General features: G+C 45.5%; 1 protein-coding gene and 1 pseudogene across 2 annotated transcripts; both read right to left on the bottom strand.

Moving 5' to 3' along the window:
• Positions 1 to 2,804: 2,804 nt before the first annotated feature.
• On the bottom strand, positions 2,805 to 88,704 carry EMP2 (epithelial membrane protein 2). Of its 2 annotated transcripts, none has more exons than XM_063934279.1 (5): positions 88,439 to 88,704; positions 21,466 to 21,577; positions 15,632 to 15,722; positions 15,377 to 15,523; positions 2,805 to 4,098 (listed from the first exon to the last, which is right to left on the bottom strand). In XM_063934279.1, exons 2-5 carry the CDS (start codon positions 21,541 to 21,543, stop codon positions 3,926 to 3,928), a joined length of 489 nt encoding a protein of 162 aa, XP_063790349.1. In that variant the 5' UTR covers positions 21,544 to 21,577; positions 88,439 to 88,704; the 3' UTR covers positions 2,805 to 3,925. The 2 variants fall into 2 exon arrangements, with proteins under 2 accessions (XP_063790349.1, XP_063790350.1); XM_063934280.1 differs by lacking the exon at positions 88,439 to 88,704 and adding an exon at positions 46,919 to 46,988.
• LOC134946711 (U2 spliceosomal RNA) lies at positions 81,339 to 81,411 on the bottom strand (annotated as a pseudogene).
• Positions 88,705 to 144,179: the final 55,475 nt, after the last annotated feature.

The raw sequence follows: 144,179 nt of genomic DNA on the forward strand, positions 1-144,179 counted from the left end.
ACCTGACTGAGAACTGAAGCCGGCTGTGAGACAGAGTGCAGCGAGCAGACGCGCTGTCACTGACTTTGGAGGAGAAAGTTATGTCAAAGTGCATGTGTGTTTTCACCTACAATGGGTCAGTAATGCAGTGTCAGGTATAGAGGGGTCTGTAGTGTAGTGTAGGGTACAATGGGGTCAGTGATGTAGTGGTGGGTATCGAGGAGTCAGTGATGTAGTTTAGGGTATAGTAGTCAGTGATGTAGTGACAGACATAGAGGAGTCAGTGATGTAGTGGCAGGTATAGTAGGGTCAGTAATAATGTAGTGGTGGGTATAGAAGAGTCACTGATATAGTGGCGGGTATAGAGGAGTCAGTGGACAGTGATGTAGTGGCGGGTATAGTGGGGTCAGTAATGTAGTGGTGGGTATAGAGAGGTCAGTGATGTAGTGGCGTGTATACAGTGATCACTGATGTAGTGGCAGGTACAGAGGGGTCAGTCATGTAGTGGCAGGCATAGAGGAGTCAGTGATGTAGTGGCAGGTATAGAGGGGTCAGTAATGTAGTGCCAGACATAGAGGAGTCAGTGATGTAGTGGCGGGTATAAAGGAGCCAGTGGTCATTGATGTAGTGGAAGGCATAGAGGAGTCAGTGATGTAGTGGCGGGTATAGTGGGGTCAGTGATGTAGTGGCAGGTATAGAGGAGTCAGTGATGTAGTGGCGGGTATAGTGGGGTCAGTGATGTAGTGGTGGGTATAGAGAGGTCAGTGATGTAGTGGCGTGTATGCAGTGGTCACTGATGTAGTGGCAGGTACAGAGGGGTCAGTGATGTAGTGGCAAGCATAGAGGAGTCAGTGATGTAGTGGCAGGTATAGAGGGGTCAGTAATGTAGTGCCAGACATAGAGGAGTCAGTGATGTAGTGGCGGGTATAAAGGAGCCAGTGGTCATTGATGTAGTGGAGGGCATAGAGGAGTCAGTGATGTAGTGGCGGGTATAGTGGGGTCAGTGATGTAGTGGCAGGTATAGAGGAGTCATTGATATAGTGGCGGGTATAGAGGGGTCAGTGATGTAGTGGTAGACATAGAGGAGTCAGTGATGTAGTAGCGGGTATAGAGGAGTCAGTGGTCATTGATGTAGTGGCGGGTATAGAGTGGTCACTGATGTAGTGGCGGGTATAGAGGAGTCAGTGACGTAGTGGCAGGTACAGAGGGGTCAGTGATGTAGTGTAGGGTACAGAGTCAGATAAAATACTAATCATTTTTTGTGGGGGGGGGGGGGGTACAATATTTATGTTGCATCTGGGCAACTAGGATCAAATTATACCACACATTGGTGAATGTCCTGTTCAAAACGCTTGTGGACTTAGGGGTCTATTTACTAAGCCTTGAGTGGAGATAAAGTGGATGGAGTTGAAGTACCAGCCAATCAGCTCCTAACTGTCATTTTTCAAACACAGACTGTAAAATGACAGATAGGAACTGATTGGCTGGTACTTTTTCTCCGTCTAAGGCATAGTAAATAGATCCCTTAGAGTTTTGGAGGAAGTTATTTTGTTTATTTGCAAAGAAGCAACGTGAGCTTGTACAATGTACATTAACAGTAGAATGGAAGTTGCCTTGGCAAACATGCTCATACAGCTTTGGACTATGGCCCTCATTCCGAGTTGTTCGCTCGGTATTTTTCATCGCATCGCAGTGAAAATCCGCTTAGTACGCATGCGCAATGTTCGCACTGCGACTGCGCCAAGTAACTTTACTATGATGAAAGTAATTTTACTCACGGCTTTTTCTTCGCTCCGGCGATCGTAATGTGATTGACAGGAAATGGGTGTTACTGGGCGGAAACACGGCGTTTCAGGGGCGTGTGGCTGAAAACGCTACCGTTTCCGGAAAAAACGCAGGAGTGGCCGGGGAAACGGTGGGAGTGCCTGGGCGAACGCTGGGTGTGTTTGTGACGTCAACCAGGAACGACAAGCACTGAAATGATCGCACAAGCAGAGTAAGTCTGGAGCTACTCAGAAACTGCTAAGTAGTTAGTAATCGCAATATTGCGAATACATCGGTCGCAATTTTAAGAAGCTAAGATTCACTCCCAGTAGGCGGCGGCTTAGCGTGTGTAACTCTGCTAAATTCGCCTTGCGACCGATCAACTCGGAATGAGGGCCTATGTACTGTACAGTGGCCCTCATTCCGAGTTGATCGGTCGCAAGGCGAATTTAGCAGAGTTACACACGCTAAGCCGCCGCCTACTGGGAGTGAATCTTAGCTTCTTAAAATTGCGACCGATGTATTCGCAATATTGCGATTACTAACTACTTAGCAGTTTCTGAGTAGCTCCAGACTTACTCTGCCTGTGCGATCATTTCAGTGCTTGTCGTTCCTGGTTGACGTCACAAACACACCCAGCGTTCGCCCAGGCACTCCCACCGTTTCCCCGGCCACTCCTGCGTTTTTTCCGGAAACGGTAGCGTTTTCAGCCACACGCCCCTGAAACGCCGTGTTTCCGCCCAGTAACACCCATTTCCTGTCAATCACATTACGATCGCCGGAGCGAAGAAAAAGCCGTGAGTAAAATTACTTTCATCATAGTAAAGTTACTTGGTGCAGTCGCAGTGCGAACATTGCGCATGCGTACTAAGCGGATTTTCACTGCGATGCGATGAAAAATACCGAGCGAACAACTCGGAATGAGGGCCAGTAGTCTTCTCACAATCCAGGCCTGTGGCAGCTTTCACTCCAGCAGCACTGGAAATAAAAAAATGGTTCGCCCAATTCAGTGCTCACCTATTTTATCTGGAAAGCTAGATAAAAATAAACACAACAATTCATTTCATTTTTAAAGCAATGGTTTTATAACAATAAATTGACCACATTCCATACCTAGATTCTAAAACTACATGCAAAACAAAGATCTAGAAACAAATTTGGTTTTGTATATATGTACAGAGTTCAAAACTGTAGGGGCAAAAAGTTGGCTATAATCGTAACTGATCTTCCAATAATAATTACAATGTAACAACATTTGTAATTGCACAACTAAATGGAAACTCACAAGATATGTGTAATAGGTTACACCAGTGGTTCATAAACTCGCTCCCTACAAAGTTCATTTTCCAGGATACCCAGCAGGAGGATAGGTGTGTTCATTACTCACTAACACATTTTAAAAAAAAGTCACAGGTGGAGCAAATTATTTGACTAGCGTTTCAGGGTGGGGAGACCTGGAAAACATGAACTGTTTGGGGTCCTGAGGACCAAGTTTGAGAACCTATGGGTTACATAAAGGATAGTTGTTTAGTAAATCCTGCATGCTAGGATTTGAGGGAAATGTAGTTCAGCAACAGCTGGTCCTGCTGTTCATCTATCCCTGGATCATACTGGCGACAGTCACTATTAAATTAATATTCTCTTGCCACAGTGGCAAATAAAATAAAACACACGTTTATAAGTTTGTGATGAAAAAACGTGCGTTTCACCCACATAGACATTGTGGTGATGTTATTAAAAATAATATATACTATCTAAATATCAGCCTACTATCTTTGACATGTAAATGAATTACTGGCTCTCCTTTCATGCGGACCGCAAGCTTGATTTGTTATTTGAAAACCCACCAACCCTCCCCACACAATAAAAACTTTTAACCAACGTTTGTTATAGCTACGTCTAAACAAAAATATATAAAATTTAAACAAAAAAAGTTCAAGTTGTAAAAACATTATACATGTATTGCGATATCATCCTCCTTTCCCATTAACCCAAAAAGGGGCAACGTTGCAGGATATTTGTATAATGTTTCATAGTCTTAGCGTTAAACATGCTAAGAAAACAGTACATGTTTTAGAAAACATTACCTCTTACTACAAAACCACATTAAATGATTATATACAAAATGGTTATCTGGATTTGGTTTCTGTAGTTATAGAATTTATCTAGCTGATACTATGGCTCATTTACGTTTTCTAAGTATTAAGTACATGATGCTGTTAATTAAGGTGAAAGCAAAGGCAATCCAGGCTAGGATAAAGGAATAACCAAATGTGCCGTCCTTTATGTTCAGTTGCGGATGGAACTGATCATGCATGGAGGAATAGATTGCTGCAGCAACCATAACGCAGAGACCTACAGAGACAAAAATTAGGGGGGGAGGGGGTTGGGATTAATATTCAAAATACAGTACAACATTTTTATTTTTTAAATTCAGTTGATGTGACCCCCCCCCCCCCCCCCACTACCAACCCCCCAACCACCTTCCCCATTACCCTTCTCTCAACTCCCCGCTTTTCATATCCTGGTACCTTGTTGGCAACAAAGCCTGAAAGGAGGCTCTTTTACTGGGTATGGGACTCTAGGTCGACACCACTGAGGTCGACACCATAGGTCGACCACCTGACATAGGTAAACATGGAAAAAGGTCGACATGAGTTTTTAATGGGGGGGTTTGTGTCGTTTTCTCCGTAAAGTGAGCTGGAACAATTAGTGCACCGTGTCCCCACGCATAGCTCGCTTCGCTCGCCATGCTTCGGGCAAGGTGCCTCGCTCCGCTACCGCTGCACTCAGCACAGGTTACCGTTCCCAATTGTAGTCCATGTGGATCGTAAAGTATAAAAAAGTGAAAAAAAGTGAAAAACTCATGTCGACCTTTTTGCATGTCAACCTTGTTCATGTTGACATATTTCAGGTGTCGCCCTAAGGTGTGTCGACCAATTTGTGTCAACCTTATTGATGTCGGCCTGGAGACCGGATACCCTTTTACTACATAGTATGCATGTTAAATGAAATCTGCACGAGCCAATGTTGTATTTCATCTGTTATAGAGTCGTACGTCTGCTTTCTGAAATAATTAGAAAATCTACACAGGAGGAGAAAGCAAATGGTTGCAGCAGGTTCTAGATCTGTCTACAGCCAAATCTTAGTTCTCTGTAAAAAATATGTTTCTATAGTTTATAGTATATAAACTCATCACATGTGAACATTCCACCAGAAATGGCACCTTCTAAATTAAACAGTGGGCATAAATGCTCACATGTCCATCTCTGGTGCAGAATTTTATCAGTAACACAATACTGCCAACCCATGAAAAAAAACATATAACATGGACTGCCATTATTGTTAAAGATCAGGAGCAGTTTTGAGGATACTATAAGGCTTATATACTAGAAATGGGTGGGGAACGCTTTGCCGGTCAGCACACCGATCCATCGATCCCGGCAGCAGACAAAGCCCTCGCTACAAGTTATTTTCCCACTCTATAGGTGTCATGGACCCTGTGGGTCAGCATTCCGTCGGCTGGCATTTTGAGCGCTAAGGATTCCGGCGTCGGGATGGTGACCGCCAGGATCCCAAGCGCTGGTCACATGACCGCAGCCCCTGGAAAAAAGTGATTCATAGCTTCTTTGTACATCACTGGTGGGCCTCATATAAGAACTTGGAAGTAAAACAAAAAATAGCAATTACAGATGTGTCCTCATACACCAAGCGTCTATACGACATAAGGCACAAGGCGCCCGGCGCAACTGAGCCATTCAGAGAGGAATAGCGCACCATATCTATATGTTGCATCTTATATACACATTGCAGCAAGCCATGCACAGTGTACTAGAGACTCGGAACTGCAATATTGACTACACAGAAATTGGTTTTATACATGAGGGTGTAAATTAGGGTGTGCAGTCCAAATGTCGCACAGCATCCTCCTAACGTACTATAGATAATGGACTATATAGCCGGTTAGGCAGGAAGAACAGGTCTCTGGACTTTTACGCCAATCAGGCATTTTTAGGAATGCACATACCCTAGGTGGGAAGCAGTTAGTTTCCTGTATAACGGGGATCATGGCGGTCAGGATACCGACGCTGGAATCCCGACAGACAAGGGAATCCCGGCAGTCGGAAACCTGACCGGGGCCCAGAATCCTCACTCGGGGAGTGATCCATGCCATTCCCAGTGGGGAAATAAATTAGTGTGGCGAGCTTGGGCCCAAGACATGGCGAGCGGACACTCTGTATTCGCCGTTGGGATTCCAGCGTCGGTCTTATTACTATAGGGATCCCATACTGAATCCCCCTGCGTATATGTTTTTACACATTAATATTACTGACATTAAGCTATGCTCTAGAGTATGCCATATAGTAATTGAAGTGTTATATTTTATTTGATGCTTTTGCAATATCATTAGAAATTGGTATCTGTGTTTTTTGCACCTTGGTTATAATATGTTGCACTGTAGGTGGGCATATTGGCGGTCGCCCATCTGTGAATTTATACAAATGGCGATACATCCTTCCCTTGTGTACATCCGTGTGGCTGAATGTGGAAGGACTGAGACGCCCACTTTTAGTGCTGCAAAAGCAATTGATCATCCTGAGACGGCACCACTTGTCTCACCGTTCCTATGCTAGGTGCAGTTTTTAATCTGATCATGGCCTTCTATGCCTGTGGCTGCGTGTGTCAGGGAATGCAGCCACTTGCATTGACGTGTTCATGACATCCCCATAACACGCCCACTGAATGCACCATAACCTCCCAGTTACCACCCAGGAACACCCATCATTTTTCCGGCACATTTCTGATACTGTCTGCTACAAACGCAAGAGCACCTCTGTACATAACGCATGTGCCGTAGGGTTTTTCAGAAATGTTTGTGCATGCGCAGTTGCAAAAAAAATAATGCTGAACTACATGAAGAGCGGCACTGCATATAAATTGGTGCAGCTCAGAATTAGGCCTTTAGACTCAAATATACAGTATACTGCAGTGTAAATATAAAATTGTCCAGCATTTGTGGGCTACATGCAAAGCAGGCAGTATTTACCCTGCATGAAAAAAATAAGATTTTACTTACCGGTAAATCTATTTCTCGTAGTCCGTAGTGGATGCTGGGGACTCCGTAGGGGAATAGCGGGCTCCGCAGGAGACTGGGCACTCTAAAGAAAGATTTAGTACTATCTGGTGTGCACTAGCTCCTCCCTCTATGCCTCCTCCAGACCTCAGTTAAGGAAACTGTGCCCGGAAGAGCAGACATTATAAGGAAAGGATTTTGGAATCTCGGGTAAGACTCATACCAGCCACACCAATCACACCGTATAACTTGTGATACACTTATTCAGTAAACAGTATGAACAACAACAGGGCATCAACAATGGATGACAACATAACATAACATAACCCATTATTAAGCAATAATTATGTACACGTATTGCAGAAAGTCCGCACTTGGGACGGGCGCCCAGCATCCACTACGGACTACGAGAAATAGATTTACCGGTAAGTAAAATCTTATTTTCTCTGACGTCCTAGTGGATGCTGGGGACTCCGTAAGGACCATGGGGATTATACCAAAGCTCCCAAACGGGCGGGAGAGTGCGGATGACTCTGCAGCACCGAATGGGCAAACTCAAGGTCCTCCTCAGCCAGGGTATCAAACTTGTAGAATTTTGCAAATGTGTTTGAACCCGACCAAGTAGCAGCTCGGCAAAGCTGTAATGCCGAGACCCCTCGGGCAGCCGCCCAAAAAGAGCCCACCTTCCTTGTGGAATGGGCTTTCACTGATTTTGGATGCGGCAATCCAGCCGCAGAATGAGCCTGCTGAATCGTGTTACAGATCCAGCGGGCAACGGTTTGCTTTAAAGCAGGAGCACCCAACATGTTGGGGGCATATAGGATAAACAGCGAGTCAGTTTTCCTGACTCCAGCCGTTCGGACTACATAAATCTTCAAAGCCCTGACTACATCTAGTAACCTGGAATCCTCCAAGTCACGAGTAGCCGCAGGCACTACAATAGGTTGGTTCAAATGAAAAGATGACACCACCTTTGGCAGAAATTGGGGACGAGTCCGCAATTCTGCCCTGTCCATATGAAAAACCAGATAGGGGCTTTTACATGACAAAGCTGCCAATTCTGACACATGCCTAGCCGAAGCTAATGCCAATAGCATGACCACCTTCCACTTGAGATACTTTAGCTCCACGGTCTTAAGTGGTTCAAACCAGTGGGATTTTAGGAAACCCAACACCACGTTGAGATCCCAAGGTGCCACTGGTGGCACAAAAGGGGGCTGAATATGTAGCACTCCCTTAACAAACGTCTGAACTTCAGGAAGAGACGCCAGTTCCTTTTGAAAGAAAATGGATAGGGCCGAAATCTGGACCTTTATGGATCCCAACTTCAAGCCCATAGTCACTCCAGACTGTAGAAAGTGCAGAAATCTGCCCAGTTGGAATTCCTCTGTAGGGGCCTTCCTGGCCTCACACCAAGCAACATATTTTCGCCATATGCGGTGATAATGCTTTGCTGTCACGTCCTTCCTAGCCTTTATCAGCGTAGGAATAACTTCCTCCGGAATGCCTTTTTCCGCTAGGATCCGGCGTTCAACCGCCATGCCGTCAAACGCAGCCACGGTAAGTCTTGGAACAGGCAGGGCCCCTGTTGCAACAGGTCCTGTCTGAGAGGCAGAGGCCATGGGTCCTCTGTGAGCATTTCTTGCAATTCCGGGTACCAAGGCCTTCTTGGCCAATCCGGAACAATGAGTATTGTTCTCACTCCTCTTCTTCTTACGATTCTCAGTACCTTGGGTATGAGAGGAAGAGGAGGGAACACATAGACCGACTGGAACACCCACGGTGTTACCAGGGCGTCCACAGCTATCGCCTGAGGGTCTCTTGACCTGGCGCAATACCGTTGCAGCTTTTTGTTGAGACGAGACGCCATCATGTCTAACTGTGGCAGTTCCCATCGATTTGTAATCTGAATGAAGACTTCGTGATGAAGTCCCCACTCTCCCGGGTGAAGGTCGTGCCTGCTGAGGAAGTCTGCTTCCCAGTTGTCCACCCCCGGAATGAACACTGCTGACAGTGCTTGTACGTGATTCTCCACCCACTGAAGAATCCTGGTGGCCTCCGCCATCGCGACTCTGCTTCTTGTGCCGCTCTGGCGGTTTACATGAGCCACCGCGGTGATGTTGTCTGACTGAATCAGCACCGGTTGGTTGCGAAGCAGGGGCTCCGCTTGACTCAGGACGTTGAATATGGCCCTTAGTTCCAGGATATTTATGTGCAGACAAGTTTCCTGACTTGACCACAACCCTTGGAAGTTTCTTCCCTGAGTGACTGCCCCCCACCCTCGGAGGCTCGCATCCGTGGTCACCAGGACCCAGTCCTGTATGCCGAATCTGCGGCCCTCAAGAAGGTGAGCACTCTGTAGCCACCACAGAAGAGACACCCTGGCCCTGGGGGACAGGGTGATCAGCCGATGCATCTGAAGATGCGATCCGGACCATTTTTTCCAACAGATCCCATTGAAAGATCCTCGCATGGAACCTGCCAAAGGGAAAGGCTTCGTACGATGCCACCATCTTTCCCAGGACTCGCGTGCAGTGATGCACCGAGACCTGTTTCGGTTTTAAGAGGTCTCTGACTAGAGTCACAAGCTCTTGAGCCTTCTCCGTCGGGAGAAACACCTTCTTCTGGTCTGTGTCCAGAATCATGCCCAGGAAGGGTAGACGCGTCGTAGGAATCAGCTGCGACTTTGGGATATTCAGAATCCAGCCATGCTGTTGCAACACTTCCTGTGAGTGCGCTACGCTGATCTGCAACTGCTCCCTCGACCTTGCCTTTATGAGGAGATCGTCCAAGTATGGGATAACTGTGACTCCTTGCTTTCTCAGGATCACCATCATTTCTGCCATTACTTTGGTAAATATTCTCGGTGCCGTGGACAGGCCAAACTGCAACGTCTGGAATTGGTAATGACAGTCCTGTACCACAAATCTGAGGTACTTCTGATGAGGCGGATAAATGGGGACATGCAAGTAAGCATCCTTGATGTCCATAGACACCATAAAATCCCCCTCTTCCAGGCTTGCAATGACCGCTCTGAGCGATTCCATCTTGAACTTGAATCTTTTCAGATAAATGTTCAGGGACTTTAAATTTAATATAGGTCTGACCGAACCGTCCGGTTTCGGTACCACAAACATTGTGGAATAGTATCCCTTTCCCTGTTGAAGAAGGGGAACTTTTACCACCACCTGCTGGAGAAATAGCTTGTGAATTGCCGCTACCACTACTTCCCTTTCTATGGGGGAAGCTGGCAGGGCCGATTTTAGGTAACGTTGAGGGGGCATCGCCTCGAATTCCAGCTTGTATCCCTGAGACACAATCTGTATAGCCCAGGGATCCACCTGTGAGCGAACCCACTGGTGGCTGAAATGTCGGAGACGTGCCCCCACCGCTCCTGGCTCCACCCGTGGAGCCCCAGCGTCATGCGGTGGATTTAGTGGAAGCCGGGGAGGACTTCTGTTCCTGGGAACTAGCTGTAAGGTGCAGCTTTTTTCCTCTGCCCCTGCCTCTAGCAAGAAAGGAAGCACCGCTGACCTTCTTGCTTCTTTGTGCGCGAAAGGACTGCATTTGGTAATACTGTGCTTTCTTCGGTTGTGAGGGAATATATGGCAAAAAGTTTGACTTCCCAGCAGTAGCTGTGGAAACCAGGTCCGAGAGACCGTCCCCAAACAATTCCTCACCCTTGTAAGGTAACACCTCCATGTGTTTTTTGGAGTCGGCATCTCCTGTCCACTGCCGAGTCCACAGGACCCTCCTGGCAGAAATTGACATTGCATTAATTCTAGAGCCCAGTAGGCAAATGTCCCTCTGGGCATCCCTCATCTATAGGACAGTGTCTTTTATATGCCCCAGGGTCAGCATAATGGTATCCCTGTCTAAGGTATCCATTTCCTCAGACAGATTATCTGTCCACGCTGCTACAGCACTACACATCCACGCCAACGCAATTGCCGGCCTCAGTAGAGTCCCTGAATGTGTATAAACAGATTTCAGGATACTTTCCTGCTTTCTATCTGCAGGATCCTTTAGGGTGGCCGTATCCTGCGACGGCAGGGCCACCTTCTTAGATAAGCGTGTCAGAGCTTTATCTACCCTAGGGGAGGATTCCCAGCGCACCCTGTCCTCTGGCGGGAAAGGGTACGCCATAAGTAACCTTTTGGAAATCAGGACTTTCTTATCTGGGGAATCCCACGCTCTTTCACATAACTCATTTAACTCATGTGAAGGGGGAAAAGTCACCTCTTGCTTTTTCTCCCCATACATATAAACCCTCTTGTCAGGGACAGGGTTCACCTCTGATATGTGTAAAACATCCTTCATCGCTATAATCATGTAACGTATAGCTTTTGTCATTTTTGGTTTCAATTTTGCATCATCGTCATCGACACTGGAGTCAGAATCCGTGTCGACATCTGTGTCAACCATTTTGGATAGTGGGCGCTTTTGAGACCCTGAGGGCCTCTGCGCTGTAGGATCAGGCATGGGATGAGACCCTGACTGGCCCGAGGTATCAGCTTTATCCAACCTTTTATGTAAGGAGTTTACATTATCATTTAACACCTTCCACATATCCATCCAATCAGGTGTCGGCACCGTCGGCGGCGACACGTCAGTCAACTGCACTTGCTCTGCCTCCACATAGCCCTCTTCGTCAAACATGTCGACACATGCGTACCGACACACCACACACACAGGGGAAGCTCTAAATGAGGACAGGACCCCCACAAAGCCTTTTGGAGAGACAGAGAGAGAGTCTGCCAGCATACACCCCAGCGCTATATAACCCAGGGATTACACAGTAACTTAGTGTTTACCCAGTAGCTGCTGTATTATGATTTATGCGCCTAAATTTATGTGCCCCTCCTCTCTTTTTTACCCTTCTACCGTGATTCTGCAGGGGAGAGCCTGGGGAGCTTCCTCTCAGCGGAGCTGTGGAAGGAAAATGGCGCTGGTGAGTGCTGAGGAAGAAGGCCCCGCCCCCTCAGCGGCGGGCTTCTGTCCCGCGATTTTTAGTAAAATAAATGGCGGGGGCTCATACATATAACAGTGTGCCACTGTCTATATGCAGCATTCGCCAGGAGGTAACAATTGCTGCCCAGGGCGCCCCCCCCTGCGCCCTGCACCCTACAGTGACCGGAGTGTGTGGGTTAGAGTGGGCGCAATGGCTACCTCATGTGAAGACAGGAGTCTTCTGCCGCCGATTTCGATGTCTTCTCCGCTTCTGCCGGCTTCTGTCTTCTGGCTCTGCGAGGGGGACGGCGGCGCGGCTCCGGGCGACAAGGTCAGGTCCTGTGTTCGATCCCTCTGGAGCTAATGGTGTCCAGTAGCCTAAGAAGCGCAACCTAGCCGCAGTTAGTAGGTTTGCTTCTCTCCCCTCAGTCCCTCGTAGCAGAGAGTCTGTTGCCAGCAGAAGCTCTCTGAAAATAAAAAACCTAACTAAAATACTTTCTTATTAGCAAGCTCAGGAGAGCTCACTAAAAGCACCCAGCTCTGTCCGGGCACAGATTCTAACTGAGGTCTGGAGGAGGGGCATAGAGGGAGGAGCCAGTGCACACCAGATAGTACTAAATCTTTCTTTAGAGTGCCCAGTCTCCTGCGGAGCCCGCTATTCCCCATGGTCCTTACGGAGTCCCCAGCATCCACTAGGACGTCAGAGAAATAATAAATGTAGTTGCTACCCTTGCATGGTAACATGGTTTGTACAGGTGCAAAGTTAGTTGCTTTTTTGCTTTACTTCCAACTCAAAGTATGAAGTTTAGCAGTGTCATTAGGAGGTCACATTTAATGAACATTTATATACTGACAACTACAGTATACACCATAGTTATAGTAAAATTAAATATTCAAGAATCAATCCATTTTTGTTTGACATGTTAAATAAAGGTACTTAGAAACAGTGGCGGCAACGAGGGACACGTGACTTTATGGATAGGGGGTGTGGTCTCGCATAAGCTCCCCATTTAGATCACACATGGGAAGCCCCTCTCCCGGTAACATCATTCTGGGGGTATGCCCAGCATCCCTGAAGATGCTGAGCTGAACCTGGAGACTAGTATCTGCACTGCCGGCTTCTTCTCAGTGATAAGAGCCAAGTGCTGCAAGATAATGTCACACTGAAGCACCCGGTTCCTGTCACTGCCGAGGAGTGGGCACCCCCGCTCCCCCCAATTGACACCTCTGCTTGAGAAATGTTTTATTGAAATGGTAGACACTGGGTCTGTTTTACAGTTAGGAGCAAGAATTGCACCTGGAAAAAATAATTGCGCTTGCGCTGTAAAATGCATAACAAGACCTATAATTGTGCAAGACATGGGCTAGCCCAGGAAAAGGCCATGTGTGGCACTCCAGTTGTGGTGAAACTTCACATCCCAGCATGACTGTCCAGGGCCGTAACTACGTGTGTACCAAGTGGGCTTGGCACACAGCGCAGTTGCCCTGAGGGCGCACGGCCAGCGGCATGTAATGAGTCAAATTGACTCATTACATGCCTCTGAAGTCTGCGCCGTGCGCCGCCGCCGCACTGTGGAGGAGAGCTACAGCGCCGGGCAGGTGAGAAGGAGGAGGAGGGAGGGGGACTGGAGCCGCAGCAGCGCTATTTCATTGGTAGTAAGCGCCGCTGCAGCATCCCCCTCTCCTTCCGTATTGGCTGCCCGGCGCTGCTGTGGATGCTGGGATGCGGTTCCTCCATCCCAGCATCCACAGCAGCGCCGGGCAGCCAATACGGAAGGAGAGGGGGATGCTGCAGCGGCGCTTACTACCAATGAAATAGCGCTGCTGCGGCTCCAGTCCCCTCCCTCCTCCTCCTTCTCACCTGCCTGCACCGAGGGAGCTGCACGAGGAGCCTGTCAGCGGGGAGATGGTAAGTATGTATCTCTCTTTCTCTCTCTCTTTCTCTCTCTCTTTCTCTCTCTCTCTCTCTCAGGGGGACACCGTCTGCCATAATGTGTAAAAAGGGGGCCTGGCTGCCGCAATGTGTAAAAAGGGGGTCTGACTGCCGCAATGTGTAAAAAGGGGGCCTGGCTGCCGCAATGTGTAAAAAGGGGGACTGGCTGCCGCAATGTGTAAAAAGGGGGCCTGGCTGCCGCAATGTGTAAAAAGGGGGCCTGGCTGCCGCAATGTGTAAAAAGGGGGACTGGCTGCCGCAATGTGTAAAAAGGGGCACTGGCTGCCGCAATGTTTAAAAAGGGGGCCTGGCTGCCGCAATGTGTAAAAATGGGGACTGGCTGCCGCAATGTGTAAAAAGGGGGACTGGCTGCCGTGATGTGCAAAAAGGGGGACTGGCTGCCGCAATGTGTATAAAGGGGGACACCGTCTGCCGTAATGTGTAAAAACGGGGACGCTGTCTGCTGTAATGTGTAAAAAGGGGACGCTGTCTGCCGTAATGTTAAAAAAGGGGACGCTGTCTGCTGTAATGTGTAAAAAAGGGGACGCTGTCTGCCACAATATGTAAAAAGGGGGACTGGCTGCCGCAATGTGTTAAAAGGGAGACTGTCTGCTGTAATGTGTAAAAAGGGGGACGCTGTCTGCTGTAATGTATAAAAGGGGCTCTACCTGGTGTAGTGGCGCTACTGTGCAGCGTAATTTGAATAATGTAGACTACTGTGCACCGTAGTATGAATTGCTATTATTTTGTGGCCACGCCCCTTCCCCATGAAGCCACGCCCCTATATATTTTTCGCGCGCCAACGGCGCACACTGCCCCTATCTTACATGGGGGGGCGCCAATGTCGTTTCTTGCACACAGCGCTAAAATGCCTAGTTACGGCACTGTGACTGTCCCTAATTTTGTGGTAATGACAGGGCATGTGGCATGCTGGTATATGAGGTTCCACAGATGCTGAGCGCCAGACATTGTATACACCTGGCCTAGCCCAATCCTAAAATACACAGTATGCAGTTGTTTTGTATTTGCCCTGCATGCAAAACAAGAAACGGTCTGCATTCCCACCTTTTGTGCTGTAATAAGGTTTGTTCAGCTGCACAACTTGCTCCTGACTGAATCAGCACAAACTTTGTTTCATGCACAAAATGATAAAAAATACTGTACAGAATGACATTCAAGCTGTGTGTATAAGGTGTATATTAAACATAAATGCATTTTGTGTTTAGATTTGGGCAGAGGCGTCACCAGGTGTGGTGATACCCCGATGCGCACTCTGCATAACAACCCCCACTCCAGAGGCGCGGTTGACTGAAAAGGAGTGTGGCATAATAAAAAGGGGCATGACCTTGCGGGATCTCTGTTCCATCACTCTGGGGGCTTGTCCAGCATCCCTACAGATGCTGGCTGTCCCCAAAGATTGGGCTGTGTATAGTGCCGACTCTGGTCACTGCAGAAGAGCAGGCACTTTGGTGTCACCCCTTCCGAGGGTGACATCCAGCTTGTGACGCCATTGGACTTCAGTCCGATCTCCAATATCTCATTATGGTAAACAAATATTACAAAATACGGAAAAATCCAAAATACTTCTGGTCCCAAGTATTTTAGGATTTGGGAGAATCAACTTGTATATGTTATAAAAATAATTCACAAACCTACTAAATCATTACACTACTCACATGACAACATCTGGATGATAGCAGTGAACACAAATCTCTCTCCTTGTTTAAGCCGAAAGAGCTGAAGAACAAAGCTTAGGAGTCCAATGCAGCAGAGAATGGTAGATAGAACCATAGTAGCCTGAATAGCTTGGATCGCCTGAAAAGCTAATAACAGAATACAGACAATGTGAGAATCCTGTGAAGAGATTTGTATGTATCACCTGTTCCAAACTAAGAGCATCCCCAATGTTAGTCACAACAAATTGAACTTACAGTTGTTGATTCCGGTGCATTGTACTTTTGTATTATTGGTAATACAGGTTTTCCATATGTCCACATAATAACTGTTTCCAACCCACCAAGCCTGTGGAACAAATATAAGTTACATGTTAAAGCCAGAATTTTCTAAAACAAAAAAAAGCAGTAACTTTAGAAGGTGCAAAGCGGCCTATTTTAGTTTTTTTCACTCAATTAGCCACAAGGAGGGTGAGTTGCCGTTGCAAATGCTAGCGAAGGGTATTGAAACTTGCCCCTCTCTCGGCCCGAACCCTCTGGGGCTGCAAACATTAATCAGTGAGTTCAGACAAACAGTAAGTGCAGAATAAAGCCACACTCAGGCCTGGCAACAGGGGGAGGGGGGACGACGACAAAGGGAACACTTGTTTCGGGCCCTCAGGAATTTTAGGAGAACAATTCCTGTGTCCACCTGGACTGTGCCACTGTTGTGCTGTACTCAGCAGGAAAGAAGGGATCCCAGCTGGCCTCCGGCGGGGGGCAGCGGCACAATAAAGTTTGATTTGTGCTGTCTCAGTGCGCGTGGCGTCATTATTATTATTTATTATTATTACCAGTTATTTATACAGCGGCGACCAGGTCTGAATTAGGCCCTATATTCCCTATCACATGTACATGCACACACATTCGTACAAGGGTTCATTTTGTTGGCAGCCAATTAACCTATCAGTATATTTTGGGGTTTTGGGAGGAAACCGGAGTACCCGGAGGAAACCCACGCTAGCACAGGGAGAATATACAAACCACACAGGGCCAAGCAGGGAACAGAAATCCATGACCTCAGCACTGTGAGGCAGTAATGGTAACCATTACACCATCAGTACTGTGTCACACCATCCGCACTGCCCACGTCATGATGGCACGCTGCTGTAAACTGAGAAGCCGAGTCATCTGCCTGCAAACTAAGGGGGTAATTCCGAGTTGATCGCTCGCTAGCAACTTTTTGCTGTGCTGCGATCAGATAGTCGCCGCCTATGCGGGAGAGTATTTTCACTTTGCAAGTGTGTGAACGCTTTTGCAGCCGACAGCATAAAAAAGTTTGTTGCAATGGGAGGCTGAGAGACACAAGGGGAGGCTGAGAGACACAAAGGGAGGCTGAGAGACACAGAGAGAGAAATGGGGAGGGGGGATGGAGGAGGAGCTGAGAGACAAAGAGGGATGGGGAGGCTGAGAGGCAAAGGGGGATGGGGAGGCAGAGAGGAACAGGTGAGATAAGTGGATGGCTGGAGACAGAGAGACACGGAATGAGGCTGGAGACACAGGGATGGTGCTGGAGTGACACAGGCGAGGATGAGACTGCCCACACTAACAGTACTTGTGCCGCAAGCCAACTCACTGCTTATTCAATCCCCCCCAGGTATCAGTTGTATACTGTGCCCATGCAGGTTAAGGAATTGTGCACATTAGCTCAGATTTTTTTTTTTTTTTTTTTTAATCAACTCAATTCAATCCAAATTTGGTCATTAATAAGACAGAAGAATGCATGTTCAACAAAATATAACATGAAAATCACCAAAACCTCCTATAAAGAAGAAAAGTATACCTAAAAACTAAAACCAAGACCACATATCTGGAATTCATTCTAAGGGGGTCAATGCAATTAGAAGTGAGGGGGTGAATTGCTTTTGTAACAGCGTGGCAACAGCAGCTGAACTTGCCCACCTCATGGACTATTCACACCCAGCACTCATGGAATTTTGTACACAACCGAGGCTATAAACAAAGGACCTAATTCAGACCTGATCGCAGCAGCAAATTTGTTAGCTAATGGGCAAAACCTGTCCACTGCAGGGGGGGGGGAGGTGCTGGCAGATACAACATGCAGAGAGAGTTAGATTGGGGTGAGTTATATTGTTTCTGTGCAGGGTACTAAATACTGGCTGCTTTATTTTTACACTGCGATTTAGATTTCAGTTTGAACACACCCCACCCAAATATAACTCTCTCTGCACGTTACATCTGCCCCACCTGCAGTGCACATGGTTTTGCCCATTAGCTAACAAATTTTCTGCTGCGATCAGGTCTGAATTAGGCCCAAAATCTACTACTACTACTACTACTACTACTACTACTACTGCTACTACTGCAATTACTACTACTACTACTACTACTGCCACTGTTGCTGCTGCTACTATTACTATTACTAATACTACTGCTGCTGCCACTACTGCCACTGTTGCTGCTACTACTACTACTACTACTGCTACTTATGCTTCTACTACTACTAATGCTACTACTACTGCTGCTACTCTACTACTACTGCTACTCTACTACTACTACTACTACTAGTAAAACTGCTACTATTACTACTGCTACTACAACTGCTATCCTACTACTACTACTGCTGATCTACTACTACTATTACTACTACTCTGCTGCTACTACTACTACTACTACCACTACTACTACTACTACTATTACTATTGCTACTCTACTACTTCTACTACTGCTACTGATCTACTGCTACTACTACTATTACTACTGCTACTGATCTACTGCTACTACTGCTGCTGCTGCTGCTACTACTATTACTATTGCTACTGATCTACTACTGCTGCTGCTACTGCTACTACTAAATCTACTACTACTTCTACTACTGCTACTGATCTACTGCTACTACTACTATTACTACTGCTACTGATCTACTGCTACTACTACTATTACTACTGCTACTGATCTACTGCTACTACTACTATTACTACTGCTACTGATCTACTGCTACTACTGCTATTACTACTACTACTGATCTACTGCTACTACTGCTATTACTACTACTACTGATCTACTGCTACTACTGCTGCTGCTACTGCTACTGATCTACTGCTACTACTGCTATTACTACTACTACTGATCTACTGCTACTACTGCTATTACTACTACTACTGATCTACTGCTACTACTGCTGCTGCTACTGCTACTGATCTACTGCTACTACTACTATTACTACTGCTACTGATCTACTGCTACTACTGCTATTACTACTACTACTGATCTACTGCTACTACTGCTATTACTACTACTACTGATCTACTGCTACTACTGCTATTACTACTACTACTGATCTACTGCTACTACTGCTATTACTACTACTACTGATCTACTGCTACTACTGCTATTACTACTACTACTGATCTACTGCTACTACTGCTATTACTACTACTACTGATCTACTGCTACTACTGCTATTACTACTACTACTGATCTACTGCTACTACTGCTGCTGCTACTGCTACTGATCTACTGCTACTACTGCTATTACTACTACTACTGATCTACTGCTACTACTGCTATTACTACTACTACTGATCTACTGCTACTACTACTATTACTACTGCTACTGATCTACTGCTACTACTGCTATTACTACTACTACTGATCTACTGCTACTACTGCTATTACTACTACTACTGATCTACTGCTACTACTGCTATTACTACTACTACTGATCTACTGCTACTACTGCTATTACTACTACTACTGATCTACTGCTACTACTGCTGCTGCTACTGCTACTGATCTACTGCTACTACTACTATTACTACTGCTACTGATCTACTGCTACTACTGCTATTACTACTACTACTGATCTACTGCTACTACTACTATTACTACTGCTACTGATCTACTGCTACTACTGCTATTACTACTACTACTGATCTACTGCTACTACTGCTATTACTACTACTACTGATCTACTGCTACTACTGCTATTACTACTACTACTGATCTACTGCTACTACTGCTATTACTACTACTACTGATCTACTGCTACTACTGCTATTACTACTACTACTGATCTACTGCTACTACTGCTATTACTACTACTACTGATCTACTGCTACTACTGCTATTACTACTACTACTGATCTACTGCTACTACTGCTGCTGCTACTGCTACTGATCTACTGCTACTACTGCTATTACTACTACTACTGATCTACTGCTACTACTGCTATTACTACTACTACTGATCTACTGCTACTACTGCTATTACTACTACTACTGATCTACTGCTACTACTGCTATTACTACTACTACTGATCTACTGCTACTACTGCTATTACTACTACTACTGATCTACTGCTACTACTGCTATTACTACTACTACTGATCTACTGCTACTACTGCTATTACTACTACTACTGATCTACTGCTACTACTGCTATTACTACTACTACTGATCTACTGCTACTACTGCTATTACTACTACTACTGATCTACTGCTACTACTACTATTACTACTGCTACTGATCTACTGCTACTACTGCTATTACTACTACTACTGATCTACTGCTACTACTGCTATTACTACTACTACTGATCTACTGCTACTACTGCTATTACTACTACTACTGATCTACTGCTACTACTGCTATTACTACTACTACTGATCTACTGCTACTACTGCTATTACTACTACTACTGATCTACTGCTACTACTACTATTACTACTGCTACTGATCTACTGCTACTACTGCTATTACTACTACTACTGATCTACTGCTACTACTGCTATTACTACTACTACTGATCTACTGCTACTACTGCTATTACTACTACTACTGATCTACTGCTACTACTGCTGCTGCTACTGCTACTACTACTAAATCTACTACTACTTCTACTGCTACACTACTAGATCACACACAAATCTTTATCTTTTTTGAGCCCTTAGAGAATGGTATCTGCTGCGTCTTTACAAAATTATCCAATTGAATTAGTCAATAATGATGATTTGACGACAACAGGCCAGCAACTTTTGTAACACCTTCTTACAGAAAATAAGTCAATTTGTATAATAGATTATTGAGCATTAATCTATATATATTTACATTAGGTAAATACAAAAATGAAACTGGGGAGGTACAGTAGCTGGAAGAAAGAAAGCTGGTTAACTGACACTTATTATTTAAGCATTGTTGGTCAGGACACACGGGACAGGTGGTCACAGTATCGGAATGGGGCATGAAGGGCCCATCGGGGGGATGCTGTTGTAGGGGCCCATGCTTAAGGGTATGGCCAGGCTCCACTGGGGCGTGGCCAGCCACCAAAGAGGTTTGGCTAACCATTATACAGTACATCGCCTGGACCCCTTGGTAAATATATAATAAACCATATTCTTGTGAAGTATAATGTAACATTTGTATAATGCATAATTCAAGTGCACTAGGATAGAGTCTGGAAACTGATCCCTAGAGGAGGGTCCACAGGCAGTGGTGCCCACCAGGGGTTTCTCCTTTTCCCTGTGGGCCAGTCCAACCTTGGGTGGTCAATATAGAATAGTCTGTTAAAAACTAATAATAAAAACTAATAATCATTTTTCATAGGTAGTTTAACAAAATTTTAAAAAAGTGGGTCTATTTTTGGATCTAGGTTTGTCTAGTAGGTAACTACTTGTCAGACTTAAGGGCCCTACACACATGGCGATGTGCCACCGAGGTGACCGGCGGCCGATACGTCCAAAGGTCGACCCAGCGGCGCGCGGGGGGGGAGTGTATCGTTGGTGCATACACAATGAAAGATATGAACGATATCTCGTTCATTAATGAACGGGATCGTTCATTTCTTTCAGTATTTCAGTAGTATCGGCCAGTGTGTAGGGCCTATTACTTTAGAATCTAATAACCTACTGAGATAAGAAATAAGTGATAGTATATGAATATATACTCTAATTCACACACAATTTTAACTAAATATTTTTTCCAAGTCATAGATTTGATGTACTAACTTTAGAGAAACCTTAGCTACAATGTATAAACTGGGAATGAGTATGATACAGCAGGACAGTACAGTGCAGCAGATGAATGACTTACATTGTCAATTGTAGAAACGAATAGTAATGCTATGGAGGTTACGTGGAAAATGACAATAAAAGCCAGGACGACCAACATCTTCACTCTTCTCTTCTTCTAGACCAAGATGAAACTGAAAAGCAAAAAGAAATAGAAAGCATAAGTTATGTATATTGAATGTAAATCTGGCAATAACTAAGAGCCTGATTCAGAGGCTGGCAAAGATCCTGCTCCGCACGCAGTTTCCTGATTATCGTGAATCTGCGGCTGCGCAAGATCCGACTGTGTCTTGCCTTGTTGCTTGCAGTTTCCCACTGTCGCTGCCTGAATTACAAGCAGCGGCGTTGAGGAGGTGGGGAGGAGGCGGAGGAAGGGCTGCGTTCCCAGAAATGAGAAGCGTCACTCTCATTTTCTAAGGGGTGAGATCCAGGAGTATGTGTTTTACCATGCAGATTTCCTAGCCTCAGCCCCCACTTCCATCAGTCAGCTGCGTACGCTGAGGCTTACTCGCAATGTTGGATCCCAGCTTGCAAAGTCAGTCACAGTGCTGGGATCTCTGGCAAAGACTGGTAACCTGAACCTACAGCAGCGCATGTATTACCACCATCATCTTTCTGTTATCATAAGCTCAGGATAGCGACAACAGAAAATGTATTTTTTTATGCTTTATTATTTGAATAAACATTTTCATTAATCAATAGTTTTAAGGTTTTTTTAAACAAGTTTTTTTATTTTCAAAATGTATCTTTTTGCTTGCAGTGACTATTTCACTAGCCCTGGCCTAATCTGTACCCCAGTTGATGCGTACAGCAGACAGGTTCAGAGCCACTGATTACAAAAAGAATACCAAAGAGTAGGAGATGATTGAGTGGGTAAGGAAAGGAAGATTGCACAAGGGAAGAGAAACATTTTTGCAAGAACATACAATCTATTGCGCAATTCTTGCATGGTCATAAATCCCAAAGACAGGCCCTACCAAACAGCAAGTAATCCTTATCACTCCCAATCAGTATAGCCAAAGATTTTAGAGGTCTATTCATGAAGCAGTGAAAAGAGTGGGGGAGTGAGCCTGTGGAGAAGTTGCCCATGGCAAACAATCAGCTGCTCTGTATAATGGTATAGTATGCAAATTATAAATGTTACGTCAATGCTGATTGGTTGCCATGGCCAAATTCTCCACTGGCTCACTTCTCCACACTTTTCACTGCTTCATGAATAGACCCCTTAATGAGAAATACAGTATCAGCAATAACACTTTTCTATTGCTGTGATAAATAATCATTGTGTTTGATAAAAATGCCTGTAAAGTGTATTTTACTGTAACTTTACAAAACTCTTTAGGTACTCCACAGCTTCCTATGAATATGTCATCATAATATAAATACAACCACCTCAGGTTGTACAATATGGTTTAAGAACTAAACACAAAAAAGCAAACAAACACAAAAAAGGCTGATCGTATGTATAACAACAGTTTTAAAATTAGTAGTGCAAAACAGACCGACTGACTAAAGTAAAGCAAAATTCATCAACTATCTACATGTAAATGAAAATTTTGTATACGTATATCCGGATCTAGTCGTTTACATATATGTCGTTGAATTGCATCTCCATTTGCTTGGAGAGTAGGATGTGTTCACATAATTGTGGCATTATTAGATGTTAATGCAGCCCTGGATACACAACCTAGGGGATGATTCAGATCTGATCGTAGATTTGCAAATTTAGCACATCTACAATAAGTTACATGCGTGGGGCTATAATGCCCCACATGTCAGGCCCTGCTCCCCCGCACAGGTGCGAAAGCATTGCATGCCGGCGATGCTTTTGCACCCGCCAAGTAGCTTCCTTGTCTGCGCGGCCTAGCTGCTCTGGCAGACAGCTACCTGCCGCATCCCGGGTCACAGAGGGTGCGTGTGATGTCACGCAGCCACCGCGGCCTGCCCCTGCAACGGTCAAGAAACGCAACGGTTCAAATGCTGTTGGCACGCCCCCTCCCGCCCTTCGACCACCTCTGCCTATCAATCAGGCAGAGCCGATTGCAGCCCTGAGATGCTTTTAATATCTCACTGGGCATCCCGGAGTGGTAAGCCTAAGTCTATATGCCTCATGTACGGGTGGTCTTTAGGTTGCCGACTGTCGGGATCCTGGCGCACAGTATACCGGCGCCGGAATCTCGACAGCCGGCATACCGGCACTTTTTCTCCCTCGTGGGGGTCCACGACCCCCCTGGAGGGAGAATAGATAGCGTGACCGTGCCCGCAAGTGGCTCATTTGCGCTCGCCGCTCTGTTGGGCTTCCGGCGCCGGTATGCTGGTCGCCGGGAGCCCGGCCGCCGGCATACCATACTACACCCCTGATGTACACCTGCACAAATTCTGCTATGCTCATGAGCTGGACACATCTTGAGCTACAATATCTGATCAGCCAGGCTGATTAAGCTACAGACCAGTGTGCCAGGACTTAGGTAGGTGCCCCACAGGTCACACACCTTAACAAAGACCCTTGCACAGGTCAAAACGCGTAGGTGGGGAAGCCTGTGCCAGGATTTGTGTGGCGGTTTCATCCCAATTAGACCAGAGGACATCTGACCAACGGGGCACCGTTCACTTGTCACTTTACGTCTTGAAACCTCTGTGGACCCTGGGTATGAATACACCAGCTCTTTTATGATTGGATGTTTGTATGTAAATAAAATGCTATTTCTCTTACGTCCTAGAGAATACTGGGGTCCACATTAGTACCATGGGGTACAGTTGGGTCCACCACTAGGAGCTTTGGGCACTTTAAGAAATCAATAGTGTGGGCTGGATCCTCCCTCTATGCCCTTCCTACCAGACTCATTTTAGAAAATGTGCCCAGAAGAGCCGGTCATGCTTAGGGAAGCTCCTGAAGAGTTTTCTACATTTATTTTTTCTGTTTGTTATTTTCAGACAGTGCTGTTTGGCAACAGCCTGTCTCCTTCGTGGGACTTTGGAGGGAAGGGGAGACGGCCCAACCTCCTCCAGGGTTAATGGTCCCAGTCCCCGCTGACAGGACACTGAGCTCCTGAGGGTCCTATTGGCAAGCCCCACCACGGCGAACGTACGGTCCTGCAGCACGCCGCCACCCCTAACAGAGCCAGAAGTAAGAAGAGTGGTGAGTAGGTGGCCGATGTCCCGGTTAGCGGGTCACCAGCTGAAATGGCGGCATAAGAGTGTGGAGCGCATCGCTGACAGGCAGGCTGCGCTCCAGGGCTCAGGATGACATGATGTGTGCATGTGTTCCGCTGTGAGGAGCGCGCTGAGCCACTACTTACATTACCCACACTGGCAATTCTAGCTTACAGGGGTTCTAACCCACTGTTAAGCACCATGCATACCTCAGCCAGTATAAAAAAAACAGAAGACTGCGCGTCATTACGGGGGCGGGGCTTCACTATGAGCGGACCCAGCAGCTCACCAGCGCCATTTTCCCTCTGCAGCTCTACATAGACAGACTGGCAGGGAAGCGCAGCCCCTCCACAAGGACTCCAACTTGCCTCAGCGGTACCAGGGGGTCATAGCAAAGGGGGGAGCAGTATTAGAATACTGAGTCTTTATTAAGAGGGCTTAGTTTGTGACCCAGCTAACCATATAATTAGCTATAGGGGCGCTGTGTGGCTGACTCCATCATACTCTGTGTCTCCCTAGGGGGCTCTGTGTGGTTTAACTGTGCTTTTAACCTATTCATCCTGTATGTGTGTGTGTGTGTGTTCACTTCTTTTACATTTTTCTATGTCAAAGGAGTGTGTTCCATGCACAGCGGAGTGTTTTTCTCACTCAGGGGGATCCCTACAGTGTACTCAGGATAGTACACATTCTCAGGCTAGTGGGTCCGAACCAGTATGGTTTGATTCATTAAATTGGATGATCTCAAATATTTCACTTAAATCATCCCAAAATGAGAAGGAGATGCAACACTTAAGACAATCTGTGGATGAACTGATGAATAGAGATTCAGTGGCCATTCCAGCGTCTCAGACCCCTGCCATTTGTCCACAAAAGCATACACTGGCCCAAATCATGCAGACTAATACCGATGATGATGTATCAGACGTTGAGGAGGGTGACGTTGACTCAGGAGGGGGGGATGCAGCTTTGTCACAGGGAATACAGGCCTGATAGAGGCTATTAGAGATGTCCTGCACAATCCTGACAAAGCGACAGAGGACGAGGAGGAATCTTATTTTAATGTGAAAAAGAAATCCTCTGCTACTTTCCCTGCATCTAAGAAATAAAATTCCTTATTTGAAGAAACTTGGTCTAATACTGACAAGAAGTTTCAGATCCCTAAAAGGTTATTCACATCTTTCCCTTTTCCTCAGGACGATAGAAAAAAATGGGAAAACCCACCGATTGTTGACGCATCGGTATCTAGATTATCATGTAAAATAAGTTTACCTGTCCCGGGGGCAGCCTCCTTAAAAGATGCGACAGACCGCAAGATTGAGACCACTCTCAAATCTCTGTACACTGCTGCGGGGGTGGCCCATAGACCAAATATTGCTTGTGCTTGGATCACTAGGGCCATTGCAAAATGGTCAGGTAACCTAATTGAGGGGTTAGATTCCTTACCAAGAGGTGAGATGATTTTACTCCTGCAATATATACAGGACTCTGCAAATTTTATGGTGGAAGCCATAAAAGACATTGGATTGCTCAATGCACGCTCCACTGCCATGGCAGTGTAAGCACGCAGGGGCCTATGGCTACGTCAGTGGATGGCGGATGCAGATTCCAAAAAGGGTGTGGAAAGCCTACCTTTCACAGGCGAGGCCCTGTTTGGTGACGAACTGGATACGTGGATATCCAGGGCTACTGCGGGTGTTACGTTCTTGGTGCTCAGAACAAGAGAGATGTTGCGTAGTGAGTCCAGAGCACCAGAACGTGACGCTGAAATAAGGTGTGGTATGGAAATAGCCCCTAGCAGCCTACCTCCATTGTTTCACCCGTGTGGTCAGTTCACACCTGCATGACTATGGTTTCTTGGGCCCACGGCAGCCGCGTTTGAAGGGCGGATTAGGTCTGCCCAACTCCGATGCCCCCAGGTCTTAGAGTGAGACAAGGCGTGAACCGAGACAGGATAATAACAAGGGGACCTCTAACTAAACCAAACAGAAGGCTAGGGGCTACTAACAACCCTAAAACTAAATACATGTGCGGCATGCCGCCAAAGGAAAAGAACAACAAAGGAAATGCTGTCCACACGCCGACACTATACTGTTGTGTACCGGTGGTGACAGCATATGCAGAACCCTCTGCAAAACACCAGTAACAGATATAACCAAGGAATACAGCGGCCTAGGCCGACGGACGCGGCAAAGCCGCTACTCACGGAACCGGTACAAATACTGGCAAACGGACAGGAACCCCCAACGTAGCCGACACAAGCTCTCAGAACCGGAGGACAGGCAGAATCCCAAACGACAGACCGGTGGACACCAAGAAGCCAGATACTCGACCAGGAACAAAGCCACAGGACTTCTGGACAGGAACGCCTCACGGCAGGACATGGGATCCGACACTGGATCCGACACTGGAACCGACACTGGAACCGACACTGGAACCAGCAGGAACTAGCTCAGAACTCAAGAACTATCACCGGCGTCTGTGTATTGCACTGAGCCAGAATATAACAGAGAGCCCTAATTAATTATGTCATGCAGCTGCCCTGTTGCACGACTCCAAACTGACAAGATGCAATTAGCAGACAGGTGAGGCCAACACATGGAAACAGGCTGCAATTACACAGACTCACCACCGGCAGCAAACAAGAATCTTCTAAACCAGAACAGAGGGAAATCCTGGCCTGCAAGAGAACTATAAACATAAAATAGGAATGAACCACTACCTGTGGTTCATAACAGTACCCTCTCCTTAAGGGTGGGCTCCGAACACCCCATGACACCCACGGGGAACAGAAACAGAAGTAAAACATAAAATACATTACCAAAATGCAAAACAGGAATGAGCCACAGCCGTGGCTCATAACAGTACCCCCCCCCCCCTTTTTTTTTATATACACCACAAGGCAAGAGTCAGCAATATTTATTTTTCTTCTTTTTACCCTGTACTTGCTTGGCGACACCAGGAAAGGTAGAAACCTCTGGCTCAAAAAATTCTTCAAAACATATAGGTCGAGCAATCAGATGCTTCTTCCCTCTCCTACCAGAGTGCCCCGGCATATAAGAAACCTCATCAGTTTCAGAATCTGAGAACAGACCATAGATTGGTTCCATTCCCCTAGGTACTGAAACTTTAGAAGATTTCCTGTAGGGAGAAAACAGGAAAGCACATCCAGTAGCAATGGTAATAGGCTGTGATTTTTGTGCCGAGTTTACAGTATACGGTGGACTCTCAGCATATAAGACGGGTGACCTAGAGGAACCTGAACCAATTTCTTTGGAACCATATCTCTTAATAACTGCATCACTGAATGCCGGGGGATCATGAAGAATGGGATCTTCAGCTTTCATTAAGCTGGACGCCCACTCAAAAGGCTCTCCTCTAAAGGAATATATCAGATAGAGCACAAGATTCTCTGAAGTGAGGCCCAGAAATGGTCTAGACAACAAAATGGTGTAATAGTGTTTGTAAAGCGCCAGAAATTGGACTAAGTCCCCATCAAAGATTATAGATGTTGAGATATCAATAGAGTCAGAATCTGCTTCCTTCCCATCTGACTGACTAGAGTGCTTTGCTAGGACCTGGTCACTACTGACCTTACTCGAGGCTGTGACTTTCTGAAACCCACCAAGGTCAGTGACTTTCTGAACCTCACCTGGGGCAGTGGCCCTCGGAACCCCACCTGGAGCAGTGGCCCTCGGGGGGCAGTGGCCCTCGGAACCCCACCTGGGGCAGTGGCCTTCGGGAACCCCGCTGGGGCAGTGGCCTTCGGGAACCCCGCTGGGGCAGTGGTCTTCGGGAACCCCGCTGGTGCAGTGGCCTCGGATTCTTTTACTGGGACCGGGCCGTCAGCCTCCCTCTCTGGGACCGGGCCGTCAGCCTCCCTCTCTGGGACCGGGCCGTCAGCCTCCCTCTCTGGGACCGGGCCGTCAGCCTCCCTCTCTGAGTCGATAATTATCGAAACTTCTCCCGGGACTATGACCTCCGGGACTTTTGCTGAAGCTATAACCTTCAGAACCTCCACTAACACTATGCCTCTTGAGTCCTTTCCTGGGGAAGCGACCTCTAGACCCTTCTCTAGGGCTGTGTCTCTCGAGACCCCACTTGGGGATATTACTTCAAAGATCCCTTCTGGGGTTTTGCTTCTCGAGTTCCCTTCTAGAACTATGGTTTTAGATACCCTTTCTGGGGTTGCGTTTTTCAAGTCCCTACCTGGGGTAACAGCTTCTGAGACCCCTTCTGGTATTGATACCTGAGCTATAATATTCGATGTCCCTCTATGACCTAGAGCATTGGGTACCGCTCCAGGACTCTGGGCATCGGGTACCGCTCCAGGACTCTGGGCATCGGGTTCCGCTCCAGGACTCTGGGCATCGGGTACTGCTCCAGGACTCTGGGCATCGGGTACCGCTCCAGGACTCTGGGCATCGGGTACCGCTCCAGGACTCTGGGCATCGGGTACCGCTCCAGGACCCCGGGCATCGGGTACCGCTCCAGGACCCCGGGCATCAGGTACCGCTCCAGGACCCCGGACATCGGGTACCGCTCCAGGACCCCGGACATCGGGTACCGCTTCAGGACCCCAGGCATCGGGTACTGCTCCAGGACCCCGGGCATCGGGTACCGATCCAGGACCCCGGGCATCGGGTACCGCTCCAGGACCCCGGGCATCGGGTACCGCTCCAGGACTCTGGGCATCGGGTACCGCTCCAGGACCCCGGGCATCGGGTACCGCTCCAGGACCCCGGGCATCGGGCACCGCTCCAGGGGTTTGCAACTCTGCTTCAACAGGAAAATCAAGAGAGGAGAGAAACATTCTCCTTTGATTCCTGAATCTATAATGGGGCTCCCTAGCCCAAGGACCCCAATTATAGGACAGAGTGCTTTTTAGTGTGGGTTGTGTGACAAGTACCTCTGCCACAGTAGAGACAGGATTAGGTCTTGAATCCTGACTCCACTTGGCCAGAGGGCAGGACTTGTCGCCACACTTTGGCTTGCGCAACTCACAGGTCTGCAGATAGTGGCCTAAACCCCCACAATATAGGCATAAATTTGAGTTTCTGCGACGCAGACGCTCCTCTTCTGAGAGCCTGGGCCACAGAAAACTTTTAAACCTTTTCTCTTTAATTAAACCTGAGGATTCACTTGTAACCATACTGTGAACAAGAGTCTCTTTAGAGGATGAACTCTCAACAACTTCTGGCAAAATAAGCAAAATTTTGGTCAGAAGGTTTTGCAGTTGCTTTAAGGATCGCTGCAAAACTTCCAGCCGCTCAGGTTTCAAAGCACTGAAAGCAGAGTTCAGGGCTGAGAGAGATGCTTGCAGGGCTTGCATAGTAGGCATAGGAGGATTTCAAACTAGACAAGACAAGACTAGACACGATTCTAAGACAAGATTCTAGACACAATTACAGATATGATTCTAAGACAAGATTCCAGACACGATTCTAAGACAAGATTCTTAAACAAGATTCTAGACAAGACAAGACTAGACTGGATTTTTAAACACCGGACTGGATTCTGCACACCGGACTGGATTCTGCACACTGAATTCTAGACAGGAGTGGATTCTAAACACCGGACTGGATTCTGCACACTGAGTTCTAGACAGGACTAGATTCTTGACAGGACTGGATTCTAGACAGGACACTGGACTGGGCCAAAAAAGAAAAAACTACTATTTAGCTTTGTTTCTTGTTTGTTGTATGGCCGGTGATAATGTTACGTTCTTGGTGCTCAGAACAAGAGAGATGATGTGTAGTGAGTCCAGAGCACCAGAACGTGATGCTGAAATAAGGTGTGGTATGGAAATAGCCCCTAGCAGCCTAGATCCATTGTTTCACCCGTGTGGTCAGTTCACGCCTGCGTGACTATGGTTTCTTGGGCCCACGGCAGCCGCGTTTGAAGGGCGGATTAGGTCTGCCCAACTCCGATGCCCCCAGGTCTTAGAGTGAGACAAGGCGTGAACCGAGACAGGATAATAACAAGGGGACCTCTAACTAAAGCAAACAGAAGGCTAGGGGCTACTAACAACCCTAAAACGAAATACATGTGTGGCACGCCGCCAAAGGAAAAGAACAACAAAGGAAATGCTGTCCACACGCCGACACTATACTGTTGTGTACCTGCGGTGACAGCATATGCAGAACCCTCTGCAAAACACCAGTAACAGATATAACCAAGGAATACAGCGGCCTAGGCCGACGGACGCGGCAAAGCCGCTACTCACGGAACCGGTACAAATACTGGCAAACGGACAGGAACCCCCAACGTAGCCGACACAGGCTCTCAGAACCGGAGGACAGCCAGAATCCCAAATGACAGACCGGTGGACACCAAGAAGCCAGATATTCGACCAGTAACAGACAAAGCCACCGGACTTCTGGACAGGAACGCCTCAAGGCGGGACATGGGATCAGACACTGGAACCGACACTGGAACCGACACTCAGGAACTGGCAGGAACTAGCTCAGAACTCAAGAACTATCACCGGCGTCTGTGTATTGCATTGAGCCAGAATATAACAGAGAGCCCTAATTAATTATGTCATACAGCTGCCCTGTTGCACGACTCCAAACTGACAAGATGCAATTAGCAGACAGGTGAGGCCAACACATGGAAACAGGCTGCAATTACACAGACTCACCACCGGCAGCAAACAAGAATCTTCTAAACCAGAACAAAGGGAAATCCTGGCCTGCAAGAGAACTATAAACATAAAATAGGAATGAACCACTACCTGTGGTTCATAACAGTACCCTCTCCTTAAGGGTGGGCTCCGAACACCCCATGACACCCACGGGGAACAGAAACAGAAGTAAAACATAAAATACATAACCAAAATGCAAAACAGGAATGAGCCCCAGCCGTGGCTCATAACAGCGGGTAAGTCTACATATCTTCCTTCCGCAGTCCACCAGCTAGGAAGACATATTCTGCTCTGACTCTGATAGCAAAATTCAAACATAAAGCCAAGGCAATAGAGGTAAACCCAGAAAACAAGCAACTGCAAAATTCACAGGAACAGAACTCCGGTTCTGCTTCCTCAAAGCCTTCAGCATAACGGTGGACCTCTCTGCCTGGGAGACAGCCAGGTGGGAGCGCGATTAAGAGATTTCAGTCACATATGGGCGACGTCATGCCAGGATCCCTGGGTCAATGAGGTCATCGCCCAGGGGTACAGACTGGAGTTTCAGGAACTCCCACCTCACAGATTCTTCAAGTCAGTCTTACCAGCTTCTCAGGATGCAATTCACAAGCTGGTACAGACTCAGGTCATTGTTCCAGTTCCACCTCAGCTACGGTCCAGGGGTTATTGTTCCAACCTATTTGTGGTACCGAAACCGGACGGTTCGTTGAGACCCATATTAAACCTCAAGTCGTTGAACCCGTACTTACTGGTGTTCAAATTCAAGATGGAGTCTCTGGGAGCGGTGATCTCAAGTCTGGAGGAAGGGGAGTTCTTGGTGTCTTTGGATTTCAAGGATGTATAACTTCAAATCCCGCCTCATCAGGCTTATCTCAGGTTTGCCTTACAGGACTGTCACTACCAGTTCCAGGCTCTGGCCTTTGGCCTCTCCACGGCTCCGAGGATGTTCACCAAGCTAATGGCAGAGATGATGTTTCTCCTCCGCATACGGAGAGTGAACATTATTCCGTACCTGGACAATCTCCTCATAAAAGCACCATACAGGGAGCGGTTATTGGACGACATTGCCCTCTCAACTCAACTAACTCCGGAATCAAGGTGAATTCTGAACCTACCAAAATCTCACCTGGAACCAACTCGGAGGCTTCCGTTCCTGGGGATAATACTGGATACGGAGGTACAGAAGGTGTTGCTTCCATTAGAAAAGGCAGTGATGATCCAGTCAATGGTGAGGGATGTTCTAAAACAAATCCGGATATTGGTGCATCTCTGCATTCGCCTTCTGGGAAAGATGGTAGATGCTTACGAGGCACTGCAGTACGTAAGGTTTCATGCAAAATCCTTCCAGCTGGACCTGTTGGACAAATGATCCGGATCGCATTTACACATGCACCAGAGGATTCGTCTGTCGCCAAACACCAGGATTTCTCTTCTGTGGTGGCTCCAGACCTTTCACCTGACCGAGGGCTGAAGGTTCAGGATTCAAAATTGGATTCTGCTAACCACAGATGCAAGCCTCAGAGGTTGGGGAGCAGTCACCCAGGGGGCACACTTCCAAGGAAAATGGTCAAATCAGGAAACCTTTCTTCCAATCAACATTCTGGAACTAAGAGCCATATACAATGCCCTTCTGCAGGCAGCCCAGGCTCAGTCGGACAATGTGATGGCAGTAACGTACATAAACTGACAGGGCGGAATGAAGAGCAGAGCAGCAATGTCAGAGGTAACACTGATTCTCCTCTGGGCATAAAGAGTCGCTGTGGCGTTGTCGGCGGTCTTCATTCCGGGAGTAGACAATTGGGAAGCAGACTTCCTCAGCAGACATGACCTCCACCCAGGGGAGTCGGGCCTTCACCCGGAGGTGTTCGGGTGAGTGACATGTCGGTGGGGAATTCCACAAATCGACATGATGGACTCTCGTCTCAACAACAAACTCAGGCGGTATTGTTCCAGGTTGAGAGACCCACAGGCAGTGGTGGCGGACGCTCTGGTCACTCCATGGGTTTACCAGTTGGTGTATGTTTCCACCACTTCCACTGATCCCAAGAATTCTCAAAAGAATAAAAAGAGAAAAGGTTCAAGCAATTCCCATTGCTCTGGATTGGCCAAGAAGGGCTTGGTATGCAGATCTCCTGGACATGCTGCTGGAGGATCCATGGCCTCTACCTGTTCGAGAGGATCTTCTGCAACAGGGGCCGTTCATCTATCAAGACTTACCACGGCTACGTTTGATGGCATGGCGGTTGAGCGTCAAATTTTAGCCTGGAAAGGCATTACAGACAGGGTAATTCCTACCCTGATCCAAGCCAGAAAAGGGGTAACATCTAAACATTGCCACCGGATTTGGAGGACGTATGTGTCTTGGTGTGAAAACAGGAAATTCCCTATTGTGGAATTTCAGCTGGGTCGTTTTCTGCTCTTTCTGCAGTCAGGAGTGGATGTGGGCCTACGCCTGGGTTCCTTAAAGGTCCAGATCTCTGCCTTGTCCATTTTCTTCCAAAGACAGTTGGTGTCAGGTTCATACATTCCTGAAAGGTGTTCTGCACATCCAGCCGCCCTTTGTGCCTCCCACGGCACCTTGGGATCTCACCGTGGTGTTGCAGTATCTACAATCTGAATGGTTTGAGCCTTTACAGGAGGTTGATGTAAAGTTTCTTACGTGGAAGACAGTTACATTGCTGGCCTTGGCTTCGGCAAGACCTGTGTTGGAATTGGGGGTGTTGTCTCACAAGAGCCCCTATTTGATTTTTCATGAAGATAGAGCTGAACTCAGAACTCCTCAGCAATTTCTTCCAAAGGTGATGTCTGCGTTTCATATCAACCAGCCTATTGGGGTTCCAGTGCTTACTGATACCTCTTCCACTTCAAGGTCCCTGGATGTTGTGCAGGCTTTGAAAATCTAGGTCAAACGGACAGCTCATCACAGTAAATCGGACTCGCTGTTTGTACTCTATAATCCCAATAAAATTTTGTGTCCTGCTTCCAAGCAGTCTATTGCTCGCTGGATCAAGCTTACTATCCAGCATGCTTACTCTACGGCAGGTTTGCTGATTCCTAGATCTGTACATGCCCACTCTACTAGGTCGGTGAGTTCTTCCTGGGTGGCTGCCTGGGATGTCTCGGCCTTACAGCTCTGCCGAGCAGATACTTGGTTTGAGTCAAACACGTTTGCTAAGTTCTACAAGTTCGATACTTTGGCCTCTGAGGACCTTCAGTTTGGTCAATCGGTTCTGAAGGAACCTCAGCACTCTCCCACCCGGTTTGGGAGCTTAGGTACATCCCCATGGTACTACTGTGGACCCCAGTATCCTCTAGGACGTATGAGAAAATAAGATTTTAGTTACCTACTGGTAAATCCTTTTCTCGTAGTCCGTAGAGGATACTGGGCCCCCACCCGGTGCTTCATTTCTGCACTGTTACTTGGTTAAGTACTGTTGGTTCACCTGCTGCTGTTCCTGTTTCATGTTTGGTTCTAATCTCACCACTATCCTTACCTATCCTTCTCTCATGGTATGGCCGTTTCCTCGGGAACAGTTTCTAGACTGAGTCTGACAGGAGGGGCATAGAGGGAGGAGCCAGTGCACACTATTGATTTCATAAAGTGCCCAAGCCTCCTAGTGGACCCGTCTATACCCCATGGTACTAATGTGAACCCCAGTAACTTCTACAGACTACGAGAAAAGTATTTACCGGTAGGTAATTAAAATCCTATTTTTTAATCTCAAACATCTCTTCTGATATATACAGCTACATATTCCCGTTAAGGAAATATATATGGTTGGAAAAGAGTGCAGGAGAAAGACCCACCTAATATGTCTGTTTAAGACCATTATATTGTGAGTGCTTTATAAAAAGGGGGCAACCCCAAAATTCTTTCACTTTATGTGACTTGGTGACGGTGTACATTACTGTCGATATTTTATGATATGCCTGCATTCCTATACACTACTGTGAGTGGTTAAAAAGGGGGATTCTCCCGCAATCTATCTTTTATCCTGGTTTTATGGTGTGAAGTACCCCTATTACCATACTGTATTATACGAGGATCTGTTTGCGTTCTGTTTTTTCCTTTATGTACATCTGAACACACTTTGAGTTTGGGAGGAGAAGCAAACAGACCAGGGTTGCCTACCCTCCCGCATTCCGCGGGAGGCTCCCGTTTTTTACTTGACCCTCCCACTGCCCCGCCAAACCTCCGGGTCCTCCCGGTTTTGAAGTGCTGATCGCCGAAAATGCGGTGTGCGCATGCGCGATCCGGAATGACAGGGGGCGGGGCCTGCACCGCGACGTCATGAAGTGGATCCTCACATTCCCACCTGCGATAGCTCATTTCAATAACATGCAGCCCATATAATGACGTCGTCCGTGCAGGCCACGCCCCCAGCATTCCGGACTCGCGCATGTGCAGATTGCATTTTTACGAGTCCTGAATGCTGGGGGTGAGGCCTGCACGGGCGACGTCACGATAAGGGCGGCATCATATTGAAATGGAACACAGAGGACGGATATGTGGGAAGCAGAGGCCAGCATTTAAATAAAGTCAAGAACATCACCTCATGACGTCACTGTGCGGGCCCCGCCCCTTGTCATTCTGTAATCGAGGATGTGCAGGTTGCATTTTAGTGAGTCCTGAATGCTGGGGGTGGGGCCTACACAGGCGACGTCATGAGAAGGGCGGCATCATATTTAGATGAGTCAAAGTGGGCAGGAATGTGGGGGGAGCAGAAGCCGGCATTTAAATAAAGGGCATCCACCTCATGACGTCACGGTGCTGGCCCCGACCCTTGTCATTCCGGACTCGCGCATGCGCAGATTGCATTTATGCGAGTCCTGAATGCTAGGGGTAGGGCCTGCATGAGTCACTTAAATATCGGCCACTGCGAGTTTCTGGGTGGGTAGCGGTGGCTGCATTAGGTAAAAAATCGACGGTCACTAGCATCAAGTAGAGGCAGGAGCAGAGTGGTAGTCTCTCTCACCCCTATGGTAGTATATACTAGTATTACAATTAAAATGTAAGTTAATTTAAACTGCATCATTGAACTGCTTGATGGCTGGGGCGGGCTGTGATGTCGCCTGTGCAGTCCCCGTCCTTGGCATTCCGCAGTTCGTTTTTTTCCACAAGCTTGGAATTCCAGGGGCGGGTCTTCACGGGCGACGTCATGACGTAGATGGTATTTTATGTAAATGTCTCCAACCGCGGGGTTCCGTGCAGTGGGCAGCGGTAGCCACTTGGAAGCGGCTTTTCTGGTGGGCGGCAGTTTCACCAGCACCCCCCCCCCCCAGCGGGAGGCTCCCAAATTTTAGATGAGCCTCCAGCTGCCCCGCAAACCTTGCCAGTCACCCGGATTTTAAGGGTCCTTACCGATAATCAGTACTGCGTATGCGCAAGTCCGGAGAAGCCAGGAGGCGGGGCCTGCACGGGAGACTTCATGGCCGGCCACCGCAGTGTTGTGTTTATGTAGCATCGGCCGTCTTGCTGGGCACACTGAGAAACCGTCTCAATCAGGGGTGTGCTTCCCTGTGGCTGGCCCCTCCCACCACACTCAGAGAGGGCTGGCTGCGTGTATCAGCCCAGCAGCAGCAGCTCTCCTCTGTGTCTGCTCCTCGGCTCTCACTGCTGCCTTCCCACACTGTCCTGGAGCTGGGGCCTCCAGTCCACTAGCCAAGTGAGTGCTGTATGTAATGGGGGGGAATGTAATGTGGAACTGACTGGGTGTTATATGAGAAAGGAGGATGCTGTGTATAAAGTTATATAATCTGGTACTGGGTGTAATATGGGGGAAGGGGTCTGTGTATGGTTGATTCTATACATTCCATGTTGCATAATGTGAATTTTGTCCCATTACTTGTGAAATGTGGCTCATACTGTGTAGCATAAAGTGAATTTTGGCTCATACTGTGTGGTGTAATGTGTATCTCGGCTCATAGCGTGTGTGGCATTGGTGTAGTATGTGATGCTGGCGGTCGGGCTCCCGGCGACCAGCATACCGGCGCTGGAATCCTGACCGCCGGCATACCGACAGCTGGGCGAGCGCAAATGAGCTCCGCTATCTATTCTCACTCCAGGGGGGTCGTGGACCCCCAAGAGGGAGAAAAGTTGTTGGTATGCCGGCGGTCGGGATTCCAGCGCCAGTATGGTGGTCGTCGGGAGCCCGGCCGCCGGCAACCTGAAGACCACCCCTGCTGCATATGTGAATTTTGGTTCATACTGTGTGGCATATGTGAATTTTGGCTCATATCGTTTGCTATAATGTGAATTTCGGCTCATTCAGTGTGCTATAATGTGAATTTCGGCTCATACTGTGTGGTATAATGTGAATTTCGGCTCATACAGTGTGGCATAATGTATAAGGGGCACCATTACTAGATAGTAAAAGGGGTCCCACTGTTGTGCTGTATAAGGGGTATATGGTGTGGTAAACTACACTTAAGGACACGCCCCTTTTGTGTGGCCACACACCCTTTTCTGGAGCGCATAGTTGCTACCTTTACTTTTCCATACCCCCTCTTCAAAACTTCCACTTCAACTACTGTGTGTGTGTGTGTGTGTGTGTGTGTGTGTGTGTGTGTGTGTGTGTGTGTGTGTGTGTGTGTGTGTATATATATATATATATATATATATATAATATACAGCCCTGATCGCAATAAATACACCCACAGGCGGAACTAGACACGCCCCTTGGGTGGAGCGCCAGGGTTCTTATTTTTTTTCTGAGCTAGGAACATCCCTGCGCGGCGCATTCTGCTGCCGCCTTGAATCTCCCTGAAACTAGTTTTCAAAAGTAGGCTAGTATGAAACAGACCAACCTCGACTACATCTAAGGGAAGTGCACCCTCAATTCATATGATTTATAAGTGCCTAGGCTCTATAATTGATCTATTTTCTTCTATATGTTGTTCTTTTGAGAATGGGTGTGATCTCAATTCATTTATACTGCTGAGGCTGCTTACAATAAGTGCATAGAGATTTATCACCTTATTTGTTACCACTCACCCAGCGGCTATCGCTACACATCTGACAGTTGCTGTTCCCAGGGGAGATTTTTTACTGGTTTTATACGATGATTTATAGATATTCAAATATTACTATTTTTAATACAAATATCATATCTTTACCTAAATTGTCTGATCAGTTTTTATATTAGTGCCGCCCTCTTTGGTTATTTGTTTTTGTGTCTTATTTAGTTTCATTATTTTCACCACGTCAGCATAGGGATTGGTTGCTGTTTTTTTAATATATGCCACACATTCACCTATCTCTACTGATAAACTTCTGAAAAAAGTAAATTGAATTATTACTGAACTCACAACATGATCATTATCACATACAACCATTAGGTGGCAGCAAAACTCTACATCTGAATTAGTTTCTGTGTACTTTTTAAATAACTTGTAACAGAATAGAGGAAATCTGGTTCTAGATGTGGTATATTATAATCAGAACATCTATAATTTTCTGGTTGGTTTAATTCAAATATATTTTCATAATGGGAAAGTCAAAGTTTTATAGCTTTAATTTATGTTTAAACATCAGTCTTAAGTGGGTAAGCCGCTGATTGCTAAATAGGGGAGATCACCAGTGCATACACACTGAACGATATTGATGTACGATATTGTTCTAACATCATCCCCCATTTACTCCCTGAACATGCAGCTGAAAGCTATAGTTAACATTGAGCTGCTTATTTGGTAGATCATGGATGAATGAGAATGACCCGCGGGTGCATGTATCGTTCATCCATCCATAGATCTTTTTAAAGAGATCATTATCATTCATTCGTCTAGTGTGTCGCCCAGTGTGTATGGGGCTTTAGATTGTCATAGCTAGTTTGTGTGGTCAACATTCTACATTTTTCTTAAGTTTTTTTTTTTTTTGGCCAGACAATGGTTCAAATTAAACTGTTCCATGGCACCCATTATAGTATAACGCTGATCAGAACAGATCCACTGTTATCTTCCATCCATACACTAACAGGTTATCAAGTACTCATACATTCTGCCATTCACTATTATTATTGAGTAAAGCAGAGGTTCCCAAACTGTGTGCCGTGGCTCCCTGGGGTGCCTCGGGACACTTGCAGGGGTGCCCTGGGTTGGTGGTCCAGGACCAATTAAAATTATTCATGGTCAATATAATAGGCAAAACCAGTGCTGGTGGCTGCCAGTCATAAAATATGTGGCCAAACAGAAGCAAATCTTGTCCCTCACCACACAACTGACCCTAAGGATGACATATAAATGCAATCTACTTAATGTAATATTTCTTTCTAAATTTCTCAATAAGAAATTTTTGGCCTAGGGGGTGCCGTGAAAAGAATTCTGATATTCTAGGGCGCCTTGATTCAAAAAAGTTTGGAAACCACTGGAGTAAAGGGTCAAGCTGCTTTTCATAGTTTGACGAATTGGAGAGACCCGCATTTCCCATTGAAAAAAAAAATATCTGTGATACCTCCTGTATTCAGCTATTTTTACATTGCAAGCTATACTAAAATCGTTATGTTTACGCATGATTTTTGGGGAAGATTAACAAATAGGCCCTTCAGTTCTGCATTTTGTGTACGCTACTATAATAGAAATTCACAATCCCATTCAAAATCTACTTCAAAACAGAAATTTATTTTCCTTACCAGACCTACAAAAGCCAGCCACTCCTTTTCCTGTAGCCTGATCAGAGCAATAAAACCTACTTACGCTTTCTCCAAACAATACAGTGATTAAACAGAACTTCAGCTCTAGACATTGCTCAGGATAACGTGGCTTAGGATAAAGAACTGTAAGGAAACATTCAGAAAAGACAGCTGCCTCAGTATCCACTGTTTCAAGTAAGCCAAAATGAATGCCAGCATGGAAAAAAGTACAATAAACAGTAAACTATATATATACAAGGGAATGCTGGCCAAGCAACATCATATACCACATAAAGAAGAGCAATGCACAGGAGGAATAGGTAAATAATCCATACAAGATGGCATTATCCAGCAAAATGGCATAAATACAAATTTTAAGTCAAACCATAATGTAATGGGGCCCATACATCTGCAATGTATTTCCCCAATTTCCAGCTCTGCAGACGCTGAGTCAGGGAAATCCAGCATCTTAGAAATCCCTGATTTGATGTTTTTGACCAAAAAATTATCAGGATCAGCGAGTCGGGGAATTTGAACATGCTGAGTTTTCTTGATTTCCCTGACAGATCACCGATCATCGATGTTCGCCGAGCAGTGGTTCTGATCACCAATCAGCGTTAGGGAACCGTGGTGCTGATATTTGGCCCTGCAGCAGTTTTGATTGGTGTGCAAATGATGTAATGTAGCAGCTTAATGTGCTGTCATCCAGATATATGAAAATTATATGTACGGTCTGTTTTCTATTACTTATTTATTTACTGTTTCTTATATAGTGCAGCATATTCTGTTGCGCTTTACAATTGGAACAACAGTGATAACAGAAAACTGGGTAATAACAGACATATTTATTTAGGTTAAGCAGACTTTAGTTCGCACAAGGATATATTTTCTGGTTTCAAGCTGCATTTGTCATTATGGTGGCTCCGTCCTCATTACCTCAGTACTGTCCTGCAAAAACAACCAGTATGGGCTAGTTATTGAATATTTGAGCATTAAAAAAATCTTCTGAAGGTTGTCCATTGAATTACTAAAAACGTAGCATTATTTAGAATTCATCTGACTATTTATTAAAATGAATGGGTAAAACCTCACCTTTGTAAGCATGGCTGGTATACTCATCTTCACTAAATCAATGTAGCATAGGCAAACGCAGGGGCGGGTTTCTGGTTGCATGAAAACCCCCCTCCTCTTGGCAAGTGTCTCAAATTATAACAACAACAGCAATGGTATATAATATGAAGGTAGCTGCCAGGAAGAAGAGACAGAAGCCTTTCCATGAGGTGGGAGAATGTGTGCATAGAAAGTGCACTCTGCTGTCTACTACTGGTTCTATTATGTTTATGTGGGATGCAGTCAATTTACCTCCAATCAAAATCCCGACGGTGGAAATTACGACAGCAATTGACCGACGGTCAAAATCCCGACATGGACAAAATACCGACATTTAAAATACCGACGAGGTCAAAATACCGACATGTAAAATGCCGACAGGTCAAAATACCGACATGAGTTTTTCATGATTTCTTTCATTGAAACTGACTTGTTCATACTTCACCATCCCACTGGAGGGGGAATATAATAGTGTGCCGAGCGCAGCGAGCCATGCGAGGGGACCGGTACACTTATATGGTGTCCATATTGACCTATGTCGCCATACACAAAAAAAAAATGGAAACTGCATGTCGGTATTTTGACCTGTCGGCATTTTACATGTCGGTATTTTGACCTTGTCAGTATTTTAAATGTCGGTATTTTGTCCATGTCGGGATTTTGACCTTGTCGGGATTTTGACCATCGGTCAATTGCTGTCGGGATTTCGCACGTCGGGATTTTGATTGGAGGTATTTCATACTGATCCCGTTTATGTATTTACTTATTATGTTATGTTTAACCTTTTCCTGACCACTTATCTTATTTACATTGGTTAATATGTTTAATATTGCCTATGCTATAAACCAGTGGTTCTCAAACTCGGTCCTCAGGACCCCACACAGTGCATGTTTTGCAGGTAACCCAGCAGGTGCACAGGTATATTAATTACTCACTGACACATTTTAAAAGGTCCACAGGTGGAGCTAATTATGTCACTTGTGATTCTGTGAGGAGACCTGCAAAACATGCACTGTGTGGGGTCCTGAGGACCGAGTTTGAGAACCTGTGCTATAAACAATCTATAGTGTTAAATATTAATACTGTATTCCATACACTGTCTACACAATGTATAAAAAGTACCAATGTTCAGGATTGTTACTAGGTTCTTCTATCGCTCCCCCAGACTCCTGGACTTGCTCCGCAGAGTAGTAGTTTATGGATTGCATTTGTAAACCTCCCTCTAGAAATCCTGCGTTTGCCACTGTGTAGCACTGTAAAAATCGCTGCTTTATAGTTAGAGACAAAGAATCTTCCCCTGTGTTAAAATTTATATCCATTCCATTCCATATTTTCCTGAAAATTTTTTAGATTTTTGCTAATGAAGTGGAGTAAGGCAAAGTAACGCAGAGGCGTCACTGGGTGTGGTAATTATACCTACCTTCTCCTGTCAGGATTCTGAACATCGGGATGCCGCAGTCAATATTCTGACTGCCTGTATCCCAACTGTCGGCAAATCAAACCAACAGGAGTGTATCTAGGGGTCCGGGCACCCCTGGCAAAGTAAGGGACTGGCACCCCCCATATTTGAAATAGGGACGGTGCATGCGCAAAAAAGGGACATGATCTTGTGGGAAAGGGGCATGACCATACAATAGTTCCCCCAATTCAAATAACGTTACACAGTAGTAACCCTTATACACATTATGCCCACACAGTTACTCTTATAACACTGAAAAGACATCAGCAGTGCCTGGCCTGGCCGAGGAGGCAATGCCACCCAAGGCTAGGTAGTATAATCAAATAGTAGTGCAAAGAAGTGCAGTGCAGCGCACTACCCAGTAGTGCAAGTTGAAAAAAAATGTTAGTGGTACTGTGTGCGCGCTCCAAGGGTGCGTGCATGCCAAAAAAATGGGTGTGGCTACACCACATGGGGTGTGGCCAATGAAAATGGGAGCATCATACAGATATGACCCCAATAGTGCAGTACCAGATACATATATGCCCCCAATAGTGCCAGATACACATATGCCCCTACAGTTCCAGATACACACATGCCCCCACAGTGCCAGATACACATATGGCCCCACGGTGCTAGATATGCCCCCACGGTGCTAAATATGCCTGCACAGTTCCAGATACACATATGACCCCATAATGCCAGATATGACCCCACATTGCCAGACACACATATGCCCCAACGTTACCAGATTTGCCCCCGCATTGCCAGATATGCCCCCACATTGCCAGATACACGGTGCCAGATATGCCCTTATAGTGCCAGATAAGCCCCCACAGTCATATAGTCATAGTCTCCATTCCCCTCCCAGCACATAGGCCCTCATTCCGAGTTGTCCGCTCGCTAGCTGCTTTTAGCAGCATTGCACACGCTAGGCCGCCGCCCTCTGGGAGTGTATCTTAGCTTAACAGAATAGCGAACAAAAGATTAGCAGAACTGCTAATAAATATTTCAAGCAGTTTCTGAGTAGCTCCAGACCTTCTTCTAGATTGTCCATTTAGTTCCTAGTTTGACGTCACAAACACGCTCTGCGTTCAGCCAGCCACTCCCCCGTTTCTCCAGACACTCCCGCGTTTTTCCCTGACACGCCTGTGTTTTTTTAGCACACTCCCGGAAAACGCTCACCCAGAAACACCCACTTCCTGTCAATCATTTACCGATCAGTAGTGCGACTGAAAAGCGCCGCACGAACACCAGCAAAACTGCTAAGTTTTTAGTTAAATAACTAAGCGCATGCGCCATGCACACCATGCGTATGCGCATTTAGCAACAAATCGCAGCATAGCGAAAATCGGTAACGAGTGAACAACTCGGAATGACCACCATAGCCATAGTCCCCTCCCAGTAAATAGCCATAGCCCCCACCTCCCCAAGCATTAGCCGTAGTCCTCCCAGCACATAGCCATAGTCTCCACCTCTACCAACAGTCATACAGTAGTCCCCATCCCCTCCCAGCACATAGCTGTAGCCGCCCTTAGTACATAGTAGTAGTCTTCCCCACTCCCAGCACATACATAAACTTCCCACACAGCACATAGTCCTAGTCCTGACCCCACAACATCCCAGCAGATAGCCGTAGTCCAAACTCCAAGCAAAAAAAGCGCTAAGCTTTAATGTGTGTCAGCTGTCCCAACTCAAATTGCTAAAATGCTTTATCAGTTCATTAATACTCCTCTCCTTATTAAGGACTGCCGCTCTCAAGTTATTGGGTTGTTGGTTCCCAATATATTTATTGTGACAGGAAAGACCTAAATTGAAAGCGCTGTCCACAATAAAGGATAGATAAAATTGTATTTATTTTGTATTGATAACTGTTAATATAAACACTTAAAAAGCTAAAACATAATATGTATATCTACAAAGCCTATTTCTTCAGTGATCCTTATCACAGGTACCTTGTGATTGCACTGGTAATGAATACTAGATTGCTGATTAGAACAATATAGCATGCAATAGGTGCTCTAATTAGCTCCACAGTGAACAATTCTTAGTAGCAAATTATATTATTCAGCCTCCTAAATACTGAAGTACACTTATATGGAACACTTATTTTCACAGCCCAAACATATCTAGAGGAAATGCATACAGTTGATAAATGCTTTTTCACCTCCCTCTGGGACAGCGTAGTGATACAATGTGTCCAAAGTGTCTCTGCCTTATAGGCCCTACACACTTGCCGATTTGTTAGAAAGATATGAACGATCTCGTTCATAAATAAACGAGAACTCGTTCATATCTTTCAGTGTCGAGGCTCCAGCGATGAACGATGCACGGCCCCGCGCTCGTTCATCGCTGGTCCCCCGTCGGCTGTGCATGCAGGCCAATATGGACGATCTATTCCATATTTGCCTGCACTTCAATGGAGCCGCGTGACGGGGGGAGTGAAGAAACTTCACTCCCCCCGTCACTGCCCCCCCGCCGCCGGGTCGCTCGTCGGCCGTATCCGCCGTCGGGCAGCTCGGCGGCGGATCGGCATGTCTGTAGGGCCCTTTAGAATCAGGCTGAATATGTAACAAAGAATCAAGTCTCCTATGGAAGCTTTCCAGCTGATTAGCTTCTGACAGGCGTCCCCGTCTAAGCATAAAATAATTATGGATGAGATTCTTATGAAATAAACTGATTGCACAGTAACTTGAATGTCCACTGCAGGTGAACTGTAGAGATAGCTTATCTCACCGGTTTGTGCAGCTACCACATCTCCCGCTGGGCTCCGTCTCTGCCGCACATAGTGCTCAGCGGCTCTATCACTGACGTCAGTGCTGTATTCCTCCCGTTGGTATGGGTTGGATGCAAGCGTGCAAACAGCTTGGAGCGCAGAGATCCTCCGGCCAGTGGTTCAGAACACCCATACCAACGGGAGGAATACAGCGCTGACGTCAGTGATAGAGCCGCTGAGCGCTATGTGCGGCAGAGACGGAGCCCAGCGGGAGATGTGGTAGCTGCACAAACCGGTGAGATAAGCTATCTCTACAGTTCACCTGCAGTGGACATTCAAGTTACTGTGCAATCAGTTTATTTCATAAGAATCTCATCCATAATTATTTTATGCTTAGACGGGGACGCCTGTCAGAAGCTAATCAGCTGGAATTGATTCTTTGTTACATATTCAGCCTGATTCTAAGGTAGAGACACTTTGGACACATTGTATCACTACGCTGTCCCAGCGGGAGGTTAAAAAGCATTTATGAACTGTATGCATTTCCTCTAGATATGTTTGGGCTGTGAAAATAAGTGTTCCATATAAGTGTACTTAAGTATTTAGGAGGCTGAATAATATAATTTGCTACTATGAATTGTTCACTGTGGAGCTAATTAGAGCACCTATTGCATGCTATATTGTTCTAATCAGCAATCTAGTATTCATTACCAGTGCAATCACAAGGTACCTGTGATAAGGATCACTGAAGAAATAGGTTTTGTAGATATACATATTATGTTTTAGCTTTTTAAGTGTTTATATTAACAGTTATCAATACAAAATAAATACAATTTTATCTATCCTTTATTGCAGATAGCCGTAGTGTCTGGCAATACTTGCTGTGCCAAGCTGCCTGGGATGGAGGGAGGTGGATCACTCAGCAGGCAGGAGCTGGCGCTGGTGTCCGGCATTGCGCCAAACTACGTGAAGAAACTGAAAATAAACTACAGCTTCCAGCAGCCCTTGCTGCCGGGAGCTCCCGACAGCAAGGGTTGCTGGGAGTTGTAGTTTATTTTCAGTTTATTCCCTGTAGTGCATTGCGGTACCGGACACAGCCACCAGCTCCTGCCTGGTGAGCGATCCTCCGCCCTCCATCCCAGGCAATACACAGGCAGCTCAGCACAGCAGGTATTGCCAGACACTACGGCTTAAGGGATTCCACCCATTGGCTGAGGGTGGCACCATCGGGCGGCGCCACCTGCTCGGCTGGCGCCCCTGGCGAGTGCCATCGTGGCCAATGTGTAGATACGCCCCTGCAAACCAAACCCGGCTCCTCATCTATGACAGGAGGTGGGTGCTTGCAGGTGAATGTCACACTGCAGCACCTGGCTCCTGTCACTGCAGAGGAAATAGCATTATAGTGTCACCCCGTCAGAGAGTGACACCTGGGTGTGGGCTGAACCCCCAGCTCTCTGACGCCACTGCCACTGACCATTGGACCAGCTCCTGCATGAAGATAGAAGCTGGCCAGAGAAGGTAAGTGTAGTGTGTGTAGGAAGAGAGGTGTAGGGTAGCGGCAATGTAGTGTATGGGGTGCACTGTAGCAGTGGTAGTGTAGTGTGTGCGGGGCCGGGGGTGCAGGGTGGCGGCTGTAGTGTAATGTGTGGGGAGAGGGATGCAGGGTAGCAGCAGTAGTATAATAAAGGGTATGCAGGGCTACGGCGATAGTGTAGTGTGTGGGGAGGGGAATTCAGGATAGCCTCTGCAATGTAGTGTGCGTGGAGGGGGTACAGGGGTAGTATGTACCTGTCCTGTGCCCGGCCTGTACTTGGAAGATCTCTCTGCTATACTGAAAAAGAAGAGAACTGGAGGAGAGGCAGCACTGTGCAAGGTGAGTAGTTAAGACTAATTAAGCTAATTGGAAAATTCCAACTGGCTATTAGTCATAAGGGGAGGGGCGAGTGCCGCATCAGTTCAGAGCAATTCCAACCATTTTTCCTAACGATATGGAATTTAGGAAAAAATGGTAGTGCTCTGTGACTGCGGGATAAAAAAACTCCCACTGCTCAAAAATGAAAAAACCCTGCACCCATCTGAATAGCAAAAATCTTGTACCTGCTGGAAAAACCCTACAGGACTGCAGGTGCAAGATTTTTGCTATTCTTGCACCTAATTGAACGGGTGTAGTATGGTATGCTGGCGGCTGGGCTCCCGGCGACCAGCATACCGGTGCCGGGATCCTGACCGCCGGCATACCGACAGCGTGGCGAGCTGCGGGCACAGTGGTGCGCTACGTGCGCCACGCTATTAATTCTCCCTCCAGGAGGGTTGTGGTAAAAGTGTCGGTATGCCGGCGCCGGTATACTGTGTGCCGGGATCCCGACAGCCGGCAAACTGAAGACCACCCAATTGCATATGTCCCTCATTTTCCGATGTGCACACTTCACCTTCTTTGCATATTTCAGTGTAAACAAAGTGACATTTGGCTGAATTTCAGCAAGGCATTTCCAGACAAAGAAAGAAGAACTGAACACGCCTCCATCCAGCTCATCAAAAGAGCCTCAGGATTACTCAAATCCAGTTCTCCCACCTGCTCTGCAATGGTTCAAACAGGTTAGCTGGGCTGGTCTCTGAGTGAAAAATAACATAGCACAATTGTACAATGATTAATTAGTTTCAAATTTCAATCAAATTTTGAAGTTAAGGTGTGTACATTTTCCATTGTACTTCAGAGTTTCTGAGCTGCCCACAGCTAAATCTCTGCAAAGGAAGTCTATTATAAATCAACTGACAGACACAACAGAAGTCCAAAAAGACAACAGGGTAAAAGTAATAAAAATAAAAATGCTTCTCTCCTGGTTTATAAAAACATATCATACATATATATCGTAACTATAAATCATGTGACTTGTACTAAGTTCAGATCTATCTAAATATCATACTGTTAAGGGCCCCATACACTAGAACGATAATGCCCGATTTCATCCGATTTCGGGCATTCATCCCGATATACTGTATCGAGTGAAATCGGGCATTTTGGAGGTGTTTCTGATCCGATCTAATGCGCGTTCCCGTGAGCATCGGATCGGATCCTCCAAATTGAACGTGCTGCACTCGTGATATATCGGTTCCCGCAGGCATGGCTGGGATCTCCCAAGATATATCGTATGCAAAAGGACAGCATATGATGTATCTTGGGCGATCCTGCCGCCCGGGAGGCTGCCGGGGTGATCGCCTGCGACATGTTAGACGGACATGTCGCAGTAGTGTATGGGTTCTTTAGTCTCCAAACTCACCCCTGCCTTGCAGACAGTTCGTCCAGTTCTCCAGCTCCAATACTGCACAAAGCCACACTTACACTCTAAGTACACTACACACGGAAGATTGCCAAACTAACACAGAGCTGTAGGCAGACAATACGATCACAGGCGTGTACTGTATGCTCAACTAATACTTCAAAATATTCAAAATATTCTTCAAATGAAAACATACAACCAGGGGCGTTTCTAGAGAGGAGGAAGCCTGTGTGCAGTCTCTGTCTGGGCCACCTTCTCTCCAGCCGGCAGCGCTGTACACAGAGAGGCTAGAGAGGGAACCCTAGCGCTGTCCCAGAGCCTAGAGCACATGCGTAAATCACAGAGAAAATGGCGTGGCTGCCATTTTCCCAGTGATTTTCCTACTGCGCATGTGCAAATTACCGGGAAAATGGCACCACACCATTGTCCCAGTGATTTCGGCAGGGTGCGCGGTGTGAGCCCCCCGGGGGCCCGTGTGCACTGCACCCATTATAAATACGCCAGTGCATACAACACAATGAAGGCAATAGTCAGTATCTCGATGGTGACCATCCCAACGGTTACAATAGTGGCTCCGGAATTTTAATGTACAGGGTGATGTAAGGGGGGAAAAAATTATATTAAAGGTTAACAAAAAAAACGTCATGGTAAATGCTATCCAATATATAATGTAAAAGTGCATGGAATACTGTTTATTTTCAGTTAGTTTTGAACATATCGTCCAGATGGCGCCCTTCATTTGTGATACACATTTGTAGTCAATTTTTGAAGGTTTGCATCACTTGGTGGGTCATTTCCAGCGTTATCGCTGCAATTTCTTGACCAAGCTCACTTTCATTGTCTGGTTACAGTAACAAGCAGAAGTTTAGTTACTAGGCAGAACACACTCCTCATCAGCTTCATGAATGTCCTCTACACAGCCAATGGGGACATTGAAAGCTGAGGTCTACAAACATCAACAAAGACCCATTAATGAACTGAAGGCTGCTGTAAGCCAAGAAAAAATAAACTGTATTCCATGCACTTTTATACTATGTGCTAAAATTTTGAATAGCATTTACCATGCTATTTTTTTTAACCTTAAAATTGTGGAGTTTTTTTGCCTAGCCCTGTATATAGGATATGGAGTATAGTTGGGTTCAGTACCAACATTCACTATGTCCATTGTATATCCACTTGACAATGCCAGTGGCAATATCCTGAACAGTGTATACCTACCGTAGCTGCGATCCTTTTTTTTTTTTTTTTTTTTATTGTTTACTCCCAGCTCTGTTTCTTCCCTTATACATTATTTTGGAATAGCAGCAGCCAATAGGGCCATATTGCAGCATGCACTGGTTACTTCTCTGCACCGCCTGAAATTCAGCACATAAAGGGGCATTTCCAATTAGTTGTAGTGTTTAATCTAACCCTCTGTCACTCCAAGATCATGTCTTTCTGCCTTCTGCCCCATCACTCTAGCCTCCTGCTCTGTCACTCCAGCCCCATCTTTTAGACTCTTACCCGTCCAGCCACCTGCCCCCTTCACTCCAGCCTCCTCTCCAATTTATGTGCTTCTTTGACAGCTTTCATGCTCCTTTTCCTTTCAGCAGTGTGGCATTGAGGAAAGACATGGCAGTGAGCCATGCATGCGCAGTAGGCGCATGTTGGAGAGCCTATGGGTCCTAGTGCTTGGTGGCTGTTGTCCGAAACTAAACAGAGACCGCGTGGAGCACACCTCTAACAGAACCATTGGTGGGGTGACTGCGGCTGTGCCCCCAGGCTGTCCCATGAGTTGCCCCTGCTTCCCCCATAGCCTAACCCTAACCTCCCCCAATGCCTAAATCTAGCCCTCCTGCCTCACAGCCTAACCCTAATGTCAACATTCTAAGAATGTCAACAAGTTGCCTGTCGACACTGTGGTGCCAGCATTGTGACATTGTTAATGTCAACTTAAAAACTATGGACCCTATTCAGTATCAGTAGCAGATTCTGCTAATAAGCAGAATCTGCTACTGCTGTAGATCGCATGCTGCATGGCTGCCCAGCATGCCAAGTCCCGCCCAGCATTGCGCACCACCACCATTTTCTTCTTCGGAGTGGCTGTGTGTGACGTCATGCAGCCGCCACGAAAACAGACCAGACATGCCTCCGTTGTCTGGACCACGCCCCTGCAACGCAGTGTTGACGCCCCCGCGACAGCAGCCGCTATCAAAGTGCACTGCTGCTGTCACTATGCTAGTTCACGCATGCGCTGTATGGACGCAGCCCAGCGTAGATGTCCAAAATTAGCTTTTTTTCCGATTTTCAGACTTTTGCGTCCCTTACTGCATAGGGCCTATATCCACTCTTCCTTTATAACCTTCAGTGCAAATTGTATTATTCCTTCTTATACAAGTGTTGTAATGAACAAATAACTATTTCCATAACACAATCATACAGATTAATACCACTGGGTATATTTATCAGAATCCACATTTCTTATGCTGATGAGGTAATTATTTTTCGCCCACATTCACAATGTGAAAATGTATATATTTTTTTGTTTTGAAAATATCTTTATTGGGAAGTTTTTCAGAACAAGAAAGACAGAGAAAGGACAAAACACAAGAACCACAACATAAATGCCTGTGGGTCCAGATAATATGAGGAAGCATCCCATACTGTACACAAAAGGGAAACCCATAATCCTAGTACATCATCAGCACATTGAAAGCATGTACATCCTGGCACACAGACCAGGGAAACATAGGAGAACCGAAACAATCGGACCACAAGGCATACATTGCAGAGTTTACATACAGTCAAAAATACACACAATATCGATAGTAAACCAAATACAAAAGAGACAAAGACAGGGATATGAGAAGTAGGATGGGGAAGGTGTGTGGGTGGGGGGGAGGGGGGCAATGGCAAACGCAGGATTTCTAGAGGGGGGTTTTCAAATGCAATCTGCAAATATCCTACTCTGCGGCACTTGGAAAACGATGATCTATACAGTATAGGCTGTATCAAGCATATTTAAATAAAATAAATAGGTGGTCAGAAAAAGGTTAAGCATACTATAATAAATAAATAAATAAATGAACAAACATTCTCTCACCTCATGGTAAGGCTCCTGTCTTTTCTTTCTGGTAGCTACTCTTTGGTCCAATGCACTGAATGAGGGCTCAGAACCACACACACCAAAAAGCTGATACCACTGGGCATGTGCAGTAGCTCTGCATGATGCAGCGGCAGTAATTGTATTATATACCATTGGTATTGTCATAATTTGACACATGACAAGAGGAGGGGGGTTTCTGGGCAACCGGAAACCCCCCCTGTGTTTGCCTATGGGGGGGGAGAATATATGAGCGAGAACAGTAACTAATGAGCAGTGCTGTCTTTACTAAACCATATATTTATCAAAAAAAGGTATGTTGAAAAGCGGTGCAGGATGCGCACAAACATAGGATATGCTATATGTCTGTGCTGTTTAATTTATTAACTAAGCGGGCAAATTTTCCTGTAGGATTCCCAGCTAAGAAAATCCAACAATTGTAGAATATGTTGTTGTTGGGTAGGGCTCAATGACTCAATATAGGGGCGCCATTTCTTATAAAAACGATGAACATTATGATCTAGATCAGGAAGAGTAGACTGACGTTCCAAATATAATGTGTTGGTAAGCAAGGATTTGAGGTTCTCAAGTCTAGGGGCGGTTCGGAGAATCCAGTGGTTAAGAATTAGTTTTTTTCCCCAGGGTCAGTAATACATTTAAAAGGGGGTGAGAGGTATCTGGGATAGGGGTAAATTCCATCTGGAGGAACGTAGACCCAAAATAGCGACCGGATCCATAGGGAGATGTACACGGAAGGTGGAGGCGAGATACCATAAAATTTTGTGCTAAAATTTATTGACCTTGGGACAATGCCAGAAGTTATGCATTAGAAGAGCATTGGGTGCTTTACATTTAGGGCAGTGTCCGGATTCAGTGGGAACCATGTGTTTCCCCTGGCCCGGAGCAACATACGTACGGTGTAGAAATCTAATGAAATTCTTGAAGTTGTGACGAATGCAGGGCTTTAAGAATTTGCTGTAAGGGGGACAAAAAGTATTTCGGATTCGGGGGCCTAGGCCCAGTCAGAAGACCACTTATATATTGCCGCAGGCCAGAGGACATCAGGTTTACTTGGCAACAGATCCCAATACAATCACTGAGTTTTGTAGGAGAAATTTTTTAATCTCAGTAAGAGAGATAATAGAGGGTCACTGCTCTGCTCATACACAGGAGGAAGGGGAAGAAATTGCACATAGTGACGTAATTGAAGGTACAGATAGAAATTAGAGGAGGGGTACACCATGTCTATCCATTAAATCCTGAAATGACAGTAAAATCCCTTAAGGGTCAAAGACGTCTTTAATAATAGAAATCCCTTTGCTTTCCAGTGGAAGTACTTCACATTATCAAGAGATGGGGTAAAAATAAGATTTTACTCACCGGTAAATCTATTTCTCGTAGTCCGTAGTGGATGCTGGGTACTCCGTAAGGACCATGGGGAATAGACGGGCTCCGCAGGAGACTGGGCACTCTAAAGAAAGATTTAGGTCTACCTGGTGTGCACTGGCTCCTCCCCCTATGACCCTCCTCCAAGCCTCAGTTAGGACACTGTGCCCGGAAGAGCTGACACAATAAGGAAGGATTTTGAATCCCGGGTAAGACTCATACCAGCCACACCAATCACACCATATAACTCGTGATAGGAACCCCGGTTAACAGTATGATAACAATGGAGCCTCTGAACAGATGGCTCGCAATAACAACCCGATTTTTGTAACAATAACTATGTACAAGTATTGCAGACAATCCGCACTTGGGATGGGCGCCCAGCATCCACTACGGACTACGAGAAATAGATTTACTGGTGAGTAAAATCTTATTTTCTCTGACGTCCTAGTGGATGCTGGGTACTCCGTAAGGACCATGGGGATTATACCAAAGCTCCCAAACGGGCGGGAGAGTGCGGATGACTCTGCAGCACCGAATGAGAGAACTCCAGGTCCTCCTCAGCCAGGGTATCAAATTTATAAAATTTTGCAAACGTGTTTGCCCCTGACCAAGTAGCAGCTCTGCAAAGTTGTAAAGCCGAGACCCCTCGGGCAGCCGCCCAAGATGAGCCCACCTTCCTTGTGGAATGGGCTTTTACAGATTTAGGCTGCGGTAGTCCCTCCGCAGAATGCGCCAGCTGAATAGTGCTACAAATCCAGCGCGCGATAGTCTGCTTAGAAGCAGGTGCACCCAGCTTGTTGGGTGCATATAAAATAAACAGCGAGTCAGTTTTCCTGACTCCAGCCGTCCTGGAAATATAAATTTTCAGGGCCCTGACTACGTCCAGAAACTTGGAATCCTCCAAGTCCCTAGTAGCCGCAGGCACCACAATAGGTTGGTTCAAGTGAAAAGCTGATACCACCTTCGGGAGAAACTGAGGACGAGTCCTCAACTCTGCCCTATCCATATGGAAAATCAGATAGGGGCTTTTACAGGACAAAGCCGCCAATTCTGACACACGTCTGGCCGAAGCCAGAGCCAACAACATAACCACTTTCCACGTGAGATATTTTAAATCCACAGTCTTAAGTGGCTCAAACCAATGTGATTTCAGAAACTCCAAAACCACATTGAGATCCCAAGGTGCCACTGGGGGCACAAAAGGAGGCTGAATATGCAGAACTCCCTTGACAAAAGTCTGAACTTCAGGCAGTGAAGCCAGTTCTTTCTGGAAGAAAATCGACAGAGCCGAGATCTGGACCTTAATGGACCCCAATTTGAGGCCCAACGTCACACCTGCTTGCAGGAAATGCAGGAATCGACCCAGTTGAAATTCCTCCGTTGGGGCCTTCTTGGCCTCACACCAAGCAACATATTTTTGCCAAATGCGGTGATAATGTTTTGCGGTGACATCCTTCCTGGCCTTGATCAGGGTAGGGATGACTTCCTCCGGAATGCCTTTTTCCCTTAGGATCCGGCGTTCAACCGCCATGCCGTCAAACGCAGCCGCGGTAAGTCTTGGAACAGACAGGGTCCCTGCTGCAGCAGGTCTTGTCTGAGCGGCAGAGGCCAAGGGTCCTCTGCAAGCATCTTTTGAAGCTCCGGGTACCAAGCTCTTCTTGGCCAATCCGGAGCCACGAGAATAGTTCTCACTCCTCGCTTTCTTATTATTCTCAGTACTTTTGTTATGAGAGGTAGAGGAGGAAACACATAAACCGACTGGTACACCCACGGTGTCACTAGAGCGTCCACAGCGATCGCCTGAGGGTCCCTTGACCTTGGGCAATATCTTTTTAGCTTTTTGTTGAGGCGGGACGCCATCATGTCCACCTGTGGTTTTTCCCAACGGTTTACCAGCATCTGGAAGACTTCTGGATGAAGTCCCCATTCTCCCGGGTGGAGGTCGTGTCTGCTGAGGAAGTCTGCTTCCCAGTTGTCCACTCCCGGAATGAACACTGCTGTCAGTGCTAACACATGATTCTCTGCCCATCGGAGAATCCTTGTGACTTCTGCCATTGCCCTCCTGCTTCTTGTGCCGCCCTGTCTGTTTACATGGGCGACCGCCGTGATGTTGTCTGATTGGATCAGTACCGGCCGGTTCTGAAGCAGGGGTCTTGCTTGGCTTAGGGCATTGTAAATGGCCCTTAGCTCCAGAATATTTATGTGAAGCGAAATCTCCTGATTTGACCACAGTCCTTGGAAATTTCTTCCCTGTGTGACTGCCCCCCAGCCCCGAAGGCTGGCATCCGTGGTCACCAGGACCCAGTCCTGTATTCCGAATCTGCGGCCCTCTAGTAGATGAGCCCTCTGCAGCCACCACAGCAGCGACACCCTGGTTCTTGCCGACAGGGTTATCCGCTGTTGCATCTGGAGATGGGACCCGGACCATTTGTCCAACAGGTCCCCCGGAAAGTCCTTGCGTGGAACCTTCCGAATGGAATCGCCTCGTACGAAGCTACCATTTTTCCCAGGACTCGTGTGCATTGATGTACCGACACCTGTCCCGGTTTTAGGATGTCTCTGACTAGAGATGACAACTCCTCGGCTTTTTCCACTGGAAGAAACACTCTTTTCTGGTCTGTGTCCAGAATCATTCCCAGGAACAGAAGACGTGTCGTCGGGACCAGCTGTGACTTTGGAATATTGAGAATCCAGCCGTGCTGTTGTAGCACTTCCCGAGAAAGCGCTACCCCCACTACCAACTGTTCCTTGGACCTCGCCTTTATCAGGAGATCGTCCAAGTACGGGATAATTAAAACTCCCTTCTTGCGAAGGAGTATCATTATTTCGGCCATTACCTTGGTAAAGACCCTCGGTGCCGTGGACAACCCAAACGGCAGCGTCTGGAACTGATAGTGACAGTCCTGTACCACAAATCTGAGGTACTCCTGGTGAGGAGGGTAAATGGGGACGCATCCTTGATGTCCAGGGAGACCATGTAATCCCCCTCGTCCAGGCTCGCAATAACCGCCCTGAGCGATTCCATCTTGAACTTGAACCTCTTGATATAAGTGTTCAAGGATTTTAGATTTAAGATGGGTCTCACCGAACCGTCCGGTTTCGGTACCACAAACATTGTGGAATAGTAACCCTTTCCTTGCTGAAGGAGGGGTACTTTGACAATCACTTGCTGTGAATACAGTTTTTGAATAGCCACCAACACCGCCTCCCTGGCGGAGGGAGTTGCCGGTAAGGCAGATTTTAGGAAACGGCGGGGGGGAGACGTCTCGAATTCCAGCTTGTACCCGAGATATTACTTGAAAAACCCGGGGATCCACTTGTGAGAGATCCCACTGAGCGCTGAAATTCTTGAGCCGGGCCCCCACCGTCCCCGGGTCCGCCTGAGCAGCCCGAGCGTCATGCTGTGGACTTACCGGACGCGGGGGAGGACTTCTGCTCTTGGGAACTAGCTGTGTGTTGCAGCTTTTTTCCTCTACCTTTGCCTCTCGGCAGAAAGGATGAGCCTCTAGCCCTCTTGCTTTTCTGGGGCCGAAAGGACTGTACCTGATAATACGGTGCTTTCTTTTGCTGTGGGGCAGCCTGTGGCAAAAAGGTCGATTTCCCAGCAGTAGCTGTGGACACGAGGTCCGAAAGACCATCCCCAAACAGTTCCACCCCTTTATAGGGCAAAACTTCCATGTGCCGCTTAGAGTCGGCATCGCCAAACCATTGCCGAGTCCATAACCCCCTTCTGGCGGCAATGGACATAGCGCTTATTCTTGATGCCAGTCGGCAAATATCAATCTGTGCATCACGCATGTATAAGACCGCATCTTTTATATGCTCAATCGTCAGCAAAATATTGTCCCTATCCATGGTATCAATATTATCCGACAGGGAATCTGACCACGCAGCAGCAGCACTGCACATCCAAGCTGATGCAATCGCTGGTCGCAATATAATGCCCGTGTGTGTGTAAATAGCTTTTAGGGTAGCTTCCTGCTTTCTATCAGCAGGTTCCTTCAGGGTGGCCGTATCCGGAGACGGTAGTGCCACCTTCTTTGATAAGCGTGTCAGCGCCTTATCTACCCTAGGGGGTGTTTCCCAACGGGACCTATCCTCTAGCGGGAAAGGGTACGCTGCCAATAACCGTTTTGAAATTATCAATTTCTTATCGGGGGAAGTCCACGCTTCCTCACACACCTCATTTAATTCCTCAGATGTAGGAAAAACTACAGGTAGTTTTTTCTCACCAAACATAATACCCTTTTTTGTAGAGATGAGCGGGTTCGGTTCTTCGGAATCCGAACCCGCCCGAACTTCAGGTTTTTTTACACGGGGCCGAGCAACTCGGATCTTCCCGCCTTGCTCGGTTAACCCGAGCGCGCCCGAACGTCATCATCCCGCTGTCGGATTCTCGCGAGGCTCGTATTCTATCGCGAGACTCGGATTCTATATAAGGAGCCGCGCGTCGCCGCCATTTTCACACGTGCATTGAGATTGATAGGGAGAGGACGTGGCTGGCGTCCTCTCCGTTTAGACTAGAGTACTAGAGAGAGACACAAATTTTGGGGAGCATATTATTAGGAGGAGTACTACTTGCTGCTGATAGTGTGACCAGTGACCACCAGTTTAATTAATCCGTTCTCTGCCTGAAAAAAAACGATACACAGTGTGACACAGTCACATACCATATCTGTGCTCAGCCCAGTGTGCTGCATCATATGTAATACTGTATATCATTATCTGACTGTGCTGAGTGCTCACTGCTCACACAGCTTAATTGTGGGGGAGACTGGGGAGCAGTTATAGCAGGAGTACATATTTTAAGTACAGTGCACACTTTTGCTGCCAGAGTGCCACTGCCAGTGTGACTGACCAGTGACCACTGACCACCAGTATTGTGATTGTCTGCTGACCACCAGTATATTGTGATTGTCTGCCTGAAAAAGTTAAACACTCGTCGTGTGGTGTTTTTATAAACGCATTCTGCAGACAGTGTCCAGCAGGTCCGTCATTACATAATATATACCTGTCCGGCTGCAGTACTAGTGTGATATATATATATATATTTTAATTTTATCTCATTATCATCCAGTCTATATTAGCAGCAGACACAGTACGGTAGTCCACGGCTGTAGCTACCTCTGTGTCGGCAGTCGCTCGTCCATCCATAATTGTATACCACCTACCCGTGGTTTTTTTTTTTTCTATCTTCTTGATACTAGTAGCTTACTTTAGGAGTCTGCAGTGCTGAGACTGACAGACAGTGTCCAGCAGGTCCGTCATTACATAATATATACCTGTCCGGCTGCAGTACTAGTGTGATATATAATATATATATATTTTAATTTTATCTCATTATCATCCAGTCTATATTAGCAGCAGACACAGTACGGTAGTCCACGGCTGTAGCTACCTCTGTGTCGGCAGTCGCTCGTCCATCCATAATTGTATACCACCTACCCGTGGTTTTTTTTTTTTCTGTCTTCTTGATACTAGTAGCTTACTTTAGGAGTCTGCAGTGCTGAGTCTGACAGACAGTGTCCAGCAGGTCCGTCATTACATAATATATACCTGTCCGGCTGCAGTACTAGTGTGATATATAATATATATATATTTTAATTTTATCTCATTATCATCCAGTCTATATTAGCAGCAGACACAGTACGGTAGTCCACGGCTGTAGCTACCTCTGTGTCGGCAGTCGCTCGTCCATCCATAATTGTATACCACCTACCCGTGGTTTTTTTTTTTTTCTATCTTCTTGATACTAGTAGCTTACTTTAGGAGTCTGCAGTGCTGACAGACAGTGTCCAGCAGGTCCGTCATTACATAATATATACCTGTCCGGCTGCAGTACTAGTGTGATATATATATATATATTTTAATTTTATCTCATTATCATCCAGTCTATATTAGCAGCAGACACAGTACGGTAGTCCACGGCTGTAGCTACCTCTGTGTCGGCAGTCGCTCGTCATCCATAAGTATACTAGTATCCATCCATCTCCATTGTTTACCTGAGGTGCCTTTTAGTTGTGCCTATTAAAATATGGAGAACAAAAATGTTGAGGTTCCAAAAATAGGGAAAGATCAAGATCGACTTCCACCTCGTGCTGAAGCTGCTGCCACTAGTCATGGCCGAGACGATGAAATGCCAGCAACGTCGTCTGCCAAGGCCGATGCCCAATGTCATAGTACAGAGCATGTAAAATCCAAAACACCAAATATCAGTAAAAAAAGGACTCAAAAATCTAAAATAAAATTGTCGGAGGAGAAGCGTAAACTTGCCAATATGCCATTTACCACACGGAGTGGCAAGGAACGGCTGAGACCCTGGCCTATGTTCATGGCTAGTGGTTCAGCTTCACATGAGGATGGAAGCACTCAGCCTCTCGCTAGAAAAATGAAAAGACTCTAGCTGGCAAAAGCACAGCAAAGAACTGTGCGTTCTTCGAAATCCCAAATCCACAAGGAGAGTCCAATTGTGTCGGTTGCGATGCCTGACCTTCCCAACACTGGACGTGAAGAGCATGCGCCTTCCACCATTTGCACGCCCCCTGCAAGTGCTGGAAGGAGCACCCGCAGTCCAGTTCCTGATAGTCAGATTGAAGATGTCAGTGTTGAAGTACACCAGGATGAGGAGGATATGGGTGTTGCTGGCGCTGGGGAGGAAATTGACCAGGAGGATTCTGATGGTGAGGTGGTTTGTTTAAGTCAGGCACCCGGGGAGACACCTGTTGTCCGTGGGAGGAATATGGCCATTGACATGCCTGGTGAAAATACAAAAAAAATCAGCTCTTCGGTGTGGAAGTATTTCAACAGAAATGCGGACAACAGGTGTCAAGCCGTGTGTTGCCTTTGTCAAGCTGTAATAAGTAGGGGTAAGGACGTTAACCACCTCGGAACATCCTCCCTTATACGTCACCTGCAGCGCATTCATAATAAGTCAGTGACAAGTTCAAAAACTTTGGGCGACAGCGGAAGCAGTCCACTGACCAGTAAATCCCTTCCTCTTGTAACCAAGCTCACGCAAACCACCCCACCAACTCCCTCAGTGTCAATTTCCTCCTTCCCCAGGAATGCCAATAGTCCTGCAGGCCATGTCACTGGCAATTCTGACGAGTCCTCTCCTGCCTGGGATTCCTCCGATGCATCCTTGCGTGTAACGCCTACTGCTGCTGGCGCTGCTGTTGTTGCTGCTGGGAGTCGATGGTCATCCCAGAGGGGAAGTCGTAAGCCCGCTTGTACTACTTACAGTAAGCAATTGACTGTCCAACAGTCCTTTGCAAGGAAGATGAAATATCACAGCAGTCATCCTGTTGCAAAGCGGATAACTGAGGCCTTGACAACTATGTTGGTGTTAGACGTGCGTCCGGTATCCGCCGTTAGTTCACAGGGAACTAGACAATTTCTTGAGGTAGTGTGCCCCCGTTACCAAATACCATCTAGGTTCCACGTCTCTAGGCAGGCGATACCGAGAATGTACACGGACGTCAGAAAAAGACTCACCAGTGTCCTAAAAAATGCAGTTGTACCCAATGTCCACTTAACCACGGACATGTGGACAAGTGGAGCAGGGCAGGGTCAGGACTATATGACTGTGACAGCCCACTGGGTAGATGTATGGACTCCCGCCGCAAGAACAGCAGCGGCGGCACCAGTAGCAGCATCTCGCAAACGCCAACTCTTTCCTAGGCAGGCTACGCTTTGTATCACCGGTTTCCAGAATACGCACACAGCTGAAAACCTCTTACGGCAACTGAGGAAGATCATCGCGGAATGGCTTACCCCAATTGGACTCTCCTGTGGATTTGTGGCATCGGACAACGCCAGCAATATTGTGTGTGCATTAAATATGGGCAAATTCCAGCACGTCCCATGTTTTGCACATACCTTGAATTTGGTGGTGCAGAATTATTTAAAAAACTAGAGGGGCGTGCAAGAGATGCTGTCGGTGGCCAGAAGAATTGCGGGACACTTTCGGCGTACGGGCACCACGTACAGAAGACTGGAGCAACACCAAAAACGCCTGAACCTGCCCTGCCATCATCTGAAGCAAGAAGTGGTAACGAGGTGGAATTCAACCCTATATATGCTTCAGAGGTTGGAGGAGCAGCAAAAGGCCATTCAAGCCTATACAATTGAGCACGATATAGGAGGTGGAATGCACCTGTCTCAAGCGCAGTGGAGAATGATTTCAACGTTATGCAAGGTTCTGCTGCCCTTTGAACTTGCCACACGTGAAGTCAGTTCAGACACTGCCAGCCTGAGTCAGGTCATTCCCCTCATCAGGCTTTTGCAGAAGAAGCTGGAGACATTGAAGGAGGAGCTAACACAGAGCGATTCCGCTAGGCATGTGGGACTTGTGGATGGAGCCCTTAATTCGCTTAACAAGGATTCACGGGTGGTCAATCTGTTGAAATCAGAGCACTACATTTTGGCCACCGTGCTCGATCCTAGATTTGAAACCTACCTTGGATCTCTCTTTCCGGCACACACAAGTCTGCTAAGGTTCAAAGACCTGCTGGTGAGAAAATTGTCAAGTCAAGCGGAACGCGACCTGTCAACATCTCCTCCTTCACATTCTCCCGCAACTGGGGGTGCGAGGAAAAGGCTCAGAATTCCGAGCCCACCCGCTGGCGGTGATGCAGGGCAGTCTGGAGCGACTGCTGATGCTGACATCTGGTCCGGACTGAAGGACCTGACAACGATTACAGAGTCGGACATGTCGTCTACTGGCACTGCATATGATTCTCTCCCCATTGAAAGAATGGTGGAGGATTATATGAGTGACCGCATCCAAGTAGGCACGTCAGACAGTCCGTACTTATACTGGCAGGAAAAAGAGGCAATTTGGAGGCCCTTGCACAAACTGGCTTTATTCTACCTAAGTTGCCCTCCCACAAGTGTGTACTCCGAAAGAGTGTTTAGTGCCGCCGCTCACCTTGTCAGCAATCGGCGTACGAGGTTACTTCCAGAAAATGTGGAGAAGATGATGTTCATTAAAATGAATTATAATCAATTCCTCCGTGGAGACATTGACCAGCAGCAATTGCCTCCACAACGTACACAGGGAGCTGAGATGGTGGATTCCAGTGGGGACGAATTGATAATCTGTGAGGAGGGGGATGTACATGGTGATATATCGGAGGATGATGATGAGGTGGACATCTTGCCTCTGTAGAGCCAGTTTGTGCAAGGAGAAATTAATTACTTCTTTTTTGGTGGGGGTCCAAACCAACCCGTCATTTCAGTCACAGTCGTGTGGCAGACCCTGTCACTGAAATGATGGGTTGGTTAAAGTGTGCATGTCCTGTTTATACAACATAAGGGTGGGTGGGAGGGCCCAAGGACAATTCCATCTTGCACCTCTTTTTTCTTTAATTTTTCTTTGCGTCATGTGCTGTTTGGGGAGTATTTATTTGAAGGGCCATCCTGCGTGACACTGCAGTGCCACTCCTAGATGGGCCAGGTGTTTGTGTCGGCCACTAGGGTCGCTTATCTTACTCACACAGCTACCTCATTGCGCCTCTTTTTTTCTTTGCGTCATGTGCTGTTTGGGGAGTGTTTTTTGGAAGGGCCATCCTGCGTGACACTGCAGTGCCACTCCTAGATGGGCCAGGTGTTTGTGTCGGCCACTAGGGTCGCTTATCTTACTCACACAGCTACCTCATTGCGCCTCTTTTTTTCTTTGCGTCATGTGCTGTTTGGGGAGTGTTTTTTGGAAGGGCCATCCTGCGTGACACTGCAGTGCCACTCCTAGATGGGCCAGGTGTTTGTGTCGGCCACTAGGGTCGCTTAGCTTACTCACACAGCTACCTCATTGCGCCTCTTTTTTTCTTTGCGTCATGTGCTGTTTGGGGAGTGTTTTTTGGAAGGGCCATCCTGCGTGACACTGCAGTGCCACTCCTAGATGGGCCAGGTGTTTGTGTCGGCCACTAGGGTCGCTTATCTTACTCACACAGCTACCTCATTGCGCCTCTTTTTTTCTTTGCGTCATGTGCTGTTTGGGGAGTGTTTTTTGGAAGGGCCATCCTGCGTGACACTGCAATGCCACTCCTAGATGGGCCAGGTGTTTGTGTCGGCCACTAGGGTCGCTTAGCTTAGTCATCCAGCGACCTCGGTGCAAATTTTAGGACTAAAAATAATATTGTGAGGTGTTCAGAATAGACTGAAAATGAGTGGAAATTATGGTTTTTGAGGTTAATAATACTTTGGGATCAAAATGACCCCCAAATTCTATGATTTAAGCTGTTTTTTAGTGTTTTTTGAAAAAAACACCCGAATCCAAAACACACCCGAATCCGACAAAAAAAATTCGGTGAGGTTTTGCCAAAACGCGGTCGAACCCAAAACACGGCCGCGGAACCGAACCCAAAACCAAAACACAAAACCCGAAAAATGTCCGGTGCACATCTCTACTTTTTTGTGGTACCTGGGGTATTATCAGAAATGTGCAAAACATTTTTCATTGCCTCAATCATGTAACGGGTGGACCTATTGGAGGGTACACTAGTCTCATCATCGTCGACACTGGAGTCGGTATCCGTGTCGACGTCTGTATCTGTCACCTGAGGTAGCGGGCGTTTTAAAGCCCCTGATGACATTTGAGACGCTGGAACAGGCACAAGCTGTGTAGCCGGCTGTCCTATGTCGTCAAACCTTTTGTGTAAGGAGTTGACACTTTCACGCAATTCCTTCCATAAGTCCAACCACACAGGTGTCGACCCCGCAGGGGGTGACATCACATTCACAGGCATTTGCTCCGCCTCCACATCATTTTCCTCCTCATACATGTCGACACCGCAGTACCGACACACAGCAGACACACAGGGAATGCTCTTACAGAGGACAGGACCCCACAAAGCCCTTTGGGGAGACAGAGGGAGAGTATGCCAGCACACACCAGAGCGCTATATATCACAGGGATATCACCTATAAAAACGTGTTTTCCCCTTATAGCTGCATAATATATTTATACTGCGCCTAATTTGTGCCCCCCCCCTCTCTTTTTTACCCTTTTCTGTAGTGCAGGACTGCAGGGGAGAGCCAGGGAGCTTCCTTCCAGCGGAACTGTGAAGGAAAAATGGCGCCAGTATGCTGAGGGAGATGGCTCCGCCGCTTTTTCGGCGGGCTTTCTCCCGCTATTGTAAAAGTTCTGGCAGGGGTTAATAAGCACCCATATAGCCCCTGGGGCTATATATGGTGCCAGTTCGCCAGCCAAGGTGTTAATATTGCTGCTCAGGGCGCCCCCCCCCAGCGCCCTGCACCCATCAGTGACCGCAGTGTGTGGTGTGCATGAGGAGCAATGGCGCACAGCTGCAGTGCTGTGCGCTACCTTGGAGAAGACAGAAGTCTTCAGCCGCCGATTTTCCGGACCTTCTTGCTTCTGGCTCTGTAAGGGGGACGGCGGCGCGGCTCCGGGAACGGACGACGAGGTCGGGTCCTGTGTTCGATCCCTCTGGAGCTAATGGTGTCCAGTAGCCTAAGAAGCCCAAGCTACCACCACTTAGGTAGGTTCGCTTCTTCTCCCCTTAGTCCCTCGATGCAGTGAGCCTGTTGCCAGCAGGTCTCACTGAAAATAAAAAACCTAACATATACTTTCTTCCTAGGAGCTCAGGAGAGCCCCTAGTGTGCATCCAGCTCGGCCGGGCACAGAAATCTAACTGAGGCTTGGAGGAGGGTCATAGGGGGAGGAGCCAGTGCACACCAGGTAGACCTAAATCTTTCTTTAGAGTGCCCAGTCTCCTGCGGAGCCCGTCTATTCCCCATGGTCCTTACGGAGTACCCAGCATCCACTAGGACGTCAGAGAAACATGGATTACCACAGGAACATACCATCTTAAATAGATACACATTTTACACCTGCCTGATATGGTCTGTTTCTACCTCTATCCTCAGGTTTGTTGACATTCAGTCTCTTGGGCATCATGCCCACTGTTATCAATTGTGTTCACAGTTATATAATTTTTCACACTAACGCAATATATGTAATACATCCAAAATAGAATCTTAGTCTATACTTGCTAAAATTGAGATATTCAGAGCGGGCAGCGCTGTGGGGGGGGGGGGGAGGGTGGTGTGTTATGGTGCAGTAATATTGTCATAGTGGGCTCGCTCCCTGCTGTACAAAGTTGCAATTTGCACAATCTAGCACCGGCGATAGCGATGCGCGGGGGGGCATACACACGACAGATCCGTGCTTAAAATCTAAGCAATCAAGTCAGATTGCTTAGATTTTAAACAGGGATCTCTCCGTGTGTACCCCCTTTAAGGCAAGGGGAGCACGGTGACACATTTTAATTACATTATCAAGCACCCATACCGCCCACATCACTCGGGAACTAGGGGCTTATGAGATGCTGCACTACTACCCTACATAAATATTGTCTCAGAAATAGGATAATTCAATAATGTACATATACAAATGCCAGTGAAAGAAGCACTCGTATTCCTAGAGGGAAGGGGGGGGGACACCAGTGACTGTATAGTGAATGAGTTACCAAGCATAAGAAGTTCATAATGTGCCAGTCCTGGCAACACAACTCGTCAAGTTATTTTGCACAGAGAGATAAAGGTTGGTTGTGATCAATGTATTACATGGTTAACACTGAATGAATAAAAAGAACCACAGTGGCACTGCAATGGTGTCTAATTAAAGCATAACAAAGCACTGAGTGATTAACCTTATGCCACTTGTTAGGGAACACCCAATAAACTATAGGTGTTCACAATGTAATACCTTCCCACCCTCACAATAAACTTTACATCTCCATGCAGGGATTCCAAACAGATACTTTAAAATACTATGTCAATATGCACTAGCCCTGACTAGCACCTTTACCCAGGGTGTGAGAAGTACAACGTGGAGTCCTTCAGGCCAAATACTGTGGAGAGAAATGACTACACAGTACACACCCTTATTGTAATTGCACTTTTTTTGGGTGATAAATAATTTCAGACATTTTTCCAACTTTAATTGACCTTGGAACCAACAAAATTCCAGGACAAATAGACATTTTTAGGGGGGAAAAAAAGTGAAATGCAAACGCTATAATACCCTGGTTACATAAGTATACATAAAGGAGCTGTAGCTGGTTCCAGAGATAACCAACAACATTTATAATACATTCAAAAGTAATTAGCATAGACCTGTCAGCAATGAAAGATATAGGCCCTCATTCCGAGTTGTTCGCTCGGAGATTTTCATCGCATCGCAGTGAGAATTCTCTTAGTGCGCATGCGCAATGTTCGCACTGCGACTGCGCCAAGTAACTTTACTATGATGAAAGTAAGTTTACTCACGGCATTTTCATCGCTCCGACGTTCGCATTGTGATTGACAGGAAATGGGTGTTACTGGGCGGATGCACGGCGTTTTAGGGGCGTGTGGCTGGAAACGCTACCGTTTCCGGAAAAAACGCAGGAGTGGCCGGAGAAACGGTGGGAGTGCCTGGGCGAACGCTGGGTGTGTTTATGACGTCAGCCAGGAACGAAAAGCACAGAACTGATCGCACAGGCAGAGTAAGTCTGAAGCTACTCAGAAACTGCTAACTCGTTTGTAATCGCAATATTGCGCGTACGTCGGTCGCAATTTTAAGAAGCTAAGATTCACTCCCAGTAGGCGGCGGCTTAGCGTGTGTAACTCTGCTACATTCGCCTTGCGAGCGAACAACTCGGAATGAGGGCCATAGTCATTAACCCCAAATAAAGATGGCAAAACCAGGTTGCACTGCAGGTGGGACAGATGTAAAATGTGCAGACAGGGGAGTGTCCAAACTCAAATCGTAATTACAGCATAAAAATAAAGCTGTCCAGCATTTGTGTGCATTTATCCTGCATGCAAAAAACAATACATGATTTTGCACCAACATGGTCTGTCCAGGTGCACAGTTACTATTTTATTTGCTTTTGCATTCCACTTAGATTTAGTCTCAGTCTCTTCTTGTAAATTTGTTTTCTTTTCTTTGTTTCATCTTATATTTTTAGCCATGGTCCACAAAGAACTATAAAATATCCAGGGGATCTCATGTTTAAATGCACCAATCAGGAGAGGGCTATACATTTATTTCAAAAGTATTACATGTATTATGGAACACTATGAAGACTTTCATCAATAAGTGAAGAAAATGAGGCACAATAAGGACATTGCCATGTCCAAGAATCATCTCCCAAAGTTGATGACAACACATCAAGCAATGTCCAAGTGTATCTAAATTTTGTGTGTACATTCATTAACCCGAAACCATGTGGGAAAATGTCTTATGGGTTTTTTGGACATAATTATAAATGAATGCAAAACTAGAGGAGGTACTGGGGACTTGAGGACCAGAGTTCAGGAGCCAGAGCAATCCGCTAACGAAAATATAAAACTGCATACCAGGCGTGTGGAGCTGGAGCAGGGACCAGCTTCTGGACGGCTGATATCTCTGGTTCTGGACATAGGAAAGACAAGCTGTCAGTGTCCACCGAAAGGGGAGAGTAACTGCTTTTGAAGTATACCCTCAGAAAAACTTTTAAGTCAGACAGAACCCGAGATATCTGGCTGGAAAGAGCAATTTACAGGCTCAGATGAGGGCCACTGCTTTGCAGTCGGATATCTCTGGTTCCCCAGGGCTGATTTTCAAAAATCTTGTACATCTTGAAAAAAGGGACCCCCAGCTATCAGTCCAGGGCCCTTATACTTCTGGGGCCCTTAGGCAATTGTCCAATGAGCCCACACAAAAAGACGGCATTCTAGATATTTAATTTTCAAATATTTTCCTAAAAATAGTTCATTTATTATTTGCTTGCATTTTGTTGTGTACAGAAAAACAGTCTGACATGATCAATCTTGATTTCGGGCTTTTCTTCACAAACAACTGCAATTTCACTAAGGGTGTGTAAACTTGTTATATCCACACATTTTATGAGACATGGGCCCTCATTCCGAGTCGTTCGCTCGGTAATTTTCTTCGCATCGCAGCGTTTTTCTGCTTAGTACGCATGCGCAATGTTCGCACTGCGACTGCGCCAAGTAAATTTGCTTTGAAGATAGTATTTTTACTCACGGCTTTTTCTTCGCTCAGGCGATCGTAGTGTGATTGACAGGAAATGGGTGTTACTGGGCGGAAACACGGCGTTTTATGGGCGTGTGGATAAAAACGCTACCGTTTCCGGAAAAAACGCGGGAGTGGCTGGAGAAACGGAGGAGTGTCTGGGCGAACGCTGGGTGTGTTTGTGACGTCAAACCAGGAACGACAAGCACTGAACTGATCGCAGATGCCGAGTAAGTCTGAAGCTACTCTGAAACTGCTAAGTAGTTTGTAATCGCAATATTGCAAATACATCGTTCGCAATTTTAAGAAGCTAAGATTCACTCCCAGTAGGCGGCGGCTTAGCGTGTGTAACTCTGCTAAAATCGCCTTGCGAGCGAACAACTCGGAATGAGGGCCATGACATATTCAACTACAATAAATGGCAAAAAAAAACAAAAAACCCTTTCAGTTGGACCATCCCTGAAGAAAGAAGTAGCTCAACCTAAATTTTTATTATCATCTCTCCTTTCCTTTCATCTATTTTTTGCAGATTACTATATACAGTACAGTTGCATAGGAGATACATTAATATTAATTTCCCCTCATATGTACTTTGTAATCACCTTGTCTATAACCTAATGGGACCTAGGGGTCTCTTAATTATCCCTTTGTAGAAATTGCCATTTGTTATAAAGGTAATGCAGGGGATATCCTGATATCCCAGGCTTACCTTTCAGTCCTCATCTATCCTGCTGTCCCCATGCACTGGTATGGGAACCTACTGTAAATTCATCAAGCTCTGAAAATACAGCAGGAACATGACAGCAGAAACTGTCACCATCTTCAGATGTACTGATTCGAGGACTGCACTCACTAAGGAGTCATGGGTTTGTGAAAAGCCACATTTTGCTCCCTCCTTCATATATACAGTAGATAATGTTAGAGGTGCACTCACCAGATGTTCAGTGAGATGCAAGTCTTTATTTAAGCATCACTAAAATGTATAAAGCCGACGTTTCGGTCATTACTGGACCTTTGTCAGGGTTCAGAATACCAAACACATGTATCAATCATATTTACACCCACTTCCCCCCTCACAAAGTGACACATAAATACAAAGGTATGTGCTTCTATGTGTCACGTTGTGAGGGGGGAAGTGGGTGTATATATGATTGATACATGTGTTTGGTATTCTGAACCCTGACAAAGGTCCAGTAAGGACTGAAACGTCGGCTTTATGGAGTTTAGTGATGCTTAAATAAAGACTTGGATCTTACTGAACGTCTGGTGAGTGCACCTCTTACATTATCTATGTACCTGCGATGTGGATTTATCTCCATAACATGGACTTTGAGTGGCACCCCAGCATGATATTGGACTAATTAAGTGTGCGGACATTCTCTGGATAGAGATTATATATACATACACACAGTGTATATATATATAGTCTCTATATGGCAATAGGCGGCACTCACAGGACTACTAACTTCACAGCAACAGAAGAGACAAGAAAACTACTCCATAGAGATTAACGTTTCGATTTATGGAAAACCGTCATCACGATCATATCCGATATGATCCTGATGACGGTTTTCCATAAATCGAAACGTTGATCTCTATGGAGTAGTTTTCTTGTCTCTTCTGTTGCTGTGAAGTTAGTAGTCCTGTGAGTGCCGCCTATTGCCATATAGAGACTGTCTAGACCCGCACAGGGTTCTGTTTGGAAGGCACCCAGGCAAGTCCTGTGGTTCAGCTGAGTGCCGGTGCGCGCGCGCGCGCACACACACACACACACACACACACACACACACACACACACACACACACACACACACACACACACACACACACACAGTGTGTGTGTATATATATATATAATCAGCATAGCAGCAAATAGAAATCTATGGGTTTTGCTTCTGCTGCTGAAAATGGAGGGGTCCCATTATATATATATATATATATATATATGTATATATATATATATATGCATCTTCTTCAATAACTGCATGGGTTAGCAATTGAGCAAATACTCCTTTACTATATTTGGCCCATGTAAGAATTAGAATGCCCCCATTTTGCCCACCAGGCGCATGCAAGTGTAAGCAGAAGAATCTTACGAATCTGCACGGGCACGTATGCTTTTGAACACTATATTAGGCATCCATGGTGCAAAATATACCATGCCAACTGCTACAGTACTTATTGTGCATCAGCCCCTCATGATTATTGCAGAAGGTTACACGTACAGTACTAAAGACCTCCAGGCCTCCTGCTACTCTGCAGAGGCTAACATCCAAGCAAGCTGCAACAGCAGCTAAAAATGTCACAGCTGTTTAATGTTTCTTTTTGTAACACAATATAATGGAGATAAGAAGCTGTTTTATGTCCAACTCACATAAGATGAAAAGATCTTGCTAAAGGCAAAGATTCATGACCACCATCAGATCTTCAGGGTTGGACACTGAAAGTTGAAATGCCAATGTGACACCTTGCATTTTCAGTCATGGAAGGTAATGGCCGAAACTCGACATGATGAATGTATTTGACTTGCATTGAACAAAAACAAATTTGATCATGCAGCGTCCAGAAGACCGCGCTATGATGGTCTGAAAAAAATGTACTTCCATACACTACTCCATACACACCTTGATCTGTGTATACCTGTTCTGTTTTCTAACTTAATCTGACATCACTTCAATGAGGACAGTATTGTCAGGTTTCTAGAAGTGGCTCAAAGTTTCATAATATTTGCTATGTTAATAGTTTTCCCAATATAGATAGGAGGCTGTGTGCCCCAAACCTCAGCTGTATTTAGAATGTACCTCCTAAAAATAAATACCAAATATATCCCAATGGAAACTAGCCAATTACAGACAGTGGCTACTTTATATGCATTCCCTTTGGCTGTAAACAGTTGTTTATGGAAATAAAAGTGACGATAATTACCTCTAAATATGCAGGACTTTTGTAATAGAGAAGACCTTGTGCTTTATAGTGCTGCACCAAAAAGGGGGTTTCCCAGCATTCCTGAAAACCTTAGAGCAATGGTTACTTGGAGTCAGGTATTCTCTAGTTATGGTGTAGTGTGGAACCACGAATAGAAGACAAAGTTGTAAATCCTTCTGATTGGTCATCTATATCAGTGGTTCTCAACCTCGGTCCTCAAGTACCCCCAACAGTTCATGCTTTCCAGGTCACCAGGCAGTTGAACGGGTGTATTCATTACTCACTGACACATTATAAAAGACCCACAGGTGGAGCAAATTATTTCACTTGCAATCCTGTGAGGAGACCTGGAAAACATGAACTGTTGGTGGTACTTGAGGACAGAGGTTGAGAACCACTGATCTATATAATGGAGAAATAAGGAAAACCACCAGCAATCATCTCAACAGTCTTGCCTTGGTATATTCATAGCCTCCATCAGACAATGGTGTGAATTGTCCATAGTCACATTACACTCACAAGAAAAGTATAATTACCAAGTGTCAAACACAACGATTCACCATGTATCACACAATGTACTGTACCCTATGATGTATTTTTCTTATCTTCTAGGTACACTAAAACATAACCAGAGAATACCTGACTCCAAGAAACCATTACTCTGAGAATTTCAAGAGTGCCATGCCTCCTTTCCAGGGTGTCACATGTAATCTCCTCCAGTGAAATTTATGCTGGCATTTGATTTATTAAGGTACAACAGCAACTAAGTGGATACATTAAGAAAATACATTGATTTTGTAACAAATCCATATATTAACATACACTTTTTAAATATCTTCTAGCAGTTGACAACTATAGCTAAGGGGAAAGGAAGATGATGTCTCATCCCCCCCATCACAGCTGTCATTGATTATGAAACCACGAACCCCATGTCAACCTTTTACAACCGAACCCCTGTCCTCATCATGGGTTAGTAGAGAGCTAAGAGAGGCAGGAGGAGGATAGAGATTAGAGAGAGACACAGGAGGGGTGAAGACAGAGGTGAGAGACAGATCAGGGGGGACAGAGGAGAAAGAGATATGGATAAAGGAGAAAGAAATGAGAGAGACAGGAAGGAGGAGGTGGGGATTGGGATATAGACGAAATCAAACTAGCAAAACGGCAAGTGACGGCTCCAAGATACTAGTTTAACTTAATTTATGATCATTTATTTGACAGTAGGAACATGTACTATTCAGATACTGGCACCTAAATATCCTAAACCATCTATGGTAGAGTCTCCCAAACTACATCATTATTGTCCAGGTTTTAAGGATATCTATGCTTAAGCACAGATGACTTAATTAGTACCTCAGTCAATTTAATTTAACCTTCAAAGATGAATATCCTTAAAACCTGGACTGTAATGGTAGAGATTGGCCAACTCCGGTTTATGGCGAACTTCAGCTTTTGAGATTGTGATAAATCCAATCAGTAGATTAAAAACACTGACCGATATTATTATTATCCTTTATTTATATGGCGCCACAAGGGTTCCGCAGCGCCCAATTACAGAGTACATAAATAATCAAACAGGAAAACAGCAACTTACAGTTGATGACAGTATAGGACAAGTACAGGGTAAATAAACATAGTTACATCAGCAGATGACACTGGAATAAGTATCAGGTGGCAGAAGACTGCTGGATGTGGTACAGTTGAAGATTATTAAAGTAAGACAAAGGATAAGCACGTGAGGGAAGAGGGCCCTGCTCGAGAGGATGGTGACCAAACAATCTGTTCAAAACTATATGTACTGTATGTGGAGTTTAAGTTAAGGGTATTCGTTCTTTGCCATAAGATTTAGGGTCATGAGGCAGACCTGACTGATTTTCAGAAGGTGTTAGGGCTCATACAGTACATAAGAGCATTATTTCATTCTATTTCTGATCCTTGGTTTAAATACCTTCACTAAGTATTGTGCCTGGAAGCTATGCAAAAATAGCTGATGATGGTATTGAGGTATTGGGGGATGGGGGTGCTAGACTGCACACCCTCATTCTAAACATAATAAGAGGTGCTACGGTGATACCATGCTGAGGCTTGTAGTGCCCCACAGAAAAAAAGAGAAAATGCAGTTGCACACTCTAAGTACTAAAAACGCTGCTAATCAGAACAATTATAATAAATTCTGCAATTTAACATGGAGTAAAACTAAGCTTCTTAGCGTAATTTTCACCAAAAATATGAGCCCACCTAGCACAACTAGGTGACCTCATCATGATTCGGGGCATCATTATTGTAACAGTTAATGTAACACTTTTTAGCACTTAAATTGTTTTTACTTATGTTAACACCTTAATATCCACTTTCACCTATGTAACACTTCTAGCACTCTGCTACTTCTTATTAATACATCACTTTCTACCACATACTGCTACATCTTACTAGTGTGTTGCCTTGGGATGGCTGGGTTGTAATGGCCCGGGGGGGTCCGGCGCTCTGGATTTGAACTTTAGGAATTTTAGGGACCCATCTGAAGAGGTAACCTGGTCGTGGTAGGTGGGCCCACATTTTTGGCCAAAATTATGCTAAGAACCTCAATTTTACTTCATGTTAAATTGCAGAATTTATTAGAATTGTTCTTATTAGTAGTGTTCTTAGTACTTTGAGTGTGCACCTGCATTTTTTCTTTTTTTTCTGAATAATAAGCAGGTCCCTGATGAAAATAAACTTTGGAGTAAGGAGGAAGCCTAACTGCCAGCATTTATCCTGTATATATCCTGCGAGTGTTGGCATCCTCGTTTATTATGCATGTATAATATATACTGTATATCTTAGAAAGGTCACAGAAATGTAAAAAGATTACTTGGATCCAATAAGTGGCATTTAATAATAATATTATTGCATGACTTTCTTCTTACTATGTTGTCTGCATTTTACATGCATGTTTCTAGTAAATTTGCTGGGTGTGTGAAACTTTTATTTGTGCTCCAAATTGTATGCAAGGGTATTCTGTTTACACTTATCTTAAGTGTACCACTTTCATCATTTGAAATATGACACTGGAATTGTGCAATACTATTTGTTCATGTGGACAAAACATAGGTTCGATTCCCAGACTTTGGAACAGTGTGGTGCTTTGCTACTGAAGACACTGACTTTTTTTCAGCAGAAGAATAAAAAAAAGTTGCTTTAGATTTTTTGAAGTATAATTTGATTGTTAATTTTCCCCCTTTATAAGCACTACCTAGATTTAAAGCTATGTATATATAAAGCAAGAAACATACATTGCAATGTTGTGCCTCAGAGTATATTAAGGAAGTGGGCTAGAACATAAAAGCTCACACAGCCGTTAAACTCCAGACTGCCCTAGGGAAAAATCTGGGAAAACTTGTACAATATGATGGGTGGGGACACATATTAATTTTGCACATGTAGTGAAACTGATACCGTAAAGGAAATTTAATGGATGTAGGCGCATTTTTTAAAGAATAGCAGCTTGAAAAACAAAGTTTGAAAACAAAGAAAAAAAATCTCAATTGCGGCCCTTCCAAATCATGCAATTGTATGCAACCTTAGTCCTTGTTTTTTCCCAAAAATAAAAGCTAGCCACAGTGTATATTCAGTTAGCCAGTTTGGTTTAGTTTGTCTGACCATTCTATGAGTTGTGTGGCTTTCTCCTAAATTGAAGGAAAGTAGTATAGGTACAAGGTCAGCCTTGTACCATAACTAATAATATAGGGAAGCATCTGATATCCCGGCTAGCGGGATCCCAGTACTCAGCATACCAGCGCCGGGATCCAGACCGCCAGGATACCGACAACTATTCTCCCTCTTGGGATGTCCACAACACCTCTGAAGGGAGAAAATATAGCCCGGCGCCCGCAAGGGGCTCTTTTGTACTTGCCCCACTACCGGCATTGCGTCGGTTGGGATCCTGGCACTGGTATGCTGGGCGCCCGGATCCCGACAGCCGGGATATAGTAGTAGACCCAGTAATATATTTATATATGCACCTGGGGCAAGGAGGAAAGTTAAGGTCCTCTAGCCCTCAGTTGTAACCAAATAAAAGTAAAATACACTATATGGACAAAAGTATATGGACACACCTGTTAAGGTGTTTCAATCAGACCCGTTGTCACAAGTGTATAAAATCAAGCACCTAGCCATGCAGTCTCCATTTGTAAACATTTGTGATACAAAATGGGTCGTTCGGAAGAGCTCAGTGACTTAAATTGTTGTACTGTGATAGGATGCCACCTTTGCAATAAGACAGTTCATGAAATTTCATCCCTGCTGGATATTCCATGGTCAACTGTAAGGGATATTATTAAAAAGTGGAAGCATTTAGAAACAACAGTAAGTCAGCCACGAAGCAGAAGGCCACGTAAAATCAAAGAGCGGGGTCAAGGACTGCTAATGTGCATGGTGAATAAAAGTTGCCAACACTCTGCTGATTCCATAGATGAAGAGTTCTGATCTTCCACTTGCATTAATGTAAGCACAAAAAGTGTGTGACAGGAGATTAATGGAATAGGTTTCCATGGCTTAGCAGCTGCAAGCAAGCCTCACATCACCAAGCCCAATGCCAAGCGTCAGAGTGGTGTAAAGCACAACGACACTGGACTGTGGAGCAGTGGAAACATGTTCTGTGGAGTGACGAATCACGCTTCTCTGTTTGGCAGAAAGGGGTCTATTCATGAAGCAGTGAAAAGTGTGGAGAAGTGAGCCTGTAGAGAAGTTGCCCCAGGCAACCAATCAAAAGCTTTGTACAATTGTATAGTATGCAAATTATAAGTGTTACTTCAATGCCGATTGGTTGCCATGGGCAACTTCTCCACTGGCTCACTTCTCCACACTTTTCACTGCTTCTTGAATAAACCCCTCAGATGAGTGAGTCTGGGTTTGGCTGATGCTGAGAGAACGTTACCTGCCTGACTGCATTATGCCAACTGTGAAGTTTGGTGGAGGAGGGATAATGGTATTGGGCTGTTTTTCAGGGTTTGGACTATGCCCTTATCTCCAGTGAAGGGCAATCTTAATGCTTCAGCATACCAATACATTTTGAACAATGCTATGCTTCCAAGTTTGTGGAAAGACATCGGGCCAGATGTAATGACGCCCAAGATCGCCGGAGATGCAAGATGCCGGCCAATGTGGGACATTTTTTTGAAGTGAGAATCACTTACACGGCATTGTTTTGTCTTGTAAGTGATTGCCCCATCAAAAAAACACTTGAGATTTGCCGGCATCTCGAGCCTCCGGCAATCTCGGGCATCGTTTTATCCGGTCCCTGGTTTGAAGAGTTCGCTGCGGAAGTACTTGACTGGAAGCACAGAGCCCTGACCTCAACCCCATCGAACACCTTTGGCATGAACTGGAATGGAGATTGTGAGCCAGGCCTTCTCGTCCAACATCAGTGCCTGGCCTCATGAATGCTCTACCGAATGAATGGGCATAAATTCCCACAGAAACACTGCAAAATCTTGTGGAAAGCCTTCCAAGAAGAGTGGAAGCTGTTATACCATAGCTGTAAAAGGGGGACCAGCTCCATATTAAAGTATATGTATTTGAATACAATGTCATTACAGTCTCTCTTGGTGTAATGGTCAAGCGTCCGAATACTTTTGTCCATATAATATACGTCCACTCACTACCCCCTCTATCTTTATACTCTGGTCAGCTGCCCCTCTCACATTGGCCTAGTTATGGTCAGGTTTAACCAGTTTCTATTTTAACCCTACTAAAAATCACGGAAATGCCACAAATTATTTTATTGCACACTGCAGCAGGAATAATATTTCTTACATGATTATTCCTACTATGTACTAAATGTAACTCGCTGGGACAGTGGTAGCACTAGCAGCTTCACTGCAAGTTACATCCACTGCATATTGTAGGAGTCTTGCACATTTATGAAAGACTCCTTCCTGAGAATCTAATGCTGTGCATGTGTCCAGTGTCAGATTCTGGAGCCAGATGGAAGCTACAGGAACCAGATTGAGATCCCTCTACTGCAGTATTTCCTCCATAGGCATAAAGCGGTTTATGCCATCAGAGCCTCAGATGGCATAAAACGCTTTATGATCACAACATGTAGCACACATGCAAAAGAGCACAGGCAACACTGAGTAAAGAACTCTGAAGCGTGTGACTGCCATTTGTATTGGTGCATATGGCGGTGAGCACTGTGACTGTCTTCATCTCCGCCTCATCCATTATATATTTTGCTCAATAGCCAAACAGATTATCAAAAGATTATTTTAAAGAGTGTGCCAATCTTGTGGGAGGTATGAATTGTTTGATATTGTTTGTCTATAATGCCACATGTTCTGGGTTACCCCATACTCCACCCCCTACCTCTCTACATGTCCCATTTCACACTGCAGCTAATCGGTAAAAAATATATATAAAATATATATAAAAGGAGGTAATTCTGGCCCAAATCAGTATAAGCATATTACCCCTCCTTCACTAGTGCCAACCTCCCAGTATACTGGGAAACTCTCTTGCATGCCACCAATCATGGCAGAAAGTTGAGGGGGACACTGTGACGTAAATGTTATGGGCACGCTTCCATCCCTCCCACCTGCACTTCCTCCTCAACAGATCTCCCAGAAAGAATTGGCGATCATGGTGGTCATTCCGACTTGTTCGCTCGTTGCCGTTTTTCGCAACGGATCGATTAGGTGGAAAATGTGCATGCGTATGGTACGCAGCACGCATGCGTTAAGTAATTTAACACAAAACTTAGTAGATTTACACAAGCTTGAGCGACATTTTTTCAACGCTCGCGTGATCGTAGTGTGATTGACAGGAAGTGGGTGTTTCTGGGCGGAAACTGCCCGTTTTCAGGGAGTGTGCTAAAAAAACGCAGGCGTGCCAGGTAAAACGCAGGAGTGGCTGGGGAAACGGGGGAGTGGCTGGCCGAACGCAGGGCGTGTTTGTGACGTCAAACCAGGAACTAAACGGACCGAGGTGATCGCAATCTAGGAGTAGGTCTGGAGCTACTCAGAAACTGCAAAGAATTATGTAGTAGCAGTTCTGCTAATCTTTCGTTCGCTATTCTGCTAAGCTAAGATACACTCCCAGAGGGCGGCGACCTAGCGTGTGCAATGCTGCTAAAAGCAGCTAGCGAGCGAACAACTCGGAATGACCACGCATGTCCTAGTGCTGTGCCGCTTGTCCTGTGTTGGGTCTGAAACAAAATTCACCCTTTCTTTTTAGCACAGTGTCATGGAAATGCCAACCCCATAGAAGCAAAAGCAATAAGACTGCACCTACTTTTATAGCCCTGCAACCGACACGTTAAACAGCGTTTTCTTTTTTTATCCACATAAAAACAAGGTGACTTCTGCCCATTACATGGACAAAATCAAATAAAAGAAACAATGTAATTGTAAATGATCATAAATAAAAACAAAAACTGAGATAAAACAAATATCACATACGCTACTTTGTTCTCGCCCATTAATGAGCAAACAATGCACCCTGACAACTTTTACAGACTGTCAGACATGCAGAGTATTCAGATTGCAGATGAAACTAAAATGAGTAATCCATACATGACGAGTGGACAGCAGCCTACAGCTGAGTAAACAGCAAATATTACTGTAACCACAAACTAAAACCTCTCCCAAGGATAACACATATATTTGTGTGATCATATTTATCATACACATACTGTATTTGAATGCAAAGCACATTAATAAAATTCAAGCACTGATACCAGGGTGAAACTGGCCCACAGGTGTACAGGGGAAACTCCTGGAGGGCTCTGCTGCCTATGGGCCCACCCCCTCCTCTAGGGATCAGGTTCCAGACTGTGCACTTGTACTATACATTATAAATATGTTATATTGTACAGATAGATAGATAGATAGATAGATAGAACACACACACACACACACACACACACACACACACACACACACAGTATATATATTTATTTACTTATTTATTTTTTAAAGGGGCCGGAATATACACTCCCATCTGTGGTGGATGACCACACCCCTAAGCCCCTAAGCATGGGCCCTGCCACAGCATTCTCCCAGTGGGACCTTCATGCCGACACTGACTGACAGGGTTGGACTGGCCCACAGCGGTACCAGGGAAACCAACGGTAGGCCCCACTGCCTGAGGGCCCACTCCTTCCTCTAGGGATCAGAATCCAGACTGTGCACTTGTATTATACATGATAGATACGTTGCATTACACTGCACTAAACTATTGTGTATTTCAAGCCTCTGTGGAGGCTTGCCACACCCCCTTTGTAGGCTGGCCACACCCCTAAGTATGGGCCACTATAACTGCATTCCCCCAGTGGGCCCTTCATGTCCCAGTCCGACACTGTCGACTGATACTAATACTCAGTATTTTCTTGTACATTATTAATCATTTTATGCATTAACACTTATATATACAACAGTAGATGTAAACATATGTCAGATTTTAATTTAATTTTAAGCATGACATTTTCTTGAAAGGGCAATAGCGGTATTTTTAGGAGGTCAAACCAACCAACTCTCATCAGAGGTAGTCACACTACATAAAACAGAGCATTTGTGTTGTGATGTCCTAAGACTCCTAACACAAGTCATAAGTGTTTATATTGTATATCCCAAAGCATTTCATTACCCCAAGTGTCAAAAACACATTAGGGTGTTGCTAGAGGGCCAATAAGTCATTATCTAGTACTTGTGAACAGCAATTCTCAGTTACATGTTAAAGTCATAAGCAAGTTTACAAGGCATCAGTACATGGAGAAGTACCAAGTCCTAAAATTTAAACTTAGGTATTTGCCACTAGATCCATGAACAGCTCAGCCTCTAGTACGTGACAAAGAATAGCTACATTCCATACATGTGCCCAGAAATCATTATGGCTTATGGTCACAGTTTGTGTAAGAATAAACTCACCGAGTCATTGCACAGTATTAGGTTTATTTCCAACTGACTCATTCAGGTGCACCAAGTGCTGTCAGTGCCGAGATTCAAGGAGGGCTGTTATGCATTATTATAATTTCAGCAAATTGAGAACTTCTGGATATATTGATGACATTACACCACATGCATGGACTGGTATGAGGCACTTATGAGTGTCATAGATTTCAGTTTTATTAATGTCCCTAATTGTCTTCCATAGTGTAGTATCTTACAACATATTAGTGATGCTCTACACACCAAGCTTGGCCAAATGTGTACCCTTTGGATAGCTCTGCTTTATCCCCTGAGCCCCAGGTAATGGACGTAACACTGTCTCAGAAAGCATGGGATTTTCAGAGAAAGCCGTATACTTTATAGTTAATCACAAAAGCAGCGATTGTGTTTCCTGTGTGCCTCTGCTTCCCAGCTCCAGACATCTGAGAAACAGATTAAGTTTATGTGTGTAACAGACATCCCTGTTCAGTTATATGGATTCCAGCTGTGCTATATTGAATCACAAGAAACAAAACAAGCCTTGTGGTCATTTGGCCACTTGGGACAGTCACAGTGCTGACTGAACACACCCCTCTTTTAAATGGGAATTGTGCATAACTAACCATACGTAGTTTATATTTCTTACAGAATCCTGGCTTCAGGTAAAGTAGGGAAGCAGATGGAATGTGCCGGGAATATGTGGGAAGTAAAGATGGCTAAATGGGAATGAATGGCTGCATTTTTTTTTTCTCCCGAGGAGCATGGCATCATCACCCAGTGGTCTGTGCAAAAACCGTGCTGGGGGCGTAGGTACTTGGACCCTCTCCAAAAGGAGAAGGGCCCTGTTACTCCCCAGACCCTCAGAGCCAAAAGGCCTACTGAGGGAAAAAGGGTCTGTGGGTCCCTCCTTGCCGAAGCGCAGAGGGACCCTCGAGTATCCCCAGGGTTGGGCGAAGCTTCCCCCTGGGGAACAAAACAGTCTCCAGCACTCCCCAAAAGGAGAGGGCCTCGACAACTAAGGGAGAGGGTGGCCCATAAGGGTCTCACCTAAACCCCACCAAAAACGTGACAAACACACGAAAAACACAAAAAAGTACAGTGTAGTGCAAAAAGTGCAAAACACATGAATAAATAAATAAATAAATAAGCCCCAGCCCAAAGGCCGGGGGGAAAGTAAAAATTATCCTTGCCCTAGCCAAAAGGCCAGGGCAAAGGAAAGTGGGTGCAGACAGGAAGGATGAGGTGCTCAGTGCAAAAGTGCCATACTAGTGCATGGTGTGACAGCTTCACCAGTGCATTTTCAGGCACCCCTGGCTCTTCCAGCACCAGGGGAATATAGCATCCTCAGGCTTCAGGCTGCTTCCAACCTCCAGCCAGACCAAGCTTCATACCCACTCTGTGCCAGGGTCAACCTCCAGTACGAGAGTAGGTACTAAACCAGGCCATTCCCGCTCCACCCAAGGGGTCCTATTGCAACCCCTTCTTAGGACGATGGATACTAAGCCCAGTTTTTCTCCACTCTCGACTAGAGGCAGTGCCACACCCCGGCATGGTACTCCACAAGGTGTTTCTCCATTCCACACTAAGGGACCTCTCACGCCCCCAGTATAAGAATGGGTACTCCACCAAGTGTTTCCCTCGAGCAGGTACTACACTTGATCTTAGCCAAAAGGCCGAGAAGCAATGAATGAATAGCTGCATACTGGACAAATATACATGCATACTCTCATATCAAAGACATTTCAGCCTAATTAGCCAAAGACGTACTACATGCATCTCGCCTCCAAAATTATGGAGGCATCTAGGGATAGAGCGAAGCTTCATTTAGACACAAAGTGCAGCAATTAGTACAGAATACTAATATTGCAGGACCAGATCTCTCTCTAGACACACACAGTGCAGAGTTTAATAGTAAATAGCTGTGTTACCTGTCAATTTACAAAAATTGTAAATACAGTTACTCAGAAAACACAACATAGAGCTATGTATAGCTTAACTGTTTTAGCCAAATTTCCTATGTAAAGATATTGTAGTAGGTTGTAGTTCTCCCTGTGAAGGATCTGGGTCTGAGTCTGTGCCAGCTTCTTTGACATACAGTATTTCTGGACTGATAACCCGCAAATCTGCATTGCAAATGTTACAATATATACAGCCAATATGGAGCTATGTTACATTACAGGATCACAAAGTAACACATTTTATTTGCAAAGTACCATGGTACCAGATAGTACAAAACTACCTGTCAATCTCAGAGAGCAGCTGACATGTTTATTTAAATTAAAAGTCAATTCCTCTGCCTGTGTGGGTCATTCAATTCCATAATTTTACTACAAATTATAATCCTCTGTGTCAACCTCTCCCATCACTATAATTATGGCACATTCAATTTGTCACATTTTGGGCTGCATAAATTTCTCCCACACGGGTATCAATTTCATAACCAGTGAGAAGATTATGTTTTCATTTCACACCCTTTTCTAGACACTCAGAGTATCAATAATATGTAGAATTTCTGTAGTGGCACATTATTTTCACAGGTGAAGTCTACTTTGCAAAATTACTCTTCATGAAGGATCTAAACACAAAGCTGATGATTTATTATTGTAAGATTAAATGAGAAAAAAAAAGGACGTAGCCAATTACATTTAAACTAAACAAATGTGAGCCCTACAAGTATTCTCTATTTTTCTTCTTCTGAAGTAGAAGCGAATAAGACAATCAGCAAACTCTGCCGAAAGGATTATGGTTTTAAGAAGCCATAAATCACAACACACAGCTTCCAACGATTTATATAAGGATCATACCATTTCCACTCTGTTATGTAATACTACAAAAACAATAGTGATTCACACTACAAATACTTCTTGCAATAAACCTCTGAAGGCGACACTTATTAAAGCTTGGAAAGAGATAAAGTACCACACAATCAGCACTTAATCTTCATTTTTCAAACACAGCCTGTAAAATGGCAGTTAGATGCAGATTGGCTGGTACTTTATCTCTCTCTACTTTTTTTCTCGTCAAGCTTTGATAACTCTCCCCTATGTCAGACCAATCTTCATCTTGAACTAACCAAGGGGTACATTTATGACGCAGCAATTTTGATGGGGTTTGGAAACCCATGGAAATCAGATTGAAGCACCAAACTACTGAATTTACTATACAGCGATTTTGATGGGGTGTTGTAAACCATCAACGTCCATCTGTTGTAAATTGGTTTTGTGGTGGTTTTCGACCAAACCGCCACAAAACTGCTGTTATAAGGTGAGAAACCTCAATACACTTAGAATCAAGGCAATGATTATGTATTGAATAGGAGGCAGATAACAATGATAAGCCGAAACAAATCCGTCAGGATTTCAAACCTGCCACTTAATAAATATACACCTCAGACTTCTGCAGTTTTGTTTGACACAAGCATAAAAAAGAAATAATTGTTTTTGATGTTCTTTGCAACTGTAGAATCATACATGAAAAATATTAAATCAAGCACAATACAACATATCATTGTGTAGTTAGGTATGTAAAGGTATCACATCTACTTTCGAACATAATTTATTTGACTTCTATTGCATCCTCTTTTTCATCTAGTGTGCAAGTAGATCCATGGGTCACATACGTACAGATACAGGGCCCTGTAGTGTGGGCAGCCTATGATCTTGTATGCATACCCACATACACGCCAACAGCAGTCATGAACTCTTGTAATCCAGATGGCGTGATTGCAACACATGGCTCTTATCCAATCAGGTGCAGCATAAATTACACACCCCCAGTCCAGATAGCTTTACTCTCCTGGTATGTCCTTTCCTACACTGGAATCTCTTCTCATGTAAAGGTGTCTTGATTTGTGCCACCACCAAAATTCTAAGAGGCCAGATTAACAATAAAAAAAAAAAATGCATGGTTGGTTCCAATAAGCAGTAGTTCGGATCATGTTCTGATGGTTATTGGAAAGAGGAACCTCAATATATTAGAGTAAAAAAGGCAACAGACAGCCAAATAAAACTGTATGTGCAATGTATAGCATCACAGTGCATATTGGGGGTAATTCTGAGTTGATCGCAGCAGGAACTTTGATAGCAGTTGGGCAAAACCATGTGCACTGCAGGGGAGGCAGATATAACATGTGCAGAGAGAGTTAGATTGGGGTGGGTTATTTTGTTTCTGTGCAGGGTAAATACTGGCTGCTTTATTTTTACACTGCAATTTAGATTGCAGATTGAACACACCCCACACAAATCTAACTCTCTCTGCACATGTTATATCTGCCTCCCCTGCAGTGCACATGGTTTTGCCCAACTGCTAACAAAGTTCCTGCTGCGATCAACTCAGAATTACCCCTATTATTAAGTATTTTTCATCATAACATGTATAGAAGTCAGAGAAGCATAGTTAATAAAATTTGGAAAAGTACAAGAAAGCACCACTACCTTTCTACGATTTTAGTTCTTCAAATCCCAATTCAAGGGACATGTACAGTATATTCACATTGTTTAGGAAATCCTAGTAGAAGAGGAAAATGTGGTAATGAATAAGGCTGGGAATCCATCACTCATAGTTGAATAAATGCCAAAAGGAATAGTGATAAAATTCCACTAACCTCTAAGGATAAACCCACATTCATTACTAAGCCAAGGGGGAAATCCAAAGCTAATCGCCGTATCTGATGTCTGTTGAGGTTACTTCTTCTCAATCATAAGATCGTTTAGCCTGTTCTCAGTCACTAGTTACGACAACTACGTACAATATGTAAATACACCAATCCAAAATCCATCTGACTAGCAATTAGAGTACCACTATTTTGAGAGTCCTCTAATAGCCAATTATAGATGTCTACATTTTCTGTCAAGAACTAATAGACAATCAAGCACCACCCACTAGAGTACTTTCTACTAATACTTAGTGGACCAACAGGTGATTATGTTCAAAGCCTCCATTCAAATGACTTCTAAACTTAAAGATAAGAAAGTCAAAATTCTGGACCTTAACTTGGCAAATGGCCAGAGTGAACCTCTTTTATAGAGGCTCCCTTGTGGTGTACTCAGTGCTTGTTCAAGCTTAGCAAAGTCTCTCCATAGTGCAACTGTGAAAGCATAATGTACAACAAGACTAAGGCAGGAATTCAATAATAATTGTTGCACCTGGGACTATTCAATTATCCCTGAGAAGCCAGCACCTCAGGTAGGAGAAACAAATCCCTGAAAACAGCCCTGTTTTTGGACAAAAAAGGGTCTGTTTCTCACTGAACCTCTTTCTCACTGAACCTGCGTGTTTTCGGTAGAAAATGTTGTTGTTTTTTCGGGGGGCCAAATTGGATAGCCCCCAAAAAATACAGGATAAACATTGGGAAACACTGCCCGTTGTTTATTCTGTTCTAAACGAATTCCACCCAGAGTATTCATTCTAGCACACTGCACCTGTAACAACACATGCTGTTCCTTTTTCCTGCCTGGGGTGTTGCACTCTGCTGGTCTGTATCTCAGAGATACAGCCCAGAGTGTGCTAGAAGCACCAGAGGATACAGCGACACCGCAGGCAGGAAACAGGAACTGCATGGGTTGTGACAGGTGCAGGGTGCTAGAGTGAACACTACAGACTGACGTATAGATAATGGCTGTGTCCAATTATAAGTAACCTTACACCATGCTACCAGCTGGGGACTCCTTTTTCTATATTTACTAAAGATTTGTATAAAAATATGTTACTACAGTCTGGGAACAAGGAATTGTTACATTTTCTACTGCCTTTCTCAAAAACAGAACAGATAATATGGTTGTAAAACATGGTCAGACAAGCTTTATCCACTAGAAGGAGAATTCTGCTACACCACAATCCATAGGCGGTTTTATAAAAATACTGTATAGTATGCATATAAAATATACAGTATATAGAGAGATATATAACTTTATGGTGAGAGGTGCAAATTAGGGACTGTGATCAAAGTGCAACTTCCTACTAACAACTTTGGAGACATATATAAACAACAAGAAAGCAGAGAAATAGTTACACTATATACATTACAAGTGTAGAATAGTGTGTAAATGCATCATGAGCTCCTTTACCAGGACAGGCTGGGGTAACAAAGGTCACGGTGTTGCCTCATACATTGGTAGAGCCTGTTCTCTTTGCTGCCTGGAACTAGACTACTTGGTTTATGTACTGTCAGAATTTGCATAGGTGCAGCCAATACAGAGATATAAATGTATGCAGTAAGCAATCCTAGCCAAAATATATATATAAAAAAAAAAAAATGGAAAAGTGTTTTAAGTCCAATGTTCTTTCTACAATTTGGCTTTGCTCTCCTTTCTCATAATAAAAGTACTTTGTAAAGGGACAATTTTGACCTGCCTACATAGTACTGTATGTTATTCTTCTAAAAAAGCAGAAATTTATAGTCAAAGGCCAATTCATTCAAAGCATCACTCAGGAAGAGAACAGAGTTGGAAACATGATGGGTCATGTCATGTAGTAGCATTCATGCAAAGCATAGGAGAATGGTAATAGTCAGCTCACTGCCACTTCCAAGTATTTCCAGACGTGTCTGTACTGGAAAACCTGGCAAACCCTTATCCTACCTAACCGGTACATCAGGAACTGCAGGACTACAATTAGCCTAGTTCGTCTGCAATAAAGAGTTATCCTCCTTTTTACTTTAGCAACTAGAACATCGCCACCTTTACTGTGGAAATCCTAAATAAGGCCTGTGCAGCCCCCATTAATCGAGGTGTCTCTGGTACAATATACGTCCGGCATGTTTAGAAGAGATGTAACACTTTTCTCTACTCATTATGCTGTGGACACCAAGGGTCACTTTAGTTTATTTGTTGCATAATAAGTTTGTTTTAATTATAAAATGAAATAAATAAAAATATTTTAAAAAAAGTTTGTGTTTTAGGGTGGGAGCTGGAGGCAGATATAAAAAAACAATAAACAAACAAAAAAAGACACAAAAACTTTGCAGCCGTAAAAGTATCAACAGAAAATTGGTACACAGAGCAGCTACAGTATATCACCCTAAGAAGTGAAGCATCTCCCATTAGGTACTACATCCATATGCTTTGCATCCTGCCTGAACTATAGTCTTCATAACATACAATGGTTTCATATTAAATGGAAAACAATTATTTACATCACATACATAAACCTAAGAGTGACCAGGATTTCAAATGTATTATTACCATTTTATTTTCTGGTTCAGATATATAAATACTTCTGCTAATTGTAGGGGTACAGATTTAGAGGAGGAATTCAATTGCTGGCACCCTTCACCCAGACGGTTGAATGCCCAATTCGCACAAAAGTGCTCACTATCTCATAGTGTGGCAAATACTTTTGTGCAAAATAACCCTGCTGCACAGATTTGGCTTGGCAAAAGATTCAACGTCAGTTCATAACCAACCAGCTTCGGTCATTTTTCAAACACAGCCTATAAAATGAGCGTTAGAAGTTGATTGGTTCGTGTTTTATCTCTTTCCACTTTATTTCTCTCCATGCTTTGAAAAATAACCCTCATAGTAATTGATATGCAGACCTTTTTTAGATATAAAACATATGTCTGTATGTGTAGCCCATAAAATGTGGTATTATGCAGACCCACCAACAATCCTTCCACTGGAAATAAACTTAAGTAGTCTTTTCCACTGATGTACGGCTTACTAAACAAACCAATGCATTTATCAGAAGGTCATAATAAAGTGTCATTTACAACAAAAAACAACAACAACTGAACTGTCCTTCATTTCTATATAACACAACTTTGTAAACTTTGTAACGAAAAAAAAAAATTCCATATATTTTATACCACTAGGTGGAACGTTTTCCTTAAAAAACAAACAAAAATAAACCAGCCACACCTCTAAGCTGGAGATGGAGGGAGCGTGCAAGTTTTAAAAAATAAACTATAGAGGCAAGTGAAGTGTCAAAGCCCGTCAGTATTTAGTATATCAATGTGCAGCATATAGATTGTGTGATTTTAATAGAAGTCTGGAAGTCTAGTTATCTCTTTAGGAGCTGCTGCTTTACACATCTGTTCTCCAGTAAGCTCCATTTTTTTTAGACATATCTCAAGGAGTTAAAAGAACAAGAATTCATCTTCAGCTTTAATTTGCAATAAGCAAAACCATCCTGAGGCACATTCCTCATTGGGGAGACGCCCCTCCCTCACTCAGCCCTGGGGACAGTTTAGGAGATAAGTCATTGTTTGTACTCAACAACTACACAAATACTCTAATGCGATCTGTAAAATCACACTGCTGTGTGTATACTCTTCCTGACACAAAAACAAAGGTGAAACACCCCGTAATGAACAACACATGTTAGTTTTCATATAAAGACAAAGCAAAATAGAGATAACGTATCAAGAAATAAGAAAAGGTTTTTCCCCTTGTTTCACCAACCAAGTATATAAAAAGTTGCATATGAAATGCTCAGCAGATGGTGAGTTATAGCAGCAGGAAGAAAGCTAGTAATAAACAGCAATAAACAAACTGTAAAGTGACTGCTTCACTTCCACAACTTGGATAAAAAGTCTGTCTTGCAACCACTTTCCACTGCTGTACTAGTAAATACCAAGTGTAAAGCGCAACAGAATATGCTGGAACTATATAAGCAAATGTTAATATTACCTGCTACAGTATATATAGTTGCACAGATGGCCATACAATAGTATGCCTCTTTCTACACTACAGTACTGAGAGCTCATGCACTAACCTGTAGTTTAGGGCAGCAGAAAGTATTGCAGGGCGATAGGTCCTATCAGATTTAGCAAACTGTAGAAGAAGAGAACGACTTGTGGATTCTATGAATCTGGGACTTGTTTTGAACCTCTCCCTCACACCACACCAGTTCCCTCCCCTTCTCTCCTTGCCTGGATTATGAGGTCACATGTAACATGGGTGTGGAGAAAAATATAGATTCCACTCTGTCTGTATAAAGCCAGCTAAAAAAAAAAACTTGAAAAATTCTTTTTCCCACCCCACAGCAGCGTTCAAATTTAAAAAATGCACTCAGACATATCCCTCACAGTGAGACGTGTAGGATCAGTAACTATGTCACTGAGTTATGCCAAGCTCCACCCTAGCAAAACAAAGCAGATGAAAAAGGCACACATACTGTAAGGGGGCCGTAGTATTTGTTTTCTTGCACAGATTGCCACCCAGAGATACAGAAAAAAAATTACTGCCCTGTAGTAAATCCAGGGATATTTGTGCTTTTACAAACATAATATTTTACTGTCAATTTACAAACATTTTTTAATGTGTAAACTTTTCGTTCCTCAAATAAAAAAAAAGTATTGACATATGATGAGTTTCTAAAGTATTCCAAAAAACTGTAATTATTGAAAATGAACTACTTTTGTTGATTAGTCATAGATTAATTATAGAAGTTAACAGCTGCCAGTGATTTAGGGCAGTACGTATGGTGTAATGGTTAGTATTACTGCGGTAATGGGATCGATTCCCACCATGGCCCTAACTGTGTGGAGTACATGCGTGGGTTTCCTCCCACAATCCAAAAATATACTGGTAGGTTAATTGGCTCCCAACAAAATGAACCCATGTACACGCTCCCAATGTGTGTGCGTGTACATGTGACAGGGTCTAGATTGTAAACTCCACTGGGGCAGGGACTGATGTGAATGAGCAAATTTTCTCTTGAAAGCGCTGCAGAATATGTGTGAGCTATATAAATAACTCGTAATAAATAAATAATTTAAAGCTTAATTAATTAATTAATTCATGCCTGTATCCATTTGCAATTATGGGTTGTTGCTGTTATCATTGTCTTGTTTATGCATAGACAAAAAATGTATGCCATCCCAGACATATTATCTTATTATGTTATCCTGGCGGTCGGGATGCCAGCCATCACATGACAAACAGCGGCATCCCACCATTGACGATCCCAACACTGGACGGGGTAAGTATTCTACCCCTCCCCCGTCCCCTACCCTAACTACAGCTAACCCTCAGGTGTGGGGGGTGGCGGCTATGGCTAACCACCCCACTAATGTCTAATCCTACTCCTTCCCCAGTGCCTAACCCTAACCTGTACCCGATACTCACCTTTGGGATGTCGACTGTTGGTGTTCTGTCGCCGATCTCCTGAGTGGTGTCAGCAACAAGAATAAAAATTTACCATAAGATGTACAATTCTAAATATGCAATTCTGGTTTATAAAACAAACAGAAAAGAAGGTATAATGCCACCTGTAAAATGGTAGTCTTTATTACTAGTTACTTATACAGCGCACACATATTCTGCAGCGCTTTACAGAGAATATTTGGTCATTCACATCAGTCCTTGCCCCAGTGGAGTTTACAATCCATATTCCCTGACACGTGCTTATTGCACACACTAAAGATCATTTTTGTCAGTAGCCAATTAACCTAACAGTATACTTTTGGAGTGTAGGAGGAAGCCACAGTACCCAGAGGAATCCCACAGAGGGTTGTGATGAGAACAGAATAATACCCCTTTTCCACTAGCTCAAAAAACACGGGTAAATGCACGGGGGCGCGCATTTACCTGTGTTTTTTGCTAGTGGAAATGGCTCTCTCAGGAAACACCCGGAACAAATGACCCGGGAATCCTACCCGGGTAGCTACCTGGGTAGGACACGGGAATGATCTGGGTAAGGTGCAGTGTAAAAGTAAGCCATGTCGATGCAACACGGCTCCCGTTTACACTGTATGGAAGGGCGGCGCTGGGAGATCACCGCGTCACCTGGGAGATCACCGCGTCACCAGCAGCGCCACCAACCTGGCAATATGCCGGGATGGTGACTGCTGATAGGAAAGGGGCCGATGCGGGTCGCAGCCGGGTAGCACCCGTGTCAGGCTCCCGGCTGCGACCTGCATCGTAGATGGAAAAGGGGTATTAAAGACCTCAGTGCCCTGAGGTAGTAATGATAACCATTACACCAACCATGCAGCCCACTTCCCTTCTCACGTTCCTTCTTGCTGTTCATGAAGCCAAACCCCCAACATGTTGATAATGTAAAGGTCTGTTGTGCAGTTATGTACTGCCAATGTGTACTGTTCTCAATGCTAGGCAAGTGGAGCTTTCCAAAACTAATTCACTGAAGGTGAAATTAATAAAAAGCAAAACCGATGGAGAACAGCACAAAACTCTCTTTGGAAGCGCAGAGCACAGGACAGGTATATATATTTCTGCCAAAGACTAGAGCAAGGATTTCTGGAGCAACCTGTGGCAGTGAGGAATAAGGTGGGGCAGGGGGTGTTCTTGCTGGATGCAATATAGATGCCCGGCTGTGCCAGGTTTGTTCAGTGGTGCAGAGAGATTAATTAAATGAAGTAGGGGTGGAGAGAGCTATCTGACAGGGGGATGGGGGGAGGGGTTCATGAAACACAATAATTTTAATTTTGCGACAGCTCTGAAATAAGGGAGATTGTTCTACACTTTTATTGTCGCTCTCATGGTCAGTTAAAACAGAAAAAAGATAAATATACAATTGCGCAAAAAACTGTCTTCATGAGATCAATACAAGATATTAAAAAAGATATTAAAAAAATCACCCTTAAAGTGATGTCCATATATTGCTCCCAGCACGATATTGATTGGTGCAAGAACACAATGCACAGAGTGGTTTGGGAGAAAGATCCTCCAGGTAATGAATCCTCCACTTTATGACATCGCCAATAATAGGAGCATGAAAAAGATAAAAATACCAAATAGTGCAGATACCTTTATGATAAATAAAAGGTTTTTATTTTTACAAAAATGCACTCACAAACATGAAAGATAAGCAGGCATGTAACACAACAGCATGTGTATGGGGCATCAAATGCCCATCAGGACCAGATCTTTATATTGGATACCACATAGAGTTCCGGATTCTCCACAGACTTCAATATGGTCCAGAGTCACGAGTCCCCACCATTGACTGACATGTAGTCCGCACTGCTTTGCCACACCGCTTAACGCATTTCTGACCTCTCTGGGTCCTTCCTCATAAGCGTTTGTGGCCAAGCTCCAGTGTATCCCTATATATACCTCACCTAATTGATCCATATAGGTTAATAATCCTTTACAGCTGTAAGTCCGAACTTCTACTTCCTGTTCAGCGTTCCACCTTAAGTCCAATGATTGCTTCCTCCCTCCTGCCAGAGGTGACGTATCGCTGCCTTGGGCGCCACCCTCTCCGTGAGCAGCGGTAACGTCAAAACGTGCCCGCATCATGTGATCTTTGAAAGCGGAAATGGCGCGTATGGACTCCCGCATCATGCGTTCCACCTTGTATTCCCTTGTGCACATGCGCAGACCTCTGTGTACAGCAAAAATGATAAATTTCCATATAGATACCAATATCCAGTCTCTCTCCAATAGGTTAGATAGGCACAATCATATTGATAGATATATAATACATTAAAAAGAAACAACAAAATATAGTATTAAAATCGATCCACTGACTTAAAAACAGAGATAAAGACAAGCAAGTCTAAAAGAGGGGAATTAATGGGATATTTAAGAGAGAGAATAAAAAAGAGAGAAAAATTCATAAAAATAACTTTAAAATATTTTACGTTAAAAAACATTTCATTTCAAACTCTGAATTAAGTCCTTTTCGTAATAAGTGTTCCCAACTTAAAAATCCACTTCATCTCTGTTTTAGATAGTCTAGTTTCTCGATCTCTATTTCTCCAAGATGTTTTTACTTGTTCAATACCCCAGAAATTCTTAATAAAACATTCTTTTTAACAGTGTTTAGTTTTAAAATGGGCAGATACTGAATGGGTTTCAAGTCCTCTATGTATATTATATATATGTTCGGCAAGACGAATCCTTAGGTGTCTACTCGTCTTGCCAATATATATTAACCCAGAAATGCATTCAATCGCATATATAACATCTTTTGTGTTGCACGTAATAAAATCCTTAATTTTACATGTAATACCATTTACTGTAAAACTAGTTATTTTATTTGTTGGACTTTTCACTGTTCTACACATAAGGCACATGCCACACCAATGAAAGCCAATGGTTCGCACACTAGATCTAGTTCCATCGTCTAGTGCACTCTTCACAAGTTTATTTTTTAAAGTAGGTGCTTTACGGTACATTAAAACCGGCTTCTTCCGGAATCTTTTACCTATAATAGAATCCTTTTTTAAAATATGCCAGTTCCTATTAAAAACACCCTCAATGTCTCTATAAAGGGGGTTATACTGGCTGATAAATGCCCACATACACATAAGGCATAATTTATCGTCCTTATTTAAAGGATTTTTTTGTTGTTGTTTTTCCTTCAATAGATCCTCACTTTTTATAGCATCTACTTGGGTCTTTCAAATACCAAAGTAGATGCTTTAAAAAGAGAAGATCTATTGAAGGAAAAAATCCTTTAAATAAGGACAATAAATTATGCCTTATGTGTAGAACAGTGAAAAGTCCCACAAATAAAGTAACTATTTTTTTTTATTTTAAGAATTTATTAGGGGGATAAGAACACAATACAATAACATAGCTGTCAATATCGAGAGACGTACAAACGAGTACATAAAGTCGGAAAGGACAATGTAGACAGTGTAATGAACATGATCCATTTTAACAATTTAAGGAGAAAAGGAAAGAATGAGAGGAAAAGAAAAGAGAGGAGAGTAAAGAAGAGGATAGAGTTAAAATGAAGTGGCGGTTAAGAGAAACAAAAACGGTGGCCAGGAGAATAGGAATAGAGAAGGGAGAGGGAGAAAAGATAGAAATGGTGGATCCTCAGTGAGAAAGTAAAATAATAATTGGTGTGACCTGAAAACAGGACAGCATATCAAAGAGTGAATGGGGAGGCTACTCGCTGGAGGGAAATCCATGGGGACCATGTGGAATACATTTTTTTGAGGAGTTATTAATGATGCTAGTCATATATTCCATGCGGTACACGTACCAAATACGAGCTAATATAGAGTGAATGGAGGGAGCATCTGTACATTTCCAGTCGATTGCAATTTGGCAGGTGGTTGCAGAGACCACATGGCGCATCAATTGGTTTTGGTGCCTGGATAAAGTTGGGACACACAATGGCAAAAGAAAAAACTTAGGGTCGTACGGAATGGGTAGTTGTAATAAAGTCGTTATGTAGGCGATGACATCCTTCCATAGAGTGACTATTTTAGGGCAAGACCACCATATATGTATGAAGGAACCTTCGGTATCGCAACCCCTCCAGCACCTATCGGAAGAGCCAGGATACATTTTACAAAGTGTAGATTGGACATAATACCATCTGTAAAGCAGTTTGTATGTATTCTCTTTAATCTTAATGCATATAGAACTAGAGGCAGCATTGGCCCAGATCTCCGACCACTCGTCTTCAGTTAGGGTAGTGTGATAAAATAACTAGTTTTACAGTAAATGGTATTACATGTAAAATTAAGGATTTTATTATGTGCCACACAAAAGATGTTATATATGTGATTGAATACATTTGTGGGTTAATATACAGTATATTGGCAAGACGAGTAGACACCTAAGGATTCATCTTGCCGAACATATATATACTATACGTAAAGGACTTGAAACCCATTCAGTGTCTGCCCATTTTAAAACTAAAAATAGAAGAAAAGAATTTCTGGGGTATTGAACAAGTAAAAATATCTTGGAGAAACAGAGATTGAGAAACTAGACTACAGTATCTAAAACAGAGATGAAGTGGATTTTTAAGTTTGGAACACTTATTCCGAAAGGACGTAATTCAGAGTTTGAAATGAAATGTTTTTTTAACGTAAAATATTTCAAAGTTATTTTTATGAATTTTTCTCTTTTTTATTCTCTTTTAAATATCCCATTAATTCCCCTCTTTAAGACTTGCTTGTCTTTATCTCTGTTTTTAAGTCGATTTTAATACTGTATTTTTTTTTTATGTATTATATATCTATCAATATAATTGTGCCTATCTAAACCTATTGGAGAGAGACTGGATATTGGTATCATCTATATGGAAATGTATCGTTTTTGCTGTGCACAGAGGTCTGCGCATGTGCACAATGGAATACAAGGTGAAACGCATGATGCGGGAGTCCATACGCGCCATTTCCGCTTTCAAAGATCACATGACGGGGGCACGTTTTGACGTTACCGCTGCTCACGGAGAGGGTGGCGCCCAAGGCAGCGATACGTCATGTGAATGCCAAATTGACTTCTCACAAATATTTAAAATGCCCGCTCTAATATATATCGTAAACGCCTGCACCTCTAATTACCATATCCCATGAATGTGCGCTATACATCGCAAAACACTGCATCCCATAAGAGAAAACAATACACCCACACATTATCTGAGTTCCAAAGCTCATTGATGTATATATATTTGTTATTAAAAAGGATATGGATTCAATATATATTACAAAGTACAGTATACCTATAGTTACATGATTACACTCACACAGTAAGCAGATTAAAACATACAGTTACATACAGTTACAGGCCAGCGATACAATACTATTCCCTCAATGCTTATGTCTCTCTCTTTCTCTAAAATCATGCCGGGACTCCATCTTACGCTGAGACCAAAACAGGAACTGAGCTGGCAATAACTCCATCATCGTCTCAGACCTTACAGCAACTCTGAGACCAAAACAGAAACTACCTTCCTGTGTGATCAGCAATGTGTTATCTAGTTTAGGGGAGGGGACTCTCTCTCATTCATGATGAGTCACTAGTCCCTTTCTATATGCTGAACAGATCTAAAGGGGCTGGCCTGAGCTTCCTGCCCACTGTGATTTTTTAGCTTTCATACATGTAATCATAATTATCCGCTGCAATGTCCCACAACTTCACAACAAGCATCAAATGAATCTACACATCAATCTGGTTGCTTCAATAGTAAACATGACCGGTCTATCTGGTTTCGTTCAAATAATACGCATACATGACACCACTCCATCATATACAATTCTAAATCACCATGATGTCTGGCGCTTGATACCACCACAATTATGTACTGCATGAAATAAGTGTCGAATCCGTCTCTGTGGCATGTCCTTGTAAATGCGTGTGTTACCATATATTGCTGTGCTCGCTGCGCGTATTTGCAAGTATAGCGACTTATATGTGTGTAGTTTGTATGTTCTCTTTATGTAATCTTTTTTTTTACTTCGACAGTCACCTCTGGCAGGAGGGAGGAAGCAATCATTGGACTTAAGGTGGAACGCTGAACAGGAAGTAGAAGTTCGGACTAACAGCTGTAAAGGATTATTAACCTATTTGGATCAATTAGGTGAGGTATAGGACCTGGAGAGGTCAGAAACGCGTTAAACGGTGTGGCAAAGCAGTGTGGACTACATGTCAGTCAATGGTGGGGACTCGTGACTCTGGACCATATTAAAGCATGTGGAAAATCCGGAACTCTATGTGGTATCCAATATAAAGATCTGGTCCTGATGGGTATTTGATGCCTCATACACATGCTGTTGTGTTACATGCCTGCTTATCTTTCAAGTTTGTGAGTGCATTTTTGTAAAAATAAAAACCTTTTATTTATCATAAAGGTATCTGCACTATTTGGTAATTTTATCTTTTTCATGCTCCTATTATTGGCGATGTCATAAAGTGGAGGATTCATTACCTGGAGGATCTTTCTCCCAAACCACTCTCTGCATTGTGTTCTTGCACCAATCAATATCGTGCTGGGAGCAATATATGGACATCACTTTAAGGGTGATTATTTTTAATATCTTTTTTAATATCTTGTATTGCTCTCATGAAGACAGTTTTTTCGCAAGTGTATATTTATCTTTTTTCTGTTTTAAATTACTATGAGGAGTATTTGGTGAAGTACCTCAAATATACATGATGCATTTGTACAACTGTTATTGCACATAATCACAGGAATTTTGTTTTTCACACTGCTTTCATGGTCAGTGTAAATCATAAAGGAGCTTAAGATACCCAACAGTTTAGGAATAAACAATAAAATGTTATGTCATTGAAAGAGGTGATTCTAACACATGAAGAAGGTTGGACTTTGATGAACAATTTACACTTTTCAAAAGTCTATTTCTTGAGGTTTTTCTGCCTTCCCGTAAACGTAGACACATTTCTAGTATGCAGATGCTTCTCCTGAGAGTAAAGAGTGGGAGCGCACCTTTAGGTGTGCTGGGCAAACCTTGTAGTAGGTATACTGGTACAAAGCCAAGGCATGTTCCTGTGCAAATCCATTGTGCTTGGTGACTGAGCTTAATTTTTTGCATTCTATAGTTTTAAGAGGATTTCTCCTTACAAAGAACTTATTAAACTGAGGTTCCATCCTCAAAATTAATATTTTTTTCAATATACTTGTATCGAAGATTATTACCCATTTCCACTATAGCTGGTTCATCCAATGCACAATAAAGGTTCCTACAGAGGACCCGGTGGGCACTGAATGGCCTAGATTACCCTAAGACATTATTTTTTTTGGCAACTAGAAGGGAAAGGGGTCCTACACCAAACCAGTATGGTGCCTAGGACTATATAGGTTCGTTGTTCTTCTCCCATTCCCACTGCAGTCTGTCTGCTCCCTTTGATGGATGCTTCTGCAAACTTCTGCACTACCTTTTCTAGCAGAGCTGTGGCCCTGTGCCTAATTATGGTTTACACACTTATTCCCTATATGTTGCAAAGCAATTAGTATTCTGATTACTGAGTCATGCAGATTTTCACAAATGCTGTATCAATCTTGAATGCAGCGTTTGTTTTTATAAAACTGCCATGACGGTTGAAACAGCATTTGTCAAAGTAATAGATGATAGGTTTGAACAAACGCTTTTCCTTCCCAATGATCTTAGCACATGATAAATCACCACGGGAAGATGCACAAAGACTCCTGAATACTTGATTTCTTTTCTAGCTGTGTCTCAAATAATCTTGAGTGTATGTGTCTATAATTCAATATGAGCATGATTCAGGTCCAGTCGCAGAGTGGGTAATAACGCAAAGTACCGATGTTAGGTACATTGCTCATGCACAAGACCCATAGTGGGCATGTACCCGGGTACAGTAATTGTCAATTGATTGACATTCTGCAGTGGTTTGGGAGAGTGTAGGGGGCAGCGATGGTCTCCGTTTCACAAAACGAAGCATGTCACCTCCATTTTGTGGAGATTTCCTGGCCTCAGTGACAGCTGCAATGGGCCAATGGTGACGCCGGTGAGGATCACACATACTGTACATACAGGAGGCGTCTACTTATACCAGATGGCTCCTGCTACATTCACTCTGGTTCTTACAACATATTTTCAACTTGCATTTTTAATTGATCTTAATTAAATAATTTCTTTAAATGTATTCCTTAATCCAGTATAAATGTAATTGAGATGTGAGTTGGAAAACCGTCAGAAGACCTAATCCTGTGACTGAAACGGGTATACTGTTAAATAATTAAGTCCTGTTTATCTCACAAGGAATATCTTTATTATCACCAATTAGATAAATACCCTGTTAAGTAAATATAAGTATTGTATTCAACTGATATTTGCTGGATAACTATCTGATATGAGCCCTGCTTCAAATGTTATTTGTTCAGTGTTTTCAGCATGTAGTAACTAGATAAGTCTTCAACTGATTCAGTCATATATGAAATATAATTAATGTTTAATTCAGCATTTTTTTTTAAATCAGTTAAAGGCTATTTATCATCACATATAACTGAAAACAGTGGTAAATATAGCTGGAGATTTTGACATAAGCTATTTAACATAGCAAAAATACAGTATGTTATGGTTTTTTTGGGAAATAAATATATATTTTCAACTGTAATACACATATGGCCTAATGCATCTTTGTTGCAGTCACGTCAGACAGCCCCTCTTGGCATGCCAGGTCGCGTGAGAATCTTCTAGCGTCAGGCGACTTTTTTGTTTCTATTTTTGTCAAAAATGCATCTTAGTTGCAACGCAGTGCAAAAAGTAGGATGCACGAGGAGACTGTGCTGAATAATTTGATACATGACACATATATATCTGTGTGAGACTTATTCCCCTTTTACACCGCCAGCTTTGAACACGGGTTATTGCACATGAGCACGCATAACGCACGTTGCTGTGCGGTGTACAAGGCCCGCAGCACGGACGGCCGATATAGCTAACGATATATTAGCGCATCGTGCTGTGTGTACGGGTGGTCAGCTGATCACCCGTACACTTGCTGCAGACGCCGGTAGTGATTGACAGCACAACTGGGTAGGCACATGTAAATGCCCGCCCAGTTCGTGACATCAGTCCTGACGGATCGGGCAGTGTGTATGCACAACATACTGCCCGGTCCGTCTGTAGATAAATCTGCAAAGTAATTGATCTGCAGAAATATCTACAAGTGTGTACCCAACATTAGTCTCATTGCCAACTACAAAGCATTTTTGGCAAAAAAGATGCCCAACATTAGCAGAGTTGCACAGGACCTGGTGGCTAACTTATGCCAGGCATCACACGCTGCATGGCATATTGAGGCTAGATGTATGAGGTTCATCTGTAGCAAACAGGTTTGCTTTTGTTGTATAAACTAGACCTGTCACTATTATTCCAAAATGTTAAGAAGCTGATAGTTTCCGAGATATTGATGTTTCACAGATGAACACGTTTGAGTCAATGGTTATTGGTATTCCTGATACTCAGATTCACTATGGGTTGTGCTATTTCCAGTCATTTCAATTCTGGGGGCAAAGGATATGCTGGAAAATAGGATTTTAATTACCTACCGGTAAATCCTTTTGTCGTAGTCCGTAGAGGATGCTGGGGTCCACATTAGTACCATGGGGTATAGACAGGTCCCTTGGGAGCCATGGGCACTTTAAGAGTTTAATAGTGTTGGCTGGCTCCTCCCTCTATGCCCCTCCTACCAGACTCAGTCTAGAAACTGTGCCCAAGGAGACGGACATACTTCGAGAGAATGAAATACACAGATAGTGGTGAGATTCACACCAGCTCACACATAACAACAGAAAATCAAACAACCAGCTTGAAACAAGTCAGCAACGGCTGAACAACAGTACTTAACCAAGTAACAATGCAGTACTCAACCAATTAACATGGCAGTACTGAATTAAGTAACAACTGCAGGAAAACGAAGTGCCAGCATCCTCTACGGACTACGAGAAAAGGATTTACTGGTAGGTAATTAAAAACCTATTTTCTCTTACGTCCTATAGGATACTGGGGTCCATATTAGTACCATGGGGATGTACCAAAGCTCCCAGTATGGGAGGGAGAGCGCGGAGGCTCCTGCAGAACCGGTTGACCAAACTTCAGGTCCTCAGAGGCCAAAGTATCAAACTTGTAGAACTTAGAAAACGTGTTCAACCCTGACCAAGTAGCTGCTCAGCAAAGCTGTAAAGCCGAGAGACACCACGAGTAGCCGCCCAGGTAGAACACACTTTACGAGTAGAGTGGGCCTTAACGGATTTCGGACACGGCAATCCTGCCGTAGAATAAGCATGCTGGATAGTAAACCTGATCCAGCGAGAAATCGTCTGCTTAGAAGCAGGCCACCCAACCTCGTTGAGATCATAAAGGACAAACAGAGCGCCCGACTTTCTGTGACGCGAAGTTCTCTTCACATAAATCTTCAAAGACCATACAACATCCAAGGACTTTGAGGTAATTGAGGAGTCAGTAGCCACTGGCACCACAATAGGTTGGTTGATATGAAAGGCCGACACATCCTTCGGAAGAAATTGCTGACACGCCCTGAGCTCAGCTCTATCTTCATGGAAATTCAAGTAGGGGCTCTTGAGGGCAATGCCCCATTTCTGACACATGTCTAGCAGATGCCAATGCCAACAGTGTGACAGTCTTCCAAGTAAGAAACTTTACCTCAACCTCCAGTAAAGGGTCGAACCAATCCGATTGCAGGAACTGTAGTACCACGTTAAGATCCCAAGGTGCCGTAGGAGGCACAAAGGGAGGTTGGATGTGCAGGAAATGGACAAAGCCAAAATCTGGACTTTTATGGAGCCCAGACGCAGGCCCACATCCACCCCTGCTTGCAGGAAGAGGAGAAACCGTCCAAGTTGAAACTCCACTGTAGAAAACTTCTTGGATTCACACCAAGACACGTACTTTTTCCAAATCTGATGGTAATGTGTTTACGTTACTCCTTTCCTAGCCTGTATCAGGGTAGGAATAAGTTTGTTCGGAATGCCCTTCCGAGCTAAGATCTGGCGTTCAACCTCCATGCCGTCAAACGTAGCCGTGGTAAGTCTTGATAAGTGAATGGCCCCTGTTGCAGAAGGTCCTCTCAAAGAGGAAGAGGCCTCGGATCTTCCAGCAGTAACTCCAGAAGATCCACGTACCAAGCCCTTCTTGGCCAGTCCGGAGCAATGGGGATCGCCTGAACGCTTGTTCTTTTGATTATTTTGAGAATACTTGGGATGAGTGGAAGCTTCGTGTTGAGGCGTGAGGCCATCATGTCTATTTGAGGTATGCCCCCAAAGACTTGTCACCTCTGCGAACACCTCTGGGTGGAGGCCCCACTCTCCCAGATGGAGATTGACATGAAGGAAGTCCGCTTCCCAGTTGTCCACTCCCAGAATGAAGATTGCTGACAGCGCCACTGCGTGCTTTTCCGCCCAGACAATGATTCTTGTTACCTCCGACATTGCAGCTCTGTTCTTCGTTCCACTTTGTCGGTTTATGTAGGCCACTGTCGTTACATTGTCCGACTGAACCTGAATGGCCTGATCTTCCAGAAGATGTGCCACTTGTAGAAGACCGTTGTACACGGCTCTTAGTTCCAGAATGTTTATCGGAAGGATGGATTCCAGAATTGACCACCTTACTTGGAAGTTTTCCCCTTGGGGGCCTGCCCCCCAACCTCTGAAACTTGCATCCATGGTTAGGAGGATCCAATTCTGGATCCCGAACCTGCCGCCCTCTAGTAGGTGAGAGGTTTGCAACCACCAGAGGAGCGAGATTCTGGCCTTCGGTGACAGACGTATCCTTGGTGCATGTGAAGATGAGATCCCGACTATTTGTCCAGGAGATCCAGTTGAAAAGATTATGCATGAAATCTTCCATGTTGTAGAGCCTCGTAGGAGGCTACCATCTTCCCCAGAAGGCGAATGCACTGATGAACCAATATCTGGGTTGGCTTCAAGACATCCCGGACCATTGCTTGTATCACAAACACCTTCTCTTACGGCCGAAACATCCTCTGAACTTCTGTGTCCAGGATCATCCCAAGGAAGGACAGCCTCCTTGTCGGTTCCAAATTTGACTTTGGAAAGTTCAGGATCCATCCATGATCCTGGAGCAGTTGAGTTGAGAGAGCAATACTCTGCAACAGCTTTTCCCTGGAAGATGCTTTTATTAGTAGATCGTCCAGATAAGGAATTATGTTCTGTCAAAGTCAGAAAAATATCTCTATACACACTGCCATATTTGCACCTCATTCTGGTCCGCGCTGCGCATGCGTGCGCTCTCCCGTGCGTGCGCATACTCACAGTCGCGGGCACCCGCAGGCGCACGGTATGCGTATTTACGGTAGAGTTTATGTGATCGTAGCGTGCGACTCAATCGTTACATATTTTCAGTAATAATGTATTTTGTAGATCATGGTCCCTTTGATAGATTCTGAAAGTTTAGTTAATATAGCATGTTCCTGAACAGAGAGATCCCTCTTTGTATTGTACGAAGGGTCTAACAGGGGTCATACAATGGTGTTTGGTACCCATCGGAAGAGTATTTAAATAGCAATATTCCGGTGTTGGTTTGGAGCGGATTAATCGCTCATGCGAATAGTTATGGACATAAGAAGTTTATGCCCATTTACTATTATTTGTTCTTATTTAGTCATGCGGCGGGAAACTCAGTATCCCACCCACCTGAACAGTTGGAAGCAGTCACATCCCACCTGTATGAATCAACCTATGACCTTTTGTTATAATGCGAAGCCGAATTCCTGTGTCCAATGAACAATGAGATTGTAGGGACCATTGAATTGTATTGTGTGTGGGGCATAAATAGGCAGGCCGACCATATCCAGTTCACTCTCTTCAACGGTTCTCATTGCTGATAATCGGGAGCTGGATATCGAGGCGCATGCGATCGTTTCCCCTTGTGCGTAAGTGTTTCTCCGCAACTATATTGATCTTCTTGTTATTGTGGGCCAATTTCTCTCTCTCTCTCTCTCCTCCTCTTTCTCTCTTATTTTCCTTTAAATAGTAATTGTATTGTATTTCCTGTGTAGTTATCTGGTTAGGTAGTCTATGTTATATTGTAGTGTATGATTTGTATTTGTATTAATTCTTTTGCAAGTTTATCATTCAAAATATATACATATTAGGCGTTGGACCCTAAGCCCAGGTATCAGTGTATTTCTTATAGTGTCTAGTATTCTCAGAGCGTCGGTGACGCTCAAACAGCTTTTAAGGTAATAAGGTTATACTGTGTTGCATTTACACTCTAACATTACACTAAGGTTTTACTGCACAATACACTGTTTATGGTTTAGATACAAAGGTTTAATATAGTGAGCGTCAGCGCCGCTGGTGATCTCCTCGTGGTCCCGAGCGTCCGCTACGCTATAGCGAATCATTACGTTAGTCAACAGCCAATAACGTGCCTGCCTGTGATCTCTTGGCCGTGAGTGAACGTGACGCTTGAGCGTCTCGATCACGGCAAAGCGATTGTTACGCAACTAGCGTACCCTTACGGTACTTCATACGTAAATAGCGTACAGTGTTCTTAGACCTCATAAAGGGTATTATATACGATAAATATTTAGCTTTATCAATTGCGGGCTCGTCCTGTCCTTCACATATCTACACTAGGTAATTTCAGCAGACATTATCCAGCAGCAAAGGGCGGGAGATCATATTCCTCGTAGTGCTGTTTGGATAAGCGTCTGCTTCTCTTAGTAAAGGGTGCTGAAGGAATCCGGGAACCGGAGGTAAGAACAAAACAATAGTGTCTTTTTAAAACTGTTTATTTTTCTGCCTTGCGTACACACGCACGCACACATATATATCTGCATTTCCTTTTCATTGGTGTATTTTCGTATGTCACTCTCCTGTTTGCCAGTTCTATAGTTGATAAACGTGCTTAGAGAGATTTGTCACTATTTCATAGTTTAAGAGTAAAGGTAATATAGTTAAAATATAGACAAACACACAGCTGTGCCTGAGAGACAAGGCGAAGTCAGTGTGGTGCGTGGTAGATGATAAAGGATCATCTACATTGATAAACGTATAAATTGTGTTACGGTGGATCTTTGCTTTGCGTACACGTGTCTCTAACAAGGACTGAGATTTGTGCACGCAAACCAAAGGCCGACGCACGCAGCGTATATTATGCAACGGAGCGTACGGGTACGCCCACGTAACTCAAATCACAAGTTTTTTCTCTCCTCTCAACGCGATAAGTAGCGCCACGCGGTAAATAACGCCAGGCGATAAATCGCGCAAATTTTTTTTTTACATTCCAAATTTAAATTAACAGATCCTTCTCCTAATTGGTAACACATCTGGTCTAAAGAAAAAAAAATTTCTGCGCAGAAATAGAAATAGAAACAAAAGTGTATATGCGGTGAATGAGTGTTTGTTTTTACAATTTTAAAGGTTGAACCACAAGAAAAGTCGAGTACTCGTGAGGTACATGCGTGTAAGTGACGTACACGGTGGCTAGGGAGGCATCCCTGGTTAAATATACAATTTGAGCATTAGAGTGTAGCAGACCAGGAGGTCATACTGTAACAGACCAGGAGGTTTAGGTACAGCAGACAAGGAAGTCCGCTATACAGTCCACAGGCACAACACCAAGAAAGGGTTGGTGCAACACCCATATAGGCCATATAAGCTCTGGTTGAAGGAATTCGCAGCCGCAATTTTCGATTCCACTGGTCGCTCAGTACATAAGATTAGTTGCTTGTGTACTAAACGATTGTACCGCACGTAATTGTGTGCATTAGTAAACCTGACCGGTACTATTTGTGTACGAAGGTCATAAACGCTATTTGTACATTCTAACGTGATTTGTGTAAATTTTTTTATTTTAAGGGAAGTTCGCTGCTCACTCAGGAACTATCCAGCAACCAATAGTTACTGGAAAGAGTAAGTGTTCTTCGGATCACCCTCACAGGTTCCAGTAAATAGAGGTTCAGGTTGTAGGGGCCCTAGGTCGAGTACGCCAGCACCATATCGGTGTGATCAGGTCGTATTGGTCGGCGTGGGCGAGTGAGTGGGGTACTTGGTAAACCGCCACCGTCAGCCTATTTTGGACATTTGGTTTGCGTAAGGGTTGGCTGGATAAAGCAACACTTTTGAACTATGGGGGCCACTTGTTCAGGTAGGGGGCGATCAACCTCGGTTCGGGTTGATTCAGTGAACTGACCAATTGGGTCGGCAAGGTATGTAATGTGTGAGAAATACGGAAGTCACACAGAAGCTTTATGTGATGAATGGGAGAGAATGACAGTACATGACGGGGAGAAATTCCCAAGAGTAGGTAGCTTCAGCTCAGAAGTGTTACAAAATTTAAGGAGAAGGATATGTCTCATTAAATCAGCCAAGAGACGAATCAAACATTATGATTATTTGCAGTTGTAGCAACAGGAAGGTGACCTACAGAGAGGATTGGCTCAGGCGGCGGGATCTTGCTCTATCAGGAAACTGATCGCCACGGCCCCACCGCCACCATATATATCTGGAGAAAAATTGGTTGCGGAGAATGACGCATTAAGGTGTAACAAACAACAAACTCTTAGCAACTGTGTAAATGTTAAAGATAATGTTAACCAATTAACCAATGCAAGTATTAACCCGTGCAAGTTGTACCCTGTTTTGAACTTCCCTCAGGAGTGTGATCAAGAGGACGAATCGGCAACAATTTCAGCGCTCTCTCTAGCAGCCACCATAGCAGAGACCACAGTAGGCACAGCTCAACCCCCGAGATTAGTAACGAAAGCCCCTAGCGGAGGGATAGGTGAGGTCGTATCAACAGGTAAGTACGGCACCATACACTATGCTGAAACTATTTCACCACAGCCTGTAGAATCTACACAGGATGAGGTTGTTAGAGTTAATCCTGTTAAGGTAATAGTAGTTCCAAATGGGAAAACAGACACTTCAGGAGTCACTCCTGTTAGGAACATTGCCATGTACACCCCATTTTCCCGAATGGAATTAAGGACCATAGTGTCTGAATTCCCTGACCCTAGAAAAGACTTAGTTGCCAGTCAAAAATACATCAGAGACTTAGGTAACACTGTAGAGCCCAACAATAAAGACTGGCAGATATTGCTGAGAGCATGTTTACCCTCCAATGTTGACGCAACTCAATTTTTAGCTGATTGCGGATTAGATCAGGATGTACCTCTTACAGATGTGTACAACAAAGATAATGTAAAAAGAATAAGCTTACAGTTAAAAGAGTATTTCCCAGCGGTAGTCAGATGGAACAAGATATTCTCCATTAAACAGAAGGAGTCAGAGACAGCTGCAGAGTATTTTCACAGAGCATTATCAGAAATGGCAAAATACACAGGCATAGAGGACATTAAAACAAACACAAACCATCGAGAAGTAGCAGTATCGGTACTGATGGATGGTTTGAAAGAGTCATTGAAGACTAGGGTACAGACCACACAACCATGTTGGCGAGGTCTGTCTGTGGCTACTTTGAGAGAGGCTGCTATTGATCACGATAGGAACATCACCAGACACAGGGAACAACAAGGTGATAAATTAATGGCCGTAAGTATACAGGCCCTAACCACAAGGCAGCCTTTGTTTGTATCACCAAACCCTGTGGGTAAGTCAAATGTGGTTACTTGTTATTCTTGTCATAGACAGGGACACATGGCACGAGATTGTAGAATGAAGAATTCACGAAACTCATACCAACCCCCTAGACAACGACACGACACACGACATTGGGAGCAAGGTCCGCAGAAACGGAGTTATGAGCCACATACAGGGGAAACAAAAAGATACCCCCCGAACAGAGACTGGCAAGCCTCTGGTAGCTCCCAATTAACTCCATCACAAGTAGTTGCTGCCAGCGGGATTCAGGGAGGTCACCATACCCAATAGGGGTGTGGCCATACCTGTAATCTGCAGCCAGTAAAATTGATTGCAAGTCTTGGAAGTGAACCAGAAATTGCAATCAATGTAGCTGGTAAATCATTAAACTTTCTTGTAGACACAGGGGCGGCCAAATCAGTGATAAATTCGACAGTGGGCATGAGAACCACTGGTAAGACAATTCCAGCCATAGGGGTTACGGGAGTAGTCCAGCACTACCCTGTTAGCAAACCAGCCGAGATTACAGTAGGGCCTTTACATACCAAGCATTCCTTTTTGCTGGCTGCATCGGCACCGACCAATCTCCTGGGTAGAGACTTACTGTGTAAAATGGGGTGCGTCATTTATTGTACTCCTGAAGGTGTATTCTTGGACATACCTGAGAATCACGCTCAGGAAGTGCGAGACATGTTAGACTCCCCGTCAATATTAATGTCACATACCATTATGACAAATAGGACTCCCTCCCAAGTAGAAGAAATGACATCTCAGATACCAGAGTCACTTTGGACTAAAGATGGACAGGACACTGGATTAATGGCAAACGTAGCTCCGGTAGTTGTACAAGTAAAAGATGGTAGGATAGCTCCAAAAATCCCACAGTACCCTCTGAAGCCAGAGGTGGAGTTAGGAGTTTACCCAGTAATAGAGCGCTTGCTACAACAGGGCATTCTGGTAAGAACGTCCAGCACTGCTAATAGTCCCATCTTCCCTGTGAAAAAGAGTGGGGGGAGGGGTTACAGGCTAGTGCAGGATCTAAGGGGGATTAACAAAATAGTTGAGAGTCAGTTCCCCGTAGAGCCAAATCCAGCTGTCATCCTAATGCAAATCCCTCCCACTGCGAAATTTTTCACTGTTATTGACCTCTGCTCCGCTTTCTTTTCGGTACCTCTGCACCCTGACAGTCAATATTTGTTTGCATTTACATACAGAGGAGTCCAATACATATGGACTCGATTACCACAAGGATTCATAGATAGCCCAAGTATATTTTCTCAGGCTTTGCATGATTGTTTACAGTCTTTCCAACCAGTGAGTGGATCAGTATTAATACAGTACGTGGATGATCTACTACTGTGTTCTGATTCATTGGAGGCATCCCTGAAGGATACGAAACAGCTCCTGTTTCATCTTTCAGACACAGGACACAAGGTTTCCAAAGACAAGTTGCAATTATGCCAAACTAAGGTAAAATATTTGGGACACTGTTTAACACAAGGACTGAGACACCTGACCGCTGATAGAATTCAAGCAATTAGAGACATGACTCTGCCACAAACCCAGCAACAGATCAGAACATTTTTAGGAATGTGTGGGTATTGCCGTAATTGGATCCCAGGGTTTCCATTTTAGCGTTACCTTTGCAGGAGATGGTCTCCTCAAACAAACCTGATCGGATTTCGCATACAGACGAGTCTGAGGCAGCATTTGAGAGACTTAAACAGTGCCTAACGCAGGCACCAGCATTAGGTATGCCGGACTATGGGAAACCCTTTGAACTATACGGAACAGAAAGTGCTGGTTGCGCGGCAGGCGTACTAACCCAAAAGCACGGTGATGCCAGCAGGCCAGTAGCATATTACAGCGCTCAGCTAGACACGGTAGCGCGATCCCTCCCCACATGCTTGCGAAGCGTTGCTGCGATAGCATTGCTAGTAACGAAAAGCGAAGACGTCGTGCTAGGTCACAACCTCACAATTCATACACCACATGCAGTGTCAGCCTTGTTAAATTCTGCACAAACCAGACACGTCTCATCAGCGCGGTTTACAAGATGGGAATTGGCACTAATGGCCCCCGTAAACATCACCATAAGGAGATGCAGTGCATTAAATCCTGCAACATATCTCCCAGGTGTGTCTGGACAGACCCAAAGGGTGGAGGATGAGAGTACTGGGGAAGGAGGATTTAATACAAAGGAAGACACTCATGATTGTATGGAATATTTGACCCAAAATTTTACCGCAAGGCCTGACATCAGTGACAACCCACTGGAAGATGTAGAACTTACGTTCTACACGGACGGTAGTTGTCATAGACAGTCAGACTCGGGAGACTTGTGTACTGGATACGTAGTCGTAGATGACCAAGGCACCATAGAAGCGGAACCGCTAGGCCCACCTCACTCAGCCCAGGTTGCTGAACTGGTCGCCCTAACCAGAGCATGTGAATTGGCTAAGGGAAAATCAGCCAATATCTACACCGATTCTAGATACGCATTCGGGGTAGTCCATGATTTCGGAGCCCTATGGCGCCTCAGAAATTTCATGACGGCAGCTGGTACACCGGTAGCGCATGCAGCTCACATAAAAAGGCTTCTAACAGCGATACAGGAACCCGACAGAGTGGCTGTTATCAAATGTAAAGCACATACATATAGCCAAGACCCAGTATCACTTGGTAACAGCCGAGCAGACGAAGCTGCTAAATTAGCAGCTGCTACCCCCAGACAGACAGACACCACACAACTGATGGTATTTAATACCATCAACACACAGAAGTTGTGTGAAATGCAAAATTTGTGTTCCACACAGGAAAAGGCAGTCTGGAAGGCAAAGGGATATGGCCAGGAGTCCTCAGGACTCTGGACGGATGGACATGGTAAACCAGTGGCCCCCAGAGCATATCTTCCATGTTTGGCTGAAGCAGCTCACGGGCTGACTCATCTAGGCAAGGAAGGGATGTGCAAGTTGGTAAGAGCATATTGGTGCGCCCCAGGATTCTCCTCTCATGCGAGTAAAAGAGCCATGTCATGCCTTACCTGTTTGAGAAAGAATATTGGAAAGGCAATACCTACAGAACCATCCCATATCCCACCTGCCGGCGGCCCTTTCCAGGTAATACAGATTGACTTCATTCAATTACCCCCTTGTCGAAATTTGAAATATGTACTTGTTTGTATAGATGTTTTTTCAAATTGGGTCGAAGCATTTCCGGCGGCCACAAATACCGCTATGTTTACTGCTAAGAAAATTGTGCAGGAATTTGTATGTAGATATGGTATCCCTAGAATTATCGAAAGTGATAGGGGTACCCATTTTACAGGTGATGTCTTTCAAGGAATGTGTAAATTGATGGGAATTGATAGCAAGCTGCACACTCCATACCGTCCACAGGCGAGTGCGAAAGTGGAAAGAGTGAACAGCACTATTAAAAATAAACTGAGTAAAGTGATGGCAGAGACAGGATTGACATGGCCAGAAGCTTTACCCATTGTACTGTACAGCATCAGAACCACTCCCAGGTCCCCTCTTAATCTGTCTCCCTTTGAAATCTTGTTTGGTCGACAACCGCATGTCATGATTAACCCTCAGGATGATTTGAAATGTAACAATGAAGTGACTGTAAAATACTTGATTAACATGAGTAAACAGTTGAGGAATCAAAATGATAATCTGAAGTTAGTGATTCCTGATTTACCAGATAGTAATTGTCATGACATTGAACCTGGGGATTATGTAATGATACGGAATTTTCTACGCTCAGGTTGCCTTATTGACAGATGGGAAGGACCATACCAGGTCTTATTGACTAGCACTACAGCATTGAAGGTTGCTGAGAGAGAGACTTGGGTTCATTCGTCCCACTGTAAGAAGGTTGCTGATCCAGAGAGGTCCCGTGATAAGGAACAGACGGTAGAGGTTGTATCACTGGAGTGTCTGTTCCAGGAAGATTGAGGCGGCACCTGAGCATTGAAAATCACAAGACCAAAAGCAGTTGTCGATCCCCTGTTCCATTTTATTGTTTTTCTCCAACTTCCCATCCCCTCTCCCTCAAATTATTTTTTTTTCCCCTTCTCATTCTTCTCCGTTTCCTCCTACAGGATGGACTTGCCCCAAGAGACTGTGATCCGGATTTTCCTGTTGACCATGATGTTGACCAGAGCAGTCTGTTCCGGCGAGAGTACCATGGAGGTCGAGAGAGGTTCTGGAATGGGTTCTGATGACAGAGATGGAGGCGTAGTTTTCCAAGAACAACTTAACCAACAAGTAAAGGCGAGTATCAGAAAACGATCCGATAGCATTGACCATAGAAGGAATTGTGAAGGATTGTTAGCTGAAGAAAACTGTATCTGTCGGCTCTGTAACAATGTCATTGAGGATGGGTGCATAAAGAAATGCCAATCCAGTTTTAATATCCATATGGACCGGCATCCATTGAGTGACTATCACTCCTTAGTGGGTAGTGTGTTAAATAAAACAGATTGTTGGGTATGCTCTCAAGTACCTCAAGGTCATAGCAAATCAGGGCTAGTACCATTTCCTTTAACGATAGGGGAGGTACTTGAGTTAAGTGGTGGGAGACCGGTGGACAGAAGGTTTAATATCTCCAGTCCTCCTAGTTTGAAGCTCCACCAATACCATGTGGATAGGTCCCTATTATGTTTCAACATCTCCAATCCCCGAAAGCCGGGAAATTGGGAAGTGTCATGGAGTAACCAAACCATGACCTTTTCGCATAGAGCAGATAGAATGCCTACAGATACAGAGCTTGTACGCCACATAGCCAGTAGAGGAAAATCTTTCCGGTATAGGTATACCTTAGGAAATAGGATTACTAGAGTTGGAGAGGTATCACCAGGATACTGTGCACATATCGTACAACCTGATACGTGTACTAAGCAGATGGAAGATTTAGGGTTAGGGGATTTCACATGGAAGGTGTGTAATATGGTTATGTCCTACTCCGTCCCATATGTTCTCCCCGATGATGCATATTTCATATGCGGGAGAAAGGCGTACAAGTGGCTTGCCCCAAACTCTGAAGGATTGTGTTATATTGGAAAAGTACTGCCTGAAGTAATGACTGTATCACATGACAAAATGAAAGACATACACCGTGGTGCCCAAGCTCCTTATACTCACACCCATTACGAGCACGTTGTTAAAAGGCACCTGATAGAGAAGACAGAGCATCTGGCCTCTGATCTGATAAGTGAATCCACCGGGATTCAATTCTTAATCGCGTTAGATTTCACCCGCACCGCTAGAGGAGTGCTGAATTATAAATACATATCGGCGCTCGCAAATTTGTTAGATAATATCACTGAAATGTATGATGACACATTTAGGTATACTGGAAGGGAACTTCAAGCTTACAAAACAGAACTGGTACAGCATAGAATGGTTCTCAATTACCTCACAGCAGTGACAGGCGGATATTGTGTCACACTGGCAACACAATACGGCGTGAAATGTTGCACATATATTACGAATAGCACCGAGGACCCGGTCGAGGTCATAGACCAAAAGATGGACGATATTCTCCAATTGAAGTGGGAATTTCGCAGGAGACACAATCTCACTCTTGCTGCTGTAGGTAATGAGCTGACTGGTTGGGTGTCATGGTTGAACCCGCGAAATTGGTTTTCTGGTTTAGGAGAATGGGCTCAAGGAGTCATAATGGATGTTGGGAAGTTTCTCCTATGTATCTTAGGTGTTGTCATATCGATTGGATTGATATTTAGATGCAGTCAGGCTTTAATGAAGTGCAAACATCGTACAAGGGTAATGAGTTTGAGGAGTGAGGAAACTGTAATTCCAATGGACTTGATTTACGACCCAACGGTAGAAACAATGATGTAATGAAAATGCGATTATACGGTCCGTTTCTTTCACCTGTTTTTCCGTTTTCTCCAAGGTAAAAAGACCCACTTGGACGAGGAATTTGATGAGCCGATATACAGACAACAGAGGGATTAAAGAAGAAGTTTTGACAACCTGATACACAGATTTTTGATGAACTATGCCATGGATCCCCAGTTTCCCTAGAAATTTTAAAATTACGCTAGCCCAACACTTTTGTAAATCTATGGACATTGACAGCTTTTGCTCGCACCTTATGGGCAAAAGCACAAAGAAGACTGCATTCAACAGACACCAAACAAGACCTCAATCGACGAATGTACATTTACCTGACATAGAATACCACCGCATTTACCGTAATTATGTCTTTTCTTCATTTCTACAGAATACAGGCACAGATATCAGCTATCACATATCTCCCCCATTCATGTATCATCAACTAAAATGTGCTCCCCCATTTTGCTACAACCAAAGCCGAAAAGAGCTCGGTAAAGTTTGACAGCCCATCCACAGACCCGTACCACGGGATAAGAAGGAATTCAAATGTATACTTCGCAATACCTCGAAGCTTGATTTAAAACACGTACGGCACGATGATACATGACCCCCAAGCACGGATTCATACACACATGCTTCTGCTATCTCACTAGGTCATACCCTTTTCCTACCTTCTCCTCTCCTCCCCTACCCAACCATGTAAATGTATTAACCCCTGACATATATTTTTCTCTTTTGAAATGTTTTAGAAGGTGGCAGTTATTATTGACTGCCAAAGGGTGGACTGTCAAAGTCAGAAAAATATCTCTATACACACTGCCATATTTGCACCTCATTCTGGTCCGCGCTGCGCATGCATGCGCTCTCCCGTGCGTGCGCATACTCACAGTCACGGGCACCCGCAGGCGCACGGTATGCGTATTTACGGTAGAGTTTATGTGATCGTAGCGTGCGACTCAATCGTTACATATTTTCAGTAATAATGTATTTTGTAGATCATGGTCCCTTTGATAGATTCTGAAAGTTTAGTTAATATAGCATGTTCCTGAACAGAGAGATCCCTCTTTGTATTGTACGAAGGGTCTAACAGGGGTCATACAGTGGTGTTTGGTACCCATCGGAAGAGTATTTAAATAGCAATATTCCGGTGTTGGTTTGGAGCGGATTAATCGCTCATGCTAATAGTTATGGACATAAGAAGTTTATGTCCATTTACTATTATTTGTTCTTATTTAGTCATGCGGCGGGAAACTCAGTATCCCACCCACCTGAACAGTTGGAAGCAGTCACAGCCCACCTGTATGAATCAACCTATGACCTTTTGTTATAATGCGAAGCCGAATTCCTGTGTCCAATGAACAATGAGATTGTAGGGACCATTGAATTGTATTGTGTGTGGGGCATAAATAGGCAGGCCGACCATATCCAGTTCACTCTCTTCAACGGTTCTCATTGCTGATAATCGGGAGCTGGATATCGAGGCGCATGCGATCGTTTCCCCTTGTGCGTAAGTGTTTCTCCGCAACTATATTGATCTTCTTGTTATTGTGGGCCAATTTCTCTCTCTCTCTCTCTCCTCCTCTTTCTCTCTTATTTTCCTTTAAATAGTAATTGTATTGTATTTCCTGTGTAGTTATCTGGTTAGGTAGTCTATGTTATATTGTAGTGTATGATTTGTATTTGTATTAATTCTTTTGCAAGTTTATCATTCAAAATATATACATATTAGGCGTTGGACCCTAAGCCCAGGTATCAGTGTATTTCTTATAGTGTCTAGTATTCTCAGAGCGTCGGTGACGCTCAAACAGCTTTTAAGGTAATAAGGTTATACTGTGTTGCATTTACACTCTAACATTACACTAAGGTTTTACTGCACAATACACTGTTTATGGTTTAGATACAAAGGTTTAATATAGTGAGCGTCAGCGCCGCTGGTGATCTCCTCGTGGTCCCGAGCGTCCGCTACACTATAGCGAATCATTACGTTAGTCAACAGCCAATAACGTGCCTGCCTGTGATCTCTTGGCCGTGAGTGAACGTGACGCTTGAGCGTCTCGATCACGGCAAAGCGATTGTTACGCAACTAGCGTACCCTTACGGTACTTCATACGTAAATAGCGTACAGTGTTCTTAGACCTCATAAAGGGTATTATATACGATAAATATTTAGCTTTATCAGTTCACACCCTGCTTGCGGAGGAGTAGCATCATCTCCGCCATGACCTTGGAGAGGCCAAATGGCAGTGCCTGGAACAGATAGTGACAGTCCAGCAACGCAAATCTGAGATAAGCCTAGTGAGGCGGCCAGATCGGGATGTGAAGGTACGCATCCTTGATATCCAGGGATACCAGGAATTCCCCCTCCTCCAGACCTGAGATCACTGCTCTCAGTGATTCCATCTTGAATTCAGTGACATGCGGTGGGGTGAGGCAGAGCCTTTCCTGTCATACTTACGTTTGTACCAGAGTTTTGACTGTATAAAGTATATGAAAAAATACAAAGAATATGTTTGAAATATATTCTTTGCATTATTCTAATAATTTTTATAGCCAAAACTGTGGAGTAAAAAGTCTATGGCAGGTGAGGCAGTGCCTCACCTGTGTATCCTTTCCACACATCTCTAATCAAACCTCACCAGATTTCCAGGAGTTTATACTACTGCACCTGTGTATAATGCCCAGATGTACCCTTTGGCTTGTATTTTATGTTTAAATCTGGCTCAGGTGCTAGCTAGCCTTAGCCTTTCAGCTCACTGCACATCCCTGCTTGAATTTGAATTCCCTCAAGAAGGGGTTCAATGACTTTAGGTTTAATATCGGTCTTACCGAACTGTCCGGTTTCGACACCACAAACAGGTTTGAGTAATAATCCTTGTGTTGTAGGAGAGGTGGAACTGGAGCAATGACATTTGACCTTAGCAATTTTTCTCTAACGTCCTAAGTGGATGCTGGGGACTCCGTAAGGACCATGGGGATTAGCGGCTCCGCAGGAGACTGGGCACAACTACAAAGAAAGCTTTTAGACTACTGGTGTGCACTGGCTCCTCCCACTAAGACCCTCCTCCTATGACCTCAGTTAGATTCTTGTGCCCGGCCGAGCTGGATGCACACTAGGGGCTCTCCTGAGCATCTAGAAAGAAAGTATATTTAGGTTTTTTATTTTCAGTGAGATCTGCTGGCAACAGACTCACTGCAGCGAGGGACTAAGGGGAGAAGAAGTGAACCTACCTAACAGGTGGTAGTTTGGGCTTCTTAGGCTACTGGACACCATTAGCTCCAGAGGGATCGACCGCAGGACCCGACCTTGGTGTTCGTTCCCGGAGCCGCGCCGCCGTCCCCCTTACAGAGCCAGAAGCACGAAGAAGGTCCGGAAAATCGTCGGCAGAAGACTTCAGTCTTCACCAAGGTAGCGCACAGCACTGCAGCTGTGCGCCATTGCTCCTCATGTACACCTCATACTTCGGTCACTGATGGGTGCAGGGCGCTGGGGGGGGGCGCCCTGAGGGCAATAGATAACACCTTGGCTGGCAAAATATACATCATATATAGTCCCAGAGGCTATATAGATGTAAAATTACCCCTGCCAGTATCACAGAAAAAGCGGGAGAAAGTCAGCCGAAAAGGGGGCGGAGCTTCTCCCTCAGCACACTTGCGCCATTTTTTCCTCATAGTTCCGCTGGAAGGAAGCTCCCTGGCTCTCCCCTGCAGTCTGAGAAAACTACAGAAGGGTAAAAAAGAGAGGGGGGGCAATAAATTTAGGCGCAGTATAGATATATATATATGTAATATATAGCGCTCTGGTGTGTGCTGGCATACTCTCTCTCTGTCTCCCCAAAGGGCTTTGTGGGGTCCTGTCCTCTGTCAGAGCATTCCCTGTGTGTTTGCGGTGTGTCGGTACGGCTGTGTCGACATGTTTGATGAGGAGGCTTATGTGGAGGCGGAGCAGATGCCTGTAAATGTGATGTCACCCCCTGCGGGGTCGACACCTGAGTGGATGGTGCTGTGGAAGGAATTACGTGATAGTGTCGACTCCTTACATAAAAGGTTTGACGACATACCTAATGTGGGACAGCCGGCTTCTCAGCCTGTGCCTGCCCAGGCGTCTCAAAAACCATCAGGGGCTCTAAAACGCCCGCTACCTCAGATGGTTGACACAGATGTCGACACGGATACTGACTCCAGTGTTGACGACGAAGAGACTAATGTAACTTCCAGTAGGGCCACACGTTACATGATTGAGGCAATGAAAAATGTGTTGCACATTTCTGATGTTACCTCCGGTACCACAAAAAAGGGTATAATGTTTGGAGAGAAAAAACTACCAGTAGCTTTTCCTCCATCTGAAGAGTTAAATGAAGTGTGTGAAGAAGCGTGGGCTTCCCCTGATAAAAAGATGGTAATTTCTAAGAGGTTACTAATGGCGTACCCTTTCCCGCCAGAGGATAGGTCACGCTGGGAAACATCCCCTAGGGTGGATAAAGCGCTCACACGCTTGTCGAAGAAGGTGGCACTACCGTCTCCGGATACGGCCGCCCTGAAGGAATCTGCTGATAGAAAGCAATCCTGAAATCTATATATACACACACAGGTGTGATACTGAGACCGGCTATAGCTTCAGCCTGGATGTGCAGCGCTGCTGCTGCGTGGTCAGATTCCCTGTCAGAAAATATAGATACCCTAGACAGGGACACTATTTTGCTGAACGTAGAGCATATAAAAGACGCACTTTTATACATGAGGGATGCACAGAGGGATATTTGCCGTCTGGCATCCAAAATTAGTGCAATGTCCATTTCTGCCAGGAGAGGGTTATGGACTCGGCAGTGGACAGGTGATGCAGATTCCAAACGACACATGGAAGTTCTGCCTTATAAGGGTGAGGAATTGTTCGGGGATGGTCTCTCAGACCTCGTTTCCACAGCAACAGCTGGGAAGTCTACATTTTTGCCCCATGTTCCCTCACAACCAAAGAAAGCACCGTATTATCAGGTACAGTCCTTTCGGCCCAATAGGGGCAAGCGGGTTAAAGGCGCGTCCTTTCTGCCCAGAGGCAGAGGTAGAGGGAAAAAGCTGCAGCATACAGCCAATTCCCAGGAGCAAAAGTCCTCCCCCGCTTCCTCTAAGTCCACAGCATGACGCTGGGGCTCCACAGGCAGAGCCAGGTACGGTGGGGGCCCGTCTCAAGCATTTCAGCAAGCAGTGGGCTCGCTCACGGGTGGATCCCTGGATCCTTCAAATAGTATCTCAGGGGTACAAACTGGAATTCGAGACGTCTCCCCCCCGCCGTTTCCTCAAATCTGCCTTGCCAACCACTCCCTCAGGCAGGGAGGCAGTGTTACAGGCAATTCAAAAGCTGTATTCACAACAAGTGATAGTAAAGGTGCCCCTACTTCAACAAGGAAGGGGTTACTATTCCACAATGTTTGTGGTACCGAAACCGGACGGTTCGGTGAGACCCATTTTAAATTTGAAATCCTTGAACACATATATCAAAAAATTCAAGTTCATGATGGAATCGCTCTGGGCGGTTATTGCGAGCCTGGCCGAGGGAGATTACATGGTATCGCTGGACATCAAGGATGCTTACCTACATGTCCCCATTTACCATCCTCACCAGGAGTACCTCAGGTTTGTGGTACAAGATTGTCATTACCAATTCCAGACGTTGCCGTTCGGTCTCTCCACGGCTCCGAGGGTCTTTACCAAGGTAATGGCGGAAATGATGATACTCCTTCAAAGGAAGGGAGTTTTAATTATCCCGTACTTGGACGATCTCCTGATAAAGGCGAGGTCCAGAGAGCAGTTGTTGGTAGGGGTAGCACTATCTCGGGAAGTGCTACAACAGCACGGCTGGATTCTAAACATTCCAAAGTCACAGCTGGTCCCTACGACACGCCTGCTGTTCCTAGGGATGGTTCTGGACACAGAACAGAGAAAAGTGTTTCTCCCGGAGGAGAAGGCCAAGGAGCTGTCATCTCTAGTCAGAGGCCTCCTAAAACCAAAACAGGTGTCAGTGCATCACTGCACGCGGATCCTGGGAAAAATGGTAGCTTCCTACGAAGCGATTCCATTCAGCAGGTTTCATGCAAGAACCTTTCAGTGGGACCTGTTGGACAAGTGGTCCGGATCGCATCTTCAGATGCATCGTCTGATAACTCTGTCTCCAAGGACAAGGGTGTCTCTGCTGTGGTGGCTGCAGAGTGCTCATCTTCAAGAGGGCCGCAGATTCGGCATACAGAACTGGGTCCTGGTGACCACGGATGCCAGCCTTCGAGGCTGGGGAGCAGTCACACAGGGAAGAAACTTCCAAGGACTATGGTCAAGTCAGGAGACTTCCCTGCACATAAATATTCTGGAACTAAGGGCCATTTACAATGCCCTAAGTCAGGCAAAACCCCTGCTTCAAAACCAGCTGGTACTGATCCAGTCAGACAACATCACGGCAGTCGCCCATCTAAATCGACAGGGCGGCACGAGAAGCAGGACGGCGATGGCAGAAGCCACAAGGATTCTCCGCTGGGCGGAAAATCACGTGTTAGCACTGTCAGCAGTGTTCATTCCGGGAGTGGACAACTGGGAAGCAGACTTCCTCAGCAGGCACGACCTCCACCCGGGAGAGTGGGGACTTCATCCAGAAGTCTTTCAAATGATTGTAAACCAGTGGGAAAAACCACAGGTGGACATGATGGCGTCCCGCCTAAGCAAAAATCTAGAAAAATATTGCGCCAGGTCAAGAGACCCGCAGGCGATAGCTGTGGACGCTCTGGTAACACCGTGGGTGTACCGATCGGTTTATGTGTTCCCTCCTCTTCCTCTCATACCAAAGGTACTGAGGATAATAAGGAGAAGAGGAGTAAGAACTATACTCATTGTTCCGGATTGGCCAAGAAGAGCGTGGTATCTGGAACTTCAAGAAATGATGTCAGAGGATCCATGGCCTCTACCGCTCAGACAGGACCTGCTGCAGCAGGGGCCCTGTCTGTTCCAAGACTTACCGCGGCTGCGTTTGACGGCATGGCGGTTGAACACCGGATCCTGAAGGAAAAGGGCATTCCGGAGGAAGTCATTCCTACGCTGATAAAAGCTAGGAAAGAAGTAACCGCGAACCATTATCACCGCATATGGCGAAAATATGTTGCGTGGTGTGAGGCCAGGAAGGCCCCAACGGAAGAATTTCAGCTGGGCCGGTTCCTGCATTTCCTACAGTCAGGGGTGACTATGGGCCTTAAATTGGGTTCCATTAAGGTCCAGATTTCGGCTCTATCGATTTTCTTCCAGAGAGAAGTGGCTTCACTACCTGAAGTTCAGACTTTTGTTAAGGGAGTGCTGCATATTCAGCCCCCTTTTGTGCCTCCAGTGGCACCTTGGGATCTCAACGTGGTGTTGGATTTCCTAAAGTCACATTGGTTTGAGCCACTGAAAACCGTGGATTTAAAATATCTCACGTGGAAAGTGGTCATGTTGTTGGCCTTGGCTTCGGCCAGGCGGGTTTCAGAATTGGCGGCTTTGTCATGTAAAAGCCCTTATCTGATTTTCCATATGGATAAGGCAGAATTGAGGACTCGTCCCCAGTTTCTCCCCAAAGTGGTATCAGCTTTTCATCTGAACCAACCTATCGTGGTGCCTGCGGCTACGAATGACTTGGAGGCTTCCAAGTTGTTGGATGTAGTCAGGGCCCTAAAAATTTATGTTTCCAGGACAGCTGGAGTCAGGAAGACTGACTCGCTTTTTATCCTGTATGCGCCCAACAAGTTGGGTGCACCTGCTTCTAAGCAGACTATTGCTCGCTGGATCTGTAGTACGATTCAGCTTGCACATTCTGCGGCTGGACTGCCGCATCCTAAATCAATAAAAGCCCATTCCACAAGGAAAGTGGGCTCTTCTTGGGCGGCTGCCCGAGGGGTCTCGGCTCTTCAACTTTGCCGAGCTGCTACTTGGTCAGGGGCAAACACGTTTGCTAAATTCTACAAATTTGATACCCTGGCTGAGGAGGACCTTGAGTTCTCTCATTCGGTGCTGCAGAGTCATCCGCACTCTCCCGCCCGTTTGGGAGCTTTGGTATAATCCCCATGGTCCTTACGGAGTCCCCAGCATCCACTTAGGACGTTATAGAGAATAAGAATTTACTCACCGGTAATTCTATTTCTCATAGTCCGTAGTGGATGCTGGGCGCCCATCCCAAGTGCGGATTGTCTGCAATACTTGTATATAGTTATTGTTTAACTAAAGGGTTATTGTTGAGCTATCTGTTGAGAGGCTCAGTTGTTATCATGCTGTTAACTGGGTATTGTATCACGAGTTATACGGTGTGATTGGTGTGGCTGGTATGAGTCTTACCCGGGATTCAAAATCCTTCCTAATTGTGTCAGCTCTTCCGGGCACAGTATCCTAACTGAGGTCTGGAGGAGGGTCTTAGTGGGAGGAGCCAGTGCACACCAGTAGTCTAAAAGCTTTCTTTGTAGTTGTGCCCAGTCTCCTGAGGAGCTGCTAATCCCCATGGTCCTTACGGAGTCCCCAGCATCCACTACGGACTATGAGAAATAGAATTACCGGTGAGTAAATTCTTATTTTTAATGGCTTCCTGTAGGATAGCACTTTCTGTCAGCAAAGCTGGCAAGCCTGATTTGAAGAATCTGTGAGGTGGGAGTTCTTGAAACTCAAATCTGTACCCTTGGGTAACAATATCTTGTACCCAGGGATCCAGGCATGATGACGCCCAGACATGACCGAAATTTCTTAGTCTTGCTCCCACCTGCCCGATCTCCAGGCTGGGAGGTCCACCGTCATGCCGAGGATTTTGAGGAAACAGAACCAGGTTTCTGTTCCTGGGAACCTGCGGGTGCAGGTTTTCGGGATTTCCTCCGACCACCTCTAAAGAAAGTGGAGGGGGATTTGGACTTTTCAACTTTAGCAGTCTGAAAGGACTGCATCGCAACGTAGGATATGATTTCCTAGTCGGTGGTGTAGCAGAGGGAAGAAAAGTTTACTTACCCGCAGTTGCTGTGGAGATTCACCAGGGACGTGCGGTGAGCTAAATCGCTCAGGAGGCACTGGCTAACCCCAGAGCCAGATTTACATGCAATATATGAGCCAAAGCGTACATCTGGGCATTATACACAGGTGCAGCAGTATAAACGCCTGGAAACCTGGTGAGTTTTGATTAGAGATGTGTGGAAAGGATACACAGGTGAGGCACTGCCTCACCTGCCATAGACTTTTTACTCCAGAGTTTGGGTTATAAATATTATTAGAATAATGCAAAGAAGATATTTCAAACAAATTATCAGTATTTTTCATATATTTTATTCAGTCAAAACTCTGGTTTAAACGTAAGTATGACAGGAAAGGCTCTGCCTCACCTGCCTCACACCGCACGTCACAGAGATCCACGCATCTAACGCTTCCCCAAACAGAGCCTGACCTGTGAAGGGTAGGTTCTCCACACTCTTCTTGGATTCCGCATCCGCAGACCATTGGCGCAGCCATAGTCCTCTCTGCGTGCCGAGACAACCATGGAAGCCCTCGCATTCAGATGTCCAAGGTCTTTCATGGCTTCCACCATGAAACCTGCAGAATCCTGTATGTGCCGTAAAAACAATTCAATGTCACTTCTATCCATAGAATCTGACTCCTCTAGGTGCCTGACCACTTTACTATGGCTTTAGAAATCCATGCACAAGCAATAGTGGGTCATAAATCTACGCCATTTGCTGTGTATAAAGATTTGAATGTAGTCTCAATCTTGCAGTCGGCCAGCTCTTTTAAAGCGGTGGACCCAGGGACAGGTAAAACCACTTTCTTAGACAACTTAGAAACAGAAGCGTCTACTACCGGCGGGTTTTCCCACTTTTTCCTATCCTCCTCAGGGAAAGGAAACGCAATGAGAACCCTTTTAGGGATCTGGAATTTTTTCTCTGGACTTCCCAGGATTTTTCAAACAACGTGTTTAGTTCCTTGGACGCAGGGAAGGTAATGGAGGACTTCTTATTGTCAGTAAAGTAAGCCTCCACAACCTGCTCAGGTACCTTCTCAGAAATATGTAAAATGTCCCTAATAGCCTCAATCATGAGTTGCACCCCTTTAGCAAGGGATGCCTCACTCCCCAGTATATGCCCCTCACTGTCTCCTGTATCAGAGTCGGTATCCATGTCGGCTTGCATTGTTTGGGCAAGAGCATGCTTTTCAGTATATATATCAGGGGTCTTCGATGAGGTAGTGGGAGCAGAATACGACAAAACCTCTAGAGATCTTTTCAAAACCTGTGTTTCAGTCTCATTATGAGCTATCCTAGATGAAATCTGGGATATCATTCCCTTAATAGAAGCCACCCAGACAGTATATTGCATTCCTGAATACATGGAATAGACTCCTCTGGCGAAGACACACACTCTGCAGCATAATATACAGAGGGGTACATTTACTAAGCAGTGATAAGAGCGGAGAAGTAAGCCAGTGGAGATATTTCCCCATCAACCAATCAGCAGCTCTGTATCATTTTATAGTATGCAAATTATAGATTGGTTGCCATGGGCAACTTCTCCACTGGCTCACTTCTCCGCTCTTATCACTGCTTAGTAAATGTACCCCTCTATCCTTAGACATGGTAATGTGAGATATATACAAATACACACACACAGGAAAATGTCAGACACAGTTTCCCCCAAAGTGCCTTTAGAGAGACACAGAGTATAAGGAGCCAGCACACACAGCGCCCCAGTAGGCAGTTATTATAACAAATGCCTGGTGCTGACTGAGTAACCTTAATAGATTAAACAGTCAGAGCCGTCTTAACAGCAGTGTAGGCCCCTGGGCACAGCAATGCACTGGGGCCCCTACCCACCCATCAGCGGTAGGTGTTCTATCAGCAGCAGCTTTGATGTCCCGCGGGGGGTAGGGGAGTTCTATCTTTCGCTCAGCATGTAGGACCTGGAGAAATAATTTCTGCTAATTACTCCTACTGCACAAATGTGGCGGGAAGGAGAGCACTAAACTGTAGAAGGGGGCATTGTGCTGAATGAAGAGGCCCTGGTACATGACTTCCAAGGTGGTAGGGGGTGTTTAATACACAGGGGAGGGGAGGATAGTGGAGTGGGCTTAATATTCATCATTTTCCGGGGGTCAGGGCAGCTTGCTTTACTGCAGATATCTCCAGTTCCTGGAAAGAGATATCTTAGCTATAATGGGATGAAAAAAAAAAAAAAACTAGAGAGTCTCACCTTTCAGGCAGTACTGGGGACTTGGGGATCAGACTTCAGTAGCCAAAGCAATCCACCAACAAAAATATAAAACTGCATATTAGGCGTGTGGAGCTGTAGCAGGGACCAGCTGCTTGAAGGCTAATATCTCTGGTTCTGGGCATAGTAGAGACAAACTGCCCATGTCCACTGAAAGGGGAGAGTCTCAGATTTTGGAGTATACCCTCAGAAAAACTCTAAGTTAGACAGAACCCGAGATATCTGGCTGGGAAGAGCAATTAACAGGCTTGGATGGGGACCACTGCTTTGAAGTCAGATATCTCCAGTTCCCCAGGGCCGATTTTCAAAAATCTGGTACCCCTGGAAAGAGGGGCCCTTTTACTCCTGGGGCCCTTGGGCAAGAGCCCATTGAGCCCATACGAAAAGACGGCCCTGTAAACAGTTAATAACACTCTCCCCCCCTTTCTATAACACCCTGGTATAACTGGAGTTAAGTGGAGGGCAGCGATCCCTGTCAGCGTCCCTGTAGTGTGATGCAGGGAAAAAATGGCGCAGGTGAGTGCTGGATCCGCTCAGAGGAGAAGCCCCGCCCCCTGTAATGGCACATCTTCCTGCATTTATTATTTTATACTGCCCAGATGTGTGCTTGCTGCTAACAGTGCGATTAGCCTTTGTTAGCGTAGTTGACCAGGTATTGCGGGTTAGGGTATTGCGCTGGCCCAGGGCGCCCCTCACAGCGCCATACAACATGTACCTCTGAGCCTCCGGAGCACAGCTTCAGAGCTGTGCTCCCACCCTTGTGCTGCCATTCCCACCGGCGCCCTGTTTACCGAGGCGCCGGCGTCAAACTCACCACCGCATCTTCCAGCTCTGTTAGGGCGGCAGTGCTGTGGGAGCGAGTGGTTGCCTTGGGGGCTTGCGATCATCACCCTCAGGAGCTCAGTGTCCTGTCAGCGGAGATAGGAGCCATTAACCTCTAGGGTTGGATCCTACTCACCCCTAAGTCCCACGAAGCAGGGAGGCTGTTGCCAGCAGCCTCCCTGTACCTAACATTTCTTAAATAATAAAACTAGAAAAGCCCCTAGGAGCTCCCCTAGCTGTGACCGGCTCCACTGGGCACATTTTCTAAACTGAGTCTGGTAGGAGGGGCATAGAGGGATGAGACAGCCCACACTATTAAACTCTTAAAGTGCCCATGGCTCCCAAGGGACCCATCTATACCCCATGGTACTAATGTGGACCCTAGGATCCTCTAGGACGTAAGAGAAATAAGGACTAATATCGCTGATTCTAGTCTAATCCAATTTAAAAACAACTTACAATCATGGGTATGTATGAGACAAAACCGTTATCCCTTGCACAAATTACCATAAACCCAAATCATGACTTGGATTCAGAGATGGAACGGACAGAAAAAAGAAAATAGTAATCAACTGAAATGGAGCCCTAACAATATTTCAGCTCCTACAAAATAAATATATTACAGTAATTATACAGAATCAAAGAGAAAGGAAAAAAAAAAAAGGAAATATAGCTCAACTGTTCCATGGCTTCATGATACAGGGCAACTAAATTAAATTGCCCAGGAGGGATAGGGTAAACCATAGACATCAAAACGGAGGACTACTAATAAGCATTGCTCAATTATACAACAAATTCATTTGGAAACATTGTTTAAGCAATAACTTGACATCAGAAGAGTGTGTACTGTATGTATAAGGGAACCATGAATCAAAGAATTTTCCGTTCTGCCCTCTTTGTTCAGAGTCTCTGTCTAGTCCATTGTAATTGGAAAGAGATAAGGTGAAGCAATAGATAAAGACTCAGTGGCTCAAAAGATACCTAATGAGATAAAAATGTCTTTTGGGTTGCAGCTACCACTGGCCCTCATTCCGAGTTGTTCGCTATTTTTTTCGTTTGCACAAGGTATGAGCAAAATTGCGAACATGTAGCAAAATAGCGAATATCGCCCTCAACGTGCGTCTGCTATTTCGTACGCAGTATTACATAAAGTAGGCGTATGCCAAATTACATCGCACTAATGCGAACCCATCACATTACCACCAGCCTCATCGTAAAAATCCGAACTTATCGTAGATTTACACATTCCTGTTAAAATTGCACACGCTTTAGCTAAAAAAACGCACAGCAATGGGTTTTATTCCTTTAAAGTTAAATTACACCTTTCAGTTTAAACTCCACAAACCTTCCTCAATTACGAATCCAATTAGTGTAATGAATGATAATGGTCATGACCAATTAAGTCTTCAAAGAATACCTGCAGAACACTTTGTATGCATAATTGGCCATCAACATTTTTTTGCTTTGATTTAAAAGAAATAGATGTAAATGTGCCTGGGCTAATGTTATTTTTGTTTTTTGGTGTAGAGGTGTATTGTGTGAATAAATGTATTTACATGTTTTTCAAATCAATAAGCTCCTAACTGTCATAAATAATTTTGTTTTGGTGTAATTTAAAATACTAATCTTAAGTAAGATGTGTGAACTGTTTTACGTCACCAATTTCTGCACGCCAATCTGCTGTTCTTTTATAGCATTAATAAACACAACACACGCATAACTTGGACAACATTTTTTTTATTTTTTATTTTTTATTTTTTTAACGAAAAATAACTTTTTTGGTATAAAACAAAAATGTAAAATAAATTTTTAGAAAAATGATTCTAACAATTCAAAATCGGCCAGCTCGGCCCTCAAATTGTTTTGAATCCTGGCCACAATTCCTGGCAAAGTTGTGGGATCTCCAACTGCAACATTTGAAATGAAGAGGCAAAATAAACATTACAAACTTACTCACATTACCTATTATACAAGCAAGGCACAAAGCACACTTTAATGGCAAAGGGACTACATCATGAATGTTTGAATGTTAAAACAGTACCATACCAACACACAAGCATGCTCAGCAATGTTTGTTATTGTTAATTTACAAAATTAGAAAGTGTACCACACTATGACGTACATTTACTAAGATGGGAGTTCTATTTAAGATGGGACGTTGCCCATAGCAACCAATCAGATTACACATATCTTCTAGAAGGTGCTCAATAAAGGAGACGTTGAATCTGATTGGTTGCTATGGGCAACATCCCATCTGGATTAAAACTCCCTTCTTAGTATATGTAACCCCATGCTGGGATTAATTCACATCTGGAGTGAAGCAGACTTGTATTTTTAGGTGCTTGCCCTGCATCATCACACTGCATATCAACATCTTCAGAAGGACCACACATCGTAGCATGCCCACACTCCATGAAAGCCTGCCTTACAACATAAGGTCAAACAGCTTTATAAATGTATAAATCCTAAATAGTAGGAGTGTAACTTTCACAACACAAATCGCTGTGTCCTTAGCCTGCCTAACAAAGTGACTCCTGCGACTTTAATTTGAAAATCTTGCAATACCCATGCACAATTGTAAAAGTAAAACCACACAAAAAGTACCACTCAGGTCTAAATGTTTTGCATATAATGTATCACATACAAACCCTGTTGTGCAGCCAAACCTGTCGACATAGTGATTGGCGACCTAGAGAGGCCATCCTCAACATTGCAGATGTAGACACTGTACATATAATGTTCCTTACACAAATGTAAATGCATCATCCATACCATGATGAGGAAGACAAGCATTTAACCTTGACAAAAGATTGGCCACAGTACAACACTGCATTTATTTGAATGTGTCATTTTTGAACCAAAATAAAAATTAAGGAATGTGTGTGAACTTACTCTTCTCTGCCACTTGCCCACCTCCCTCAAGTGGCTCCGGGGCCTCTGCTGCCCATTCACATGGTGGCGAAGGTGGCTGGCTGGAGGATGGAGGCTGGATGGGTGAGGTTGGCTGGATGGGGGATGGGTGCTGGATGGGGGAAGGAGGCAGGATGGGGGAAGGAGGGTCTAATTGTGTAAGCGTATGGAAGGGGGAGGTCCTTACAGAGGGGGTTTGTGAATGATAGGGTGAGGGTGGTGGAGTGGTTTTTTGGGACACAGAGGGGGAGGGGGGCAGAGAGGGGAATTGGGAAAGAGAGTGGGATTGGGCTGGAGAAGGGGATTGGGAAAGAGAGTGGGATTGGGCTGGAGAGGGGGATTGGGAAAGAGAGTGGGATTGGGCCGGAGAAGGGGATTGGGAAAGAGAGGGGGTGTGGGCCGGAGAGGGTGAGGTGGCTGGAGAGGGGGAGTGGGCTGGAGAGGGTGAGGTGGCTGGAGAGGGGGATTGGGCTGGAGAGGGTGAGGTGGCTGGAGAGGGGGAGTGGGCTGGAGAGGGTGAGGTGGCTGGAAAGGGGGAGTGGGCTGGAGAGAGTAAGGTAGCTGGAGAGGGGGAGTGGGCTGGAGAGGGTGAGGTGGCTGGAGAGAGGGTGTGGGCTGGAGAGGGGGAGTGGACTGGAGAGGGGGTGTGGGCTGGAGAGGGGGAGTGTGCTGGAGGGGGAGTGGGCTGGAGAGGGGGAGTGGGCTGGAGAAGGGGAGGGGGCCTGAGAAGGGGCCTGGTGTGGGCTCCCAGCAGCAGCAGCAGCTTGCCGTTGTGTTTTCCCTAGAATGACATATGTAATATTTAGGTTTTAGCATATACATTTTTAACATCATCATATTCCTATTACTCTGTTCTGTCCTATGTTAAAGAGACAGGTGTAAAATTAATAAGTTTGTAAAATGTTTAAACTGGTGATGTTGCCCATAGCAACCAATCAGATTATACGTAAACTTTATTAAGCTGCTTCTATCAGATAATATATAGAATCTGATTGTTTGATATAGCCAACATCACCAGTTCAAATAACCACCCACATTATAAGAATAAAACCACTGAGCAAGCTATTGGGTTCAGTTGTCAGCCTGTGTAGCAATTATGCACAACAGCATTCACTTTTGCAGAAGCACCTTGATACACAGTCAGTACTGCTTGCCCTACCCACACACACTGTCATGTGTATTCTACAATAGTTTATTGTAAGTGTGCTAACTTTCACACTCTCACTTAGTGAAAGTAGGCAAAGTTTATGGCAAAAATCTGTTATGTACTGTAATATTTTACTTACTGCGCCTACGTAGGTTACGGATTTGTTGGCCGCGTACGCCTGCGGAGGTCGCTCCACTGTCTCTCCAGCTGTATGATGGTCCGCCTGCTGCGGACGCGGGTCCTCAATAAGCGGCGTACCTCCGCGTAGGCCTCGCGCTTTACCCTATTTGGGACAAAGGGCCCTGCGCGGCCTACGTGGCGGTCAATCACTGCCACCAGGACGCGCAGCTTGCGGCGCGTGAATGCAGCTGCGCGCATCATGGCAATGGCGTTTTCCATATATGGGCTTATATTTATAGTTTGTGGTTGCATGTGATTGGTTGGAAATGTATGGTGTCATCTGTAATAAACTTTATTGATATGTGTACATTGATGTGCAGGACAGTTTGTTTAGTTCTCATGGGCGGTGATTCGCACCCGCGGACACACACACACACACACACACACACACACACACACACACACACACACACACACACACACAAATACACACATATCATTCCAATATGGCTTAAAATCATAAACATATTAGTCTTCACATATATATAAAATAAAAACATTTTAAAAAAAAAATAACCATTGGATACAACAATCTTACACAACATACATGAAAAAGAGAATATTACATAATAAAAATGTCCTGAAACAATATAAAATACTTTCAAAACTCACTCAGAAATGTGCTCACTCAGAAATGTCTACCTTGCTTCAGTAATTTTCCGCATACACCCACGCACAGGCTGCATGCAGGGCGTTCATATAACCAGTGCAGCAATTACTGGACCAATTAGCATAATATACACCTGCGCGGAATTCCGAACCGGAAAACGCAAGCAGCTATAACTAGCTGAACACTCGTGCATACACACATGCTACCAGCAACATGGCTACTCGTGAGCAGACAGCAGCAGAGATGGACGAGGTGCAGAAGCAGATGGCAGCTTTAGCACACAGAAGCTTAGCACTGCGGAGGCAGATGCTTGAGTTTGACAATGCTGACTCTGAAATAGCAGGACCCAGTACTATACAAACTCCTTCTTCTGCTACCCAGGAGTTAGGAGTGAATCCCCTGCCAGACATAGCTAGTGGGGAAACTGAGGGTGATTCTGGACTAGCAGCTCAAACACAAACTACACAAGCAGCTAGTGAAGAGGAAGATGGTGATGAAGGTCAGGATGATAGCTCACAGGCTACTGCCAAAAAAAAGAAAAGACAGCCCGCCTTCACTAAGAGGGAGTTACGGATTTTGGTCACACAGGCCATGCAAAAAATACATTGAGGACCCAAAAACATGGGTGCTGCAACCAAAGACAGAATTTGGAGGGACATCACTAATTCTATTAATGAAGTCGTCTCAATAGTCCGTACCTCGCAGGAAGTTCGAAGACGGTAAGTGTATCTTGCCAGTCCATTTTCTGTGCCAAGTATTATTAAAAAGTAACTTAGATGTGATGTTGCCTATAGCAACCAAATGCATAGCATGTGTACTATATATTAAAGCATGTTTTAAAAATTTAACACTACCTTGCCCCTATTTTTCCCCACATATGTAGTTGGGCCGACTTCAAATCCCGCCTGAAGGGCAAGAGGTCTGCGGAGTGGAATGCCTCGAGGGCAACAGGGGGAGGACCAGCTGCCACTGTGGAATACATAGATCTGGAGGAGATAGCGTTGGACTGTGTGAGCTACGAGGAGGGGGTTGGGGTGTCTTATATGGACACGGACCTGCCTGAAATACTCCATGCACATGACTTGCCAGGTAAGTTTACACACATATTTTTTAATTTTACATTTTTTTGGATACAAAAGTCTAATATTGTTTTTATCTACTCTTTTTCCACTCATTCTTCTATTTGCTTTGCACATAACACAGCACAGGGGGGTGAGCAGGTAGAGTCACAGGAGGGTTATGTGGCTGAGGCTGAGGTGGAGGGACCTAGTGTGTCTGGCAGTGTGGGACCACAAATCCCACCAATCCAGATTCCAACTGGCCCCCCCACCCAACCCTCTGCTATCCCGAAAATCCTGACTGAAATAGCGAGGTATGGTGAGAGCCTGAATGCTTTTCAGGACAGGATGCTCCGGGAGGTAAGCCAGATACCTGTGTGGAGCAAGGTGTAGCTCAACTCTGCCAAGGTCTGGCAGAGATCAGGCAGGGACAAGATCAACTCGCCTCCTCCTTCCATGAACTTGCCAATTCCATTTGGCAAGGGCTCCAGGACATCGCTGTCTCCCTTGCCCACAGTGGCAGAGAGCCAGCCACATCGGCTCCCTCCCCTCACCCTGCCCAGGAAGAACATCCCACTGGGCAGGGCACTCGAAGGTCGCTCCGCAGACCAAGCAAAGAAGAACATCATCAGGCGGGGAAAAAAAAGAGAAAGTGATGTCTCTCCAGATGGGCAGCACCCATGTTTTACATGTTGCCTCAATGTATTTTTTTATTTTGGCTTGTGTGGCCAGAATGTAGAACTCCCTCAAAGTGAAAGGTTTTCTTTAAATTGTAGCCTGTGAGTTATTTGTGCCTACACCTGAGCCATCTTCCTCTTCCTAGCGTGCTGTGTATGTTTGTGTTTGTGTGTTTTTCCGGAATCTACCTCAGTTCCCCTAAAATTTTAGTCTGGCTGGGGGTTCACTTACTTAATTGAAAACATCATATTTTGTCAGAAGAAGGGGTTACCATAGTACTGGGTTCTGCTATGTGCATTTGCCCAATGCCATCTGCTTGCTGCTATGTCCATCTCTGTATGTGATGCTCATTTGTAGCCATGTTGTGTTGTTGATTTTGAATTGTTTTTGAAGTAAAAAAAAATTACTTTACAATTGTTTGTGTGTTTTATTAAAGGTTATGCACTCATGAAAACTGTGCCCTGTAAACTTGAACATGACATATTGACATTTGTGGAACAAGGGAACAATCAGAATATTAAGACAAACATTGCATAGTGTAATTTTAAATCTGTATGCCTTGCACAACACTTAATTTACCATATAAAAAAAAAACTTGGGTTACTAGGGGCAACATGCCATAGTATTAGATATGGACACATATTCCCCCCCAAAAAACAAAAAAAAAACAGATTAAGTCACATTAAATGTAGGTTGCCTTATGGTGCTCATGTTATTTGGTATGTACAAAGGAATATGTCTATGTTGAGAAGATTTAGCTGATGTAATTTATAAGTTTGTTTAGTCACATTTGAGATTATTCAACAAATAATTAAAACATGCATTTAACATCAGTTAATTTTTATTTGTACAAAAAATACAGTGCATTATTTGAGAGTGTGTCAGATTTGTTTGTGCTAACAATACAAATATGAAGTGGCCATATAATTGCTGTTTGTATTATTTTGTAAGAGCAGTGTTTTGCGAGTAAATGCTCAACAGGTGAATTCAGTTGCTAAGTAATTGCTAATTAGAGCAGACACACACTTGTAACAGTACTTCGCAAGTGCTGAGTAGCTGCAGACTCACTCTTCAGCTGCGTCAAGATAGCGAACATTTGTTATGTACTTTTAACATAGGATACGTATTTTTGCCAAAAACACGCCTACTGCTGGATGCATACTCCCACACTAGCCACCCACTTTCACGCCCATTTCGTAGGATTGCGAAGCCGTGCCTCTGCCACGCCTCCGTCACTCCCCGTTTTCGTTTGTGTATTACGAGCAGCTTTTCTTATAGTAATTCTGCACAAGTGTCGTATCGCTATCTTTGCGCATGCGTATTTCCGCTTTTGCGCTTGCGCAGTTTGAGGTTTTCTTGCCGTTTGCGATGCGATGATCCGCTGCAAACAACTCGGAATGAGGGCCACTGTGTTTTGCACCTTGGGATGCCCATCCTCCACTAAGCAGATATTAAAAAAAAAAAGTAATTTTGAAGGAGAGTCTGAGGGAGTGTGTAATGTAATATTGGCCCTCATTCCAAGTTGATCGCTCGCAGGGCCGTTTCTAGACAATTTGGCTCCCAGTACGAGATTTCAAAATGCGCCCCCCCCATATAGCTATAAAAAGAAAAAGCATGCGCGCGCCAGAGGCGCGCGCGCTCCCGACAAGGGTATGTGGCCTGATTAAAATAGGTGTGGTCTCATTAAAGTGGGTGTGGCCTCGTATGATATCATCACGCCCACCACAGGGAAAAAAATAAAAATAGAAAAGTCCCCATTTTACACATTACAGCAGGCAAGTGTCCCCATTTTACACAGCGCGGCAGGCAGGTGTCCCCATTTTACACAGCGCGGCAGGCAGGTGTCCCCATTTTACACAGCGCTGCAGGCACGTGCCCCCATTTTACATAGCACGGCAGGCAGGTGTCCCCATTTTACAAAGTGCGGCAGGCAGATATCCCCATTTTACACAGTGCGGCAGGCAGGTATCCCCATTTTACACAGTGCGGCAGGCAGATATCCCCATTTTACACAGTGCGGCAGGCAGGTATCCCCATTTTACACAGTGCGGCAGGCAGGTATCCCCATTTTACACAGTGCGGCAGGCAGGTGTCAAGTGGGGGGGGGAGGAAGGGGGAGAGAGAGAAAGATAGAGATAATACTTACATCTTCCCGCTCTTCGGGTCCCGCCGCCTCACGTCCCTCGCGCCGGCCGCCTCCTCCTTCCAGGCTAAACTCCTCTCCTCCCTCTCCCCGAGCGCTCCTGCTCGGGGGGCGGGGCTTCGCGGGATGACGCATTTGCGTCGTGACGTCACAACGCAAACGCGTCATTCCGCGAAACTCCGTCCCCCGAGCAGGAGCGCTCGGGGAGAGGGAGGAGAGGAGATTACGGACACACAAAGTGCCGCGGAGGGCGCCCCGTGCGGTTGCACGGCTCGCCCGCCGCTAGAAACGGCACTGATCGCTCGCTAGCTGCTTTTAGCAGCAGTGCACAGGCTAGGCCGCCGCCCTCTGGGAGTGTATCTTAGCATAGCAGAATTGCAAACGAAAGATTAGCAGTTCTGCTATTAAATATTTCCCTGCAGTTTCTGAGTAGCTCCAGACCTACTCCTAGATTGCGATCACCTCAGTCCGTTTAGTTCCTGGTTTGATGTCACAAACATTCCCTGCGTTCGGCCAGCCACTCCCCCGTTTCTCCAGCCACTCCTGCGTTTTAGCCTGACACGCCTGCGTTTTTTAGCACACTCCCGGAAAACGGTCAGTTTACGCCCAGAAACATCCACTTCCTGTCAATCACTCACCAATCAGCAGAGTGACTGAAAAGCGTCGCTCGGACCTGTGTAAAATTACATAGTTTTGTGTGAAAATACTTAGCGCGTGCGCCCTGCGGCCCATACGCATGCGCAGAATCGCCCATTTTTAGCCTGATCGTTATTCTGCTAAAAACGGCAGCGAGCGAACAACTCGGAATGACCACCCTTGTACCAGGGACCAAAAACGTTGCACTTTGTTATATAACCACAAACAATAAAAGTAGTGGAGAAGAGGATCTAAGACTATGTTACCCATATACAGGGAAAAACTACGGGTATTACAATTACTGACAGTAAGAAAAGCTGTAGGGTTATTTTCACATATAAAATTGGTGGGGAAATATTTGAACAAGACACCTGGTCAAATGCCTTATGGCATTACAACTAACCATTATGTTACCCTTTTCAGTAGTTTGGTGGGTTTTAGTAATCGTTACAATAAGTGTTCTTCCATTTTGCACCAAGTGGTGTTCTATGACAAAACCCATCTGTGATGGATCGAAGCAAAGACTGTTGGGAAATGATCTTGGAAAAAACTTTCCCTATCAGACTCAGACAGTTTATACAATCCTAAGAAATTGTGTGCCCAGGGCTAGGGCACCTCCTGGCACCAAATAGATTCAGAATATTTAAGAAATGTCTTGGAAATCTGTGAGTGATCTAAAAAAAAATCTGCTGGGCCCGGGTTGATCTCAATAATATGTTTAGGGGCAGTCTTACCTCTTGAGGAACAGATCAACTACCTGTTTACATTTGTTCCATGGCTAGGTCTAATAATGTTTTCATCTGCTTTATGCAGGACACACTCTTCACTTAATGTAGCTTTCTCCAGAGCTCTTCGCCGACTTACCACTGGGGGGGGGGGCACCTTTTCAGTGCTGGTGGGGAGGATTACAAATGCCAGGATATGAACGAATTGAAAATTAGAAAATTAGTGCCACCAAGGCCCAAATTGGTTACACCCAATGCTGGTGGTCTTCACACTTAGGGGCTGATTCAATGATGAGACGCAAGTTATTTTTGTGGATAGATCTTACGGGATGTAGTCGAACTCCCGGCAGTCAATATATCCACAATATTCTCCAGCACTCCAGGATCCCCTCAGGGTAACATGCTCAAGTGCTCTACTAGAGGGTATGTGCCTCCAAAAATGCAGACAGGAAAGAACAGGTGGCACTTGGAAACTTCAAAATAGTGAAGGTAGCGGAGACCATCCCCGAAACATAAATTAATAAAAGCACCTTGTTGGGACATTATTTTGGAGTCTGAGTGCCACCTGCATATATATATAAGAAAAAGTATGTGAACCCTTTGGAATTTCCTGGATTTGTGCATAAATTGATCATAAAATGTGTTCTGATCTTCATCTAAGTCACAACAATAGACAAACACAGTCTGCTGAAACTGATACCACACAAACAATTATATGTTCTCATGTTTTATTGGACACACCATGTAAACATTCACAGTGCAGGGTGGACAAAGTATGTGAACCCTTGGATTTAATAACTGGTTGACCCTCCTTTGGCAACAATAACATCAACCAAACGTTTCCTATAGTTGCATATCAGACCTGCACAATGGTCAGGGGGAATTTTGGACTATTCCTCTTTACAAAACTGTTTCAGTTCAGCAATATTCTTGGGTTGTCTGGTGTGAATCGCTCTCTTGAGGTCATTCCACAGCATCTCAATCGGGATGAGGTCAGGATTCTGACTGGGCCACTCCAGAAGGTGTATTTTCTTCTGTTGAAGCAATTCTGTTGTTGATCTACTTCTGTGCTTTGGGTCATTGTCCTGTTGCATCACCTATCTTCTGTTGAGCTTCAATTGGTGGACAAATGGCCTTAAGTTCTCCTGCAAAATGTCTTGATAAACTTGGGAATTCATTTTTCCATCGATGATAGCAATCTGTCCGGGCCCTGAGGCAGCAAAGCAGCCCCAAACCATGATACCCCCTCCACCATACTTCACAGTTGGGATGAGGTTTTGATGTTTTGGTGTACTGTGCCTTTATTTTCTCCACACATAGTGTTGTGTGTTCCTTCCAAACAACTCAACTTGGTTTCATCTGTCCACAGAATATTTTGCCAGTAGTGCCGTGGAACATTCAGGTGCTCTTTTGCAAACTTGAAACGTGCAGCAAATTTTTTTTGGACAGCAGTGTCTTCCTCCGTGGTATCCTCCCATGAACTCCATTTTTGTTCAGTGTTTTACGTATGGTAGATTCGTCAACAGAGATGTTAGCATGTGCCAGAGATTTCTGAAAATCTTTAGCTGATACTCTAGGATTCTTCTTCACCTCATTGAACATTCTGCGCTGTGCTCTTGCAGTCATCTTTACAGGACACCCACTCCTAGGGAGAGTAGCAACAGTGCTTAACTTTCTCCATTTATAGACAATTTGTCTTACCACGGACTGATGAACATCAAGGCTTTTAGAGATACTTTTGTAACCCTTTCCAGCTTTATGCAAGTCAACAATTCTTAATCGTAGGTCTTCTGAGAGATCTTTTCTGCAAGGCATTGCTCACATCAGGCAATGCTTCTTGAGAATTGCAAACTCAAAACTGGTGTGTGTTTATTATAGGGCAGGGCAGCTTTACCCAACACCTCCAATCTCGTCTCATTGATTGAACTCCAGGTTGGATGACTCCTGACTCAAATTTGCTCTTGGAAAAGTCATTAGCCTAGGGGTTCACATACTTTGTGAATATTTACATGGTGTGTTCAATAAAAACATGAGAACATATAATTGTTTGTGTGGTATTAGTTTCAGCAGACTGTGTTTGTCTGTTGAAGATCAGAACACATTTTATGACCAATTTATGCACAAATCCAGGATGGGTTCACATATTTTTTCTTGCAACTGTATGTATATATATATATATATATATATATATACAATGATGGTTTCCCCGTTGCTGCTGGAGACAGAAGCGGCACTCCAGAAGAAGGGGTGTGCGAGCCCCAAAACGTCAGTGTATTTTTCATACATTGAACATAAATATTAAATATGACTTCTTCACTAAGTCCCTGGAGTGCCACTTCTGTCTCCCCCAGCAACAGGGGACCCATCAATGTATACACCTCAACCTGAGGGCACCAGGGCATCTATTTTATTGAGTGTAGTGCCAGTCTGAATGTTTATATATATATATATATATATGCACAAATAAACAATAAGAGGCGGCACTCAGCAGACTTGTGATGCAAAATCAAAAAAGTGTAATAGGTACGGTCAACGTTTCGGGGACCACCTCCCCGTCTTCAGGTCCTGAAGACGGGGAGGTGGTCCCCGAAACGTTGACCGTACCTATTACACTTTTTTGATTTTGCATCACAAGTCTGCTGAGTGCCGCCTCTTATTGTTTATTTGTGCATGTATAAGGGTCGCTTACCCTGAGGAGGGCACCGGAGCAAGGTACACCCTATGGGGGAGGCCGAGAGTGCCGGAGCGCAGAGTATTTATATATATATATATATATATATATTTATTTATTTATTAGTGGTGGGCAACGATTAAAATTTGTAAACGCGATTAATCGCATGATTTTCGCAGATTAATCGCGACTAATCGCATTGTTATGCGCAAGATTCAATAATGATTTCAAAAGTAGTATATTGCGCACATTTAGAGAGCGAGAGAGAGAAAAAAGAGAGATACACATACATACATACATACATACATACATACATGCATACATGTGAAGGGGATTGCAACCTTCCCCTCCACGGAGCGACGGGCGGCGGAGCGACGAGCGGCGATGCGGCGGGCGGTTTCCAGTCTGGAGGGGCTTGCATCCGAAAGGATTCAAGCCCCTCCAATCCCAGCGGCGCATTTCAAACGGCGCGCCAAGCGCGAGCCAATCAGGGCTCGCGCCTTGGCCGCCAATCAGAGCTCGCCGCGGCGAGCCAATCGGGGCTCGCCGCGTCATAGCTCCGCCCGCTCCCGGCGCCATATAAGAGGCGCTGCGGAGCGGGAACAGGCAGTCGGACGGCGGACGGGAACAGAAGAGGAAGAAGAGCTCCAGCGAAGAGAGACGGCGGCCGAGCAGCGGAAGAAGACGTCGGCGGAGCAGAAGACATCGGCAGTGTGGAAGAAGACGTCGGCGGAGTCACGCAGGAAGACAGAAGACGGCGACCAGCGGCGGAAGTCCGGCGGAGAGTGCTGCAGCGTGTGGAGAGCAAAAGAGCTAACGAAGCTCCCCGCTGCAGCCTCTCCCTCCGCGACAGGTAGGCGGCCTTGGGCCACCTCTACCTACCTATAATCCTCCCTAGAGCACCAGGGACAGGCACTAGGCCTGCGGGCAGAGTCAGGCCCTGTCGGCCTGTGCGCACGTTAAGCAGGCTCCGGCCTGTGCCCACCCCAGGCCTCCGGCCTGTGCCCACCCCTGGCCTCCGGCCTGTGCCCACCCCAGGACTCCGGCCTGTGCCCACCCCAGGACTCCGGCCTGTGCCCACCCCAGGCCTCCGGCCTGTGCCCACCCCAGGCCTCCGGCCTGTGCCCACCCCAGGCCTCCGGCCTGTGCCCACCCCAGGCTTCGGCCTGTGCCCTCACCCCAGGCTTCGGCCTGTGCCCTCACCCCAGGCTTCGGCCTGTGCCCTCACCCCAGGCTTCGGCCTGTGCCCTCACTCCAGGCTTCGGCCTGCGCCCTCACCCAGGTCACCGGCCTGCGCCCCTCATTCAGGCTCCTGCCTGCGCCCCTCCGGCTGGAAGTGGGCTGTGTAGCAGCTTTTGAGGGGTCAGTGGCTGTTGTTTGAAGCAGACCGGCCCCACGCGGTGTATGACCCAGGGGATTGGAAGTGTGGAGTAACGTTCCCGTCCCACACGTCGCCATCCCCCGGTCATCGGAAGTGGGCCACCGTCTGTTCCAGACCCCCGTCCTTCATTGTGAGCCAAAGGCACCGGCTGGTGTCCAACATCCGGAAGGTAGGACTGGTAAATCGGGGTATACTGTTAGGCCGGGGAATTGTTCCACTGACTTGCCGGGTAGTGAACGTGTTAATTGGTCCAGTCTCCGTTTGATTGGGGTAGAACCAGTAGCCTCCAGTTGTTTAAGTTAGTTTGTTTGGCAGGCGTAGTTGGCTGTATCGTTGTTAGCCGTAGAGTAGCCTGCAGGTAGGGAGGTTGTTCTTCTTGTCCCAACAGGAGCGGAGAGGTGCGACAATCAAGGTGACCCGCAAGTTGGAAGTGAGTATCACCCTGTGTCTGTCTGTCTGTCATCCCCCCTGTATACCGGTCCGGAGGGTTTGCTCGCGGACGCGAGGACCCCCCCTCTCACCACACAACGTGCGAGAGTGCGAGTGTGTGAGAATTGGGTAGCTGAGGCCTATTGGCCAGTGATGACCTTCCGCCCAGCCGGTGAAGGTCGCGGCTACCCCTGACGTGTCCCGTACTCTAGGCGGAGGTCGGGCGTACGTCTCAACCGACATATTCCTCTCTTTCCAGACCCCCGTCGTCCGCGGTGAGGTGGTGTCCGCCCCGAGGAGTGGTCTCGAGAGTGAAGTCTCTGACGCGTCTGGATATCGTCTGTGGCGGCGTTGCACAGGTGGGTGGAGTGACGACACCTGCACAGCAGCAGGCGGTACATCCTTGTTAGCCGCTCACATTTGGCGTAGTCGGCAGGATGGACGGAGATCAGTCACTACCCACAGCCGAGAAGCCGTGGACAGATGCGCCGAAACTACCCACTCGGAGAGGCTCGACTGCCAGCTCCACTGATGTGGTACCGAGGGGAACGGACGACGAGCGACGAAGGTCATCGCGTCGACTCAACGTCGGACCAGCCCTCGCCCACCTACCCCGTTACGACGGTCGCAACATGACCTTAGAGGACTGGAAGGCCCGACTAGAGGCGACGTTTCTCATCTATCAGGTGCCCGACGACCTGCAGGTGCCCCTCGCCCTGAATTCTCTGGAAGGCGAGGCTCGTCGGACGATTCTCTTGCGGCCCGACGATGAACGCGATGAGCTGGAGGAGATCTATAATATCCTGGGGGATATTTATGGGGACACCTCCTCGGCGGGGACCCTCCGGCAGCGTCTGTTTGGCCGGTTCCAGAGGGAGGATGAGTCCATCCCCCAGTATGCAAACGCGCTCCAGGAGATGATGGGAGAAGTACGTCGGAAAGACCCCGATGGGTTTGGGGCGCTCACCAACACCAGCCAGATATTGCGGGATCAGTTCGCCATGGGACTGCGGAACGTGCCCCTGAGGCAGGTGATGCTGGATAAGATATCCCAGGATGACACCCTGACCTTCCATCAGGTGGAGATCGACGCCGTAGCCAGGGACCGCAATGCCAATTACGGGCCACACGCCGTTTTCCCCCAGTGGGTGCAGCCGATCTCCGCGCCCGTGGCTAGCAGGGAGACCAATCCCTTAGAGACCTGTGTGCAAGACCTGAAAGAGGCCTTCCTCCGGGTGACCAAAGAAATGAGGGAAGAGGTCTCCCAGCTGAGGGAGGAGGTGTACCGGCGTGACCAGCGGGGCACGGAGTCCCGTGAGCGGGACACAAGGCGGCCCCGTGGACGAGGCACGGAACCGGACGGCCGTCCGGGAGAGGGCCGAGGCCCTCGTTGTTACCGATGCCATCGGTATGGGCATATTGCGCGGACCTGTACCGAAGCAATCCCGGAGGCGCAGTTAAACTGACCTCCCTCGCGGTAACGGGACCACCCGTGGGGGGGAGCGATGAGGGGAGATCAGCCATTAACGAACAGGCTGAATTGGTAGGAGAGTGTCCCGTGGTAGTCAGCCGCCTCGGTGGGAAAGAGCAGTCTTGCCTGTTGGATACCGGCTCTCAAGTATCCACCATTTCCGAGGCCTGTTTCCTTGAACATTACGCCCATCTTAAAAGTGAGGTGTCCGAGAGCTTCATTACCCTCACGGCAGCTAATAACCTACCCATTCCCGTGGTGGGGGTGGTGTGGATGGAGATGGTAGTTTGTGGCCGAGAGTTGGGTAGGAAGGGGCTGCTGGTAGTCAGCAGCCCGGGGCTGAGCCATGGCCCAGTGATCCTCGGGATGAATGTACTCCGACATCTCGACCAGCTCTTGTTCCAGGAAAATGGGCCACAATATTGGAAGAACCTGGGAGTCCGGCGCCCCGTCCAGCAGGCACTCCAACAAGTGGGACGACGGGGGACCAGGGCCCTAGGGGCAATCGATGAGCACCTGGGTCTTTTGAAGGTCGGTCACCACCAGCGCCTGGAGTTGCCACCTCGCCAAGAAGTCCTGATCCCTCTGGAAGTACGGACTCATCAGAGCCTAAATGGCATGGAGGTGATGGTAGAGCCCACTGATGCGCTGAGGGTAGGGTCTGGAGTGATGGTGGCACGGACCGTGTCGGTGGTGACCGGGGGAAAGGTCTCCGTCCGCTTTTGCAATCTCACCGACCAGCTTTGCCGAGTCCCGGCTGGGACAGTCATCGCTCAGGTGGTGGCGATTCACGAGGATAGCGTTCAGGGTATGCGAAAACTCTCCCTACAGCCAGAGGCTTCCGAGGCATGGGCATTATCTGTTCAAGTGGAGGAGCAGGAGGGGCCCTGCCCCGAGTGGAACGGCACCATGATCCGTACGCAGATGGACGTGTCGCTGGAAGGGTGTGCGGCCGGGGACGTAGCCAAGCTGGACCAGATGCTCTGGAACCGTCAGAAGGTGTTCTCCCGGCATGAGGAAGACTTCGGGTATACGGAGGACCTGCAGCATGAGATCCGCACCGGAGACGCCCCCTCGGTTCGGGAGCGGTATCGGCCGATACCGCCCCGGTTGTACCAGGAAGTAAAGAGCATGTTGCGTCAGATGCTGGACAACCATGTGATCCAGGAGAGCAAAAGTCCCTGGGCTGCACCCATTGTCTTAGTCCGGAAGAAGGACGGGACTATCCGGTTCTGTGTGGACTACCGGAAGCTGAACAGTTGCACCGTCCGGGACGCTTACCCTCTCCCTAGGATCGAGGAGTCCCTAGCTGCACTGGGCAATGCAAATTTTTTTTCGACCCTGGACCTGGCCAGTGGGTACTGGCAAGTGCCGGTGGCCCCCCAGGATAGGGAGAAGACCGCATTCGTTACTCCCATGGGGTTGTTCGAATTTTGCCGCATGCCGTTTGGGTTAAACAATGCGCCCGCCACATTCCAGCGGATGATGGAGAGGTGCTTAGGAGACTTGAACTTTGAAGCTTTGCTGATTTACTTGGACGACATCATCGTGTTCGCCGCGACCTTGGAGGAACACTTTGCTCGACTCGACCTGGTTCTTCAGCGGTTGGAAGCATACGGCCTGAAGCTCAAGCCCCGGAAGTGCCACCTGTTGAAATCCAGCTTGGAGTACCTCGGGCATGTGGTGTCACGTGATGGGGTGTACCCAACCCCCAGCAAAGTGGCGGCCGTCCAGGAATGGAAGGTGCCCACCACCGTCACGGAATTGCGGGCATTTCTGGGTTTGGTGGGGTACTACCGGCGCTTCATCAAGGATTTCGCCCGGATTGCGGAGCCCCTACATGCCTTGCTTCGAGGGATTGCGACCACTAAGAAAGCTGCCCTGGAGACTTGGGGAGAAGCGCAGAACCTGGCCTTTGACCAACTGAAAGGAAGTCTCACGGAAGCTCCGGTGTTGGGATACGCAGACTTTGAGAAGCCCTTCGTCCTATACACGGATGGGAGTCTGCAGGGGTTGGGCGCGGTCTTGGCTCAGGTCCAGGATGGGCAGGAGCGGGTGATTGCTTACGGCAGTCGTAGCCTGCGAGAGACCGAAAGGAACCCTGACAACTACAGTTCCTTCAAGTTGGAACTACTGGCAGTGGTGTGGGCCGTGACCGAGAAATTTGCGGAGTACTTGACCGCCGCTCACGTGGATATCTTCACGGATAACAACCCCTTGGCGTACCTGGAGACCGCCAAGTTGGGTGCCTTGGAGCAACGGTGGGTGGCCCGGTTGGCCAAGTTCTCCTACAAGATCCGCTATCGATCGGGGAAGAGTAATACCAACGCAGATGCCCTGTCTCGCTTTCCGGTGGAAACCCCCGAACCTGGTGGGGAAGAAGAGGACTGCGGCAAAGAAATGCCGGATCTCACTCGTGTGCGGCAGGCCACGGCCGGAGGGTTGTACCGACAAAACGCCCAGACTGCCTTACTTAGGTACACGGAGATGGACTGGGCACAGGAACAGCAGGCCGATGAGGATTTGGACCTCGTTCGACGGTGGGTACAGGGGAGTCATGTGCCATCCCGCCGAGAGCAGGATGGACTGACCGGGTTCTGTAGGAAGGTGGTACGTCGTTGGGACCAATTGCGGGTCTGCGCTGGTACCCTGCGGAGACGCTGCTACTTGGAACAGGAAATGCGTACTGTCGAGCAGGTGGTCGTGCCAGAAGCCCGGGTGCGGTCGCTGGTGGAAGAGGCGCACGAGCAAGGGGCCCATTTGGGACCCTATAAAACATACCATTGGTTGAGACGCCAGTATTTCGCCCCCCGGCTGCAGGCAGTCGTGGACCAGGTGTGTCGTGAGTGCAGGCGGTGTGCGGTAGTCAAGCCACCGGAACAGCACGTGCCCATCCAGACGATCCGGACCAGTCGGCCGCTGGAGATGCTGATGATCGACTACGTGTTGATCGGGGAATCTGTAAGTGGGCACCAGTATGCCTTGGTAATGACTGACCACTTCACTAAATTCACCGTAGTGGTTCCCACCCGAAACCAGACCGCGGAGTCAGCAACACGAGCGATCGTCGAACATTTCATTCGGCAGTACGGTTGTCCCGAACGGATCCATTCGGATCAAGGTGCCTGTTTCCAGGGGCAGCTGATGGAGCGCCTCTGCCAGCTTTATGGCGTTCAAAAGTCCCGCACGACACCTTACCATCCGCAGGGGAATGGCGCCTGCGAGAGATTCAACCGGACTCTGCTGCAGATGCTCCGCGTGTTGGAGCGTGCCGAGAAGCAGCAATGGCCCGAACGTGTTCAGGAGCTGGTCTGGACCTACAACAACAGAGTTCATCACACCACGGGATTTTCCCCTTTTTTCTTGTTGTTCGGCCGACCCGGACGGGAGGCACACGACTTACAACTGTCCGGGACTGAGGGGGTAACGCCCCTCGCCCCTGCCGAATGGGTCGAGGACCATCGCCTACGTCTGAAGGCGGCACACGAGTTGGCTGGGAGGCTGATCGCAGACCACCAGCATCCACCTGTGAGGTCCCACGAGCCTGGGTCGTTGGCCGTGGGCCAGCGAGTGTTGGTGCGAGAGGTTCGCCCAGGGGGGAAATTGTCTGAACGGTGGGAAGTTACCCCATACCTTGTTCGCCGTCGCTTGGACCCAGGTGGACCAGTGTATCAAGTAGAGTCTACCGATGGGACGGGACGCCTGCGCACGCTACATCGGAGTAAACTGCGACCTTGTCCGTTCCCAGATCCGGTGAGCAGGGCTGA

The sequence above is a fragment of the Pseudophryne corroboree genome, chromosome 7 (assembly GCF_028390025.1).
Source record: "Pseudophryne corroboree isolate aPseCor3 chromosome 7, aPseCor3.hap2, whole genome shotgun sequence".
NCBI lineage: Eukaryota > Metazoa > Chordata > Amphibia > Anura > Myobatrachidae > Pseudophryne > Pseudophryne corroboree.

Excerpts from the sequence above, each read along its gene's own strand:
- EMP2 (XM_063934279.1), bottom strand. The coding sequence starts at position 21,543 with ATGTTGGTCGTCCTGGCTTTTATTGTCATTTTCCACGTAACCTCCATA. Across the intron at positions 15,723-21,465 it reads TCGTTTCTACAATTGACAAT|GCTTGGTGGGTTGGAAACAG; the intron begins GTAAGTCATTCA and ends TTTGTTCCACAG. Across the intron at positions 4,099-15,376 it reads TATCATCCAGATGTTGTCAT|GTCTCTGCGTTATGGTTGCT; the intron begins GTGAGTAGTGTA and ends TTGTCTCTGTAG.